Source organism: Tachypleus tridentatus, chromosome 13 (genome assembly GCF_004210375.1).
Source record: "Tachypleus tridentatus isolate NWPU-2018 chromosome 13, ASM421037v1, whole genome shotgun sequence".
Taxonomy (NCBI): Eukaryota; Metazoa; Arthropoda; class Merostomata; order Xiphosura; family Limulidae; genus Tachypleus; species Tachypleus tridentatus.
In genome coordinates this window covers 217143892-217288070 of record NC_134837.1, presented here as the reverse complement: position 1 = coordinate 217288070, position 144179 = coordinate 217143892, and positions in this window count along the sequence as shown.

The following is a 144179-nucleotide window of genomic DNA, read 5'->3' as shown; positions in this document are numbered from 1 at the left end:
CCTTTCGTATGTGGCTTGTTATATTTAGTGAGCCTTTCATAAGTGACTTGTTAGATCTAGTGAGCTTTTCATATGTGACTTGTTAGATGTATTGAACTAACTCACACGTCCCAAGTCACTTTAATTTACACGTCAGATCAAATATCAGTTAATTTAGAACCAGCTTTGTCATTGTCTCAATATAAAACGCAAACAGTAGCAGCAAATTTTATTAAAATAAGAGGAACCACAACGTAATACAATAAGTTCAAAGATAATGTGAATAATTACCACTAGCCACATCGTAATAATTAAACACTAATGCCGTTAAGTTCGTTTCTGTCCAAATAACGCACAAACACTAAATAGAACACTAGAGGTCTTTAGTATAGACTTATCACAGTGACAAACGTCATGAAAATTTTTACAACTCGCTAGGTCTTAATAAATTTAGCTTACCAAGAACACAAAACACGAAAAAGTGGGAAAGAAAAAAAAGTTAAATTTTAATTGACAGATTATCAATAAAATTCCAATTTCATAAGCATTTTTCAAGTAAGATTATTATTAACATAAAGGGATTAGGCTTAGACATTTTTCGATTAAAATTACTCTGTAATTACAACATACAAGTTATTTGAAAATCGATTGTTTTCTTTTTTATTAACATTAAAAAAACTACATCAATATGTAAATAAAACAATAGAGTAAACACAGCAATGTATCAACTACATCAACGTTGCGACATAAACAATGTACCAAATTAAGTACGATGAAATTAAAACAAGGCCTGGCATGGTCTGGTGGTTAAGGAACTCGACTCGTAATCCGAGGGTCTCGGTTTCGAATCCCCGTCACACCAAATCTGCTAGCCGTTTCAGAAATGGAGGAGCTATAATGTGACGGTCAGTCCCACTATTCGTTGGTAAAAGAGTAGCCTAAGGGTTGGCGGTGGGTGGTGATGACTAGCTGTCTTCCCTTTAGTCTTACGCTGCTAAATTAGGGACGACTAGCGCAGATGGCCATCGTGTAGTTTTGCGCGAAATTCAAAACAAAAGAAACCATACCAGAAATGAAAAACAGTATGGTAAATACAGCAACTAGAACAATATAGAAAACATATCAATTTAATAATTACAACAATAGATAAGGTGAGCTCTATCATCCATATGGTAGCAAAAACAAAGTTTGGTAAAGCGAATAAACAGGCGAAAATAATAACTGATTTTAAAACTATTTGTTTCGTATCTGTGTCGTGCCCATTACAGGTATCGAAACCTTATTTTAGCGTTACAAGTCTACGATTTTTTTGGCACTAGAAAGAGATGGGAGTGAAAACAAAGAGAAGTGTGATGCACTATTCCGACGGCCACTTTACACAAAAGTTTCAGACTTTTGGATCCAAACTTTATATGAAAACTGGACTGGGCATAAGATGATAAGAAACGAGAAGAACGTAAGTATAGAAGGATAAAAGTGAATAAAAACCTCAATGTGAAGAATCTAATGAACCAAAAGGTTCAAAGTACTGAGAGGGGAAGAATGGTTACTGAGCGAAAGGAATAAACTTAGTACCTGGGTAGAATAAAAGCAAAATGACAAGGCAACTAGAAAGAAGCATGCCTAACATGCAATACTAGAAGATTTAGAGGAAGCAGGTATTTCCAGAGAACAACAATTACTAACTGAACATCTAACTGTAGAAATATAATCAAAAATTAATATTTCAAGTCAGAGCTCTCAGCAGCTGTTGAGTTGCAGCTCTGAGTTTCTCCTGATTGAAATATTAATCCATTTGAAAATAAGTTTGTTTGTTTTTCAATTTCACACAAAGCTCTACGAGGGTTACCTGCACTAGCCGTCCCTAATTTAGCAATGTAAGACTAGACGGAAGGCTGCCAGTAATTAAAACCCATCGCCAACTCTTGAACTACACTTTCACTAACGAATAGTTAGTTTGACCATATAATTATAACGCTCTCACGGGTGAAAGGACAAGCATGTTTTTTTTTGTTACAGGGATTCTAACCTGCGACCCTCAGATAGCGAGTCGAGAACCCTAACTACCTGGCTATGCTCGTCTTGAAGGTCAGCAAAAATGCTAGAAATGAGATTAGGGTGTTGTAAAACAGCCTAGCATGTTAATATGCAAAGAATAAATAAGCCGTACAGTGAATCACACTAAGATGGAAATTTACCTCACGATTCTGGGACACATTCTTCAATTTATCTTCAATTCAAAATTCCACAGCACGAAGGAAATTAGAACAATTTTTCCACGTTTTTGGCTAATTATTTGATGGTAGTGTTTATTATTTAGCCCAAATTCTATCAAATCATAAACAGGTATGGTTTTATTCACTCACTCACGTTTACCTTATTTTGTTTCGAAAGAATGTTTTGAGCCAGTTTGTTTAAATGCAGCTCAAGTTATGTGCCTTTTTTCACCAGAACAAAAAAAACAAAACAAAAACCTACATGTGTGATAAACGTTGTGTATCATTCAAAACTACTTTAGCTGGTCTTAAAATGTGCCTTCAAGTTATAATATTTATTTGGCTGAATAATGACAGGAGTATAGATGGGTTACGTGTCACCTGTCTTGGTACAGAGTTCTCATATTTCATGCTATAATACACAATAGAAGAAAGGCGTCAGAACGTTATGTTTCCTTCGATCCGCCCTTGTTTCAGTTAACAAGGGTTCAGTACTCCTGCTTATCGCAGTTTCTTCTTCAACTGAACTTGTTGTTTTAAACACAAAATACGTGAGAACCACAATAAAAAGATAATGTGGTTGTATAGACTTTTTTCTTCTTTACTTGGAAGAGCCCCATAGTGACAGAGTAAAATAGGAAACAAGGATTACACGCTGTGATTTCTCGCGCAACACGATGCATAACTCGTGTACAATGGCTTGGAAACAAATTGTTACTTGTTCTGGGTAACTATATCACGAGGTAGAAAAGTGGACCCACACTGCCACGCCCTCTCGCGATACCTTTCGTTTAAGAGAGAACGTTAGTCCACTTTGATTGCCATCGATAAATCTTTTTTGTCTTTTGGCATTCTAAAGAAAGACAGAGAGAAAAAAAAAGAACAAAAAGGTGTTTTTTTGGGGGAGGGATAGCTAAGAAAATGCTTTATTGTTCTTAGACACTTGTGTTAGCCACATCTTAGCCAAAGACAGGATTTTGTCAAAATGCTTAAAGATGGGGTGTTATTTGAGAAGAGCCCGACATGGCCAGGTGGTTATTACGCTCATCTCGTAATTCGAAGGTCGCGGGTTCGAATCCCTGTCATACTAAACATGCTCGCCCTTTCAGCCGTGGGGCGTTATAATATGACGGTCAATCCCACTATTCGTTGGTAAGAGTAGCCCAAGAGTTGGCGGTGGATGGTGATGAACAGCTGCCTTCCCTATAGCATTACACTGCCAAATTATGGACAGCTGGCGCAGATAGTCCTCGTGTAGCTTTGCGCGAAATTCAAAAAACAAACCCAAACCAGTTGAGAAGACCTTATTTTGTATGGGTGTTCACAATTAGCGAAACTTGCGTTAAGCCCATTATAACAACCAAGTGTTTTTAAAGAAAATATTACCTCTCTTCTTGGGTTCGGTTCCCCTCGGTGGGCTGAGCAGATAGCCCGATGTGGCTTTGCTATAAGAAAAACATAACACACCTCTCTTCTTTGCAAAACGAACCTATTTTAGCTGTTTTATATCATACAGTCTATTCACATCTAATATGATACAGTCATAGCTGGTAAATTGTTGTACGTTCTCAAGAAATTTTTTTAAACAACTAAATAATGGAATTCATTAATAGTTTAAAAATGCCTCTCGTTGATTCCTTCGTTTAACAATAAAACTTACTAGTAACTTTTTGTTAGAGGTTTCAAAATGCGAAACGTTTGTAAACAATACATTGTGTACTCATAATGTGTTTTAGTACTGTTGCGTATTTCATCATGATATTAACACAAACACTTATCTCGAAGCAAATTGGCAAGAGATTGTCTTTGCAGCCGATGTGCTTATGCTTTATGCTTTTTAAAACTAAGAGGTTTAATTTTGTAGGATACTTAGGACTATTGAGGTGTGCAATCTTGACTCTGAACTAAGGTTAACATTGAACGACACAACTGCCGAATACCAAATTCGGAAAATTGCCTTTCACGTTAACCGAAATGATTGAATATCTACGAAACCTGTGCAAGTTTCACAGAACAATAATAAAGCGCTCGTATTGTATAATATTGGAAACTGTTTGAGCTCTTAATCTTCACAGCAGTAAAGAGGAGAGAACTTTGTTAACAAAAGACCCTACCGAGAAACAAATTACTAAATGCATTTAAAGTGGAATCAAACCACACCACTTGAGGTCTTCACCCCAAAGCTTTACCAGCGGCACCTACCGAAGCATATGATGCGATTTTCATGGTTGTTAACAAACAAAACGAACCTTGAAATGAGCACCAACAACCCTAAATCATCCATCACTCGTGCTAAGATCCACACAGATATGTAACACGGAATCAGTGACTGGATTTGACTTGTGTGAGTCACGTAGAATACTACAAAGTGCCAAACGCTTTCAAGCCAATTTTTTTTAATACTTTCTGCTTCATCTATACAGAGCCTCTTCACAAACAAATTGCAACCAACCGTGTGTATTCACTGCACCAGGAGATGACATTAATGCGGTCAAGTTTGAAGTCTTTAAAAAGAGCAGACACACTCAGTCCGTCATGACCCGACTGTTTGAGGATTACTGAACACGCTGAAGTAAGAAGTTTAGAATACACACAACCGAGTTCAACAAATACCGTGATGTAATGAAGAAAGTCTGCCTGCAATTTTATCAATAACCTCAAAGCTATGAGTAATAAGCTTCACTGTCGTGAGAGAAGAACAAATTTTGGTCTACGTTTTAAACAAGATTTAAATATATGGTGGTGCGGTATGGAGAGGAACATGTGTCACACAACAAACATATGGTTACACCATCGCCGTGTGCAAGTACAGGGTGTTCGGAAAGTCATTGTGCATATTTATTAACAGACATGTTTTAATACAGATTACAGGAGGTAAATATGAATGACAATTATAAACAATGTTGAAAGCAATCCCCGTTGGCATCAATACAGGCTTGGATCCTTCTTATTTTGTTTCTAAACACCGCTATTAGTTGCTGGCTGAATGAATGCTGTTGTCGCTGCTTTCAAAACTGCACAGTGGCTTTCCGAACACCCTGTACAACACGTTAAACGGCTGTTTTTGTGCACACTAAAATGAGGTTGTTTTTTATTTTTATCTTTTCTTAAGTGCAAAAGTACCTCGTGGGATGTATGTGTTGTGCTCACCATGGGTATTGAAACCAGGTTTTCGCGTTATAAGCCTTCATACTTAGCGCTGGGGGGAGCACTTTTCTTTGAACAGCAAAGACTAATAACTAAAAGATATTTTGTTTGTTTGTTTGTTTTGGAATTTCGCACAAAGCTACTCGAGGGCTATCTGTGCTAGCCGTCCCTAATTTTGTAGTGTAAGACTAGAGGGAAGGCAGCTAGTCATCACCACCCACCGCCAACTCTTGGGCTACTCTTTTACCAACGAAAAGTGGGATTCACCGTCACATTATAACGCCCCCACGGCTGAAAGGGCGAGCATGTTTGGCGCGACGGGGATGCGAACCCACGACCCTCAGATTACGAGTCGCACGCCTTACGCGCTTAGCCATGCCGGACCAATTAACTAAAAGAAAAAACCGTTACATCGTATTTAAAATTATCCGCCACCTAGCGTCATTCCTTTTATTCGTCTAGTGACCATTATTTTCAATGTGAAAACGACCCATAAGATTTTATATTATTTGTTACCCCAGTTTGCAAAAATAACTAGGTCCTTTTTGTCAGTATTGTTAGTTATAATTTGCTATTCTATATAGTTTTTTCAGTGCGTTTTGCCTTTTATATATCCTTTCTGTTTTGTGTATAGCATTTTATACAGGTAACTGCACTTGTTTTTATTATTAAAGATTTCTTTTCTCGTGAATTCGAATAATGTAATTTGTATTCCACAGACACCGTTTTAGGTGGTGAGGGCTGTCACGTAACACTTGATGTGTCTGAAAATATACATATATAATAATTATTTGAAACAGGTTCTCACGTTTTAGTTTCGTCTCGAGATCCCGCACGAAGAATGTTTGAAAAAGGGGTCTAATTTGTGATATCAAAAGCCAATACATATATTAATGCTACGAAATGTAGAGGCGTGACCCCCAGAATGTTTTTTTTTAATAGATGCTATGAAATTAAATCTGGAAGTAATTTTGTTTAAACAAACATTGAATATAAGCACATTTTTTTAACATCACAAGATTTGGGGTCTCAGCCGAGCCCCCATCCCTCTGCGTACGTGCGTGATATCGCGAATGGTTAATAACAATCTGACAAACCAGGAAATTTTTATATACGCCCATAAAGAAGATGAAATATTTTATTGAAAAGTCAAGCCTCGTATGTACGGGTTGCCGACAGATGGCAACACTGACGTTGAGTTATTTCGAGATTTTTTTAAATGTACAATAACGGTAACTGTTACCCCTATGCTACATGTACATGCCATTTGTAAATGTAAGGACTGACTTGCGTTATTAGTGTTAATTATATTAACACACATATTTGAGACAATAATAATACTTCTTCCTCTGGTAACAACTGTGATTAATGTGTCAAGGATATCTGTGGTAAAGAGATTATACCTAGGAAACTATCCGTTACAGTAAACACTGGAAAGCTTATACCTAGAAGACTACAGGTTATGGTAAACAGTGGGAAGGCCATACCATATCTAGGAGACTATCGGTTACAGTAAACAGCAGAAAGATTATACCTAGGAGACTACAAGTTACGGTAAACAGTAAAAATGTTATACCTAGAAGACTATGGGTTACGGTAAACAGTGGAAAGCTCATATCTAGGAGAATACAAGTCTCGTAGGAGACTACCACAAATATGTCACAGGAAGTAGTGGAAAGCTCATAGATAGGAGTTTATCATACACCTGTTATAGTAAACAGTGGAAATTTTATAGCGAGTGACAAGAAAACTGTTGTAATGAATTTAACTTCTGATAACTTGTGATAATTACATCACAAAATGAAAGCAACTCATTTAGAATGTTATTCTCAAGCCCCAGTGCTTCGAAAAGTGAAGAGATTACACTATAGTTAGTAGGGGAGTTATATCTAGCTTGAGCAAACAGTTATACCGACCACTCTACTAAATTTTGATAATGAAAACAGAGAAGAAGTTATACCTGAGAGAGAAGGTATCTCCTAACATCGGTACTATAAACACTGGGGATGATACACCTTGTTGTGGGCTAGATTTAGTGCAAATATTAGAGAGGTTATACCTACGAGGGGCGAGGGAGTTTACCAAACTAGAAGTGTTTCTCTTAACAGTGTACGTTTCCGGAGAAAGCACAACACATAGGTGTGGTCCAAATGTTGTTAGCTTGTCGTAACGTTGAATCAGTAAATTATATTACAAATTTACTTCAGTTCTTCTATTATATATAACAAGCATTAAACGACAGGTTGGAAAATTTATATCTGTACGATTGTTGGTTAGGCTCTGTGAAGTAAGATTCATTGCTAAACCATTTGCTATTATACGTACATACTGAACCTATTCTTAATTTCCTGGTCTGGCATGACTAGGTGGCCATGCTGCTCAACTCGTAATTTGAGGGTCACGGATTCAAATCCCTTTCATACCAAACATGCTCGCCCTTTCAGCTGTAGGGGCATTATAATGTGACGGTCAATCCCACTATTCGTTGGTAAAAGAGTAACCTAAGAGTTGGCGGTGGGTGGCGATGATTAGTTGCCTTCCATCTAGTCGTACACTGCTTAATTAAGGACAGCTAGCGCAGATATCCCTCGTGTAGCTTTGCACGAAATTAAAAAAACAAATAAACAAAATAAATCTTAATTTCCCAGTCAAGGCGAAGGATCATAGATCTTACAGACAGCGGTATCGGTGTCTTTATTAAAACCACGTCTTGGCCACAATATTCAGCCATAGGAAGTCATCAGTCACCACACGTTCATCCTGAATCAGTGATGATGTTTATTCTTGCGAGAAGGCTTTTGAATTAGCGCCCTACATCAGTTGGCAGGTCTCGCCGTAATCTCCACACCAGGGCGAGACAAGTGAATGCAATGTCCAGGCTGGTTAAAGGATAAGGAAAGAGGATGAATAGCTCTTGTAAGACCCAAACTAGTAAATCACCTCGATCTAGAAAGGTGCAAAAAACGCTGTAATGTGCTGCATAATAGGCCTAGCCGTGCTCCCCATGGGTTACCACATGTCGACTCAACACAATAGACCAGATAAAGATGATTTCTTACTTTCACGCACACGTTTCAGTGAAACGAATACGACGTTCAGAACAAAGGCGATTCGTATCTCAGAACGAAATCATCTGGCTTTCATTTCAGTGCTGGAAACCGACCTCCCCCTCATGATGAAACATGACACATGATAAAGACAAACCAATCTCACTGAATAGGGAAAGCCTTAAAACGTTTGACGGTAATCTTGCAAAATAACTTTATTTCCATAAAGCTTTATGGCAGTAAGGAAACCTGATATTTTAAAACAAGCAAGTGGTAAACAGTACATTATAAACGCCATTGATCAGGTATTCTTGGATAGAACTCAAACCAAACTTGGTTAGTGACCGCTTATATATGTCTGCTCTAACATTCAGGATTTCTGATGTCCTTCAAAGTCCTAAAACATAATTGAAACATGAAAAGAAGAATTATAATCATGAAGTGGTTAATAACCTGCACGTCGTACCATTTTCTGATACAATGTGAAATGTTTCTTTGTTTGTTTTTGAAATTCACACAAAGCTACTCGAGGGCTATCTGTGCTAGCCGTCTCTAATTTAGCAGTGTAAGACTAGAGAGAAGGCAGCTAATATTCACCACCCACCGCCAACTCTTGGGCTAATCTTTTACCAACGAATAGTGGGATTGACCGTCACATTATAACGCCCCCACGGCTGAAAGGGCGAGCATGTTTGGCACGACGGGCGCGAACCCGCGACCCTCAGATTACGAGTCGCACGCCTTAACACGCCGGGCTTAATGTGAAATGGATGTGGTTTCTAAGTGAATTAAGTTTAATGAAATCTAGTATATGAACTGTGTATAAAAATAGTGTTATAAATTCTATAATATTAATTACGTATTACATACAGTACCTTTATAATTATGCACCACAAGGAGTATGCCACGTGTATGCAATTTGTTAACCTCAAGAGGTGTATTAGTGGTGCTAATTGATTGTGGTTTATTCTATTTCTATACCATAAGAGGCGTATCGCTGGTATAACTGATGGTGATTTACTTTATTTGTATACCACAAGAAGAGTGTTATTTGTGATAAATGATTTTGTTTTAATCTATTCGTGTACCATAAGTAGTGTATTGTAAAACTATCGTTTGTACACAGAAAACATATAAATAAACCCAGGAACCGTTATTTCACAAAATAATAGAAAACACTTAAATACACAGTTTGGTTTACATTGTAGTACATTTTTAGTATTTTTACCATATTCTTGCATTACTAGTTTAAACAGAGTATTCTGGTGGAATGCAGTTTAAGGAATATTTTTCAATATGCCAGTAGAAATGTAGTATTTCTCAGTTATCACTATAAAATCAGTATTCGTCAGTATACAGCATAAATATTGGGTTGAGGAATAATTCGTGAGCGTTTTTTCAAGTTAAAAAAATATATTCATAAATGAAACGCTTTCGCAAAATATTTCATGTCATTTGGTAGATAATTTTTTGCTCTAATAGATGGTGTGTTTGATTTTCATATTCTTTAATTTTTGCTTTCATTTTCAGCTCATTAAATGGAATGTCAAGTGGACAAAATCGAGCATTTTCGACACCATCTGCTTTTCGCATTTAATTTCTTGCAATTTCATTTACAACAATGCATACTATATACCTAGGTATTACATGAAATAAAGTATCATAATAAATGTTTTGGGTGTAATGTGTTCATGCATTGAAGTATTGTATAGTCTTGCATGTAATGCTTGAATGAAATTATTTAAAAACGCTCACGAATTATTCCTCAACCTAATATAACGTTATTCCACTTCACCAGTATAAACACGGTATTCTTACATTGTATCTGTATAAAAACATTGTTCCAGTGTAAAATCAGTGTTGTTTTTTTTCCCATTATCAGTGTTTACACAGTGGAATATTGATATCAATTTGTTATTTTACACTAAGAATAAGAATATTTATTGGTAATAGTTTGTCTATAGCAGTATTTGTCTTACACTTTTCAGGACCCATCTTCATGATGAAATTTTTTGAAATACTTGAAGTTTCTGATGTATGTGTCTATTTGTTCTATTTGTTTCAAACCTGATGTTGTTTCCCAGTTTAGTTTTATGATAATTTAATAAATTTCGCGTCACTTTATTTTAAGCTTTCTTACTCAAACAACACTTTATTTAGCAAAAGATCTTTAACTTCTTTATCGATGGATGTAAATATTTTGGAATTAAATTTCTAATATAGATCATATTTTCTTTATATTTTACAAATGTTTCAAGCTAGTTGCATTTAGTTTAATGTTACTTACTAACATTAAATGATACTTCATGAAGTTTCAGCCCACTTTACATTATTTGGTTGTTATTACAAAGGAACACAATGGACTATTTGTGGTGTGGCCATCAAATGTATCGAAACCAGATTTTTAGCCTTCAGGTTTAACGTTGATCACCAGAGGGGAAAGGGGGTCATTGTAGACAATTATACAGGGTGTTCAGAAAGGCACTGTGCATATTTATTAACAGACTTGTTTCAATAGAGAATACAGGAGGTAAATATGAATGACAATTATAAACAATGTTGAAAGTGACCCCCGTTGGCATCAATACAGGACTGGATCCTTCTTATTTTGTTTCTAAACACCGCTGTCAGTTGCTGGCTTGAAATATATTGAATAAAATATGATTACAAAACTGCGCAGTGACTTTCCAAACATCCTGTATTTCTCACTGGGAATTTGTTGTACCACTGATCTATTTGCCTCCCAGTAACACAGCGTTATGTCTGCGGACTCACAGCACTAAAATCCAGATTTCAATGCCCGTGATGCAAAAATCACAGGTATCACATTGTGTAGCTTTGTCCTAATTTCAAAACAAACCAAAGCACTGATATATTTACTTTTTAATATCATTTTTTAAAATGTTATTTTCGGATTAATCAATTTTTCTTTTCTACAACTAAGTTTGTTTGTTTGTTTTGGAATTTCGCACAAAGCTACTCGAGGGCTATCTGTGCTAGCCGTCCCTAATTTAGCAGTGTAAGACTAGAGGGAAGGCAGCTAGTCATCACCACCCACCGCTAACTCTTGGGCTACTCTTTTACCAACGAAAAGTGGGATTGACCGTCACATTATAACGCCCCCACGGCTGGGAGGGCGAGGATGTTTGGCGCGACTCGGGCGCGAACCCGCGACCCTCAGATTACGAAGCGCACGCCTTAACGCGCTAGGCCATGCCAGGCCCCACACAACTGAGTCTCATGTTAAATTGTACTGATTTCACAATAGTCAGTGGCGAAAGAAAAAATATGAACTTTGTACAAACAAAATAACGTTTTTCATGATTATATTTCGTTATACGTGATGAACAGAAAAGGTCTTCCATAGGACAAATATGAACTTTGTACAAACAAAATAACGTTTTTCATGATTATATTTCGTTATATGTAATGAACAGAAGAGGTCTTCCATAGGACAAGTATGAATTTTGTAGAAATAAAAACGATTTTCATGGTTTTATTTCCTTATCGTGTGAAGTCTTCAAAACATTTTGTTTATCGCATGTCCAATACAAAATACACATTAAGTTTTATTTGAAATATATGTAATATTACAAGTATTGAAGGTACTCCATAAGAATGAAAAACTTGCCATGTTCTCTCGTAGTGAAATATGGGACAGGATGGACGTTTCTCACTCTTGAGTATTCTGTTTCAATATCTGTAGCTAATGCTACTTCGTAAGGATTATTTAGCAAATATCTGGCCACCAAGCAAACAACCGACTTCGGGGTTTCATATATACTAGTAAGAGCGATGCCAGCTGTAATAAGAAACCTGATTCTGTAACGTTTGCTGGAATTGTTGAAGGTCGGAACAAACTGGCTGGCCAAAGAACTCCAACTGTCTGCACTGTGTGGCCAGATGGAAAATTTACCACTTTTAGGTGACAACTAGACTTCAACTATTTACGACAAAAGACAAACATCCTTCCGGGAAAGTCGAAACTCTAGAGACGTAAACACGGTTCAAACCTGGGACTACACTTTCAAGATCTTCTTGAGGCATACTTGTTTTGGTCAACTTTATCCACATACAGGATCCTGAAAGGTCAACAAAGCGAGTAGAGTTAAATCATTTCTAGAGGTCCTTCATTCCACACCTTCCTTATTCGCCTTCCCGAGCAGGAAATGTCCGAATGTTCAAAGGTTTTCAGATAAATGCATAATTTTCGATATCAAAAATTTAGTAAAAACTAAAGTTTCTACGGTTTCAACGTTAACATTAATGATAGCTTTAGAACCTACTTTATTCTTAATAAAAGTAGTTCTCATCATTTCAAGTTCTGGTAAAATACTGAAACCTATCACTTTATTTATTTACACTATTTTTTATTTATATTAGTAAGTCTAACTTTGAAATTATTTACGTCAGTAGCTTTATAAAACATTAAGCCTAATTTTCCAATATTTTCCGCATTCAGAAAGTTTCTGACCTTAACTTTCAGTCTTAAATTAACCGAATTAGAAAGAAAATTGTAATAGGAACGTTTTGATCATCGTCTCAAGAGAATGACTATTTTTCAGATGTGTAAAGATTCTATCTACCCATCGTTACGATGTTTAACTATATACACATCAAGTTTGATAATAATTACAATGTGAATAAATAGTTATTAATATATATATATATATATATATATATACTGTCGTGTGATAAATTTTGAAATTGTTTGAACAATAACTGTAGTCAGGAAGATAATTATTTCTAACACATTGAACAATAATCATAGTGAGGAAGATAATTATTTCTAACACATTGAACAATAATCATAGTGAGGAAGATAATTATTTCTAACACATTGAACAATAAACATAGTCAGGAAGATAATTGTTTCTAAGACATTTGATTAGTAAACTTTCTTTAAAATGATCAAGATGTTAATAAAACCAAAGAGTTTTAACATCAGGTGTTGTATTTCACCTGAACACAGGTTTTACGATCGTGTCATTTCGTTTTATTGACCTTTTCTTGATTAAAGAAGCTGGTATGTGAATTCTAAAAGGAAGCGCAGTACATTTTAACGTATTATATTACGTAATAAAGCACGTGCTAGAACAGAAGCCTATATTAATACATACTAATCAATCAATTTATGCAAAGACCAGTTGACGTGATTTTGTCTTCCCCCCATATCTTCCATATGTTTGACTGGTACCTTTCCAAGGTTAACCACAAGTAGTCCTACTATGTTTAAGTGAAGGCTCGTTTATGTCACAAGATCTCTTTGAGTGGTGCTCTGTCCGTAAACAAAACCCATCCTCAGCCCGGGGATAGCGGATAGAGAGGTATTAATCCGTGTAAATGAGGGAAGCCTCCGCAGCCTTACGTTCTCAATTTCCTGTTTCTGATTGGTTCACACAAGAAACTGTGTATACGGTGACAGCGTACACGTCGATACGTGCGCCCTCGCCGAGTCTCTCTCGGTGCGCAATTCAATATCTTTATACGTTTTTGTTTGCTCTCCCTTGGGCCGGATATTGGTCTCCTTTGAACGTTTTAATTAACACGAGGCTGCCTGCCTGTAAACACTTCCTTTCACTAGCTTACCCCTATATCAACAGAAACGAGAGAACACTTGTCAGACAAATGCGCATTTTGATGCTACAGCTAACATGTAGCATCCTTTACGGCTGTCCAGTATTGGTGTTCGTTCTTGATGTCCAATAAGTATGCTGGACGGAGTTCAAGACGTGCGGCCTACCCAGGAAATCAAAGAGCCACCCGAGACAGTATGGAGTTGAATGTCAACAAAAGATGGAAACACACCAATATTGCTCCAGACACCAATATAATAACGTGATACGAGACGCGCCTGCGGAACTTCTGGAGAAACATTGTCGGATTAACGAAAAAATTGCTATATATATAAATATATATATCTTTTTAGAATTCACAATTGGTAATTATTGAAAATTTTCAGATATCAAGTCAAACTGCTGCCATTGGAACGTGGACCACAAATGAACGTTTATGAAACACAAGTTTATGAATCGACAATATTATTAAAAATCATAAAAATATAAGTGTATAAAAACAGCAGATTGGTATCAGAAGTGCTTATCTCTCTGTTGCTAGAAGTACCCTTTTCCTAATGGCTCAGTGGTAAATTATTGGGCTTATAACACTAAAAACCGAGTTTTGATACCCGTTTAGCTATGTAGCACACGTAGCCCATTGTGTAGCTTTGTGCTTAATAATAAACAAACAAGCTAGAAACGTGTTTTTCTTTTTAATAAATTTAAAAGCGGTGATCAATATATTTACCTAAAGAGCTGGGCAGTCCAGGTATTCAAGACAAGTTTTAATAAATGTGAAACAGTTATATGTATGTCTATATCTATGTATTTTTTTAAGTTTGACAGGCAATTAAAAGAGGGCCCAGCATGACCAGGTGGTTAAGGCACTTGACTCGTAATCTGAGGGTCGCGGGTTCGAATTCCTATCACACCAAACATGCTCGCCCTTTTAACCGTGTGGGCGTTATAATGTGACGTTCAATCCTACTATTAGTTGGTTGAAGAGTTAGCGGTGGGTGGTGATGACTAGCTGTCTTCCCTCTAGTCTTACACTGCTAAATTAGGGACGGCTAGCGCAGATATCCCACGTGTAGCTTTGCGCGAAATTGAAAAACATACCAATTAAAAGAGCATACAAAAAGTAAACACGAGTTATTGACACATTCCTGACACTATAACAACAGAGTAAATACTATTTGCTAACATGCTAATATAGCTGGACAAACAACCTGAACACAATAAGCTGACATAACTGCAAACCAAGATGTTCTGACGCAATGCTAAAGTTCCCGGAACACACTGAACACAATAGCGACATTAAAGCTATTGCTTATTTGTTTACGATTTAAGTTTCCGGTAAAAAATTCAGGACACATTTTCGTTATTACGTGTTATTGTTATCTCTCTACTCTAACTGCTAGCAATTGTTGGATATTCTGTGTTAATTTAACCAATTAGGAACACTATCAGGACAAGCTGCCTGTCGCTACTTGTCATGTACAAAGTGTCTTTTTACTTTTACCTGTCCCTGTTCTGTAATGGGTTTGAAAATCAGAGTATAAAACGTGGGTTTTTAGTGGCTGACTATCTATACAATGTTAAGCTTTTGATGTCAGCATATGAATCACTTTGATAAACCATCACAGTTCTATTTTTTATAAGATCAATTCGTATTCAGACACACACACACATTTATATATATACATATCTGGAAGCTACTCTAGTGGTAACGGTTTCCTTCTACCGAGTCCTGCGGGGGAAAACTAGCTTCACTACGCGTGTTGGAAATCAATGAAATAATTTAATAAATTATAATAAATAAAAAATCACTGTCAATCACGAACAGTGTTACAAACACGTTCCTCTAGAACCTGTTATTTCTTTGCTCGCTTTCTCTTGTTTCTTAAACCATATGGAAAACGCTAAATACAACTTTTAATTTTTGGCAGTGTCCCTACCAGCCGCACAGTTGTATTATGAATTGGGCTCAACCCGTTGTTTAGAAACAAATTCAATTAGACCACCAAATCTCATATTCGCTGTCGCCTACATTGTTATTAGTAAAGTTTAGAGCGGATAATATAAAAAAGTACACATATGATAATTTTAGTAATAAACAGTTACAAAATATCTCTATGAATGCACAAAAAAATGCGACCATAATTATTATTTGCTGTTTATATTATTATCTGCTACTAGGTGGCTAGCTTCAAGGGGAACTATGCCCAAAGACGGAGTTCGATCTCTTCAACGGACATAGCACGGACAGCTTACTGTGTAGCTTTTAAAACAAACAAAGTAACTATACCAGGTTTGATATCTTACTTATATTGCTGACTGTATTTATCACATATTAAGATTCTGCTTGATGGTGTATTTTTCGTTGCATAAATACTTCTATAAAAAAGTACTGCTTCACTGGCATGACGCCTGACAGTGATAAGTTAAATTATTTCTAGAATCGGCCCAGGATGGCCAGGTGGTTAGGGAGCTTGACTCGTAATATGAGGATCGTGTATTCGAATTGCCGTTACATCGATCATCATTGCCATTTCAACCGTGAAAGCATTATAACGTAACGGTCAATCCCACTATTCGTTGGTAAAAGACTAGCCTAATGGTTGTTGTTGGGTGGTGATGACTAGCTGCCTTCTCTCTAGTCTTACACAGCAAATGTAGGGATAGCTCGTACAGATAGCCCTCGTGTGGCTTTGCGCGAAATTCAAAACAAACAAACAGTTATTCCTAGAATCATAATGGAATTCGTAACCTTTCTAAACACATTTTCTAAAATATTTATGCATCAAATTGCTTGCGGATGTATACTATTGTTGCTCGTTCGTTTTTTGTTATGGAGTCTCAAACAACACATGAGTTACTAAACTTTCAACATTGGCGTTAACACCACTAATAGCTGATGGTATTTGTCTCATGAACTTTAAACAGAAAATGACAAACAAGTAATAGAGTTTTAGCTCTCTTATACATTCTGATCCTCCGTAGGCTATATAAGATTGGACCACTGTGATTAAGACAACCATGACATGTTAACGTATAGTCTTGTGGTTTGTTTTTATTATTATTTTTAAAATATATCAGATTGCATGAAGCGTATATGCTTGTATTCCTTCAAATATCATCCACTGAGGATGTCTTCCTTCACAGTCTTTTATCTCAAATGTTTTGTAGTAGTTCATAAGTTCTATTCATCAGACGCTAAAGCAACGTTTGGTATCCTGGAAGAGATTTTTTTTATATCAGTGTTAGGCACCAGTTGGGCTAATATTTATAACAGACTTTAATAAATGGACTTTTCAGCTAACACTTTAGGAGGAACTCCTCTTTCCCGATGACGTCATCACTACTGGTCTACATCAAAGTAAAGTTGAAAGAGAAGTGTTTATTTACCTAGCTTTCTAGAAGTCTATAAAAACAAGCTTGGTTTGTTTTGAATTTCATGCAAAGCTACACAAGGACTATCTGCGCTAGCCGACCATAATTTATCATTGAAGGAAGACAGCTAGTGATCACCACCCATCGCCAACTCTTGGGCTACTCTTTTACCAACGAATAGTAAGATTGACTGTCACATTATAACGCTTCCACGGCTGAAAGAACGAACATGTTTAGTATGACAGGGATTCGAACCTGCGACCCTCAGATTACGAGTCGAGTGTCTTAACCACCTGGCCATGCCGGAGCTATGCCGAAGTTAACGCATGAATGTTCAAAAAGAAACAGAATACTTCATTAATCTAAGTAACCAACGTTTCATTTAAAATCACATCAATCTGTAAGTCTCATATTTATACTTAGTAGATGCATAATTAATAATAGCTATATTCACCTAAAGTTATATAATTGTTTTTCAAAGAATCTTGAAATAAAAATATTATACCACTAGAGGGCGCCTCCTTCAACCCAGGAAGGATTAAATGAAATGGCCCTTACAGTCTACTGTTTTTAACCGCAACTGATGCGTTTGTTAAATTTGTATAATTTGTGTTGGAGTGAAACAAAGAGTATAATACATTACTCTAGATTATGTGCCAATGTGCTTGGTCTTTAAACTGTACGAGTATTAAGTCACTGTGTATCTGTTCCCTTAAATGGTATCCTATATTTGTACGCTGTACGTAAATAAATATGTTGGATATAACCTGGAAAGGCCATGACATGAACAGTTAATTTATTTTACCACCTATTAAAAACTTGGGTAACATTTTCGGAAATTAATATTTATGTATATATATTCAGCTTTGGCAATGAAGTGTATTAAAGTATACCTAAGTAATTTATATGACAATATGGCAAAAAAAAAACTTTAATTCTGAGGTAGAATATATAGACGAATCTTAGACAATACTGGAATACAAAATTTATAAAATATTTTACAGATCCATATCCATTATGAGCCGGGCGTAAGTGTAGTGGTCATCGTGATTGGCTAGCTGTGAATCTGGACTGTGGGGTTATGGGTGCATTATAAGAGTGGTGTAAAAGTCAACATCTCGACTTTAGCAATTTTAGAATTGGCGGTGAGTGCTACTGACTACCTGCTTTTCCTCTAGTTCAATATCAAAGACATTTAGCACAGATAACCCTTATGTAGTTTTACACGAATATCCGAAACAGATACAAACAAGTCCATTTACAATCTTAGCAACGATCACTAGTGGCCAAATCTTAAACAAACTGAACACTAATATCGCTGATTATCAGATTCTTTTATATAACTCCAAGCGTAAGTATATATCAAAGTTTTAAACAATCAAGTAAGAAATTAATAGTGGAAACACAGAGTTACGAACAACTTGAACACAATCACTTGAAATTTCGGAGTTTGGTCTCTGCATTGAGGGTATTACAGATAGCCCACTGTATAGTTTTGTATCTAACAACCAATTAGTATGTCTTACTTCGATAATTTTTTATCCAGGGATTTTTTGTTTATACTTTATTAAATTACAGTCTATGTGGTGTTCGCTTATTAATTCTGCGAGTATATTTAATCGTTAATCTGCTTAGTGAAAAACAAACTGTTCTGTATTCTCTCTTGTGATTTGTTCAGTAGTTGTTAACTAGCCTCTTCAGGTTTGCCGGTAGGTAACCTGCAAACTTACAACGTTAACATTTCAGGTATAAAAACTCAACAATTTCTAAAAGAGAAAAAAGTAACATTTTCGCCTGCTATCTATCCTACTTGATCACGTCAGCGAGGCTAGCGCCTAGATGGCTCGGACTATCGTCACAAATTTCTTCCGCTTGCCTGTGGATATTTGCTTTTGACATTCCGATATAAATAAAAATTTATACAGTTATAATATAAATGATAAACATATCGTACACTTACTTAAAATATCTTTTCAACCCATTTCAACTAGATGGATTGTGGTACATATCGATAGATCGTTTGTTTTTTTTTAATTTCACGCAAAGCTACACGCAGTCTATTTGCGCTAGCCGTCCCTAATTTAGTAGTGTAAAATTAGCAGGAAGGCAGCTAGTCATCACCTTCCATCGCCAACTTTTGGGTTACTCCTTTATAAACCAATAATGGGACTGATCGTCATATGATAACGCCCCCACGGGTGTAAGGGAGAGTATGTATGGTGTAACGAGGGATTCGAACCCGTGACCCTCAGATTACGAGTCGAGCGCCTTAATCACCTAGACAAGTGAAACCTTATCGATGGATAGACAAAAATTAATGAAGCAAAAATTAAAACTATAATTACAATTTATCAAGTTTAATCCATATTTTGGCATATCTATACATTTTTCCGTAGGACAGTTGTAGCTGTCAGGGATGTGGCAACACTGAAAGTTTATAGACGTTTTGTCCATTTCGTGACATATAAAACTGAGCAAATATGTAGAGAAAAAAAATAACAGAAAGATTAGGGATCATTAGTTATTCGCAAAAACTGCTATAAGAAGTATAAAACAATAAATGCTGCAATAAAAATACACAATCAAGTAAAATGGTACTAGTTAGTTAGGCTTAAGACGATTTTTAATCTCTACTTTGGTTAGAAAATTTAGACTGTTTCATTTTAATGTGTTTTTCCCCAATTATATTAAAAATAGATAATAGTGATAACACTCGCGCAGAAGTTACATTCTTGATTTTCTTATGCTTTTTTTTGTTTGTTTTTGAATTTCGCACAAAACTACTTGAGGGCTATCTGTGCTAGCCGTCCCTAATTTAGCAGTGTGAGACTAGAGGAAAGGCAGCTAGTCATCACCACCCACCGCCAACTCTTGGGCTACTCTTTTACCAACGTCACATTATAACGCCCCCACGGCTGAAAAGGCGAACATGTTTAGTGCGACGGGTATGCGAAACCGCGGCCCTCAGATTACTAGTACGAGTCGCACGCCTTAACCCACCTGGTCATGCTGGCCCTAGGGGCATGTAACAGTTACTTACCGACATAAAAGAGCAGATACAACGACATTTTTAAACTACCAATGTAAGCACATATGTGCACAATGAGATGTTGTTAATGATTAGAGCCTTAGCTACGCGAAGACGTAACACTTTTAATCTACCTTTTATTTCTTGATATAAACATTGTTTTACCAGAAATAAACACTTAATTACCCAGTACCAAACATTTTATAATAAATGAACCATTAGCTAAATTACGTCACGTGAAAAGAAACATCAATTCATCATTGATAACATACATGTCCTGTACACTGTTATTGTTTGTGCATGAACTGGATAATATATTAGGACGAGAACATCGCGGTGGTTTATTATGAATTACGTCTTATTTATATGTTATTCCAATTAAAGTATTAGCGATTCGTAGAGTTTCGTTAAATATATTAACTACATGCAGGACATACACAAAACTGTACTGGAATTGTAGAATTCACGTTGTGAATACATACACCAAATTTCGAGCTCGTCTTACGAATAAACAGCAGATTAAACTATGGCTGATACATCACGTTGACAAAGGTGCGCTGAGGTCGAGAACAAGTAATCAGTTTCAAGTGCGAAAAACGGCGCTGAGATTTCACTTTTTGTGCCATTTTGGGGTCAGTTGTATGAGCCATTGAGTATGTTGGCAGACTATAATTCTAGGAGTATACTGAGTGTGTTGGCAGACTATAATTATAGGAGTATATTGAGTGTGTTGGCATACTATAAATCTAGGAGTATATTGAGTGTGTTGGCAGACTATAATTATAGGAGTATATTGAGTGTGTTGGCATACTATAAATCTAGGAGTATATTGAGTGTGTTGGCAGACTATAATTATAGGAGTATATTCGATTAAATCGTCATCCAGATTAGAAGATCAGTAAACTGGAGATGAACCATTCAAAAACCTTCGGTAAGTTCTGAAATATCACGCGTTATATGTGATAGTCTTTTTATTATCATAAATAACGTTTTTTTTTTTTTTTGTTATCTATCGTTCACTAAAAGCGGAAAGAAAAAGACAGAAAACGTAGATAGGCCGGAAAATATACGTTACGTTGGCAGTATGGGACTTAGCAGACTGGATTTTATGGAGATGGGTTTATTGCTGTTCATTCATCTTTCACTTGACCTAAGTACAGCTCGTCTCCAAGCAAGACACTCAGAAGAGGTGAGGAATTCTTCAGAACATTTAACCAAGTACATCTTCTAAGAGCAGGAAATGGGAATGCTGGCGTTTTTACGATATCGTTTTAATGCTAACACCGAATAAAGCAAATGTTAAGGAAACTTTGGGTTAGTTTTGACATTGTTTACTGGCAACAAAAATACTCGAGTAAACGTTTTTTCTTGATATCAAGTGCCATAAGTTTTTTTATCACTGATTGTACCACTGTCAACGCAGAAATGACAAAATATAGACATTTTTGTTGGTCTTTTAGTTCCACTTTTTTCCCTCAGGTTCATATTATCTAGTTTGTTTTTGAATTTCACGCAGAACTACACGAGGGCTAGATGCTTTAACTGTCCATAATTTAGCAGTGTAAGACAAGAGGGAAGGTAGCTAGTCATCACCACCCACCGCCAACTCTTGTGCTACTCTTTCATCAACGAATAATGGGATTGTCCGTCACATTATAACTCCCCCACGACTGAAAGGAGGAGCAAATTTGGTGCGACAGCAATTCGAACCCGTGACCCTCATTTTACGAGCCGAACGCCTTAACCCACCTGACCAATTACCTAGTCAAAATGACGGAATCTTGTAGTCTTTAAAGCAGCTAACTTGAGTTCTTTTTTTTTTTTTTTTCGATTTTCTGAGAGCTTAGAAACGAAGAGCCTCTGTCAATTATAGGCAAACCGAAAATTAGTCAAAAATATATATAAAAGCGTTAATTTTAACAATAATATCAAAAAAGGAATTTTCGAATCTGATGCGAAACATTTGTTTGGTGTTTTATTACACCAATGTACCTAAACCATCATGCAGTGTAGGTATCGGAATCAGGTCCTGCATAGCCAGGTGGTTAGGGAGCTCGACTGGCAATATGAGGGTCGGGGGTTCGAATCCGCGTCACACCAAACATGCTCAGGTTACGAGTCGTGTGCTTTAACCACCTGCCTATGCCGAGCCTACTAAATTCGGGACGGCTAAAGCAGATAGCCCTCGTGTGGCTTTGCGCGAAATTCCAAACAAATAAATCGGTCCGTCACAATCGCATTTCTGGTTCGTAGGATTTCGTCAGATCAGACAAACAAAAATCTGATAGAATATTCATATGTAATTAACCATAATGATTTTTCATTATACTTGCATTTTAGCAGTTCGTGACAATTTAGGGAAGCAGTGAGACGGTTTCTGGTATTGAAAAGGTTGAGAATCACTGTATATTACATTGTAATTATTAAACGATTGAAAAATCGATAAGCCTTGTGGTAAATAGCATAAGTTATTTACTTATATTTGTTCTAAAAAAATCATATTTTTACTAGGTTCCCTTCAGTTCAAGGATCTGTAAGAATATCATGACCTATATTTTATTCGTTTAAAACACATGATTCAGTTCACTAAATCATACACTGATACTAAATACACCTGATCATATACCTGTACGAAATACGCCATATTGTATACCGATATCAAACACAGCATATCTTATACTGGTTCCAAGTACAACATACAACATATGCGTGTAAACCAAATCCATACTTCATCCTGGAAGGTTTTACGGACATTACCCATTAGTATGTTTGGATACAGCGTTTCAACCTGTGAAACATGATTATTCATACCCAGATAAATCAACAGTAATGGTATTTTGTAAATAAATGATGCGTGAGAGAGTTAAGATGAGTAAACACTGACATTTTGCTGCTTCTTCAGTTAGTACAGCACCGTACTGAATATGTGTGTTCCAATTTAAATATTTTCTATGTTGACCTTATAGACCTTGAATTTAAAGTTATATTGAACAGCTCCTGGTGGCACAGCAGTATGTTTCTGGGCATACCGCCCTAGAAAACGGATTTCGATATCCATGGTGGGCATAACACAGATAGCCCATTATGTGGCCTTATGCTTAACTTCCAACAAACCCTAAAACATAAATTATTAACATAAAAAAATTGTAGACAAATAAGTTCTTACCAATCTTTTTAACGTATCAACAAGGTTAAGACAATATTCATAACTTATCAACAACGTAAAAGCATCTCCTATTTAAACATTAAGCATCGAAATTAAATAATTTCGAAAATTATTTTGAAGACAAATAAAATTTTAAATATCAAAAGGTCATTGTGGATAAAGTGTGTATACTTGAAACATCTTACTCATAATTACTAGAGCAACTGGTGTGGTTTTTGCCTTTGTTTCACAGTTTCGAATTCCAGTTGACATTTTCATTATAAGATGTTTTATAATTCAGTTAGAATTCACTAGGAGGATTCGGCACAGTAGAGATGGCATTTTCTACGTAGTTAAAGAAACGTTAGATTTTTCTTAATATGTTTTTGATGTCCATTTGTCTTGTATCGATAGTTATAAAATTCTTAGAGTAATAGGAATTTTGCGTAAAGTTTTCGGAAATACCTTAAGTTTTATGTATTTTAGATCATCAAAACATTAATTCAAGTGTCTCATCCATGTCTTTAAGTACCATTGAATCTCATCACTGCAAGAATAATTTTGTTTACCGGTTTCTTTTCTATAGTATGAGTGCCTGCAAAATTTCATTTTATACTTTTGGGTCGAGGCCGGGCATGGCCAAGTGGTTAAGGCCAGGGTCGCGAGTTCGAATCCCTGTCACATCAAATATGCTCGCCCTTTCAGCCGTGGGGGCGTCATAATATTACGGTCAATCCCACTGTTCGTTGGTAAAAGAATAGCCCAAGAGTTGGTGGTGGGGTGGTGATGGCTAGCTGCCTTCCCTCTATTTACACTGCAACATTAGGGACGGCTAGCGCAGATAGCCCTCGAGTAGCTTTGGGCGAAATTCAAAAAACCAAACTAAACTTTTGGGTCATTAGCGGGAGCATCATAAGAAATAAGAACGGTGATCAGAACGCAATCTTCTATTTGTTCGGATAAGATTAGCCAGAAGGTTGGTAAGCAATACTGTTGACTAGCTGTCTTACCTATATATAACACAACAGTTCACAATCAGGACAATTATTACAGATAGCTCTCATGTAGCTTAACTCTGATATCTGAAGAAACAAACACCAGATAATTTGTTACGTCCATATTGCAATACTGTGGACACGCTTGTAAAAACAAATGGAAACAAAATGCATTTAGCACTTTACTGTTTAGTTAGAGAACAAAAATATTAATAAAATGTTATGTTATTTGTGCTGCTTAAAAATTAAAAACAAGAAATTATTTGAATTAACTACTGACAAAAATTAATGCTCGTAATTGGAAATGTTATAGGTATTAAGAGTAGGTTAGTCATTTGATTAGAGCCAGTAAATGCATGTTAAAGTCCGTCAGAGCGGGTTAAAGATATTAAGATCAGGTTAAAGATGTTGGATGCAGGTTAAAGCTATTGGGTGTAAGTTAAAGACATTGAGTCTAGGTTAAAGCCAGTTAGAATAGGTTAACGCCATTAAGAGTAAGTTAAAGATGCTGGATTTAGGTTAAAGACATTGAGTACATGTTAAAGCCATTAAGAGTAGGTTAAAGTTATCGGGTATTGGTTAAAGCCATCTACTGTGTGTTAAAACCGTTAAATGTAGGTTAAAGTTATTGGGTATAGGTTAAAACAGTTGAGTATAGGTTAAAGCCAGTAAATGTAGATTAAAGTCATTTTGAGAGTTTCTAGAAAGTCAGCGCTCAATGGGTTTTTGGTCAATTGCTCGGCCATATTTTGATCCAGTTTATATGGGATTTTGTACACAGATACTCCTCTAGATGTTCCACCTATTGACAATCAAAAATGTTAAATTTACCCATTTTTGTAATTATAGTGTGGTCAAGACACTGAAAAAAAATTCTAATTTCGTGTTTTTTTACAATAATTTGCCGTATTTCAGCCACTCTACATGGAATCTGGAATAAAGATACTTTTTACTGGTCACAAACAGAAGTGTAGACATTTTGTAGTTTTTGTCTTCTGCTCAATTTTACGGTGAAGAAAGCAAGGTTAGGGACTTTCATGAACTATTCATGTGTACGTGAATGACTTATATGGGATTTGGTACAAAGACACCTTTTTGGAGGTTCCAAGCAATGATATAACCAGTTTTTGAACTGTGTGTTTTTTACAACTTTTCTGGTTTCAAAATTGGTCAAGTGGGACTTGCGTGGCAGAAACACGATGCATTTGCCAGGGAATGTTTCCATCTTTAACAAATATTTCTGTACTGTCACTCTATCACAGTTTTACTAGTTTGGTCCAGTGTCTTATAACAATTAACTAAAAATTTCTTTTCCTCAAATCATTGATATTTAGTTGAAACAGTCAAACACAAATTATTTAGCTGTTTAAATTTTTGTGGTTATACCAGAGTTAAGATGTGGGGTAAATTCATCTTATTTGATTCAGAAGCAAAAGAAGGAAAAACAAAAATTGCACTTTCGAGGATATGTTTGAAAACATTAACATTCTAAACGAGGCAAACGTTTACCCGTCTCGTCTTCTTCCACTTGTTATTCTACCAGGAAAAGGTTTCTTAAAATTCAAAGCCATATTGGGAACATTTCAACTTGTTTTAGTGTTTTCTTTTTACTTTGGTTGGTTTAGTATTTGATCTATTTAAAAAGATTATTTACGTTGCATCTCCCTACGTAATCATTTGCATTCTTAAGAACTAAATGGATGAAGATTTAAAGCCCGGATATCTGAATAGAACTTTAGACAAGTACTGCTCCTCAGAAGCGTTCCAATGTTGACAAGCACCTTGATGAAAGATCTGTCAGATTTCTGGATGGTGGGCATGATTTATTGGACATTAGCCTACATCTTCAAGTTGCAGTAGCATAAAGAACAGAAGAACATGTCGTATGTCTGTGTGTCCAAGAAAATTATATTCACTGTAGTTTTGTAAAATATTAATACACAAATCTTTTCTCATTAGCTTAGTTTCTGTTAACATTTCTACTAAGTAGAAAGCAAGAAGTGATTTAAATCATCTCCCTAAATATGTAAATATTATTCAACATTAAAATACAGACATTTCTGTTATTCTGATTTTAAAAACGATTACAGACCAGTTGTACCAACAACTCAGCTTTATGTTCGATAGTGTTTACTTACAATGAATTCAATATTTGTTTTATTGTGAACATTTTAATGTATGATATATACACAATGATTGCTTTGAAAGATGGAGTAATGGTACTATCGATTGCCTTCTGCTCAATGCAAATTTAAACGAATTTAAACTCAAAATTTGACATTAAGACGCAGTTCGTTCATACATTTGATAAAATACAAAAAAATTGGTAAATTATTTTCCTAATTCTAAGCCAAAATGAGCCTAAAATGGGTAAGGTGGTGCCACAGTTTTCACTCTGAGTTGTATATTCGTTTATTTTAAGGGTTTTGATTAAACGCGGTAGATTACTGTTCTCTCTGGACTTCCACTTTATCAATATTATATTGTTTGTTTGTTTGAAATTTCACGCAAAACTACACGAGGGCTATCTGCGCTAGCCGTCCCTAAATTAGCAGTGTAAGACTAGAGGGAAACCAGCTATACATCACCACCCACAGCCAACTTATGGGCTACTCTTTTACCAACGATAAGTGATATTGACCTAATTTTCTAAAACCCCGACAGCTTAAAGGGTGAGCATGATTCGAACCCGTGACTCTCAAATTGCAAGTGGAGCGCTCTAACTACCTGGCCATTTTCAATATTAAAACTTCAAAGCACCTGTGTGAATCAACAACCAAATACAAAGTAGTACAACAGTATATCTGCGGACTTACAACTCTGGAAACTGGGTTTCGATACCTGTGATGAGAAGAGAACCAATTGTGAGCTTAAATAAAGTAAAACAATAACATTGAAACGATTAACATTTTTAGGTATACAAGATTGTCTATACTTAACAAGAGGGAAGCCCTTAATAGTCGCGACGCTTTAAATTTGTTCGGACAGAATTAGAATAAATTAATCTATGAGCTCTTTGTTTCCCATTTTATTAGCTTTATTTTTCTACGTCAACAATACCAAGAGTGAGACGCGAGTATATGTGATTTGATTTTATTACTCATCAAGATCTCTACCAGCCCACCCTCAAACTGAAATTCTTTTAAGCGCAACTATAATAAATTAATCTATGGCATATTGGGCATGTTCAAATACATCAGTCGAAAGGATTTGACTTCCTGAGTCCAAAACTATAATTAGATCTCAGATTGGTTAAGAGATGACTGAACTATGAACTAAAAGTTTGTACTTAGGGGGAAAATAAAGTCAGAGTCTTTCTGTGCCGTCACACCAAACATGCCCGCTGTGAGAGCGTTACAATGTGACTGACTGTCAATTCCACTATTCGTTGGTAATAGAGTAGCCCAAGAGTTGGCGGTGGGTGGTGATGGCTATCTGGCTTCCCTTTAGTCTTACACGGACAGCAAACGCAGATAGCCCTCGTGTAGCTTTGCACGAAATTCAAAACAAGCCAAACCAAACCTTTCTACGAGCCGTTCAGCTAAGGCGAGAAACAATAACAGTTGTAAATATTTTGAGCACATCCGTTTAGTCAAGTTTTGTGTTACTAACAGAAATTTCAAATAACACTTTGTAGTCTTTAGTGGCTAAGCTGTAAACCTGAAGACTTATAATACTAAAACCGGGTTTCGAAACTCGTGGTGGGTACAGCACAGATTGCCCATTATGTAGCTTTGTGCCTTTAATAACGAACAAATAAATTATATGTATACCTTTAAATTATTCCCTCAAATATTAGTTTGGATTCCATAACGTTTGATAAATAAAAAACTTAATTAAAACGCATTCACAATTTATATTTAAAATAAAATGAAACACTACTGTTTTTTTAGCTTTCTAAGTATTTAAGTGCAAGACGGTTGCTAGATTTATGAATCTCTACTATACACTTTAACGTGAAAATCGTTGAATTACGAAAACGCTGAGCCAAACCTCAGAGAAAAAAAAATTACTAAGGTACTCGCAAAGGGAAAAGTAAAAAAAGTACACATATAATCATAATATTACTACACACATGAGAAAAGCGTGTGTGATTCTAGATTTGAAATAACAAAGCGATTTTGTTAAAATTAAAAGTAACAACAAATATTTTTTCTGCCGCTAGGAGTACAAATAACTAGTTTTGTTTCCTTTGAATAAATACCGTATGAGCTTTAAGGTATGACCGTAAATCATGAAACGAAAAAATAAAGTTATCTGACTGTGAACGGCATTTTTCTCCTAAGGCTGCAGACGTAAAAGGAATTTGGTGTTTTGACGACTTTTCTACAAAGCAACTTTATTCAGTTGTTTATATTTAAACACAAAACTACAAAATGGGTGCTCCTCCCTCCAGCCGGTAGCACAGCAGCATGACTTCGAACATACACTTTCAAGAAACTTGGTTTCAAAACCCTTGGGGGGACAGGACAGACAGGCCTTTGCATGGGTTTGTACTTAATTACACGCAAAATAAAGGAAGGAAAATAAGATATCTGCACTGTATTCACCCATAGATCAATCCGAGGGTCGTGGGTTCGAATCCCCGTCGCACCAAACACGTTCGCCCTTTCAGCCGTGGGGGCGTTATAATGTGACGGTCAATACCATTATTCGTTGGGAAAAGAATAACCCAAGAGTTGGCAGTGGGTGGTGATGACTAGATGCCTTCCCTCTAGTCTTACACTGCAAAATTAGGGACGGCTAGCGCAGATAGCCCTCGTGTAGCTTTGCGCGAAGTTCAAACCAAACCAAACCCGTAGATTAAACTTCGATTTTGAACAATATAAGCTCTTAAGCTTTCTGACATAGCAACTAAAGATAACCAAGTATGTTTCTAAGAGTGTGAGTAAATACCTTTTCGAAAATATGTGTCATATTCATCAAACCGATGTTCAATTGTTTTTCAGTATGTTTATTACGTGAACAACATGTGGGCCTGTGGAACCCGTTCATTTATTTAATATTTCTAATTTGTTGATAAATGATCTTACAAAACCTTAAAAATGTAAACAATTCATATAATAAATCATGTCATATATTTTTTAACTTTTTAAAAATATATTGAATATTTTTAGTTACGTTGAGAAACTTGCAATTTAGAATTAGGAATACAAATGCTTCCTAAACGGTTATTTAACATATGAAAACCAGATTGTTATACAAACAACAAAAAAGTGAAAGTAACATTTTTATAGGAAATTAGTATCATAAATAGCAGGAGTTCGTACAATCTGACTCTAAAAATTTGAGTAGGTGTGGTCTAGTGTTTAGTGTCCAAAACTCGAGAAGAAATGGTTGAACGAGCTCTGCACTTTCACCTTTGAGCAAGTTTTAAACTTTCAGTCAACCATATCATTCGGGGCGAACATCCAGACGAAACCCTTGTGATGGTGAGTGCTGCTACCTAGCTTGCTTGCCTTTTACCAAAGGTGCAAAATTAAGAAGATCTAATATATTTGAATCGTAACGTTTTGCGAGCTGTCTAGTTTTCTCATAAGATGCCGTTCGAGAAGTAAACCCCAAGTTTCTAAAGATTGAATCCCGTAATAAGATGGTGGTGATAATGTCCAGTGTGTATAACGTGAATACATGAATAAAGTATTCCTAAACAAAAGACAGTGGTTCTAATAAAATCAAGCATGACCTCAGAGGAAAGACCTCGTCTTTACAATTTCAACTTTAAGTAGGTCGATCTTGCAGGCTATTTATTTTTCAGTTTATTTTCTTAATAAACAACACTGTATAAAAGATAAAAAGTACTGTTTATAAAGAGGAATGTAATCAATGTGAGGCCGTTTCGTAACTTCGTATGCGAGTTTAAATATTGAGATAGAATGTTTATATTTAAGATTTTGCCGGTCATGATTTTAGGGCAATCTCTGGTTAAGAACCATATTCTACAAATATTTACAAATTGAAAGTGTAAAGGATATTCATTATGCTTTCATTATCCACCTTCGTTCGTTCTTTAATTACAAATGATTAATTTCAAAATCTGATAATGTGTGTGTGTGTGTGTGTGTGTGTGTGTGTGTGTGTGTGTGTGTATATATAGGATAGCTCAAAATATGCCCACATTTCTGAGGCTTATATAACTATAGGGAATGAACCTACAAGTCAGTAAGAAATCTTTATTAATAGTTCATACCATAAATTAACTGTAAATAAACTGATGTATCATTTGAGATGTTCAAACTTCAAACAATCATGGCAAACTAAACGGATACCTGGTATGTCTGCAACAGTCTAAAATGTACACAATCAAGGCCTGATAACAAAAACATAATTTATTCACAATAACAAAATAGAGAAATAAATTCAAAATAGATAATAATGAAACGTCTGACCAAGATTTCACACCAGTATTAATAAATAATTTATCATAAGTATTAATAAATCAATAATAATAACACAGGAGTCAAAAACTTAATTAAAGAGTATATAAACATGAATAACAGCGTTCACAAAATACCTTTTAATATCTGAAACGATATCGAGTGACAAACAGCAATAACTATACCACGCCCTACGAATCTTTGTGACTCTTTCTTTGTCTCTTAGTGAAGCTGCTATTTATTCACAGCGTAGGTCACGAGATTACAACATAGTGTGATCACAAATTTACGTATTCTCCTGCTATATTAATGGTACCTTTACGTCATCGCTTGGGTAGCTGGTGTCAGTTTCATCATACATTCATATACATATACTCAAAATACAAATGATAATGTGGCAGGCGAGTTTGCGTTTGAATGCAACATTTTAAAATTTATAGATAAACTAACTAAACAATAGAAGGAAATAATAAACGAGCGATAAACACAACCACAATAATAAAAGTCGGAATTTGATACTTCACGTGGTATTACACTGTTTTCAACTCTGATGTGATGGAAACCATTTGTGATCTGTTTCCTTAATATGTCAGGGGTTTGTTTTTATTTTTAGACATCCTATAATATTATCAAAATAAATATTTAAAAATCGACACACAGAATGTGTGTAAGTAAATAATCAGCACATTTCTGGGCTACTCTATACTTATACATTTTAAATAGCTGCGAGATTAAAGGAAAAAAACTAAACATTTATTATGAATCCAACCTGTCATTTCTCAGGTTTACCATTAAAACAGTTTCTAAGGCCAAAATATCTTTTTCGCAGGTTATGATACACACATTCCTATTAAAAAAATTTTCAAGACAAAATCTGTCTTTTTCGAAATGATACACCTTTTAATACAGTTTTCAATACAAATAAAAAGGATTACCCTCAGATTACGAGTCGAGTGCCTTAACCACCTGGACATGCCGGGCCTCGAAAGAAGTAACAAATATTTTTAAATACAAATAGGAAATGTGTACGTCCTCAGAATATTCTTTATTAACCACGATATCAACTGACATCGACTTGTTGTCTCAACAATGTGCGATATTTTCAACTTTGATATGAATATTCGCCAAATCTGATGTCTGTTGTCAACTCCTTATTATAATTACTACATAGTCTACGCTATGGAGGCTCCAAGAATATGTGACCAGTTTCTTATGAATTTTATTTTACTTTTCACTTCGATACATTTCTTGTGGAAAAAATACTATAATTTGGTGAAGTTAAACGTTTAAAAAATAGCATCCAAATTTAAAATGACTCCGTCACGAAACTAACAACTTATTAATACAGTATCTAAATTAAATAAATATTATTATTTTTTGTCTAGATTTCTAAACGGTACTGTTCTAACATCCCATTTTACTCAAAGTCTAACCCAAGATATTCCATACGCTTCACTCTAAGTATAGGATGACTCAAAAGTCACGTGCCACCATAATTTTTGTAAGATCTACCGCTACAAATATTTGAAAAGTATACTGTTAGTATCACAAAAACATTCACAACAGGATCGCTTCCACACGTTTGAACGACATTAATAGCACTTCAATCAAGTTTCGTTTTGAAAAGAAAATAATCAGTTAAAAACTAGAAACATGACTTCGAAGAATTCGTTGAAAAAGTGGGAATTAGAAATGTCATAATGGTGTCCAACTTTTACACCACCTTATAGGTATATCACTTTCCATCTATCTATATGTGCGTGTGCCCGTGATGAAGCCTGAATAGCTTCTTCTCTCCCGACAGACGTCAGCTCTTTCAACATATGCCGAGTAAAATAATTTGTTGAGCTAAATAGATTACGTTCACAGTTGCTGGCATTATTGATAAGAAGGTCAGCCATAAACTTCAAACTATATTTCCTCTTCTAATATGAACACAACCCCTCGGTTTCCCGCAGCTACAAAGTGTCCCATTTTCTGACCAAAGCGAGAAAACCACATAAAGATAGACAGAGGACGTTTTCACAATAAAATACATATTAGTTGTGCACTAAGTACTTTTGATTCAATTGTGTATCGTTAGTAAAGAGAACTTTGATGTTTTCTTAATTCTGTTATTTTCATTAATTGAGAATATTTAGCACGTGGAAGTAATAGCCACGTGGTGGCAGCACTATATATCCAACTCTCAAAATGTGCTTTAAATTAAGTTTGTTTGTCTTTTATTAAGGCTTTTCCTATCTGTAAATTACACAAACAGAAGATTAAAAATTAACCAATCAGTCATGATTTTCTGGCGTTTTAATCAAATTTAGGTTAAATGAACTACTCAGGACTATTTCAAGAATGCTAATAAAAATGCGCATTTAGAGATCAGGATTTTAAAATGGTGTATTTTGAGAGTAAAAACGAACTTTTATTCAGGCAGTAGAAGTGGACGCAAATTTGGATGTAGAGGGTCAAAGTTACAAAAACTATCAATGTAATTAAAGAAGCGTTAAGTTCAGACAACGAAAGTAAATTGCAAATGTAGATTTAGACATGACAGGTAAAAAACAAACAAAAACATCAATTTAGCCAAAAAAAAATAAAAATAAAAACTTCTAAACCTCGAGTCTTACATCTTCCAAACTATAAGTGAAGCCTAACAAAATATATTATTAATAATCATAGATTAGAAGAACATTGATAAAGTTTCCGATTATTTGAATAGTTAATTAGTTAAGCCTAGATTATTATTTTTCATCTTTATTGTTTATTGTTTTAAATGTTTTAACGAGAAACATAAAGTTAAAATTGGTAAGCGAAATTCAAAGAGATTTAAAAACTTACGCAGTCCAAATATAATTTGTTTGCTTAGAATACAAATAAAACATAGTTACTAATACTCATTCAGTAACCCATTGTGTGGTCACAACAACAGTAACCCGTAACTACCAGTACACACTCAGTGATACATTGTATATTCACAACATGAAAAAAGTAGTTATTAGTACTCACTTAGTAACACAATGTTTAACAACGATAACAATAAACATAGCTACTAATATTCACTCAACAATTCATTGTACACTTACAACAGCAATAAAACGTTACTAATAACACTCAATAATACACTGTTCGCTCACAATAAAACTAAAACTTAGTTACTAATATAACACTGACAAACATGTTATACAATCACAATAACAAGAAAACCTAATTACTAATACTCACTCAGTAAAGCGCTGAATTAAAAAATACCACACCTAATAATACTCAGTTGTCTGTTGTATACCCCAACGAACAAAAAACGTAGCTGATAATACTCACTCAATAATAAATTAAACACTCAAATTAACAATAAAACGTAACTATAAATATTCAAAAGTACATTGTTTATTCACAATAACAATACAAATTAGCTACTAATGATGACCGAGTAATACGTTATACATTTACTACGAACAATAAAACGAAGCTACCTATACTCACCCAATAATACATTGTACTCCCACAATCAGTAGCAAAACGTAGTAGTTGCTAACAACAGCCCAATAATACAATGTACAAAAAAATCAAAACTTTACATTACAATAAACAAAAATAGTTGTATCTGAATCTATTATAGCTATAACAAGGCAAGATAACTGTTAGAAAATCAAGCGATCATCTTCTCACAATATTTCTATGCAAATGACACGTTTGATGACCCTCGCGTGATCTGAAATGCAAACAAGACTAGCTATTCAGAATAGGCTTGTAAAGAGACACGCAATGCACATGGATTTATACCTTTATAAACCATTTTAGCATACAATATTAGTGCTACGAACAAAGATTTAGCCAGATACCACTACTGCTCGCTCGAGACCGAAGTATTAGTAAGTCTTGAGGCAATCTGACCACACCTCTTGACGAAATATATTTTATATCATCTTTAATTTCTTTTAGTCATTTCACTGGCAACGCATTGATTTCCAAGTATTTTTTATACACAAATACGGAAGGGTAATAAAATATTTTTTATAAGTGAAAATGAAAGAGACTTATTTACAATTGGTCAGTTAGGATCAGTTTTGAGTTGTCTACAATTGGTCAGTTAGGATCAGCTTTGGTTTATTTACAATTGGTTAGTTAGGATCGGCTATGGTTTGTTTTGAATTTTGCGCAAAGTGTAATAGTAGAGGGAAGGCAGCTAGTCATCACACCTACCGCCAACTCTTGGATGAATATTGGAATTGACCGTCACATTATAACACCCCATGGCTGAAAGGGCAAACATGTTTGGCGTAATGGGGATTCGAACCCGCGACCCTTGGATTACGAGTCAAGTGTTTTAACCACCTGAGCATGCCGGGCCGTTAGAATCAGTAATTTATATCCATTCTTCATATTTGTTATCAAGTTATCAAAGCTACCATAATTTCATTGAGCTTTTAAATTACAACAGTGAATCTAAGAATGTGTGCTTTGTACATTTGTACATACCTGTGACGTAAAAATATTGATGAAATAAATAATTCGTTGTTTTACATTATTTGCCCTAAATTGAAACAATATTACTAAAAGAATTATTTCTGTGGAACAGTGTTTTTAAAAATATTACTAATTATTATCGTTAGAGCTTTTCCAAGTCCTACTATAACAAATTTATTGTTATACATTTATTTTAGTGCCTACGCTTGTTTTATTATTGTTTTGTTTTGTCCAGCCTGTTCTCGACATTTGTAGAATGTTCTTGAGTGTAAAAATCAAGAATACCTGTTTTACAAGAACGTTGGTGTCCTCGATCATTATTGAAAGTTCGAGGGTCTCGCGTGATTGGTACATAAAAAGAGATGCGCCGAGGGACAGGAGAGAATATTCGACAGCTACAGTCAGTGTGCTATAGGCCTAGGAACCAATGATTGTGAAAAACTAAAGAATTAGACCAGGAACATTTATAGATTTAGAACATTACAAACCGTTCAACTTCATCAAATTACTTCGGATGTTAGAATTTCTACTAGGACATTAAATATCTCCTTTGGTAAGAAGTGAGCTTGTAACCGGTGTGAGACCAACCGAACTAGCTAGCCTAAGTGAGGTGCAATAATATTAACTCAGAATTAATCTGCTCGTCGTGGACTTGAATTGGCGATAAAATATTAAGTTGTATACAGGATATAAGATTCAGTATTGTTTATAAGTTTGTAAAAGTCTTGTATAAAACCCATTATTAATAACTCTTAGTAATAACCCTTATTATAAATTGTATTGGTTTGATGTTTGTATATTAAAATATATTTTAAAAATGAAAATTATATTTATCAATCTTGTTGGCGAAAACCATACGTTTGATATGTATTTACAGTTACAACGGTGACGTTACTAGGACAGCGATTAAAAACAACGGTAAGATTACTACTAAAGCGATTAGAAACAATGGTAAAGTTACTATGAAAACGATTAAATACACTGCTGACATTACTACGAGAGTGATTTAAGTTTCAAAATGAAGTTGTGTGGACACTGGGACCACAAGTCAGTTGATTATCTCTATCCAACGTTCAAGTTTAATGACATAGTGAGTGTAGCGCATTTTCCAGGATTATCTCGACCAGGAGGATATTGCAAGACTTTCACGGCCACTAAAATCTCGATATTGTAATTACATTAAGAAATGTTAGACAAAACTGAGCAGAAATTGCTAACCATGATTATAAACCAACTACTGTAGCAAAGTTACAGCGTTTTCTAGTGACGAGCTGGGTGAAATTATGGGGTATTACATCAATAACATCATCGACAGCATGTCTCGTCGCCTTGCGGAGATTATTAAAGTAATAGAAGGACTAACCAAGTACTGAATGTTCAATACGAACTAATATAATATTACAGTTGTTATTTATAATCAAGTTAATGTTATTATATATGTTTCAATAAGCTTTTGTTGTGATAGGTGAAATGCTGAATTACACATATTTCTACAGGTATCTGATAAAATATTTGCTATAAAAATATCTATAGAACCTGTTTCACTGTATAAATTATATACCTAGATGTTTAACATAACATGCATTTCTCAGTTTCATAGAGCTAAGTGTATTTGTATTCTATCTTAATAATAATGATTTTACTTGTTACAAAATATGAAAAAAATTTGACCAAGACTGTATTTAATTACATGAAAGCTACGCTTAGTTACAATTGCATTCTGGGAATGTTCGACCACTTAATTCTGTTTTATTAAATGTCGACAGAAGTTAGTAACGATAGTATTGTTAGGATGTTAGACCAGTTAATGTTATTTCATTGTAAGTTAGTAACGTCCTTATCTTGGGTACACTTGTGACTCTTCATCAACATAAGTAAATCTTCTGTAATATGCTTAGTTTCTGTAACTCTCATTTATGAGATTCGACTATTTTTCTCCGATACACAACGATTCTGAAATTTCCTTTTGTATAAGGAAGCATTTTTTAGTTTGACTCTGTGAAAAATATTAAACACTGACAGCTAACATTTATTCCTTAGCCAATATAGCGTCTTCAAACACAAACTACCTTGTAATTCTAATTAAATGGCTTATAAGTAAGAGAACTTTTTGTTTGTTTGTTTTTTATCATTGAGCTGTTTAAAATAAACTTCACCCTTTATTTAACCGGAAACTCCGTATTTTCCATAATAAATATATTATCGACCATTACAAATAAACTTTATAGGCCCGGCATGGCCAAGCGCGTTAAGGCGTGCGACTCGTAATCCGAGGGTCGCGGGTTCGCATCCCAGTCGCGCCAAACATGCTCGCCCTTTCAGCTGTGGGGGCGTTATAATGTTACGGTCAATCCCACTATTCGTTGGTAAAAGAGTAGCCCAAGAGTTGGCGATGGGTGGTGATGACTAGCTGCCTTCCCTCTAGTCTTACACTGCTAAATTAGGGACGGCTAGCACAGATAGCCCTCGAGTAGCTTTGTGCGAAATTCCAAAACAAACAGTATAACTTTATAAAAGTAATAAATGAACTAAAATAAAAGTTGAAATTAATCATTTACAATAAGTTATAGGCAGTCTTGTTACCATTTATGTTTAACAATTTATAACAACCTTTAGCAGTAATGTGATAAAACTATTTTCAAAAATGCGACCACGCGTTCGCTCCTGCTCATGTTTTTCTAAATGTTGGCGTTAACACTTCCTTCACATTAGTAATATCATTTCATTAGTGCTTATATAAATATTCAATAGCAGAAGTAACTTTCATCTAGACAATTTACCCTTGCCAGACCTCACCAATAAAATAAACTATAAAGCAATGGTTGGTTCTAGAATTATTACATTTAAACTTATATCTTGCCTTCAACTATTTCCAACCAGTTCGCCATTTCTTTATCTTCTCTCTATGTTTTTTTTTCCTGACCACAGTTTTATTTGTAAACGGCTTTTAAATAAGTATAATTTTATCTCTACACTATTTACTTCTTTAGTTAGGTATTCAAAACATTTCTACCCAAGGGATATAAAATTCATTAGCCTGAAACTGGCACAAAGTTGTAGTTTCGAAGAACAACTCCCTTCTCGATCTATAAGCATGCCTCTGTAAGTTATACTTAAGGGCGTGAATTTACTAATAACAAAACCTAAGTGGGAATAACGTCTGATGTCTGTGTAGTCGGGTGTAGACTCTAATCACAGAGCATATGATAAATGTATTTTGACAAGGAAATTTCTTCAGGACATTTTCTTAAGTAGCCATAGACATGGCATTTTGGAATTGTTGTTGTGTGTGTGTGTTTTTTGGTTTTTTGGGGGGATAGTAACTTAAGTTATTTGCTGAACATTCAGTCGTAGGAGAATAAACTTAATATTGAGAATAATAATAATATGAATTTCTTTACATGCGTGTTTAGATAATGTTTTTCAACTTTATCTCGTAAAATCTAAGCCTTCAGATACAAAGTACTAAAAAATTAGTTTTCAATAAAAGAAAATATGTCTGCATTTTGAACCTTGCTTTTAGAGTTTCCACATGGAATATACACCCACTTTCACTCACCCACCCACACATATATGTATATATATATATTGCCTTTTATGAAATGATAAGCTTATGTCAGATTTATTTTATGAAATGATAAGCTTATGTCAGATTTATTTTATGAAATGATAAGCTTATATCAGATTTATTTTATGAAATGATAAGCTTATGTCAGATTTATTTTATGAAATGATAAGCTTATGTCAGATTTATTTTATGAAATGATAAGCTTATGTCAGATTTATTTTATGAAATGATAAGCTTATGTCAGATTTATTTTATGAAATGATAAGTTTATGTCAGATTTATTTTATGGAATGATAAGTTTATGTCAGATTTATTTTATGGAATGATAAGCTTATGTCAGATTTATTTTATGAAATGATAAGTTTATGTCAGATTTATTTTATGGAATGATAAGCTTATGTCAGATTTATTTTAACATGTTTATACTTATTTATCTAAACATACATTCCGAATATCCTAATTCTTGTATCTAAGTAAACGACCTAAATAAATGAACATCTACATAGGTTGGCCAATATTATTAAAAACAATTAATTAATTTCTTACAAAATGTACCTACCAGCAATAGTAAACTGACAGAATCAGTTCTAATGAGTGTCTAAACTAATTGGGTTAATTGTCTCGAGGCCCGGGATGGCCAGGTGGTTAGGGCGCTCGATTGAGGGTTGCGAGTTCGAATCCTTGTCACACCAAACACACTCATTTTTTCAGCAGTGTGTGTGGGGGATAATATTATGGGTTAATTCTACTATTCGTAGGTAAGAGAGTAGTCCAAGAGTTGGCGGTAAGTCGTGATCACTAGCTACATTCCCTCTAGTCTTACATTGCCAAATTAGGGACGGCTAGAGCAGATAGTCCTCGTGTAGCCTTGCGCGAAATTAAAAGAAACAAAACACCAACAGTCGTCATGAAGATGTAAACTGATTGGGTTAGTGATTTTTCACTATTCAAACTGATGGATTCTTTATCAGTATATACACTGCTGCCAAAATCTTAAGGCCAATGAACGAACATAAAGAAAAAATATGCATTTTGCGTTGTTAGACTCAACCACTTATTTGAGTAGAACTTCGAAAGATGAAAATAAGAAAAGGGAAATAAAACCTTTTTTTAGCATTTAATAAAAAAAATGTAAACATTATAAAATTAGCCTAAATACTAACTGGTCAAAAGTTTAAGACCATACCAAAAAGAAGTCCTAAAGAGGGTAGGAAATGCTTAACAAGAGATTTCAGTAGTGAGTTGCACGGCCATCATTGCAAATAACTGCAAACATTCGCTTTGGCGTTGTCGATATAAGCGTTTACAGAAAGCTGGCTGGAATGTTATTCCAAGTGGTGAAGATGGCTTCACGAAGATCATACACTGTTTGGAATTGACGTCCATTTCTATGGACGTCATAAAAAAGTCCTTTGTCCTGCGGGCATTGTGGATTGCAACGTTGTTCTGCTGAAAGATCCAGTCATTTCCACACAAGAGCTGTTTAACCGAGCTGTTTCGTAGTGTGGAAGGAGACGTGGTTTTTGAAGACGTTTACGGTTTTTACAGCCTTTCTATCGTAGATGCCGTCTTGTTGTTTTTGAGCTGCATTCTGCGACCGTAAAGGCCTTAATCTGGTTCGACGATCGGGGGTTTCTTGCCGGACAACCCGTCAAATCCTCCTGCTTAACGCCGGCGAAATTTTATTGGGCCGACCACTTGAAATTCTCGTTCCGTATCCCTCAAGGTTTTTTAAGAAATTTGCAACAGTAGTTTTACTACGCCCAATCTCACCAGCGATGGCACGTTGAAAGAAACCTTGCTTTTGCAGCTCGACAATTCTGCCACGTTCAAACTCTGTCAACTTTTTAGCCTTTGCCATGTTTTTATCCAATGTAACACAGGAGATTTCAGTGGGAGATGTTGACAAAGCTAATGCTTAAACACAAATGACTAAATTTCGTTACGTATTTACCGATTAACGCTTCGTTGTAGTATGGTTTTTAACTTTTGACCAACTAGTATTTAGGCTAATTTCATAGTGTTCACATTTTACCTATTAAATGCCAAAAAAGTTTTTCATTTTTATTTTCCCTTTTCTTATTTTCATCCTTCGAAGCTCTTCTCAAATAAGTGGTTGAGTCTAACAACGCAAAATGCATATTTTTTCTTTATGTTAATTGACCTTAGGATTTTAACCACCAGTGTATAAGATAAAAAAATATCTTTGTCGTTTTAACTTTTTTTAGTTAAAGTCGACGCATACTGACTATTCTTGCTCTGAAACATGAACATGCACCTTCTTACAGTGCCAAAAAAACATGAGCGTCCCCCTCTAGACCACTGTCAGGAGTTCATAAATGAAACATGCTATATACATTTACTCTGAAAAACCAGTCCCTAGGAGGGGGCTCAGCGGTAAGTCTGGGGCTTATAATTCTTCAAATCGAGTTTTGATGCTCACTGCTAGTCCATTTTGTAGTTTTCTGCTTAACAAACAAAGACAATGTTTATAAAATGTTTCTTATTTTCATTCTTCGAAGCTCTTCTCAAATAAGTGGTTGAGTCTAACAATGCAAAATGCATATTTTTTCTTTATGTTCATTGACCTTAAGATTTTGGTCAGCAGTGTACCTAACAGTTTGTTTATTTGTTTTTGAATTTCGCACAAAGCTACACGAAGGCTATATGCGCTAGACGTCTCTAATTTAGCAGTATAAGACTAGAGGGAAGGCAGCTAGTCATCACTACTTACCGCCAACTCTTGAGCTACTCTTTTACCAAGGAATAGTGGGATTGACCCTCACATTATAACGCCCCCACGGCTAAAAGGGCGAGCATGTTTAAAATGACAGGGTTTCGAACACGCGACCCTTGAGTTACGAGTCGAGTGTTTTAATCACGGAGTCATGAATTATCAATGCGTAAACTAGCTGAATTAATGGCAATAATAAATAAGTAAATTGACCAGTTCAGTGAGAAAACTTTCCTTTCCAGAGATTTTCAGTCTGTAAACTTACAGAGTCAGAGGTCAAGAGAGCGTAAGCTGAGTCACAAATTAACACTATACACAAATTGGGAAAGTATTAGTACGTAGAATGAACGAGTTCAAAAATATCAGTACTGAAATGATCAATGTATATCGGTTGGCATACTTAAGAAATACCGAACTAAACTTCCCACCGAGCCAGAGATGAACAGCATATAGGACAGAAAATTCTACTTTTTTATTAGTATAATGGTGTTTATCTATCGTTTAGTTTATCCATGAATTATTAGCTGCATTCAAACATTAATTCACTTTCTAAGTTATCGTTTTTATTTTGAGTAAAGATGTGTGTATGATGAAACTGACACCAGCTTCCCTAGCGGTTACATGCAGATACTATTTATGTAGCAGAAGGTTATGTAAACTTATGATCACATGAGGTTGTAATCTCGTGATCTACTCAGTGAATAAATATCCTGTCAGAAGCTTCAGTAACGCGAGATAGTTAGTAAACTATTACTGTTTATTACTAGATATCGTTATCAATCTTAAAAGGTGTTTGGGAACATTGTGTTTTCTGTATTTTGTGTTTAAATTAAGTCTTTCTTTCTGTATTCTATTCCCTGATTCCATTATTTGAAATCGTATTGATACTTATGAAATAGCGTTTATTAACATGATGTTATATCTTGGCCAGACACACGTTTAGTATCTGTATTTTGGTAAGTGTTGAATTCATTTCTAAGATTGTTATTGTAGAATTAATTGTAGTTCTTCACCAGAGCCTTAACCAGTTCCACATAATTTTCGGTCTTGTGATTGCCCAAGAAACTTCGAACCACTACGACAAATCTGCCCCAAGATTTATTTTTCCTTCCTACTGAGCTTTTAGGGGAATTATGTGCACTCCAGGATCTTCATTATTTGTGGTCCAACGAAGACACCAGCTTTGACCTTTGCATCAAACAGATTAGAAAAGAAGTCTCGAAGGTACTTGAAGGCTGCAGATTCCTTATCAAGAGCTATGACAAATTGTTACATAAAACCCAATTTTATATGCAATGATGGAAATAACATTTTCAGATGGGTCTATGTATTCACTTAGCCAGCTAGAAATAAACTGAAGTGGTGAGTGGTGAGCCACTGTGTGTGTGTGTGTGTGTGTGTGTTATATATTACTATGGAAAGTTCTAGAAAATTCTAAAATGTTCTTGAAAATTCTTGTAAGTTCGAAAAAAATCTCTATCAGCCACTCAGCACTGAAACTACCTGGAATGTTTTGGAAAATGGGTAAATTTGAAAATTTCATTACCTCGGTCACAAAAGCAAACTTTGAAGAGAAAAATAGGTCTTTTTCATTTACTTTAGGCATAAGCAGTTGGGAAATAACACTTTTTGCCCAGGAACAAGAAAAAGTAAAAATTTTGTTACATAGTGTAATCGTGGTTAGCAATTGTTGCTCAGTTTTGTCCAACATTTCTCAATAGATTACAATCTGGATTCCTTAGTAGCTATGGAAGTCTTGCAACGTCCTTCTGGTCGAGATAGTCCTGTAAAATACGCACATTGTAAGCAATGGCATTATCAACTTGGAATATAAAGTTATTGCAAAATCTTGCCTTAGCTTCTGGTAGAAATATCGTCTTTATGTTATGCCGTTGATGGTTATCTGGAGGATAGGAAGTGCAGTTTTCCATCTTGATAAATAGCTGCCCAAACATGTACTGCACCACCTCATGCGTGTTCCATATGGGAAAGACACTTTTCCATCATTTGTTCTCTAATAAAATATCGAACACGAATCCTACCATCAGCTTTAACAAGACTAAAACAGAACTAATCTGAAAAAAGACAAATCATCAGTGCCCTGACTAAATGCCCCCTGTGATGTAGTGGTATGTCTTAGGATTCGCACCACTATAAAGTGGGTTTCAATACCTGTGGTGGACGAAGCACAGATAATCCATTGTGTAGCTTTTTGCTAACTTCCAAAAAACTATCCTAGCTACGTTGACATGCTGTCTTGCCCAAGTAAAACAGCGACGGCGGTGAATTCTGGTAATTATAAGTTTGCAAATAGTCCTTATTGCAAAATAGCCTTGTTTGGCCAATAGTATATTGACTGATCTTTTAGGTACCTTGGACTGAACGTATTTTTGTCGTAAGGTGTTGGAAAAATTATTTTTACCTTGACATGTTAACCTGATAACAGCATTGTCATCTGAGGCAGTCATGTTTCGGCATCTATCGGTAGAATTTGTTGGAAGAACGTTTCCTGCAGTTTGATGACGTTTCAGAAACCTGGATTTAATATACTGGATATGCTCTATTGTTCTGGCAATATTTGTTTGCTTCGCACCATTTATGGACAGTCGACTAATATGACATCTCAACTTCTGACATGTGACATGACTCTACATCAGGTAGAGATATTTTCTGAATAAAACGTTCAGCTGTTTCGAAAAAAAAATTATACCAAAAACATTTTTTTATAGAAAACAGGTCTGCTTGTGTTTTTTGACGAATAAATGCTAAAACAACTTAAACTATAAGAACTCTTACATGTTTATCTGATCATACATTAATAGTCTCTGTTACTAAGCAGGAATTTATTCAATAATTACTCTATTAATTTAGACAATAGCGTTAATCTAAAACAGTACGGGAACGTTTTCGCTAAGACTGTATCAAGAATGAAAAATATTGAGAAACCAAATAAAGTCCTTGTCTTCTTCGTGTGCGCGTGCTTGAGGACTTATTTATAAAACCAGGTCAGTCGCTTTCATGGTAGCCATTCATTTGCATAACATTGTAATTAATATTTTATTTTAGTATATCTTCAGGATAAGCTGAAGCTAATATACTTTTAATAGAGTTTTGTATTATGGCTTCAGTCACCAATACTTGAAGCAATCGTGAAGTGAGAAGTACAAGAAGTCAGCCAATCCAAACGTCTTTCACTTACTCATCAAAATCAGAACTCTTGTGAGTTTCATAGTATTAGATTCTCTGATGAAAGGAAACTATAAATAAATGAACAGTTTTCTGATGCGTGTTTTTTGTTATTATTTGGGTGTGGCCAAGTAGTTAATCTATCTATACTGTGAATCGTGAATTTTAGACTTTTGTCTCGTTGCCGTGCTCCACACTCTGGAACTGTGGGTGCGACGGTTAAATTCTACTGTTAAATTAGAGTAACCGATTGCTTATATTGAGTAACTGTCTCCCTTTAGGCATTAAGTCCAAAATTAAGGATAGTTATATATGGCTAGACTTTTGAATAGCTTTGTGCACATATTTTAAAGAAAAGAAAAGCCGCCATATGTAGTAATTCACGAGTGTCACGTTCTTCCACTTGCTACATAATCGTCGATAGGTCAGTCAATGAGTTTTGTCTTTTGATATCGACGTGATGATAGGCTTGTTGCTTTATGTCAAAAACCGACCCTGTACGTTACAAAACTATACAATAGTTAGAAGCTATGAGCAGATATGGTACAAAGATGGATGAATAAAGCTTTATTATCTTTTGTGTAGCATACCAACTTTTCTGACAGTATATTTACCAGTAGTTAATTATAATAATACTAGTCAGTATGATATCGGTATTATTTGCGTTGAGTAAATTTAATAACAGGCATAGCTGTCTATTATCTGGAAATTAGGTGAGCCTTTGCCAACTGTTGCTGGGAAATTGCACAGTTCTTGCAGCTGGTTCCGTGGTCCAAATTTCTTAAAAAAAGCGGGGGTGGGTGGGTATTAACCCGTATCACACCCTGTTTACTTTGACCTCAAGGGATTGAAGACCGGTTCACAGCGTATGGTTTAACGACTTTCTGAGTTGCCTTGGCGACAGACGAAAATTGATTAGGAGTGGACGTCTAAGGGCGTATTCCGTCTTCGCCAGAGCAACGAACACTAGGCCAGAAAAAATCTTCGACTGAATGTTTCACAAGACGACTGCTAAAAATAATAATAATAAGAGAGAGAGAAACATGGTTCATGCGAGGTTGAATTATTGATTTTGGACAACGCTCAAGGTTGCCACGAACGTATTTAAACGAACAATAAGGCATCCTATAAAAGCATTTATACCCTAAATCATAGATATGAAATAAAATTGAAGAGTAAGATTTATAGGACTTTGTCATTTTACGAAACACACATAATCACTTACCTCCCCGCCATAAATAAACATCAAAATTCCAAAAATAACTGAAAAACATATACTAACAATTCTTACATTAAAGTCTGGACATTTGTCAACTGATACGCCTGCGCATGTGTGGCATAGTTTACACATGATACATAGAAAAAATATGCAGTAGTTCAACATACTGTCCACACGTCATTACAGACCCACTAACTGGTTCAACATGTACTATTTACGCACAATTAGAGATCTACGCATCAGTACAAGATACACTATTCACAACGGTTCTCGAGATTAATGCAAGATTCCACTTTAAGATATGGAGTTACAAAGTTCTAGCGTTACTGGAATCCATTAGCGTTGACACCTGAAAAAATAGGTTTGATTATTTTGTTGTTGTTGTTATGCGCAAAGTTACACAATGAGCCATCTCTTCTTTGTCAACCATGGGTATCGAAACTCAAGTTTCACTGTGTCGGTATTTGGGTATTGATGTTGTTAAATACCCAGGAGGGTCAGGTACATTTGACCTCTTCCTCCTTCGAAACTCAGTTTTTTAGCGCTATAAACCTTCGGATTTACCGCCAATCCACTTTGGGGTAGTGAAGTCCTCAGTGATTATTACATGTGACAGTCCAGTAGAGGCTGTCCACGTGAATAATTTGTAGTGTTACCATGTGTTAAACATTTGTTCTGTTAGGTGGCATAAAATACTGTAGTTAGAAAAGAAATATAAAAACAACTTCCTCAAGTTAAACAAAAACGATACTAGCAAAATCTTACCTAAAAACTTCATCTGTGTTTACGTAACACAGTAGAGATCAGTAAACTGAAACGTTTGTAACTCTTCAGTTGCCATGGTCACGTATATACATACTCGGAGAACCCCAAAATGAATTTGTAACATTTTAATCATCATAAGAAAGGGTATTCCCCTTTCAAAGCTCATCAGTTTTTGTAAAGTAACGAAATATTAAGGTAAATTTTCCTTACTTACCTGAAAATAAAAGTTGCACATGCGCTATCTGTGCTCTACCCATCGGGGTAATCGAGAACCCAGTTTCTAACGTTGGAAGTCCGCACAACTACCCTTTCGCCACTGAGAAGCAAAGGGTTATTAATATCACTCGTTTTGAAATTTTGGACAAAGTCACAGGAGAGTTATTTGCGCTATCCGTCCTTAATTTAATAGTGAAAGATTAGGGAAAAGGCAGCTACTCACCACTACCAACCGCCAACTCTGGGGTAACTATTTTACCAAAGAGTAGTCGGACTGACCGCCACGGTATAATCCCCCCCTCCCACTCACGGCTGAAAGGGCAAGCATGTTTAATGTGCGAGTCTAGTGCCCCAGTTGTTACACTAGAGGGCGCCATGGCAGGTCGATTGTTAATCTTTAAAGTTGTGACAGTAAAACAGATTTGGCCCATTTGATTGTGGGGGGGGGGGGTTGCTTTGCCTTCGCCTTTCTGCCTGCCACGCTTACCAGACAAGCATTTACATGTGTTAAATCAATCCATTAATCTGTCTATCAGTGTTACCCACTAACGCTATTATTTTACAAATTCCTACCTGGTGCAGGGTTGAAGGAGGACTAGTTAGTCTTCGAGCACCCCAGGGGATTAATGTTTCTTAGGAAATATTAATTTTATACCTAAACACCTGCAGATATATATATAGAGAGAGATTAGTAGAAGACTCTACTTACAGGTTCGGTAAACTCTACAGATATCTTTAAGTAGCACGCCCCCACCCTCCTATCATTTTGAATGTTAAAGTTGTTCGAAATTTTGCATATCTTATATGACGCAGACATTCGTCCAGAAGAACCGACAGACAATCTTTATTTTAATAGTATTTTCACTAAATTTGAGTCTCCCGCTGGTACAGGGGTAAATCTTCGGATTTACAACACTAAATTCAGAGGCTCGATTCCCCTCGGTGGACTCAGCAAATAGCCCAATGTGGCTTTGCTATAAGAAAAAAAACACACACACATTAAATTTTAGAACTGTGATTTTTTTTTCCCTTAAGTTACTGGTGTGTGCCAAATCGCCTTCATATTATATATAATACTTGTCAGAGATATGTCAACAAGGATATAATTTAGTGAAAACGACTATATGGGCGTTTGCTTACATTATCTTGTATGTGATGTGCGTTATTTTACTGAGAAAGGAAGATAGAGGATTATTCCTGAACGACGATCGCTTCAAGTTTTGTGTACAACAGTGTCGTCTTTCCTATTAGTTCAACAATGTAACGACACAGAAGCGTACCAGAACAAGGTTATTGCTGGGAATCGCAGGAACAATGAAAAGCTTTCTGTGCATTGTTTATTAGAAGCTGCTGTCTCCATATGCCTAATGCAGATGGCAGACACGCGTAAAAGCAATTTTGTATTATGTGGCGACGTAATGCAATCAAAGAGTATAGTGTGAACACACAGAATACAGTCCTTACACGTTGACAAATTTGATCTCACATCTTCCGTAAAGCGACCAATGCTGTAAATTACATAGATGTCAAATCAGTTATTTGCACCGCCATTAAATTAAATAATTAATCAGGGGCAGGGGGGAGGGCTGACCCCTCACGCCTACAACAGTTGCTGTCAGTCAGAGCTTAAAGTTGTTAATAATTTACAGACGAAGCGTGTTTGGCGAAACCTTTCATCCCAGTAATTACTCTCAAGACTGGCTCTCGACAACCATGCTCTAGTTGATTAATCTAGCAGTAAGTAAATACGTTGACAAATAAGTCTTTGTAAATGTATATATACCTGTGTCTTCTTCAACACATTTGTGTGCGATACGAGTTTTATATATGTATATAATACGTGGTGTATTTGTTTGTAGATAAGCGGTAAGCTACACAATGGACTATTTGTGCTTTGCCTACCACGGGTATCTAAACTTGGTTTCTAATGCTATAAGCTTTCAGACTTACCGTTGTGCCACTAGGGGGCAACAAATAGTGTGCAAGAGGGTATTTCCATAATAATCCATTAGTCTTTATTTTGTGTCCCTTTATAGAACCCCTTGTTCTGTGTCCATGACGGGGGAGCAAGTTATTCTCTAATTATTTATTACTACTCTACTCTGTGATCGTGTGCACTACGTCATTATATAGTCTGGTTAATATTAATGCTTTAACTTCTGATCGTTTACAGTGCTTTATTCTATGATCATGCGTAGTGCTTTATTCTGTGATTTCTGTTCTTACTTTATTCTGATATCACGGGTAGTGATTTATAATGTGATGAAGCGCCACTGCTTTATTCCTTGAGTTAACTATTTTCGTCGTATAGATTATTATTAGTTTTTCTTATGATACCAATACATTTTTTATAATGCATAATGGAGCGAATACTAATTATATTATATGGAATACAATTAAAGCTATATATGAATGTTAAGGGTAGTGTTGGAGAAGGAAATACGAACACGCATGGGTGTTCTTTTCTGTCATGTTTCCTATATAATATTTCGTTTCAAAGTAAAACAACTTTTTCTCTGTTAAAGCGAAAAACACAGAATGAACATAATTTATTATCAACTTTAACAATAAACTTTAAAACCATGACAACAAACTAAACAATGCCTTATAAAATATAAAAACATATTAAGTAGTTGTACTTTAAATACCGTAACAATAAACAAAGTAGTTATTTCCCCAAGAAATGTATCAACGAATCATTAATCATTGTTTGTGTTTTGGAAAGATTCACTAGGTTACAACAATCGTATTGCAATAAAAGTTAAATCTCGAGCACAAAAATCGTGTCACAAATATGATACAAATAATACTAGAATATTGTTTAAAAATTCAAAAATAAATTAATCAGCAACCCTGATAAAAGTATTAACAAATATTTCTCACGCGTCTGTTTGTTTGCTTTTTTTTCTCTGACTCGTTTTGTATATCTTTTATTTTATCAGTTATAATAAAACAACGTCAGAAAGCAAATATTCATATATGGTAATTTTATCAAGTATGTTCATCAGTTTTAGTCCAAAAATCCCACTTTTCTGTTAAAGACAATGTCTTATATAATGATTTAAGTAAACACTATGTGCAAGGTGGACAGACGATAGCTATTAACTTCTGACTATTGACGCTTATTTGTAAACAGTCTTTTGTTGCTTCTGCTGTTACTTTCTCGCAACGTAACGAATCCAAATGTTTGAGACAGGAGCAATTCAGAACTTCTGATTATCGCTTAACTGAAGTTGAACAGGGTTGTCTTTGTGAGATGGAAAATAATAACAATGCTTCGACATTCCCCTATGATTGAAATTGGCTTACTTCCCTCCTTTGTAGCTACTATGAATAAAACATTAATAACCCACAAACTTGGGAAGCTCTCAGCAAGACACTTAGATGATACAAAATCCTACGCATTACGTATAGTGCGTGTTGTCACATCCCAGCATTGGATATGTATGTATGTATACCTCCTTTTCTTTTTTCTTAAAGTCACGTCTATTAAAACTGTTTTTGTGTAATCTTATGTTTTATTTGAAGGCATGTCTATAACAGCCTTAAGCTTCAAGATAAAACTATGGGATTTGTACATTAGTGGATGGCAGTGTTTCTTACTTTTTATTATTTCTCTTGGATAGATCCCAACACCGTTCGCTATGTCATTACGTCATACATTATTACGCCCTACACAGTAGCAGCACTGGCTTCACCCTGTTAGGCAAAACGTTAAACTGACACTCAACATGCAGGCGTATCTCCCTAGCACCCACAGACTTCGAGTAAGGTGGCTCGTGCGCACGACTTTTCCCGCCCGTTACTCAGCATGGCGGCACGCGTTTCCTCCCATACTTTTGGGGGAGAGCTGTTATCACTCCCTTACTTCGTGTGGAGCTTAATTAAATATCAAAAGACTGGCACGTGTCTGAACCGTTACAAGTATCAACTATGTGACACTGATGTTTTTAGTTCGCTTACACACTCTCGCTTAGTTCTGTTAGTCTATTGAATATCAAACTTTTCTCATCGATATTTGATGGTCCCTTAAACCAATTTTGGAATATATTATTTTACTGTTTTTACATGTAAAAGAAAGAAACATCGGCCAGCTTTATCTCTGGTAAATGATGTTAAAGATTAACATTATTACAAAACTTTCTATCAACGGATCGTTCTCTCATGACGTGAACCTTTACAGTTAAGATTGTTCTGAATTTGGAATACAACTAGATTTAGTTTTGACTAACCTAAGATTTTAAATGAATTTCCTGTAAACGCAGTAGCTGCACAAAGAATTTATGGATTAATTCATCTGCCTGGAAGTACGTAGGAATAATCAGTATTAAAATCTAGGAATACAAAACAAAATAGAATTAAATTAAAGAAGTTGAAGGAGAGAAAATGGCGAACCTTTAAACAACTGTTTAATATGAAACGAATACTACTATATTTTAATCGTCATTATTTCGACGTTAAAGCTTGTATTTTAATAAGTCAGGTTACAAATAAACATTGTATGTGTGTGAAGGAATAACTTCAAACCTATTATATTATTTACATTAATTATTATTAGGCGATGAAAATCAGCACTATAAAACAATAATGAACTTAATATAAAAAATTTCAAGATTTTTTAAAGTTAAAAATCATCACACTTTCTAGTCGTAATCCAAAGGTTTATAACGCATATTTCCTGTGATAATGTTATCCAGTAGGGAATATCCCATCTATCAAAGTGGATGAAGAAAAAAAAAAAAGTTAATATACCTGGAAGGTTATGTATACGTTGAGGGTGGTTATTATTCTACTTTAGGAATTTCAAAAAAGAAATGTTAAGAGCAGAGGGTAGAGGTCATTCTAAGGTGAAATATCTAATTTTCATTTTTGACTTTAACACATCTGTTTAAGAATAACTTCTTTCCTACAACTGTCTGCAAACAGTGAAAGGCAGTAGGAATTGAGATTTTTGTGTCTGAAAGCACTCAACTCACACCGTTAATTAATTTTTCATGACTGCTAAATAGTTTTTCATCTGCTTTTTTGTACTTTGTCTGATAAATGGGATATTCCAAACTCTTTTACCAAAGGCAATCGATGCTATTGTTTCTCAGATACCGTTTTATCCATAGCTTAAGGTGCCAAGAGCTAACTAATAAAAATGGAGATGAATAATACTATTATACGATACAAGAAGAGATAAATAATGTTATTATGTGGTGTCAGGAGAGATATACTATAATAATATATAAAACTAATATCATTATGTGGTGTCAGGAGAGAAGAAAATAATACACAAAAATAATGTGGTGCCAGGAGAGAAAAAAAAAATAATAATAATACAGAGAAATAATTTTATTATGTGGTGCCAGAAGAGAGAAATAATAATAATACAAATAAATAGTATTATTATGTGGTGCCAGGAAAAAAATATAATATTGATAAATAATGTTATTATGTGGTTCCATGAGAGAAAAGTAATAACACAGATAAATAACGTTATTATGTGATGCCAGAAGAGAGAAATAATAATAATACGGATACGTAATGTTATTATGTGGTTCCAGGAGAGAAAAATAATAATAATAAAGATAAATAATGTTATTATGTGGTTCCATAGAGATAATGTGGTTCCAGAAGAGAAAAAAATAATAATAAAGATAAATAATGTTATTATGTGGTTCCATGAGAGAGAAATAATAATAATACGGATACGTAATGTTATTATGTGGTTCCAGGAGAGAAAAAAAATAATAATAAAGATAAATAATGTTATTATGTGGTTCCATGAGAGAGAAATAATAACAATATAGATAAATCATGTTCATCAGAACCTAGCTACCATATGGCCAGATAAACAAGTTCTTTACATTAGACGCCAGCTATGAACATTCTGATGCTCTTGATTCTATTCTTAATTTCAAGAAAACTTGGTATTCAGATTATTCACCATAACAACCTACGTTTAGTGGTTTTGTTTGTCTTTTTGAAACTACATTTCGTTCTGTTGAATCACGAGCTTATGGTTGATTTTTTTTTTTCAGTTTTGACCCACGTGGTCTGCGTGTGGTCTTCAGTGAAATGTTTGTTTTACCAATCCAACCTGTCAAGAACTTCCTTGATCATCAGGCCCGAGGTCGAACAGTCTGTTTGTAGTGACTGCCTTCGTCTAAAGGCCATGGTTACGTAAACAAGTTCTAGTTAGTGTATTGGCTGGAAGGGATTATGCTATCAGAACTTTCGTCGATTCATACCTTCCATAGTATGGTCTCAGTTGAGACTTCGCTCGTATAAGAAAGCTTTGACATGCTGTAACGGATGCCGCTAACCCTAATATGCCCATCTTGGTTGTTGGGAACCAGCTAGTCCTCCGAGAGCTGACTAGTGAATCCATGATAATGATTATTGTTAGCCAACATGAAGGCCACATGCTATTGAAGTCGATGATTTCTGATCCCACTGGGGGAACCAGCGGCTCTGAGATAAGCCGACCTGCCACAACCGTGATCTCGTGGCCACCGCGGAGCTCTGCCTCTTGATTTGGCTAATATCACGCCACACCGAATACTCAATCCCTCCATATAGTAAGCGGTGGCTGGGGGTAGGGAGACCGTCTACCTATCAATCACTCAAATACCCACAAGTTTCCTCCCACCTCTCACGCGCTCGCGTGCATGCCCCTTTTGCCTCTGACCTCCTGTCTTAATGTTTGCTTTGATCACTACGATTATTGATTCATGTCGAACTCTTAAACTTTCTTTACAGTTCAAACTGTTATTATTAGGTTTTCTTTTTGGAGCTATCGTTGTCGATAGAAGGAAAGCATTGTTTAAATTTCGTCGTAATAGTTTACTATTCACTAACAGAATAATGAGAGATACAGCTGGCATATCACTCAGTACTAAACTAGAAGTCTGTATTCGGAATATTTGGACTTACGGTTGTGACCTTCAGCGGTGTTTTTTTCTCTTTTTTTATCAAAAGCAACGAGCTTTACAAATTAAAACTGTTATTAAGACCAAATATTACACAAGCAACACATGGATTCGACCCCAATATCTCTATTTATCTAATTAATCTTCATTTGAACTTATGTAAATTATTATAAAAAACAAACTCCTGGGCCAAATGGGAATCCCTAAGCAGACATAGGAGAGAAAAAAAGGAGAATATATATTGTTTATTATTGTAATTATTATACGAGAGAATTAAGTATAGTAATTCAGTATATTATACGAGAGTATTAAGTATAGTAATCCAGTATATTATACGAGAGTATTAAGTATAGTAATCCAGTATACATATTTTTTTAGTGAGAGTCGGTGAAGGACAAAATTACATTCTGTTATGCTTTGTTTTCACTTACACGTTAGTTGAAGTTTCTTACGACTGATGTAACACAAAATTTCGCGAGTAAATAAATGTTTGTTAAAAAGTCTTTTGCGATCCGTCTTCGCTCTTGGCTTTACTTCAAAGTATAGTAAATACGGATATAAGATATTGGACTTTATGTCTTATATATACTATAAAACGCAATTAACTCAAAGACAAGGTATAATTGAATGTAAACGCGATATTAGCATAAATACCCGTGGTGTACTTCCAGAGTTAACATGTGTATTTTAACCACCGCAGTGAACGTATTAGTCACTTTAAATGTTAATTCCAATATACCACAAGCTGTATTTAAGAGCAATGTGTTTTGAAAGAGAGAATACGTTTATCTTCCAGTCAGTCCTACATTAGTGTTAACAAATATTCTCGAGCTTAGACCAGCCAGGAAATAAGCTGGACATTTCTCACTATATAGTTTAACAACATGTTTCAACAAGTCCCATTTTCAGTCTCAGACTTAACTTCTCGTATAGACATATATATATAAATCAAGGTTTAATTGTTGTTTCTTTTGATTCTCGATTAAAATCTCGGTAAACATCTTGATTTTAAACAAAATTAGAACTTTAATATAAACGTAAAGTCACTATAGGCTTAATCTAGAAAAATAACAAAATATGTTAGGTAGTTATATAAAAATACGCATATTATACATACGAATTAAAAAGGACTGAAAGAGAAGCATAATGTACTTCATAAAACATCCTGAGTGTTTTATTTTGAAAAGAATTAAAACTTAAAATCAATATAGAAATTGAGAGACGTTCACCACCATAGAAATATAATACATAATTATATAAAATTAGATACATTCACGACAACAAATATATAATATATAATTGTATACATTGAGAGACGTTCACCACCACAAAAATATAATACATAATTATATAAAATTAGATACGTTCACGACAACAAATATATAATATATAATTGTATAACATCCACTCTTTCTCTTTTTATTTGCAAACTGTCCCCAATAATTCACACTGGCCCACACTGTATTAACCCAACAGTAGGCTCAGAAATGTATAACACTCAAATGTAAGGTTCGAATCCTGCAGGAGCACATTGCGGAACTTTGTGACTAAAGAAGCAAACAAATTATTAACGAAATTCAGTAAATCTTATATAGAAATGCCTCTCAGTAAACAAAAGTTTCTTCTATAATTATAATAAAGGAAACCTTTTAAAGATAATGTCCGAAGTTCGACTTGTGTTGTTTTTTTGTACTAAATATTGAGCTTCTCTTTTACGACATTCTCTTCTTTCGGTGAATAACGTTCTAAATTCTACGGCAACAAATGCATTAACTTGGTCTAACCGATGCTTTACCAGGTACAACTGTAATTCGGCCTTTTTCTAACAGAGAAAACACCATAAACTGTGATTGTATCATTGTAACCTTCCAATGTTACCTTGCCCCGAGAGGCCCGTTCAGTTGGTGAGGCTCTTGTCGGCTCTTTCCGGGCGACTGATTCGAACATGGTTTTGCAATAAAACTCAACAGAATATCGCAACCCGGAGAATGCTAGTTTCTAGTGCTAGAGCAGATTCCAACATCCATTAGTGCGAGTCAAAGTTTGTTAACGCCTTGACAGTTATTGGAGAACGTTTCAGTCTTGCATAGAGATGATTATAGCCTTTCAATGTGCGTTTGAATACGATTCAGTGTACCTAACCGTAAAAGAAAATGGATTACTACTAATAATGGGGGGTTTTGAGAACAGAGTAGATTTTTTGTTTACACTTTTTTCTCGAACTTTTAAAGCCTTTTTTCTTTGCATCGGTTAGAGAATAATATAAAAACTTTACTTTGTAGTTTTACAATGTTTTCGTAAGATACCATTTTGTTTCTTAACCTTTCTGTTTAATATGTTTCAGTAAAAACGTTATGTTTATGAATGTTATGTGTTTGTTTTGAAAAAACGAACTCTTCAGTGAAAATGTATCTAATTTTCTGAATACTTGCATTACTAATTTTTAAATGCCAACAGAGGACGTTATTTATTTATTTGAGTTTTCAAACTCATATGTTAATGGATCACAACAAATGTAAATAATCGAAGAGAACATTTGCAATCAGCAAATGTGTTATTGTTCTAAGTCCCATCAAAGAGATTTTTCTATTTTGTTCTTTTAACTTAAAACTTTTGCTGCAAAATATTTTTATAACTCGTACAATGTTGAACTTATTCACCGATTATTCTCCGAGTTTTCCTAATTATTCAGTTAAATTACAGTTAAGTTATTTCATTTAAAACATTTATGTAAGCATTGTTTCTGACTTTTAAATAAAAACAACTGAGTAATAGCGTGTTAATATAACATTCTAAAATAACAACCAAAGATTTAAAACTTTACACACTATATCATAAACTTACAGTGAAATAGCTGAAAGCATTAGTTTCAAAGCTAACCGATCTATGGCTACATCTGACTTTTCGTTTGTATTCAAAATGGACTGATAATACTATAGTAACAGCACGTGTTTTGATAAAATTGCTGGTTCCCGTGAATTTTACCGCAGTTTAAATAAATTCAGCTAGTTTAAAATTAGATAATGGACTAAAACAAGAACATTCGTCTAAATCAACGTCTCCGCTAACCTGATTCATTTGGTTTATAATTAATCCGACCAAACGTTTCAAATTACAGTGTTACAAGTTATAAGTTTGTTTGTTTTTTTAATTTTGCACAAAGTTACACAAGGGCTATCTGCGTTATCCGTCCCTAATTTAGCAGTGTAAGACTAGAGGGAAGGCAGCTAGTCATCACCACCCACCGCCAACTCTTGGGCTACTCTTTTACCAACGAATAGTTGGGATTGACTGTCATATCATAACGCCCCACGGCTGAAAGTGCAAGCGTGTTTGGTGTAATGGGGATTCGAACCCGCGACCCACAGATTACGAGTGGAGCACCTTAACCACTATGGCGGGCAGAAGTTATAAGTTAGCGAATATTTTCAAACTCAGTAAAGAGACAGAAATGAGCAAACACCAGATATTGATTCAGAACAATTCTTACTATATTCAGTACTGGAAACTTATAAGTATTGTTATATATATATGTATGTTTGTGTGTGTGTGCGTATAAAGCATTTACAAGTGCAGTCATCGTGTCCCCACAAGCCGTGGTGTCTCTACAAGTCATTGTGTCCCCACAAGTCATGGTGTCCCTTCAAGTCATCGTGTCCCCACAAGTCATGGTGTTCCCACAAGTAATGGTATAAATATCCGTAGGGTTTCTAAAAGTGAACTAAAAGAGAATATTTCGACCAAACCTGCGAAACAATATTACATTTCTAGAAGAAAAGAGAAACTAGCACAGTGCATACATTCCTGTTCCAACTAGCACAGTGCATACATTCCTGTTCCAGAGGATAAAGAAAGAGATCTTACACGTGGACCTTTCAAAGGAAGAAAACAAGAATTTGAGCTTCACTCCTAAGCTTCCGCGTGTCCAAACTTATTAATATTTAAAAACACCAATATTTTACAGAGTTAACAGTACATTGAATGTGAAAGATGGTTTTTTTATATATTTTAACAAATACTAGTGCTTGAACTAAGGGTTTCATGAAGGCACTAATTTAGGTATATATATATATATAGTTATTATGGTAAGAAGATTACCTAATACTACTTCATCTATAATTTACTTTATGTTCCTTGTAAAAATGATGTAGCCTTAGAGGAATATAATAATCATCACCTGTCATATTTTGTCAGAGTAAGAAAATATTGAATTATATACCCTACTTTATCTTGTAAGATATCGGATTACGTTAAGGAGGGGAAATTTAAGTTGTTTTGAAACTGTTAATAATGATATCCAAACAAAGAAAAACATATCTCGCCCCCCTCCCCCCAAAGAAACACACGAAACTTCCGAAATTTGTGTCTAAAACGTTATCACATAAAGAGGCGTAATACTAACAAAGTTAAAAGATTTCCACTGGTTCAACTGATGTCTTTACGTATAATGCGTATTTACATTCGTACCTACGTTTACGTGTTTGCAGAAAAACATTATATATACACATAAGACTAAGTGTATTCTATGTACGATAACCAGCAGGCTCTTCAAGGTAAATTTCGTTAGAGTTAATCCTCTCGTCCACCCCGGACTTTTAAAGGAAATGGGATTACTTCTAAACTGAAAGAGAATTTTTTTTAAAAAACGCGGAGAAACAGACAAAGATAATGTTTGGCTGTAAAGCCGTCATCCTAGGGTTCCACTGTATCCATAGTGTTCAACTCTATTCATCTCCTTCGCCTATTCTGTGAATATACATATTGCTCCTTTTAGCTGGAAAGCTCCTTACGGTGGTGAACTGTCAGCAAGAGTAGTTGTTCATTCCTACATAATAGTCGAAAATCGGATTGGAAGAAGTGCTGAGGCGTCGTTTAAGTATCGGCTAATCTCATCATGTTGTTTTCGTTCAGTTACAATAATGATCAACTTGGCATAAACATCCATTTTTTTCGTCGTTGAATAAATCGGGGTGACACCTCTAAGTTGCTAATTTCTAATCGGCAATGAATAACAATGTAGTCTGCTATAAATCCCTCGTTTAAATACAAGTTTTCAGAAATACCATTCCCTGGAAACTTTATGACAGGTATAAGAAAGAACCATGCATGCGCTTGACCTGTTATAATAAATCCTACAAATAAATAACGATTGAAATACACAAGAAAAAACTTTCCCGATGGGTCTGTGATGAGTTTAAGGTCACTTAACGGTAAATCTGGTCGTGCTTCCTCGCGGTGGACGCAGTACAGATAGCCAGCCCATTGTACCAAGAAAATAACAACAACAAAAAATATGAATATGTATTTGAATCCTTCATAGTTTGTGACTACGTTATAATATATTTCAGTATTGAAGGCTTAATTACAAAATCTCAGTATCTTTCTAAAGCGACGATTCCGATTAGGGTAGTCTACAAGAAAAGTGATGGAAGGGACAATTTGGGCTTGGAATTGAAATGTAGCCTTTCGAAGTAACAACTTGCATACTGGTAAACAATGTTTTCCAATTTATATGGGGAATATTGTGACTAATTAGTTTGTGTGCTGTATAACCTTTAGAAAAATCAGTTACGTATTAGAAACAAGACATTTATAATTTATACAACTACAACCAGACAGTCCAGTGAATATTTATAAAACGGTGTGCATAATCTACAGTGTAGCTAATGACGTAAGTTTCTTCATTTATTGTAATATTTTATCCTTCGAAACGCATTTCTTCTATGCATTGCGGTATAAAATTTTACAGGTGTCTGTTTTATAGGTTCAGGGGCAAAATAGAAGGCTTATAACATAAATATTCCAGGTTCAATTCCTGCGATGGATACAATGTAGATAACCCATTCTGTAACCTTACCATTAAAACAAAAGCATCGAAATTTCACATGATCGAAAGTTGGTCAAGTTGCATCTGGAAATACCACAGTGATGTACACACTAGTGTCACACAGTGGTACACATTTTAGTTATTCTATACCTCCAGTTTTGCTGTGATGGTGGCGGCCTCTAAGAAGCAGTTAGTAGTACAATTTGAAAAAAGAAAATAATGATTGCTGGACTCAGAAGCTGAGTTGTAAAGAAATTATAAAACAAATATCTTAACCAGTTCTGTAGAATTAAAAATAAAAATTAGTAACGTAAATCTCTAAACCTAAATCTACCATTATTCTCAAGAAATTATGACCTTCTAAGTAATAAGTAAAGTCTTTCTTTATTTTCTATGTGATATTCATAAAGTTTTCAACATTCTCATAAATATAAGGTGAAATGTTCAATTCTCACATAAAGTTTACAAGTTCGTTGTCATAATACAGATGTATTTAGCAAGTAAATTTTGCACTGATAAATGAAATTTCGGAAGAATCGTTTCATCTTACTTTACTTGTTACTGGGGGTCAGCTGTTTCTCTTTTATCCCTGTAGTTCCTACATATCCTTTTCTCTTTTTATTTACTTCTGAGCAAAAAATTTTCAAATGGTTTTTCTGTGCTTTTCCAGCAACAGGGATTTAACCTCGAATTTTAGCGATATAATTCCTGGATCTTATCGTTGAATTACCAGCAGGTTCTTGATTAACCATTTTCTCTTTTGAGATTGAATTCGATCAACAACAATACATTACAATAGGTTCGTTTCTTCAATCTAAACCTTTAAAAAAGGCAAGATTTTTTTAAAAATATAAAATGTTTAAGGACACTCGAAAGACAAAATGAAATAAACCTGATAACTAGCGTTATTTCAGAAGCTAAGCCTTACCTCTGAATGAGGAAGGTTTGATTCTTCGTAGTAACTTTATTATTTTATTTCGCGTTTTGGGAAAATATTATACATTTATGGTACTTAAGAAAACGTGCACAATAAAAAAGCCATCACTTAGAAAATGACAAACCTGATAACTCGAGTGCATGAAGATGGTTGATAGTTATTGGATATCTTGCTTTAAGATAGATTTTTTTTTCCATTGGACGGAATAATTGATCATATACTTCTTAAGAAACACAGCGATAAGTTATTATATCAAAAAAAAGTATGGCTCACAAAGACGAACGTTGGAAAAAATGTAACGAAATTGTCACTTGTTAGATTTTAACGTTATTTTGCCCCCATTAATTTTTATACTCTGTAACTGGAAGTGGAGCCGGGTCGGCCAAGTGGGTTAAAGTGTTCGACTCCTACTCTGAGGGTCGCGGGTTCGAATCCCCATCGCACCAAACATGCTCGCCCTTTCAGCCGTGGGGGCGCTATAATGTGACGGTCAATCCCATTATTTGTTGGTAAAAGAGTAGCCCAAAAGTTGGCGGTGGTTTGTGATGACTAGCTACTTTCCCTCTAGCCTTACACCCTTAAATTAGGAACGGCGAGCTCAGATAACCCTCGAGTAGCTTTGCGCGAAATTCAAAACAAACAAACGTAACTGGAAGCGTCAAATTTTCAGAATCATGTTTGTTATTTATGAACATCAGTTCCATACTGTTTTACTTAAGGGTTCATTTTCATAGAAACGATTTTATTGTCTAAAAACGACTTTTCATCCATAAGTTAATTGTTTAGCAGAGTTCAGGCGTCAGGGCCATTAAGTCATGAATTAAACAAAATATTATAATTATTGATTTCATTTGGAACGAATAAATGTAAGTTTAAACAGAATACAACCAATAGTTTTTCTTTATTTGAGAAGGTAACAAATACGCTTCGCCTGTTCCTGCTGCAAATCATGAATGATTCGAGCCTATGTTCAGTAGAGCGAATCCACTGGACGAACCCTCCCGTGGTGGAAACGAGATGGTCCATATCGGCGCGCTGCTTAACAGGGGTTGAATTCTACACAAACAACCCTAGCATAAACCAGTATCTGTGTAGCCTATGTTTAGTAGCATGACAAAAAGACAGCTAACCAGTCAGACATACCACCAAAAAAGACAGTTTTATGTCATACAGATTCAGTGACAGAATTCCCCAAGAGAAAACATCTGTCAACCGAAGAGAGATTGATCAAATCTTTGTGATTTAACATTGAAAAATTTGGTTAATGGGTATTTACACTATCAGGGATATAAGAACAGTGTGAACGTATACCTAGTCCATATTCGCTGTCCTGTAGCGATTCAGAGGCAGCTGCGATTAGAAGTATCAAAAGAAAAGCTATAAGTCTCTATGGTGACAGCTTGCTATAGAAACTTTCTCAACTGTTGTTAGGCCAATAGTGACCTCAAACAAAAAGGTTTCCCCGCCCTTTCACATGTAAGACTGAACCTAGGCATTTTTCCTTTCTCTATTTGGATACGTTTAGGTGAGAATCTTTAAAGACATAGAGGGTTGGAAATAAAATCTAAATGACAGCTGTTCTATCCTACTCAATACAATGGTTATATCAGTTCGACTCTTGCTGAGCGAGATGGGAAGTCCATTCAACGATCGAGCTTCTCTCCTGGTTGGTTGCTCACCAGAATCAACTAACTCATGATAATAGCAGTAAACAGGGTCATTCCTCTCTTCTTTTCTCTAACTGTTTAATGTGCCACCGTCTATAGAGCCACAAGACGAGCCAGAAACCCCCCGGACTTTCCAGGCAGAAAACCAGCTTGTTGATTTGGAGTTAGCGTCTCAGCCAGCCTCTTCTGTAAATCCGTAAGGTGTCGACAAGCTTTCAGCAAGGCGTCTTTTACCTGCCATCTATGAAAAGGCGGGGAAGAATGAACCTGAAATAAACTACCTATTCATCCTATCGTCATAGCTAGCTAACACCGTTAGTAGCATAAGCGAACTTTGCTTTCAAGCAAAGACTACACACTTCTCAACAGAAAATCGAAGTATGACCTCTGGGGCAGGGACCCGGCCCCCAGGAACGCCTTAATGTTACCTGAATTGCACAAACACAAGGAGCTGCGACTGAATAGCAATAAACCGTCCACTTATAGTCACTCTATATGGCCGTCCCACTGCAAATTGAACGCATCATTTAGGCCTCGCTATTCTACCATAGTTTTCGTCCACAGCAAAACAAAAAACGTTTGGACTGAAAGAAAAAAGCACTCAAGACATAATCAAAAAGACTTTGGTAGCCATTGAAGATCAATAATCTATGATGCAGTTGTAATTAAGTAATATACAAGTAACTGTACGGAGTTAAGCCTGCTGTTGTTGGATTATATTTATCCTTTTTATTACTAGAGTGGTTGTACGCTAGGCTTCGTTAATTAAAAGGTGTGATATGAGTTTTTCTAAAGGCTTGTTTTCTTTATCTATAGCTTCCTTTAGTATTTTTGAATGCCCAGTTTGAGTAAGTAGGCGGAGTGCAGAAACTAACCGAAAATTACGAAAACAGAAATCCTGTTTCCACTTCATGTGGGAAAACCATTATAATATTCTTCTTGTTATTCGTATAGAAAAAGAAAGAAAAAAACGTGGTTGACAAATTTATGTTAGCTCCCTCTAGTATTTGTTACAGAGACAAAGCAGTTGAAGCGATTAATCATGACCATTGGAGCATGTTGATATACACGTGAAAAACATTCGACGATGCCTCTAAATTCAAGCATGTTGATATATCTCTCAAAATGTTGATATATCTCTCTCAAAGAAACACACGTATAAAAATGTTCATGTAATTATGGAAAAACTTTCGTTCAGAAGTTTTCAAAAAAGTAGACGTTCTTCCATTAGTCTGCGTGAAGTTTCATTTTTTTACCTGCAAAAAAATTGATGTTTCATAAATATGAAGTATCATATCGTATAAGTCACAATCAGATAATTTTATTGTAAAATATCCCATTGTCTTTTCGTTTTATTATTCGTAGTCTCATTTTCTCGAGAGAACCTTCGAATATTGATTTCTTACAAATTAAAGGCAAAAATTATTTTTAATAAAGAGATTTACCTCAATAAACACACAATAACAGACGACGCTGCTTAAGGCTGTTAGAGGGAATTCAAAATATTTTTGTAGATGGAATCTCCATGAGGATCTATCATTAAAACGGAAACTTTACCAGTGTGTTAAATGCTGTTTTTTATAGTATAAGCAGTGTTTTCTTCTTCAGACTCTGGTTTACGTTAATTTAAAACAAAATTAAATAAACATCATGATTTCAGAACTCAAAGTCTGTTCACTATAATTCTACAGTCCAGAATATCCTATAACACTTTGAATACCGTGCTTTTATCTAATGTTAACTTAAAAATAATCATATGCTTTAAAATTGCTTTTTAGCCTTTTTATAAACAGAATTCTTGAGGAAAAACCTGACCTGTTTCTTTTTTTATGGTACCATGGCCACGGGAAAGAACAACAAAAAAAAAAAAGGAGAGAGAGAGAGACATTGTGGTAGTTTTATTGGTTTGTTTGGCTTATTTTTAAAACAAAGCCACATTGGGCTATCTGCTGTGTCTACCGTGTGGAATCAAAACCCGGATTATAGCGTTTTAAGTCCGTAGACACAGTGACCACTATTCTATCAATGGAATTCATTTATTTGAAAATCTGTTAAAATACTATAATGTAAAAAACAGTTTGGTTTAAAAATTTCATTTACTCTTATCTGTACTTATGTAATTATTATGAAAATGTTTATTTTAACACAAGACTGAGCAAAGGGTTATTTGAGCTCTTTTCACAAAACCGCCGATTTGTAAGCTCGTGCATTCAAGGGATAAAATGAACTTAGGGTATAGAGTATTATACACTTATAACTTTGGTTATATGTGTGTTAGCAGGCTTTCATAACATATAACAAATATACAGAAATTAGATAAATGGAAACCGATAGAGATAGTAGCAAAAAATACTGATACTTATTACTAACTAGTTATCATAGATAGATGGATGAGTAAAGTGAAAGATACCGACATTTATTACTAACTAGTAATAGTAAATAGATGGTTAAATAAAGTGAAAGATACTGAAAGTTATTACTAACAAGCTACTCTAGATAGACGGATAGTAAGATACATGAAAAACAGATTGATAGAAAGAGACACTAAAGTATTTTCTAACTATTGAACAGATAGCTACTCTGTAATGTTGTTTAAAGCGTTTTTATTGAAAGAAAATATTTGTTGTTATTAGAACTGTTTGTTCGTTTTGCAGATGTAGATCACCGTATACGTGTACGGTTGCTGTTGTTATTAGATCTCCCTTCGGTAATCATTTGTACTCCATGGGAGACGCGAGCACGCCTATTTGGACAATAAATCCAGTTTAGGTTCACCGCCCTCGTCTCATCGTACTTCCAGTTGGCTTTCGTCACAGCAGTATATGAACGTCCAAAGTGCCTGACCGACGATAGAATGCTCATAAGAGTGGCCGGAGCAAATAAGCCTTAGGAAATTGATTACGTCGTTTAACTTTCATTTGTAAAATCAATAGGGCTTGAGCTAACTGATGGATTGGGTGAAATAAGAAGGGTTTTGATTAAACCAGCAAACCTAATGGCCACTGAGCTATTGTGAGGATCATTGAGTGAAGTAATCAAATCATTGGAGGAGACTAATGTCCGTTCAACTGCTGCACGGCTTCTATGTGAGTTTGTGTGCTTGGACCAGCCTCGTACGGAGCTCAGACTTGTCTGAACTTTTCTCTTTACTTATCTCTTACAGACAGTAATGGGAAAAACACAGTAGCAATAGAGGCTGACGTGTTGAGCTTGTTGTTCTTCGAATCTTGTCACCGTGTCCGTGCTGTGACGGATTAACTGATACAATTGCGAGTTTACAGGGAACTCACGTGTATCTCTAACCGCTCGTCTTGGTGAAAGCGCACTCTGGCAATAAGAAGTCTAACAAGAATGCAAGATAAACTTAAAAAAAAAAAACTTTATTGGTTGGTTATTCTATTCTGAAAGCTCTTACCATGCCAAAATAATCCTTCTGACCTGGTAAACTTTTCTGATAGAATCTTTTATGACCTTTATGACTTCCTTTGTAACTACAAACTGAAACGTACGATTCTTTAGAAAGTACCTGTCGGACATCTCTCGTCAGTCTCCAAACCAATCAAACACTAATATTAAATGAAGTACTACACTTAATTTCTAAAGCACCAAAAAGACGATTTCAGTTCCATGTGTTTCATAAGTTCAGTTAATATTCTGCAACAATTATACGTGTGATTAGCTGCATAATATTTTATTTTGTGCAATTTTCAAAAAAAAATCATAATTCTGTGTAGATAGCTAGCTTATTTCTTCGCATGAAAATAGCATCAGTAGTTGTGCAATACAAGTTAGCGTTTTTGCATTCGGGATATATTTTATGTAGTAACTAACGCTGGTTTGATAGATACTTTCTCTATGTTTAGACAAAAGCTGTGAAACAGGAGCTTTAAATAACAATAAGAAGCTCCATCAAGAAACAGTTACACGGCGTGGTCCTTACAGCATAAGCGGGGATGTTATGCGACAGTAGAAACTGATCTTAAATCAGCACTCGCTTCTACTCAGATTTACTACCTGTCACAGCGCTTCTCTCTTTACAGATGAATTTGTATGGTTCTGTTGTGAGGACACGTAAAACTCTGCAACATGACTGATGGTATTGTTTCATTTACTTTAAACTGGAGCACTTCGACCAGTTAATTCATCTCCATTATCCAAATAGCACGCATGGAGTACATGCACGTGTCCTTTGCCAGACATTTCCTTGCAGCCACTTAAAGCTTGTGATGTGATGTACATCCTTGTAAATTGGCTCTATAAATTTTACTCGAATTAACCAGACAAATACTAACAGCTGTAAGATCTAACGGAATGTATTTCCATTTCTGAACTATTTATGGCATCGCTCTCGTCTTTCGCTATAAATTAAATCTATAGACATTCTCCGCTTTATATTTCCTCATTCCACCACTTCCCACATGATTACAGAATAAAGCGAACTGCGGCAGTATTTGCATTAAGAATCGCATATATCAATAAGATACTACGTACAAGAGGAAGTGTTTCCTATTGGTCCGCTGAGAGACAAGAGCAAAGGGAGATTTGGAACTTTTGTAGCGGAACCGTACATGATTTGAGCGGAACACAAATCAACGAAGAAGGGTAGAAATCGAAACATAAAACGAGTATCTATTTCACGGTTGTCATCTTAGAAGAATCATGTAATTGTATAAAATAAAAACGGGAACTCAGTATCGTATCTCCGGATCGCTTTTCAACCCGATTGGCCAAACAACCATATAGTCCATGCTTAGTGATGGTGGCTTCAGAGTTTATGGTTTCACTTATATGAGTTCATAGTTTATTTAGTTATAAGTTTAGCTGTTAAAATTCAAGCTAATAACTTATTGTAACATTAAAAGAAAGAAATGAACTGCATTATCTAAATGGGTACTTTGAATACTTACTAGTAGATTTTCAGCATCCAAACAATATTTTGGATGTTATGAGAAATTCGTGTTACTTATAATGCTGAGATCCTGGATTCGATTCCCCGCAGTGAGCAGATAGCCTGTTGTGTAGTTCTGTACTTAAACAAACGTTTTTTATTATTCTCCTGTAAAAATGCGTGAACAGTGTCGACATTACGTGATTAACAACAACCATGTGAATATACATTTTTATATTTGTTCTTAATAACAAATCTGCTATTTTTAAACTTTGTAAGCTAGTTTTAATTTTTCTAATTTATAATTGTGCTTGTGCAAAACGATAACATGAGTTTATTCTTCAAAAATACAACAAATAAACTATTAATACTAATGTGTGAACATAACAAAACTGTGCTGAGATTTTCCTAAAAACAAATGGGTAAATTAGCCTTACTGCCTAAAAACAAGTAGATAAATTTGTTTTAATCGAGAGATATTCTGCCCCCATTAAATGGAGCTTTATGTAATAAACTCTTATAATATTTTATTGGAGTCAGGATAAAATTATCATAGGAGAGTAGGAATAAGTAAACGCCATGTTTCCTTGATAAGAAGTGGATAAATCCGTTTATTTTCGACTATGTTACTAAAACTGAATGAGTTAACTGAGAAATAGGAAAACGTTATATACCCCAAATTGAAAGTGGGTTACCATGGTTTACCAAGTTTTACGTTGTTGGTAAAAAGAAAACTGAGCATATTAAGTTTAAACTTTTTATATTTTAAACCTCAATGGTACCCTATACCACAGGTGAAATGAGGCGAACCTGAAGTAGACGGTCAGGTCAGAAAAGTATAAGGTGAAACTGCGACATCTAAGGTTAACGGTCAGGTCAAAGAACTATTAGGTGAAACTGCGACACCTAAGGTTAACGGTCAGGTCAAAGAACTATTAGGTGAAACTGCGACACATAAGGTTAACGGGCAGGTCAAAGAACTATTAGGTGAAACTGCGAAACATAAGGTTAACGGGCAGGTCAAAGAACTATTAGGTGAAACTGCGACACATAAGGTTCGCGAACAGGCTAGAGAACTGTAAAGTGAATCATATCCACCATAGTGGAAAGTTACTGTCCAATCATCAGCTGCCTGTGCCAAGTAGCGCGATTGACGGTCATGATTATAACTCTCCTGAAACTGAAAATATGGAAAGTTACTCAAACCTTGGACCTCTCGTTTTGCCTTTGAACACAGTAAGCTCCTGACATATTTATTACATAATTTATTTGATACTAAGAAGATGACTGTTTTTTTCAATTGTACCTTCTTTGCAATTTCAAGAGGTTTTTTCACACGACTTATTTTTGATGTTTCTCTGTTTTAAGTAAATTCTTATTTATATGCCGACACAAGAAAAGAAATTAAAAACGAATATATTGTTTTATTTAAATTTATCTCAAAGAGTTTAGATAATTTTAAATTGAAATCATTATGTGGAAATAACTGTTTGCTGTTCTCAGCAACCTTTCCTATTTCCGATCTGATAGACTAGAAGCAACTCAACAACACCCACCGTTAACACTTGTCTGACTCAGTAGTGATATTTTGTAGTCACTCTTATACCACAACCAAAATGAGGAGTATATTTCTGTGGCAACGGGACGCTTACCTAAAACCCTCGACTTTACAGTTTGAACACGATAAATTCTAGCCAATGCCTTAGAAAAACGATTGTTTTGCTGTTTAGCACAAAGCCACACAATAGGCTATTTGTGCTGTACTCACAACGGCTGACGACTCTGAATTTTCAACGTTATATGCCTTCAAATTTACCGTTTATTTTGGTTTATTGCTTCACCTTATGGCGTTGTTCTTCTCTAAAGGTCAGAAAATTGAGCCTCCCAGTGGCTCAGCGGTATGTGCGGACTTACAACGCTAAAAACCAGGTTTCGATACTCATGGTGGGCAGAGCACAGATAGCCCATTGTGTAGCTTTGTGCTTAATTCAAAACAACAACAACAACAACAGCTACACGAGGGCTATCTGTACTAGCTGTCTCTAATTTAGCACTGTAAGACTAGATGGAAGGCAGCTAGTCATCACCACCCACCGCCAACCCTTGGACTACTCTTTTACCAACAATAGTGGAATTGACTGCACATTATAACGCTCCCACGGCTGAAAGGGTGAGCATGTTTGGTGTGGCGGAGATTCGAGCCCGCAACCCTCGGATTACGAGTCGAGTGCCTTTATCACCTGCCCTAGATTTACCGTTGAGCCACCGAAAGGAATAGTTGTAGAAAAGAGTTATTTGGAAGTTGACCAGAGACTTCAAGGTCTATGATGCTTGTTATGTTTGATCATGCGATGCACGAGCTTACCAGTACCAATATTGTTTAATGACGATTTTAGGGAACGTAATTTTTCACTGGTTTCAGTCGAGCAGAAACGAAGAACATTCTTTCTGATGTTCTGGAAAGAAAGTGATATAAGTAGTTAATATCCATAGCGTTCGTATATATATATATATATATATATATCGTACAGTTCTAGTAACTGTACAGACTCAGTTTCACATAAAGCTTAGTAAGAAACTTGATCAGTTCCCACACAAACAACTCCGACCCGTAGTTTCACTCAGAACTTAACATGGAGCTTCTTAGTTCTCAAGCAAACTATAGTGGCCCATAGTTTCACACAGAACTTAACAATGAGTTTTCAGTGCCTTAATCTTCGGAAATGATTCGTCAAAATGTTCAGGAAAGTAACTTGGGTTGACTTAACAAGTACTTAATGAATGTTGAAGGTCCACGCCTGCTTAAGGTCGTGATGTACACATCTTAAACCTGTCGAAACAACTAAAATATGGTTTGGTAACGTCAGAATTGTGGATCAAACTAGCATAATTAATTAAGAAAATCATTGCTTCACAGTTTATACGAAATCATAAAAATCTCATTATTAAGAAGAATGGTTTACGATAACTGTAACACAATACTGAACTAAATCATGTTTTGTACATATGTTAGATAGAAAATGGCACATTGGACTGTTATAACACGTTAATTTTCAATCACTTTAATCGACTAAATCATGTTTTGTACATGTGTTAGGATATGGTACATTGGACTGATATCCCATGTTAATTTTACAATCACTTTAATCGAGTGCGGTAAGATGACAGAAATGAAGCTACAATTACATATTACGTACACAGTACAAGGTGACTTTCAGGAAATGGTATCATATAGATTTGACACGAAACACTAATGTATTTACAAGACCTATAGATGACATTAAAATCGATTACTGATCATCTTCCGTTGCTGTTATATTGTTTTACCAACGTAATTATACTAGTCAGTTGCGTCAAACTGGAGTGGATAAGTTTATCTAGGTTTTCTGATTACTTTAATTTGCGTATGCAGGCTTTTAAAGTTGCAAATGGGAAGACAAGAATACAGGAAAGTCGTAGTATAATACATCCTTATACAGAGCAGAATTATTTTTCCTTCAATATCAGTTTGTGCAGCGCATGTTTGATATGTGATCTGAACTTTTATGGACTTATCTTACTCTTTGGTTTCGCTTTGAAGCAACGTTTCAACCTGCTGCAACTATCAAAAACTCCGAAACGTTGTATGAAAACAAAAAAACATCATACCAAAAATAAATTAGGTGCTAAAGAAACTCATGACAAAATAAAGTCCACGTAAAGACTATATTATTAGAATGATTTTAAACACCTACACACCCCTGTAACCAGAATGTCGACTCCATAAAGATGGCATTGTCGCTGAAAAAAATGGATTTTGTTTTCTAGGCAACGAATATTTTAACTGTTTTCAATTCGTTGGTAGAAAGAGTTTTATCTTGTCGACAAGAGTGTAACAGTAAAAAAAAAGTGTTTACTTTTGTGGAGAGTTTAGCATTGAGGAAATATTCAGTGTTGTGAGGAGTATAACATTCAGAAAATATTCAGTGTTGTCAGAAGTGTAACATTAAGTAAGTATTTAGTGTTGTGAGGAGTGTAATATAGAGGAAATATTCAGTGTTGTAAGGAGTGTAACATTAAGTAAGTATTTAGTGTTGTGAGGAGTGTAACATTAAGTAAGTATTTAGTGTTGTGAGGAGTGTAACATTAAGTAAGTATTTAGTGTTGTGAGGAGTGTAACATTAAGTAAGTATTTAGTGTTGTGAGGAGTGTAACATTAAGTAAGTATTTAGTGTTGTGAAGAGTGTAACATTAAGTAAGTATTTAGTGTTGTGAGGAGTGTAACATTAAGTAAGTATTTAGTGTTGTGAAGAGTGTAACATTAAGTAAGTATTTAGTGTTGTGAGGAGTGTAACATTAAGTAAGTATTTAGTGTTGTGAAGAGTGTAACATTACGTAAGTATTTAGTGTTGTAAGGAGTGTAACATTAAGTAAGTATTTAGTGTTGTGAGGAGTGTAACATTAAGTAAGTATTTAGTGTTGTGAGGAGTGTAACATTAAGTAAGTATTTAGTGTTGTGAGGAGTGTAATATTGAGGAAGTATTCAGTGTTGTGAGAGGAGTTACAATGAGGAAGTATTCAGTGCTGTCAGGAGTGTAGCATAGAGGAAATATTTAGTGTTGTCAGAAGTGTAATATGGAGGAAATATTCAGTGTTGTAAGGAGTGTAACATTGAGTCAATATTCAGTGTTGTGTGGAGTCTAACATTCTAAGAAATATTCAGAATTATGAAGTTTTGGAAACTGAGAAACTAAAACTCGACTTATATTCCTGATATAATCCAACCCTTCAAAGTTGGGCAAATATTAAACCCATCAAAAATTGTGGATAACATAAATAGTGTGAGATGTCAGATATCACATGTGTTGATGCCACGGCTATAGTAGGTGTTGTTTGTGTAAAGAGTTGCAATGTTGTTTAGATTAGCGCCATTAAATTTAGAATTCGATATGACAACTGAGAGGTCAGCAATCAGTTGTAAATATTTCGTTTTATTCGTCCTCTTATCTATGTAACGATTAAGAACAGCTTCTGCTATCGTAATAAACGAAAGAAAATAAAATCAAAAAGGCATTCTAAACCTATAAATCTATATCAAAAATAATTGATATAATTACTTCCTGAAGCTATTTATGTAATGAATGAATAAATACTAAGTTCTTATATACTCTCTATATATATCAAGAGAGAAAATATTCCTTACAAAATTGAAAGTGTAAGAGTGGATGCACCAGAAATTAATGAAACAAGATAGGAATTGGCATGGCGAAATAGAACTTTCTCTGAACAACCTCAGAGAGGGATACGTACATAACCGATTCATACCTACTTCGTATTCCTGAGCTCATGATATTATGGGTACATACGTAATTATTACAAACATAGTTACTTGTTATAATTATCAAGTTGTTTTTGTTCCAACATTAATTAACTCAAGGAAACGGATTTAAAGTCCTGTGAACCAATAGATATACCTTAACAGTTTTCATTCCTTTTTTTCATAGCTGCGGGACACATCCGTTGGCTTCCACACCTACTTAGTATACGGAGTAAGGAAGCGGACGTATGTATTTTAACATGACGTCCCTGATGAATGTATTATCTGATGTACGTTAAATATTCCTTCTTTTTCATGATGTTTAGTACCACGTGGTCCCCAAGGTTATTGTTCTGTTCAGTGCACTCATAACTGTAGAAGGTCTATTTGTTCCACAGTTAGAAATGTTCAACAATGTCAATCATTCGTAGTGGAGAATACTAAAAGTTGTTTTGCTTTATTTCGGATGTTCGCAAAATCCTACATACACAAAAACTATCTGCGCTAATCGTCCCTAATTTTGAAGCTATAGACAAGAGGGAAGAGAGCCAGATAGTCGACGATATTCATCACTATCTCTTGGTCTACTCTTATAGAATAGTGGAAATTGACTGTCACTCTTATAACGCACCAACAACCTCAACGTGCAAAGCACAGTCGTTTTAATGGCAAAAGACGCAGCTCCCAGACTCCAAGCCCTAACCCGGCATACTAACACACACACACACACACACATGTACAAAAACAACATGCTAAAATTCAATGGCATTTGTGAAATGTTCAGTGTTAATATCTCACATTATATAAATCAACGTTTAGTTTTTACATAATTCTGAGAATCTGACTGCTTCAATACAATACAAATAGCATACTGTACGAGATGAAACAAGTCCCCTCCGCAAGTACAGAGGTAAGTCTACGGATTTACAATGCTAAAATCAGGAGGTTCAATTCCCCTCGATGGACTCAGCACATAGCTCGATGTAGCTTTCCTATAAGAAAACACATACTGGATTAGAAAATACAAAAATCTGAAGGGAATGGAAACAGTCTTGTACACTCTAAACGTTTCGACGTGTTTTATTCATGCTTCTGAGGATGACGTAGTAAAGCACATGTTGAGTGTGTGGTACTCTTTTTAGTCTTATCGGTTTTTATTTTTATTTTTTACTCTGTAGAGAAAGTTAATTGCATTTTATTGTAATTCTCAGCCTAGGAATAGCCTCGTTTTTAGGATTGTGTGAGGTTTTGTGACATATAACATTCGTATAATATTGATAAAAAATCTAATGACCTTCCTTGAATGACATATGGACTGCAATATGATCAAGTTGACTGTATAAATGAGTTTTTATTAAATTCGTTACAACATTTATAAGAACGGCTAATTTTAAAAGATATGACGACAAAGTGAAGATACAATAGGTTAAGGTTTAACAGTACGTATACAATCCAACAACAAACACAAAACTGTAAGTACCAATAGGAGAGTCGAAGAATTACAACACATGCTGAGTGAGTTAGTGGTAATCTTTAGAGCTTAGACTTTCAAAATTACGTTTCAATCCTTTAGAAGGGTAAAAACACATATAACCCAGCGTGCAACTTTGTATTTAAACAAACAAAAATAATTATCTATATAATGACGTCAGTGTTTTATTTACAGAAAAAAATATATGTTGACGATTATTAAAACAACGAGATTGATCTAAAAATCGCTCATTCTCACTAAAATGTATCAACTTCAGTTATAAGTAACATACACTAAAAATTCCCTTGAAAAATCCATAAAAAATGAAGTTTTAAAATTTAGAAAAGTTAAATTTAAGGTATTTTAAATTACATAAACAGAGTTCTGTCAAAATTAGATTTAAGGCATATTAAATTACATAAACACAGTTCTCTCTTTATTTGTTTGTTTTGTTTTTGAATTTCGCGCAAAGCTACTCGAGGAGCTATCTGCGCTAGCCGTCCCTAATTTAGCAGTGTAAGACTAGAGGGAAGGCAGCTAGTCATCACCACCCACCGCCAACTCTTGGGCTACTCTTTTACCAACGAATAGTGGGATTGACCGTCACATTATAACGCCCCCACGGCTGAAAGGGCGAGCATGTTTGGTGCGACCGGGATTCGAACCGGCGATCATCGGATTACTTGTCGAACGCTTTAACCCACATGGTCATACCGGGCCACCGTTCTGTCAAAACCTAGATTTAAGGTGCTTTAAATTACTTAAACCTAGTTCTGCTACACAAACATATTTATTATTTGTAATTTTAACGAGTGTCTTATTCATTCCACGAAAGATTGAAAAGCTATGAAAACTTGGATGGTTAGTGAGAGTTTGTGGCTTCATTACATTTTGGGCAGGCCTGGTATGGTCAAGTGGTTAAGGCGTTCGACTCGTAATCTGAGGATCGCGGATTCCAATCCCCGTCACAACAAACATGCACACCCTTTCCGCCGTGGGGGCGTTATAATGCTATAGTCAATCCGACTATTTGTTGGTAAAAGAATAGCCCAAGATTTGGCAATGAGCTATGATGACTAGTTGCCTTCTCTCTAAACTGCTATTTACACTGCGATATTAGGGACGGCTAGCGCGTATAGCCCTCGTGTAACGTTTCGTTAAATTTGAAAAAAACAAAGATTTTGTGCAGGTCAAGATCAATTTATAATTAATTTTATATATTTCTGTGAAAAGAATTAATTAATTAATATATTACGGTTTCGGGAAACGACAGATTACACTTTTCATTATCATAATTTCTTCATGAAATTTCACAGACATGCGTAAGTAAATATTTTTCGTATACATTTTTCTCTTTAGTTACATATTTCGTTCTGTGGGGTTTACATTTCTAAGAATTGAATTGTGGGATAAATCACATTTCTATCATTGTTTTAATAGTAAAACTCCCATGTTCTTTAAATTTTCTATCTCTCCCACCTATTTGGTCGTTGTATAACCTTTAATTTATTTTCACTATTTATTTCTTTTTTGGACAATTTAGATTGCAGCTGAGTTGGAATATTATGTCATGTAACGTAAGTACTTACCCCTACTGTTGACCTTGCCTGCATGTGTTAAGTGTTTTGATTTTTGGTGGATTAAAAACTTTGCTCTCAAATCTCAGCATTTATTTTTCGTGATTCTGATATTATACCATTAAGTTAGCCCTACGATTAGACAACTTTAAATCTTAGGACTTACAACGCGGTAGAACACAGCAGATCGCCTGCTATGGCTTTGCTTTAAAACAAACGAAGGAACAAAAAAACATTAAGTTAATTAGTCCCTAAAAGTTTATCAAAGTGATGTTTGTACAAATATTTCGATATTAATACGTTACTAAATTTCTCGCTTTCTCTTTATGCTTGTAATACGAAGTCAGATAATATTATGAGACTAAATGAATCATGTTGAGAAAATATAATATTGAGTTTAGCCTCTGGATTGTTCGAACTTTATTGGGCTAAACAGCAGTATAGTATAAGCTGAGACAATATATAGAGATAATTTACTCTTGTTTATGATACAGTAAAAAACACTAGGCCTAAACGACTATGTTTATTTCAGGAGTAAAACAAAAGCTTGGTTTCATACAGTTTACCCTCAGGCTGCTAGGTGTGCCGTCGCAATCGCTAGGCCTTAGAGTGGACATTTGCATGGATAGCCCATAATCCCTTTCCCGACCGCTTCTTTTACTGCTGTGGATAAATCGGAAAATCGTACGGATTCTACCCTGCTCACGGTTTCCCCCAACGTTTTCATCAGCACAATGGGCTGCTATTGGGCTCTAAGACCTGCCCTTTTGCCCCCTCGCCTATCATCGGCGCATGATATGTTCCATTAAATACACTCCACCATTGCAGTGATCCTACTACTGCTGGCTTTTACTAAGCTGCGCGCGCTCTCGCTCGGAAAATTGAATGCAAATCAAGTTGGCCTAATCGATAGCCCTAGGAAAGTCATTTGACGCAACGATAGTGACCTGGTACCGATAGTGGATATGTATATACGTAATAGAAGCTTCGAGTTTTTGCAGTTGAAGTACGACTTCGGTCAATCAATTTATTCACACAAAGTAATATTACACCATCATACCTAGCAAGGAATCACTCCCTCTTTGTTTCTCTTTATCTATCCAACGCTATCTGTATGTCTCCCGCTGTCCATTTATCTATGTATATCTGTCTCTTAATTCGCGTATCTATATCTGTCTATTTCTATTCATTTGTTATTCTATATATACTTGTCGTATTTATCTCTCTCTCCAGCTAACCATCTATATAATTCTTGCTTTCTATTCAGTTATCCATTTATTATTCATATGTACACGGCTTTAACTGTCGCGCTATCTGCTTACTTATTTATGTCCTTGTCCTTATTATTAATAAAATTTTATAAAGGCCTTTACCTTTATACATGTATCCACAAATGTGTCTGTTTCTGTTGTTCACATGTCTATTAATTAGTTATCCACACATGTGTCTGTTTCTGTTATTCACATGTCTATTAATTAGTTATCTACACATGTGTCCGTTTCTGTTATTCACATGTCTATTATCTAGTTATCTACATACATGTCTATTTTCTGTTATTCTCATGTCTATTAATTAGTTATTTGCACATGTGTCTGTTTTTGTTATTCACATGTCTATTAATTAGTTATTTGCACATGTGTCTGTTTCTGTTATCCAAAGGTCTATTAATTAGTTATTTACACGTGTTTGTTTCTGTTATTTACATGTCTTTTATTTAGTTACACACGTGTCTATTTTCTGTTATTCACGTGTCTATTATCCAGTTACCTACACACATGTCTGTTTTCTGTTATTCACATGTGTATTATCTAGTTAGCTACACACATGACTATTTTATGTTATTCACATGTGTATTATCTAGTTAGCTACACACGTGTCTATTTTCTGTTATTCGCGTGTTTATTGTCTAGTTACCTACACACATGCCTATTTTCTGTTATTCACGTTTATTATTTAGTTATCTACACACTTGTCTGATTCTGTTACTAACTTTATTTAATTGTGTGCCTGAGTTTATTTGAATGCTTGACCATTTCTATCTAGTTTTCAAGACGTGTGTGTGCATGCGCTTGTGTATCCATAAAACTGTCAGTATACCATTCGGGGTTTCCTTAAATAGCACTCTGTCTGTTTCATCTGTAAGTTTACACATATTTCTATCCATCTGTATGTTTGTCCATTTGTTCTTGTACCTTTGCCTTCTCCCACTCTGGATACCTTGTTTGCTTGCTAACTGTACATAGTCGTTGTTCATTTGGAAGTCGCCCACCGCCAACTCTCGGGATATGATTCCTTGATCGAATAGTGGGATTTACAGTCATTCTCACAGTGCACTGATGCCCCAAAAGTACGAGGTTATGTAGAAATGCGTCAGCGAACCATGAATCCTCGGATGTGAGTACATGTTAGCTACTGGGGCTCGTCTGGGTACATTCTTTAGCAATATTTTTTTCCATTTGTATAACTCTTACTTTGTGATGTAGGCCTCTCTGAGTTCTACTATACACAGGATAGCACGCACTCATTTATGTGTGTTTTTTGCTCCGTTGTTTAACATTAGGCATAAATTCTATGGAAAACCTTTTTTCAGAACAGGGTTAAATTTTAATTTCTATTTCAATATATTAACTACTACATTAAACTTGTAACATAATACAATGAATTTAAGCTTGACTTGTTCGTTGTTAAGCACAAGGCTACGCAATGTGCTGTGGCTATCACGGTTACAGAAGCACGAGTTTTAACATCCAGAATTACCTCGTGAGTCCAGTGATGGGACAGAGATAAATTTACAGATTTTGAACTCTAAAATCTGGGGTTTAATTCTACGCAGAGGACACAAGAGATAGCTTGATTTGACACAAGAGATAGCTTAAAAACAAATTAAAGTTATTGTTGGTTCGCGTGTCGTACTTGGGTGCAGTTTTACAATTTGAAATACTTACTTAAGTGTAATGTTTTTAAAGCGTAATATATATTTGATCTTCTACTTATAGCGACGCAAACCTCGGCAGGAGGATCTCTTATTGGTATGTGTTATAATGGACACTTCGACACGTTCTTAATAGTACTAAATGATGCATTTATAAACTTGTCGAACAAAAACAGACTTGGAGATTGATTATTAACATTAATTTTCTATGCTTTAAAATGTTTTTATTTTTATCTCCGTATCTGGTATCTACCCTGAAGGTAATATATCACCCTGTTAATATTGTTAGATGAAAGAAAGGCCAATAAAAGTTACCCCAGGACATTCGCAGCAACTGGCTGTAAACTTGTTTCTAACGTCTAGCTTATCCAAAATTAATTCAAGTAATTATATTAATTACTCCTAATATTAGATTAAATATACATTCATTCTGGAGCTATTAAAGACATCAATGTTATCATACACAAATATAATTACTGAATGAGAATGTTGATAAACAATTTAATGATATCATATATATTTTATTATTAAAACACCACAGTTTGCGTAATTTATTTGTGAAAATGATTACAAAATGTCTGTCTCTATTTATATATATAATAAATAAATATAAAGGAAAACGTCTCAACCGTTAATTAGATAACGAAGAGCACGATATGAATGTATTGAAGTGGGTATTAAATTTACTACTTTATTCTTTATTAAAGTATCAGGAAACTAATTGTGATATATTCAAACAAATGTTTATCGCAATTCTCAAACTTTTCCTCTCTATGTAATGTATTGATGTATTTTCTTACACCTTTTTCATAAATTGTTATTTAAATATAACATTTGTAAGTAGAAGTTACATAAAAAATGGATCGGGCGAGAAAACTAGAGGTTAGTCGAACGGACGTCGGGTCAGAATGTCCAAGGTTCGAGTCGCAATGTGCTGCTGAATACGCTACCCCTTTTCTACTATCTGGTGCTATAACTGTGACAGTGGACTATGCTATTTGGTCTATAGTAGCTCTGTAAGCGTCTGACACTGATAACTAGTTTTCTTACCTCTATTCATGTGTTCTAAATCAGAGACATCTATGTATGTGTCTTGGGGTTGCTGACTTGATAATTTAGCTTATGCTGCTCATAAGTTACCATTTAGATTGAAAATACCAACTTCCATATCAATACAGTAATGAAAACAATTATGAAGGCACAAAGTTGATACACACACAGGTGTTACAAACAACCAGTAATGGCAACTAGATAACGAACTTATAAATAAAGCAAAACACTACTAAATAAAATACAAGTGCATGAGTTAGAATGCACTACACTCTCTCTACCTCCAGTGGCAGGTCTGTAGGCTTATAACACTGAAAACTGGGTTTCAACACCAGCAGTGTGAACAGCACAGATAGTATATAGCTTCACCACAGACAAACAAATAGAAGTTACTTGTATTTTATACGATTAATGTTCTTTGCACAGAGGATTAAACCTTGATACATGTTGCCAGACAGTTTACCAACGTATGGTGTGGAATATTGTTTTTATTATTCTGTATTATCACCCATAATTCAGTCATACCGTATGGCCCTTTTGATCTTCTCAGTTTTTACTTAAGCCCACACGCCCTCAAGGGCGTAAAAATCTTTGTGCTGACCAAGCCATGGTTGTAAGTATTCCATTTACCTCTTTGCTTTGAAGATAACTTTCCACCAGAATTTCTGTAATGTTGGAATCAATGTTTTAATGGAAGACAAATATTCACCCATTGATTCTCGTCTCTGATGGAATGATATTATCAATCTAAATCTACATGTTCATGCCAGCATTCAAGGTGCCATCAGTATTACGTAGGTTACCAATATTTTTGGCTAAGATGCAGCTCATATTTGTGATCCATCACAATTCTTCACTGTAGATTTTGCACATTGAATATACCATTGGTTGCTTCTCTAAAATCTAACAAAAGATTATTTTCGAAAAATCCAAACTTTCATATGTAAAGAGCACACGTTTCTAGCTTTGCTCACTCAAATGCTTGTGGCTCGATGCCCATTTCAAAATTTTGATTTAGTTTTCTGTACTTAGACAACCTTGTACTAATGTATACCGCTCTTCTTGATGTTAATTATATACCTCTATTTACGGCAAGAATGTTGGCAAAAATCTATCCTTTACTGCTTTCAATCTCATAGAAAATACCTTGAGATACATACCATACCTTTGATATACTTCCTATTTTCTATCTCGATCATTTCTAACTTTAATAGGCTAGTTTCATGTATTTTCTGCAAAGTCTTTCATAAAACAACTGATACATGAAGTATTTCTGAAATTTATTGTTTGGGGGTATCCTTATTCACGAGAAACGTTGATGGACAAGCTTATCATGCAGTCTTTCAGTGGACTGGAATTATACTACTACAACTGGGCATAGTATAACTATCTGTACATTTAGGAGCTTTTCACTTTGTAATCGATTATATGAAAATCAATCACAGTGTAAATTGTCAACTGTTGACTGCCCTTTGGTACAGTTCCTTTCCACAAGCTAAATAGGTGGCGTTCTCGTAGCTTTTGTCTTGTAAATCCATTTTATCGCTGCTTCTATAATTATTTTCACATTCATATAAACGTACATAAAATAAAATTAAAAAGTGTTTTTGTAAGCTAACACTGTTCAGAAGTTCTTGACAACTAACATGTTGATATGCACTTCCTTTAAAGAAATGCTTTTTTTCCGTCTTCACTACAAACATATTAACTTGTCTGACAGTTCTCTACTTTCCAATACAGTATTTTCTGAGAATTTTGTTTCTCTATAGTCTCAACCAAATTTTAAGTTTAATAATTGGTAGATAAGTTTTTCAGCAATGCTGAAGAAGTTTCAGTTTCTCATTCCGAGAAACCAAATCTATAAATGTTATACCCGAAAACCCCAGAGGAATAGTAGTTTAAATGGAGTAACTTGTATAAAATATTTCATAGATACTAAGGATCCTTTCATCAAGTAGAACAAGTTGATGAGAATAAAATAATCACTCATAACGTGGAATAGACACACTTAGGAAATTACTCTCAATCCCAGAGTTTGTGCGAGTAGTCTATCTCATAGATGATGATATATAACGTAACTGAAAGGCTATATTAATTTAATGCATGATTCAATTAGATTTTTGAAGCACCATCATTACCGCCTTTCATTAGGTGTTACCGCCCTCTAATCTCCAGATACCCTCCTATGGCCTTGTCATTAGCAGTACGTAATAAAATTTACTTCTCTCTTATTTAATCTAAGAGTGAAAATTGCCTGGTACACATATGCTGCAAATTACACAATGTGACGAACTGATCATAAACGTTAAACACTTTGTTCGCAGTATAACTCCACTATGTCTCGTTCTCTGTCCCTGGAGTGTACGCTTCTCTCTTCTAAACATTCCGAGGAACGACTTGCAGTGAACCTTTGTTTAATTGTTTCAAAATGAAGAGCAACAGCTGTAAACGACCACATCTAACACAACTCCATCTTCTGACGAACTCATTAAGGTATCTCATTTAATTGAAACACATGAGCTCGCGTGCATAGGAATTGCCGTTGAACGCCTATAAATGGTAATCGAGTGTTATCTTAACACAGTAATTTTTTTTCTTAATTCAGATTGGCAAAGATTGGACGACGTAAAAAAATAGTATTACAGTCATTAGGAACAACCAGTTTAACTGCCAATAGCCAAAAGCTGTTCCTGCCAATTTAAACTTAAAACACAAATCAATTTTTTGAAACGGACTTTCTTGGAACTACATCATTTTTTCAAGTTTTCAGATATTCTGTTTTAAGTCTGAGTTCTGGTTGCATTAAATTTACATTCAAGAGCACAAATGTATCTCACACTTAGCTTTAGTAATGGATATATTAGGTAGAATCTGCTGTTTCGTTGATAGATGTTGTAGTAACGTATCTGCAAGTATGACGCTACGATGTAATGAATTTGAACACAAATAACTTTAAATATGACATTATTCCGCATAATATATATTTATGACAGTAATGTTGTGCCATGTAAGTATGATATTACTTACAAGTCACCTAACTAGAACACTACTTTTGGATTACATAAATATGAGTTTACTTACAAATTACCTAAGTTGAACATTACTTTCGGATCATATAAACATGATATTACTCACAAATCACCTCAGTTGAACATTACTTTTGGATTACGTAAACATTATACTAATTACAAATCACCTAAGTAGAACATTACTTTTGAATAACAAAACTTATTTCGGATTACATAAATATGATATTACTTGCAAATCATATAAGTAAAACATTACTTTCGGATCACATAAATATGACGTTACTTTAACATAAATTAAGTATGATGTTATATCCGTAATATATATATATATATGACCTTTGAACGTCAGTGAGGAATTAAGAAACAACCTAGTTGTATTGAACTGAGAAGCAAATCATGGACTTCAATGTGAAGCTTTATTAATGAAATACTTTGTAAAATAATTTAATATGGTGATTATAACGAAAAAAGATTACTCGCATAAATCTTCATGTACTTCGACAGGGTCCCTGAACTTGTTCTGTTTCAAGAGTAAATATAATCAAAATTAAGAGTAAGAAAACTTTTGTTTTTGTTTTAAGTTCATGTGTCATGCTGTGTTATAGACTACAGAATGCATAATTTTTCTTGTCATTCAAGGACACGTTTTACTGGCGTCACGGCAGTACAAACTGCAATGTTAAGCGTCCCTAATGTGACATCATTACAGTGTCTACTGGCTGACTGACAGACAATGTATCACAATATAGTGGTTCGAGTGGTTAAAATAGATGGCCCCTGCAGGCGACCTTCGGTCCCCCTTTCGTGAAACAGAAATGTAATTATGGATTTTTTTGCAGCTTATTTAACGTCCTGTTAATTTATTACACTACACAGGAAGATTTATAGTTTCATTCCAAGCTGATGTTTCAACACTTAGTAATTTCTTTATCGTTTATTGAGTGTAAGTGCATTTAATACTAAAATTAAAGTTGTTTGAAACACAAGTTTCACACACACATATGTGTATAGTTGTTAACATTAATGTTATTTGTTTTCAATTACTATTATTCAGCATGAGAACTATAAAAAGAATGGGACAGTTTTTCTAAACAGAGCTCGAGGGAATTATAAAACGTGATGACCTTTAGCTTAATATTTTTTTTTATATATATCTTTTCAGTCGAGAACAAATAAGCGAAAATTACTTGCAGTCAGCTCTGCCTTCCGGGTTGGATTTCACCTAAATTCCATTGTGTACTTTTGCTTCTGTTCGCACACACTATACACATACCACTTTTTTCTTGACTTTTGGCACCTCGGGGTGGTAGGACAGACAAAGCTCGTGGATGGAAGCCCGTCTCTACTGTATTGGGTGTCTGTCAGCTCTTGTCAAAACACGGTACTCGGCTAGCCAATAACGCAGCCACTTGGATCAAATCGATGAGGATTACTGCTTTCTCTATTTGCACTAGAATAATGAGATGCCACAGAGACTGAGAACCCCAGCCAGAAAATTTGACACCGATCCTCGGAGAGGAGAGCGTTAGCAGTGACTCCATACCACCCCCGGATAGCCGCCGTCACGGGGGGCGTTCACACGTCAAACCAGGTGCCTGACACAAGTTGCAAAATAGATTATTTAGGTAATGTTTTAGTGGCATAAACACCCACTGTCATAGGGATAGGTTGTCAAGATACTAAGATAACAGCAGATAACTTCCTTTTCTTTATAAATATAGATGATAAACCTTCTGTCCATTGGTTTTAATATACTTCCAATATTTGTAGCATATATAAAGAATAAGAATGTATTTCTCAACTTAAGGCTCAAGGCGACATATTAAAAATATCGCCAAATTTTGCTTGTTGTAATACGAACCCTTCAAATAATTAATATAATTTAATATATAAGGTTTGCATCCTGATAGCAACAGTTGACTGTTTAAAATATAGTTTTGGTTTTGTATCTTACGTTGGTAAATATAAGACAATAAATACGAAAATCTACTGGCATTAGGGGCACGTGTAAAGAATTCTGATGAGAGCGACAAAACCGATCAGTAAATGTATTTTTTTCTCACGATACCTATACGTATTTAATGTACTGTTGAACAAGAAGAAGTGCAGTTGAAATGGTGTTATACACTTCTCACTAGAACGTAATTTTAAACTATTTAAGACTTATTATTGTATTGTTGTTGTTGTATATATCAACAACGTGCTGTGCTTTATGTAAAACTAACTAAAAAAACTATGCTTCCACGAGAGTAAATTGAAAACTATGAATGCGTTGAAATTGAACATCAAAACGCTTTCATTTCAGTAATCCACGTGAAATATTCCTTTTTGTCGTTTTTACGACCCTTTAACTCATGTGAGCACATGCAACATAATATGGAGTAAGAAGTTTCTGATAAAGCATAATATTAAATCTAAAATATATCTGCAGTAGGTATATTATGGTTTATTCCATTGTTAGATTATTCAACTTATATAGATGTTACACGCACTAAATGGACTCGTTAATTCAACCTATATATGTTATCCTCACTAAATGGAGTAGTTCGCTTAACCTATATATGTAACTTCAATGTAAATTTAACTGGAGTCGTTAACTTGAACTCCACTTTTCCTCTCTTGGGTACTGTTGGAATTTTGGTTTCTGACATTTAAAATCTACCACATGAAACTTAGGTTGAATCTTCGCTTTATTCTGGGTACTAAAATCCAAAGTCTGTACCGATGGTTGAATTCTTTATCGTCTTGCGACGCAAAAAAAACACCGACTGAATGAGTGGTTGAATACTTGGCTTTTGATGAACATCCAATGTCTAAAACACGGTCCGTCAAAGTTATGCTTCTATCAACCAAAAGAGAAGAACCAAAAACGCTGTATAAACCAGTAGCTGAATCTCTGGCTACAGAAAAAACACAGGTTAAACAAGTGTTTGACTTTCGAACGACTGAGAAATCGAGAAATCACAGCCTAAATTAATGGATCATTTTCTCGTTACTCAGAAAAAAAAAAAAAGAAGGTTGACTCTCTGGTTTCTGACAAAGAAAATCCGTATTTGAACCTGACGATTAAGAAAAACAAACCCCTTCTAAACAAGTTTTTGGATTTTCGGCTTTTGACAACGAATGATCCACTGTCTATATTACGAGTTAAATCTTAGTTCCTGGTCACTGATAATCCACAGTGTAGATTAATGTATGTGTATTTTGTTTTTGACAACGAATGATCCACTGTCTATATTACGAGTTAAATCTTAGTTCCTGGTCACTGATAATCCACAGTGTAGATTAATGTATGTGTATTTTGTTTTTGACAACGAATGATCCACTGTCTATATTACGAGTTAAATCTTAGTTCCTGGTCACTGATAATCCACAGTGTAGATTAATGTATGTGTATTTTGTTTTTGACAACGAATGATCCACTGTCTATATTACGAGTTAAATCTTACTTCCTGGTCACTGATAATCCACAGTGTAGATTAATGTATGTGTATTTTGTTTTTGACAACGAATGATCCACTGTCTATATTACGAGTTAAATCTTAGTTCCTGGTCACTGATAATCCACAGTGTAGATTAATGTATGTGTATTTTGTTTCTGACAACGAATAATCCACTGTCTATATTACGAGTTAAATCTTACTTCCTGGTCACTGATAATCCACAGTGTAGATTAATGTATGTGTATTTTGTTTCTGACAACGAATGATCCACTGTCTATATTACGAGTTAAATCTTAGTTCCTGGTCACTGATAATCCACAGTGTAGATTAATGTATGTGTATTTTGTTTCTGACAACGAATAATCCACTGTCTATATCACGGGCAGGATCTCCAGTTCCTGGTTACTAATAATTTACCATCTCAAAACTTAATATTCTCAACACAATTCGAATGTCAAATCTTAAGATTTATTTATTTATTCAAAACGATGAATAAATGATAAAATAAAAAAATCTAATTTTTTCTTTTTTCATTAAAACTTTGTCGCGTATCGTTCTCAACTATATTTTAAAAAATATTATTTTTGTGTACTGTATTTTAAATATGTCACAATGTCGTAATCAACTTAATATAGAATTCGTCATTCCACGATATAAATAATACTGAGTATATTACCACTAAACTTCATCAAGTATTGGAAGTTAATCGAAATCGACCCAAACATTTAATCTCGTCCTTCTGTACAAGCCAATGACCTGTGATTCGTATTGCAAACAAATATTATGAGATGAATATTATGAACAGAACTGATTATACGTTTTAGTGATTAAATAGAAAAACTACATTATCAACCCCTAATTATCTTTATTATGAAAAGGCCCGGCATGGCCAGGTAGTTAAGACACTCGACTCCTAATCCGAGGGTCGTGGATTCGAATCCCCCGTCACACCAAACATGCTCGCCCTTTCAGCCATGGGGCGTTATGGTGGACGATCAATCCCACTATTCGTTGGTAAAAGAGTAACACAGGAGTTGACAGTGGATGATGATGCCTAGCTGCCTTCCTTCTAGTCTTACAATGCTAAATTAGGGACAACTAACGCAAATAGCACTCTTGTAGCTTTGCACGAAATTCAAACCAATTTTTTTGCAAGATGTATTTTAACAATAAATTCCAAATAAGAAACTTTTTTCTTTGATATTAATAGCCACATTATTATTATTATAAAGATATCGGCCATTCTATAAGATAGCTGATTGTTTACACTCAATAGAAAGTGTGATACACCGTATGTAGAAACGACAAATTGAATCCTGAATTGACTTCTATAGTCTCGTTCTGATGGCAGGGAAAATTATGTAGCTTCTCCCCTCCTCCAAATGTAACAGATTTTAAGAACGTTTATCAGATAGTACGTGTAACAATTTGAAAGCATGTTTGTTTTTTCAAAATTCAGAATTAGTTTCTATTGTCTGCCTGATATGTTAGTACTATATGGTTGTTTATATGCTTGTTTTTGAATTTCACGCAAAGCTACACGAGGGCTATTTGCGCAAGCCGTCCGTAATTTAGCAGTGTAAAACTAGAGGGAAGCCAGCTAGTTATCACCACCCACCGCCAACACTCGGGCTACTTTTTTACCAACGAATAGTAGGATTGATCATACCAACGAGAAGATAAGCATAGTCTCGACTGACAACAGCTGTTGAGTGTTAATTCATACACAGATCGCTGTAATACAGTTATATAGAAATAAGAAAAAAACAACACTATCTATACCATAAACAAATGATTTTTGTGTGTTTAATTTTGTAGCCCATCAGACTTTTCCTTGAGCCACTAGGGAGCAAAATAAGTGATTAGTTACAAACAGATATTGTTAATTTTCACAACGTATCGGGTCAAAATGTTTTTTTTTTTTTTTGGTGGTTCCAAATGTAGATTGAACAAGAGGCTCATATAATTCTGATTTCACAATAATAGTGACATTAGTTTGAAGTCTATTCACTGGTATCAGTCTTTGGATGATATTAATTTTGAATGTTGAATGTTTTACAATCCTTTATTAGTGTATCAAATTGTTGTTCCAAAACTGTTTAAAATCAGTCTCATTTTTCTTTTTTTAGAATAAAAAGCCTTATAACTACGTTTGTGATACGTCAATGACTGGCTTGCCTCTCAAACAATAACCATGAGTGAATTTAAAATATAGTCACATAATAAGGTACACTATACGAGGCCAGGTGGTTAAGGCACTCGATTCGTAATCTGCTGCTTGGGGGTTCGAATCCGCGTCACTCCAAACATGCTTGTCTCTTTCAGCATGTATAAAGTTTGTTAAGTTGGTAGTTAGATATTTACTTGATAAAATAGGGCTGTTAAAATTGAGATTGATTGTCCGTGATTAACTTGCCTGTTAGAGTTGATGACGCTTCGCAATTTGGAGATTTTAAACACAACCTAAGAAACGACTGTTTAGGTCACTTACTTCATATGAATCAGACGTGTTCAGTTTAGTTATCAACTCAATTTATTTTAGTTATATTTTTTGTAACTGTTTTAATTTCCGTTTGAGTTTCATTCTTAGTTTCTTGAATCTGATAAAATAATAAAGTTTGATTTTCTTTTTACTGAAGCCTTATTTGAGTTATCTCTTCATTACAAGGCGTAACGTCAGTGCCATGAAGTTCACTTAGCAAATACACGAAACCTTCACTTTGAGGAATAAGTTATATGCAGTCATTTGTTTCTCTAACATTCATTAACCAACTTTTAAGTTAATTCTTTTAAAACACTCTTGAACATTCTTTTTAATTTAAAAATCTTGTATTGCGAGAATGTTTCATTACGATAATTATGTATGAGATAGTACGAAATTTAACATACACATAACAATATAACGTACTGCTAATCATCTAATCGAAGTCTCAAAAGTTAATTTCAGTTTCTGTGTCATATAGCAAACTAGAAAATTCGGCATTAGTTAAGCGATGTGTGAGAAAGCTTTCTAATGCTAGTAAATTCCCAGGAAAGAGTTCTTTCTGGGCTCGTGCACCTGAGGAAGTTGTTCGCTTATATTGTCAGCTTGGTCCTAAGTAATTTCCACGACACCCAGATGTGACAACTTTAATTATCTTGCCTAGTTCCGCAGTTCGACATCAGTGACGAAGTGTGATCACTCGTCGGTGCTGAGCTTCCAATCCCCCGCCTGCCACCGGCTGATGCTCCGGTCCGATCACGCTGCTCCATTCAGGCATCAAAACAAGCTAAAACGGTCTCCAGTCTGTCGCGTGCGTTTTCCCAACCTCTCACTTTCTCCTTCTGCTCCAACGACTAATCAGTATCGGAACACAAACCGTTGCGTTCTGTTGCAAATCCTACGCCTCCCAACTTTTGATTAACAAGTCATTGTGGCCCGATTTGGAGCATTCGCTAGTGACTCGCCTGGCTGATTTTCTTCGAACCTGATTCTCCAGTGATCTCGCTAGTTTCGTTAGCGCCGGTAAGTGCAATGAGAGCCCGGTGTTTATTTTGAGACATGGTTGACTACCCGGCTTCAATAGCTCACATATGAATGCTATCAGACCGCTTCACGAGTGTTAAAACAGATCTTGCCAGATTGACAAAGGCGAGCACAGCAAATAGCAAGGCGGTTCACAGCAAGCGACAGCAGATAACCGATTTTTTCTTCTTCTTCTGCGCGAGCTTGCCTGACAACTACGATGCCATATTAGTTTTCACGTGTGCCACAAAGAGCACACGGTACACCATGTTGGCGAGTCTGATTTTGTGACCAAAATTTGCATAATCCATGATCAATAAGCAGCGATCTTTTGACGGTGAAAACCTTCTCAACTATGATACGCATTTTTTATGAAGGAAGAACTGAAGGCTAAAGTGGAGTCATCTGTCAAGAGACAAAGATAACGGAAGCTTTTCTGTCAGGCAAATATGGATCTGTACACATAGGAATTCATGCAAATTGATTTATTAAAATTCCAAGAATGTGCCCAACAGTTCTCTTTAAATGATTGATTGAATAAAGTAGTGTTTTCCATTCAGCAGCTCTTGTATTGAACTATAGCGATTCACTCTGGCTGCTTCCACACACTGTATTCTCAAACTCCCAACTCGTAGACTAATAATGTCTTTGTTTTTGTTTGTTGTATTTAACGTGGTTGGCGTTCTTCATATAAAGGTCCCAATAAAATAAACACATGTAATCAAACAGAACAAAAGATAAGATAATTCAAAGTATCCGAAATTTTGACGAGGGTAGATACTGGGTTAGTAAAAACATCAAGTCTGGTTTTAATGAATCCGTTCAGTACTGTTTTACTAGATACCAATCACACGACAGGTTGTAATGTGAAATTGGAAGAAAAAGTGATTTATTTAAGCGTCATGGCGAACAACCGCCCCATCATTTAACCCTTCTTCTATCAGGTTAATTATATATATAAATATTTAACATATCCATCCATAAAAACATATATACAGTCGCCTCAGAAAAGTACATAAACGTGTATCACCGACTGACAACAAATTTTGACGCCCTTAATCGAACGTTATTTACACGGAATAGTTTTAAATGTGGGGTGGTTAATTAACTTTTGGAAGACCTTGTATATAAACTTGTTAAGGCATCGACTAACGGAAAGCGAAGACTTATATTTATTTACATATTCATATTATATCCACAAATGGAGGTTTTTAGAATGTGGCGAAATACCTTAGCGCTATGACTAAGTTAATCCCGTGTGCGTGTGGAGGGAATCATGCCATGTTTCGTGAAAGTGACAGCCGGTGACGTGTGACATCTCGAACAGCCAGCTTTCTACAATATTACATCACATATCCAATGCGTGTGTCTCTCTCTGTCCGTCTGTCGTTGGGTTCTTTTGTCTCGGCTCTCAGGATAATCGGCTTACAATAATTAAGTCTTGCACATGCACCAACACATTCATCTACTGTTGTTTCACTTAGCACACGAATCGAAGTCAGAGACTATATTTATTGTTTGGCACATAACTGGATATGATATCTTCCGTATCTTTTTGTTCGATAGGACCGCTTTATTGTTGTTTTTTCAGAACAAGGTAAATTATTAGCTAATAACAATATTCTTTCTGCAACTCGGTTTGAGACACAAGTAATGGTAGTAAACAATATAAAGCACAGTGATTAAAGATTGGATAAAGAAATTCTTTTGGCAACCACCATACTTTAAACCTGGAAATAACAAACTTGCTACTCTAAACGTGTAAATAGAAGACTCGTTACACTAAACTTGTAAATAGAAAATTCACTTTATTAAACTTGTAAATATAAAACTCGCTACATTAAACTGGTAAATATAAGACTACTTACTCTGAATTTGTAAATAGAATATTTGTTACTCTAAATGTGTAAATAAAATATTTGTTACTCTAAACCTGTGAATAAAAAATTCGTTACTTTAAACTTGTGAACAGCAAAGCCAATTTTCTTCTATTTACGTTAATTATGGGACTATTTCTAAAGTATGCTTAATTATTCTGAATTTGTAAAATTAAATTCATCTAGTTATATTACTTTAGGATGAGATTAGCTTCAGTTATTATTATGTAGTTGTATTACTGTTTTAATTCCATTCGCTTCAAGCAGAATTTTTGAATAACACTAGATATGTGTGTGTTTGTTTTCTTATAGCAAAGCCACATCGGGCTATCTGCTGAGCCCACCGAGGGGAATCGAACACCTGATTTTAGTATTGTAAATCCGAAGACATAGCGCTGTACTAGCAGGGGGCCACTAGCTATGTATACTTACTAATATATAATCTGATTAACTGGTCGATATCAGATTTCAATTGTTGGCGTTTATTTTATTATATACAAAAGTCCATTTTTTTTATCAAGTAATGATAAGATGGGTGAAAAGCAATGTTCATTGTATTAAAAATAACTAACACTTTATACTGGTAGACAAGGTTGACGCCTGTGATTAAATCAGCACTGAAGCACTTGGTTACTTCATTCCAGCTCTCAGCTAGTTTACTCACCAGACAGTGGTAGAAACTCTCATGAGCAGATTCTGTTAATGATTCTCACTCGACAGATCAGGAGAAGAAATATGGCAAAAGATTACTTCGGTCACCTGAATACCTACATATTGATAACGGTTATGATAAGGGACCGTTTTGAAAGTTATCTTTGAGTATTCTAGTTTTAATTTGTTGAATGGCTGATGACGAATCGTCTTATTGAACATGAGGGTCTGAATATTTTAACAGTTGTTTTTTTTTTCTCCTCATCAACTGGATAAGATTAGTATGCTGTGAGAGTGTTAACTAAATAGAAGCGAGAACTGAGTCGAACACTAACAAAGTAAATATATCTACAGCCACCTAAAAAATATTTCTAAGTTTCATAGTGCTTGTTATTGACCAAGTACAATTAGTGGGCGTTAGAGCTTTCTCTTCTCTTTGAAGTTCCCATTATTGGTTGTATACATTTGTGTCTGTTGTTAGCATGAGAGTTTGTAATGTTAAAATTGAGAGTTCGATCCATTTGGTTGACACAGTGCTATTTCACTCAAAGCAAAGTGTTAATTATCTCTAAGAACAAAAATCACCTACCAAAAAATTATTCAAAAGTGATTCTTTCGAACTAAAATGTTAACTAATAAGTGATTCTCTAAATTTTGCTAGTTTGTTATTACGCATAAAACTACTCTATGGATTATCAGATCAGTCCTGTGCCCACCACGGGTGTCGAAACCCGAATTTTAACTCTGTAATTCCTAAGATTTGCCACTAAGCCACCTAGAGGCAGTAAATTCCTTGAACCAAATGATTATTTTCCTGTAATTTGTATTCTAAAGACGGCTGGTTGGGTATGAAATCTTTATTTAAAATAAAGTACCGAATCTTTAAACTACATTTTTATTTCAAGTGGGATTCTCGTAATCACGAATTTCCTGTAATTTGATATACTTGTTTCAACGATTGTCGTGCATTAAATTATGTTATATCACATGAAATTAACAACAAATGTACAAAAGCCATTAGGGTTTATTTTACAGTTATGAAAATCTGAAACAATATTAAGAAACGATGTAAAAATGTTTACTGAAAATCTCTTTACCTGGTGTTGATGGGACATTAAGATATTTTTGTCGTACATAAAAACTAATGCGCTACGTATTGTCCAGTTTAATATTTTTCATTAAAATCTTAAAAGAATCGAGCGAACAGAACACTGACAGTAGCTAGCTGCTCCACGTCAAGAGGCTACTGAAGAATTGACTTTAAACAATAAGACAACATATAATAACTTCATACTAAATAAGAGTTGTCAGTGTTGTTGGTCAGTGTTATACTCTTTAATATTTTTTCCTCATTCTGTTTCCAACTTTCTCTCTCTCTCTCTCTCTTGTTCTTTCACAGTCATGTGAAAAAGTTAGGACACCTTATGAAAACCTGTGTATTTTTGTGACATTTTTGGATATATAGATATTAAATCTCAATTTGAACAATACTGAGATATTATAGGAATGTAACTAAACAATTAAAACTGAAGAAAAGACTTTTCAAGATCTTCTGTAAATGTAATTCTACCAAAATGCATATTCTATCTGAGGAAAAGTTAGGACACCCCCACATTTATTCCCACTTAAAATGACTCAAATCACACACAGGTGTATCACACCAGGTGCACATGATTAAAAGATCGTTACTCAGCATCTTGAATGAGGCTTGTTCTATTTAAACCTCAGACATTTAGTTTAGTGTGCTCCTGACTGTTGAAGTGAGAGTGAGCACCATGGTGAGAGCGAAAGAGCTGTCTGAGGCCTTCAGAAAGAAAATTGTAACAGCTTATGAGTCTGTTAAGGGATTTAAGGAGATCCCAAAAGATTTTGAAATCAGCCATTCCATTGTCCATAAAATAGTCAACAAGTGGAGGTTTTTCAAAACAACTGCCAGCATGCCCAGGTCTGGTCGTCCAAGCAAGTTCACCCCGAGAGCAGACCGCAAGATGCTAAAGGAGGACTCCAAACACCCTAACATATCATCATGGGACCCTACAGCAGGCTCTGGTTACTGTTCATGTGAAAGTGCATGCCTCTACAATCAGAAAGAGACTGCACAAGTTTAACTTGCATAGGAGGTGTGCAAGGAGGAAACCTTTGCTCTCTAAGAAAAACATCAAGGCCAGACAAAAGTTTGCCAGAGAGAATGAAGACTTCTGCAATAATTTTCTTCGGACAGATGAGTCCAAAATTGAATTATTTGGACACCAGAACAGAGGACATGTTTGGCGTTAGCCAAATACAGCATTCCAGGAAAAGAACCTCATACCAACTGTGAAGCATGGAGGTGGAAGTGTCATGATTTGGGGTTGCTTTGCTGCAGCAGCACCTGGACAGCTCACAATCATAGAATCCACCATGAATTCTACTGTGTATCAGAGGGTGCTTGAGGATCATGTGAGACCATCTGTATGAAAATTAAAGTTGAAGCGGAACTGGACCCTGCAACACAACAATGATTCAAAACATACCAGTAAATCCACCAAGGACTGGCTGAAAACTAAGAAATGGAGAGTCCTGGAATGGCCGAGTCAACGCCCAGGTCTTAATCCCATTGAGATGCTGTGGGGTAACTTGAAACGGGCTGTACATGCAAGAAACCCCTCAAACATCTCACAACTGAAAGAATTCTGCATTGAGGAGTGGGGCAAACTTTCTTCAGACCGATGTCAGAGACTGGTAAATGGCTACAACAAGCATCTCACTGCAGTTATTTCAGCCAAAGGGGGTAACACTAGCTATTAGGGGGTAGGGTGTCCTAACCTTTTCCTCAGTTAGAATATGCATTTTTGTAGAATTACATTTACAGAAGATCTTGAAAAGTCTTTTCTTCAGTTTTAATTGTTTAGTTATATTCCTATAATCTCTCAGTATTGTTGAAATTGAGATTAAATATCTATATATCCAAAAATGTTACACAAATACACAGGTTTTCATAGGGTGTCCTAACTTTTTCACATGACTGTATATCACCGCAGGTGTTTTTTGTTTAGCTTCGTATTTTTTTCAGTTCTTTTTTACAAACTTCAATATAATAACACTTTTCACCCACTTTAAATTGTTATTAGAACTTCGTATTACTCAACCTTATATTGACCATATTTTTTCAATTATCCACACTCCCTTCTTTCTCGGCCTTCTGTTCCTTTTCAACTTTATATTTTCTATCATCTTACACATTTGTAAGCCACATCCTTTTTCAACTTTCTGTTCAATATCTTTCTACAACTCTGTATGCCACATCCTTTGACAATGTTATTGGTCGACGCCATCCTCTCTTTCCTTAAAACAAACCAATTTTGAAAATGCAGCAGTAGAGGTAGAAATCTCATAGCAAACTCAGTGGTGACATCTGCATCGATTTTTGCCTATTAAGAAAATCCATCACTCTTCTATGTCAGTTTTAAATGAAGGAATTCGTTGGTTTCTAGTTTATTAGTGGGTAATTCTTGTTTATGTGCTTAAAGTGTAATTAGTAATAAAAATTAAATTGTTTAGTGTTTGACCTATTTTAAGCTACAAAGCACTTACAGACAACCAGTCTTGAAATTCACCGCCTCGTGTATTTCATTACTACACTACAAAGAACATAGTTGACAGTGTGATAGAGCACTTTTTCTACCTATATTCTGATCAAGTAGTGAAACTATACGGTTTCTATTTAGCCAAACAACACGTGTAAACTTTCAAAGAAGTACAATTCTTCGAGTAAGCGCTACATATAAAAACGTGATCATATAAATAGTAAGAGAAGGCGGGATATATATATATGAAATGTTTCTTCATAAGTATTTTAATGCCCCCAAACATATTTTAGATATTGTGTAGTTATATATAGTTTCTTTTCGATTTATTTTTTAATGTATCACAAACATTTGAAAACCATTATTGTTCTTAGGACTAAACTTAGACTTTTTATCATCCAACATTGTGAGTAATGTGTTCACAAAGATTATGTAATCATGGAACGAAAAAAGGAATACCAAACATACCATTATGTTTCTAAACAAGAGATTTTTCCCCTACTGAAAAGGCTATTATAAATGGGTTTCTTCAAGACCTTGACGTCGTTAAACCAAGTGATTCGCCATAGGAATTCCTCTATAGAAAAGTGAGTTTCACTTGTCCATGACGGGTATACACAGTTTACAAAATTGAGAAATAAACTCTCAAAAGAAGAAAACAATATATTTTAAGTTTCCATTGTCCCTGCTTTTATTTCTTAGGCAAACGTCTGTCTTTGAAATGGCTTAACTAATGACCTTGTTTATTGAGATAAAACCACAGAAGAGAGCCAGAACCGCCCCCTCGATGTCCACGGCTTGATTGAGCCCCGCCTTTTCCTTGCCCATTGACAGCTGTAGTGATTAATGGAAGCACTACACGTCATTCACAATATAGTAGCCTTGACAGCGGAGAAAGAAAATTTGCCTTTTCTCCAATCGCAAAGGTCTAATTCATTGAATGTGCTACACGTCTACTAATGAAGACAACCGTGGCAGAATCACGGTTATCTAGGCAGGAACATTTTAATTGGTACGTGTTCCCGGTGACATGTCTTGTCCATAATACCCTCTGTATAGTTGTTATACTAAACTAGGCTCACGTCAAATTTCGTTGGCAATGTTCCTTTACATGTGCTTCTGTTATAACAATGCATGCTCGACAAGACAGTCTTTATTATTTTCATGAATTATTATAATCATTTTTAATATTTAGACAAATTTCCTTTTCTGTTAAGAAAGAAACAGATGGATTTTGTTTTTAAAACATTTTTTATTGCATGTGATTATGTAAACATTTATAACCTTACTTTGAAATCTATATTTAGCTCAGTTTTAACACACATTGAATTTAAGCTTCCCTAAGCTTACGATAATATGGCGGGTGTAAATTTTGTGTGAAAATCTATAGATGTTGCTTAAGAGAACATGCTGCAAGAGATGTATGGGTGTGAAAAACTCCCTTAATAGGAAAGAGATTCACACAAAAATTTGTTGTAAGTCTAGTTTTATTTCCTCTTACTAATTATCCTCATTTCAATCTTGTTACCTCATTCTACTTCCAGCTTTCTCTCTCTCTGTCTTTTTATTTCATTAATTTATTTTTCTTTGTTTCGTATACCCTCAGCTCTTTTTTTTTCAAATTTAGATATAATCATATTTTCCAGCTCTTACAAATCTCGTATTCACCACCATTTTTCAACCTTTATCTTTGTTTCCAACATCCTTTCTCAGCAGTTTTCAACCTTGTGTTGACAACAACCCTTTTCCAACTTTGTATTCCTTATTCTTTGTTCCAACTTTGTATTCCTATCCTTCTTCAACCTTGTATTCCTTAATCTTTTATCACCTTTGTATTCCCCATTCTTTTTAAGTTCGCATTATCTTTAGTTCTTTCTTTTTAACAATAGACTTCCATCATCATCCGATATTATTTTTATAATGTTGCATTATTGTGCTTCTTTCCTAGCATCATTCTTCCACAAATTTCATTTGGGAAAACTATACGTCATAGACATTAGCAAGGGTTAACTTGTACATGTTTCTAAGTTCTCTCTGTACTCATATTATTGGCTAATAATGAAAAATCACATCAAAGAGATCCCCCACACTAAAATGTTATGAAGTTACAAAAAAGTCAATAAATATAATAGATTTACAAAAGAAAACATTAACGACTAAATAACATAAAATGGTTTAAAAGATTCAATTTGTTTTAGGAAACTCAAGAGCAGGAGTAAATAAACTGGATAATAATAAATACGTTCTTCCAACCACCCAGGGATGATAGCTCCTACTATCTTTCTCTTCTGTATTTCCTGTATCCTGAGGACAACAATTTATTTTCTGTTATCCAATATTCCTACTCTGGTTTACCTTGTACCTTAGAATTCAAAGATTTATAATGTCAGCCCAGTTTGTTACGGCCTATCTCCTTAAGGTTCTATTATCAGCTAGCATGTACTGTAACTACATTTTGTAACTGCTGGGACCTAAGTTTCATAGATCCCATTAGAAAAACAACATGGACGCAAGCAGACGTTGTAGCCGTGTCACTTTTTTATCCAATAATCTCGAAAAGCCGCGAAATCCCAGCCTTCAGCTGATGATGTCAAAGAATAGTAATGTTCTTATATACAATGATAGAATTGAAAAGCCTATCAGTATAGAAGAAGCAATATTTCAACCATCATCCAAAATCCATTTATGAGTATATAGAGGCTTTCAGTGTCTTGGCAAGGATTATGGTCAACACTGATGTGGCTCCGCCCTTTCGACAGCGCCTAAGAAGAACTCATCACGTGCGCTACAAGTACATCAAATAGAAACTTGGTTCGTGTAATACAGCAGGAAATGATGTGACCCATTATCTTGGAGTTGTTTCTTCTTTCTTCGGTTTCACTAATCCTGATTTATGTCGAAATTACTGCTCGAAAGAGTTGGTTATTTTATACGACTATACACGATCCATCTCAAAGATCCATAAGATCGTTTATGGATAAAATATTACAGCTATACAAACTTTGTACAAAAGCAGGGCAATTAGTCTTAAAGATCTAGCAGTAAATGGAACAAGCCTCTCTAAGGAGAGCATTTTACCCCCTTTCTGCCTGTGTTTATTGCCCGCAGTTTTGTGGTCTGTTTAGTGTAAATACAAGACTGTATAGAGCACCGGTTAAAGAGATAAAACCTTTGTGTCTTATGTCAGTTTCATTATAATCAAAGTTATAACATCTGAATACGCTCAATAATTACAGTACCTTTTGAAGTGGGATCTTATTAAATTTATGCTTTACACTGGTAAGCGCCATCTACTTTAAAATATGCTTCGTGCACATCTGTGTAAAAGTATCGGACTTTGAACTGTGAAATTACGACGCCCTATTTTTCGGGTTTTATATTTCATATCTCTTTTATGTTTACACTTAAAATTTTAGCTTTCATATTACCGTGTACAACCGCATGCGCGTAATATTATGACGAGAGAAGGGGAAAGAATGAAATTGATTGATATGACGTAAGAGCTTCGAAACGTTTTATGCTGGTTTTTTTTAACCTCTCTGCGGATTTTTTAATGCTTCACTCACTGCAATTAAAATATTGAATTTTCTAACTCATAAGTCGTCATCTCCTTCCGTTATACTTATGTCTGTCTGGGTTTTTACGTTTACACGTATCACGTCTTTTTTACCCATATCTTCATCAGTTTAGCTGTTGTAACACGTGTATGATTTATCTGTACATATATATATATATATTTCTGTCTGTCTATTCGTACATTTGTCTCACAGGTAAGAACACTTAGTAACAAATGTTTCGTCATCTGAGGCTTCACTTTTATGTTCCAGATATACAGTCGTGTCTGATATGTCACCACTTGTTATTATATCATTATGATTCAAGAGTTCAACATATACACTATACTGTTTTTTATTGATTAAACCTAAAATACAGAAACCCTACTTAAAAACTCAACATATTTTAGTTTAGTTGTTTTCATTTTATAGCGATAAAATTTAGGGAAGAAATGGTTAACATTGATGATGGATATCTACAGTTTATGGGTTGTTCACAGTTTTCAGTTTCAGACATACTGAATGTGATGAAGATATAAAACCAATCTGCAGACCTTGGGAATCGGGTGTGACCGAACGGTTAGTATGCCGAACTGCGAGTCAGATGGTCCAACATCAAGTACGATTGGACTTGAACCGTGGCGTCTTTAACATGGGTGTTTATTCCATATTTACCTAAGATAACACTAAACTCGAAAATTCCAAATCCTTTGCACAGTGCATTGGAAACTTCTATACTCAATTTATCAAGTCATTCTAACTCTTTTTTGACCTGCAACCAATCTTTATTTATCATATACAACCACACAAATTTTCATTCCACGCGCATTCTTAATTATTTGTTTGTTTGAAGTTAAGCAGAAGGCTACATAACGGGCTATATGTGCTCTGCCCACTATGGTAACTATAGTTACTAACGTCACTATTACGCAAACATATCCCTATGCCACTAGGAGGCATTCTTAACAAAATATATTTTGTAACGTTGTGTGAAAATAATTATTCATTACAGGTAAACTGTACTTACAAATAGGTTTGTTTTGTTTGTGTGTAGGGTTTGTGAATTTCACGCAAAGCTACACGAGGGCTGTATACGCTAGCTGTTCTTAATTAAGTAATTCTTGGGCTACTTGTTTACCAACGAATAGTGGGATGGACCGACACCTTATAACGCCCCCACGGCTGAAAGGCGAGCATGTTTGGTGCGACGGGGATTCGAAGCCGCGACCCTTGGATTACGAGTCGAGTGCCTTAACCACCTGGCCATGCCGGGCCTAATATCATAAGAATTGTAAGTTTTTAAAGTCCTATAACATCTAGGACTTTACACTATAAAGAGAAAGAAATAACGACTTTCATTCGGTTTGATAAACTTATTAATTTTATGTTATTAAAAATTTAAAAAAATACTTTCGTGTAATTTATTGAATTCCTTTTTGTTAGCACAGATACTGTTGACTGAACTTATATTCGTTTATTTCTACATATTGTAACAGGCAATTTATATTAGTTTATATATGTTTCTCTCTAACAAACTGTCTTTGTTCTTCATATATTAGTCTGTCTGCCTTCTCGTTAATTTTCTGTCTTTCATTTTTTTCTATTGGCTATCTATTATTCTGTTTAGTCCCCCGGTAGAACAACGGCAAATTTTCGGATTTGTAAAGCTAAAATAACGGGTCTGATTCTCCTTAGCGGACATAACACATAGCCCGATGTAGCTTTGTTAAAATAAAATAGAAAACACACCTTTTGTCTAGAAAGATGGAAGTGTTTTATGTTTCCTTGGTTTTCAGTTAGTGAATTCATCTATATCCATGTTCATCAGTCTTCCTACTCTTCCGCCTTTCTGTCTGTGTTTCTTTTCTTCTACTAAGTTGTTTTCTACTGTCCTGTTTCTATCTTTTCTGTTTGTTCTTCTGTCTATCAATATATTTAAATTCTTGTTTATCAATCTTTCTATCTTGTTTCCATAACTTGTTTTATTTAACACAGAAAGTTCCAAATATTGCAGCCTCTGAGAATTTGATAACTTAAAGAATAGATCACTGAGTGTCCAAATCTTTCGCCAGTTTTAACGAATAACTCAGCAAATAAGCAGATTGGGGATAATGCTTCGTGTTTACGGCCTTTTTTCACCTCTCATCCGGATTTTAAGACCCTCCAAGCTTATTGTACTTCTGATTGATGACTTGTATTGAAACCTGCGCTGAGAAACCAAAAGTCTAATTCAATAGAACTGAGCCAGCCGTGATCGACAGCTCCACACACTATATGAGGTGAAACTCCAACGAAACGGATCGTCATTTGCAAGTTATTTGCATTGTGCTGAATGGGTAAGGTTAAAATATACGCCTGCTTGAGAGGGGATATAGAGTAAGAAGTCTAAGCACACACTCACACTTATCTGAATAGGTAAAGCTTTCAACGAAAATCCTATATTCTAAAGAAAACCCACCCGTGTGAAAAGGCTAAGCCTGGGGTCATTTGGGGTGATCTAAAGAAAGTAGAGGGGGAGCCACCTCTGGTACTGAATTTTAAATGACCCCCTTCTTTGTTTTCACTGTTATACATCATGCGTTAATCAAGTACTTTTTTTTATTCCAGTGAACTTAAGAAGGTTTTGTTATCTGAATATTTTCAATGTGTGCGCACTTACAGCTGTTCGAAATGAGCAGTGCTGATGTCACGACACAGGATCACCTGCACACGAGCTTGCTATGTTAATGACACGCTAAAAAAACAACAACACTTAGTGAAACGCAAACATGATTTAGAAAATTAGGCCTAATAATAATATATCATGAAAGTACAATTAATTAAAATTAATTAAGTTCGCCAACTTCAAAAAAAGCGTTCACACCATAGCAATGACTTATAAAAAATCATATATATATACATATTGATTTATTATAACTTAAAAAAAACAAGCCGAAACAAGAATAAATTAAACAAGAAACGCTGCACTAATTAAAAAAAAAATTCCAGGGTACAAACTAGAATGTGGGATTATAAAATGTACCTTAGGTTTGATTATCTTATTTTAATATTATTATTTTCATTTCAATTAATTTTCTCTTTGCTTTGAAGCGCAGTTACCTTCCCACACCTGTCTGCAGGCAGTGAAAGGTGATATAGATGTGGGACGTTTTGGGCTTGAGTACCCATATCTCGCCTTTATAATTTCTATTTCCATACACGTTGCTCCGCTTTTATTTCTTGTGTGAGGCTGGAAAATGGAGATTAAGGCTAATCGAAGGTGTATCCCCACTGCAATATGAGTCCTACTACTGCACTCATCTCCAAAACCTAGGGTACAATTTTATAATCCCACATTATAAGTTTGTATCCTGGGATCTTTTCAATTAGCGCAAAATGTTTTTTTTTTTTTTAAATTTATCTTTGTTTCAGCTTGTTTTTGGTTATAACAAACCAACACAATCAGTCAGAGATTTGGATTCACTGTTTTTAACGCGGTCCTTCCTTGTGAGTTTGCTTACTTAACTTTATTCAAATATATTAATTTTCACTAAATAGAAAAATTATATAGACATACAAATACACACATATTTGACTGTTAGAAAATTTGAGGCCGAGCATGGCGCGGTTGTTAAGGCGATTGACTTGTAATCCGAGGGTCGCAGGTTCGCATCCCCGTCCCTCCAATGATGTTCGCCCTTTCAGCCGTAATAATGTGACGGTCAATCTCATTACTCGGTGAAAAAGAGTAGAGCAAGAGTTGGCGGTGGGTGGTGATGACTATCTGCCTTCCCTGTAGTCTTACTCTACTCAATTAGGGACGGCTAGTGCAGATAATCCTTGTTTAGCTTTGCGCGAAATTCAAAATCCAACAATACTAATCAATCTTTTAAAATTTACATATTAAAAATATGCACCATGTCTTACATCCTCAATAGTTAAGCACTAAAAAATAATACATCTGAAACATGTTAAAAGTTTACTCCTTTCGTTTGAGATTTAACTGTAAAAATTGTCTTGGATATGGAAGTAAAAGTGTATTTTTACAAAACTGTTATACAATATATATATATATAATGTTTTATAAAATATTGAAAGGATTGAGGAAAGACAACACAACTATACGTTTCATAAATGTATTATTTATTATGATTATGTCTTTATTGGCGAAATCATGAATGATTCATTTGTGATACGTTTAACTATCTTGTTGAAACTTATTTCTGTAGTTATGGTATGGTGTTTCACTAAGTACCGACAGTTTCAAGAATGAATTATATTAAAAGGATTTCAAGTTATGAAAAGACTGAGTGAAAAACAAAATCATTGTATCAAACATCCAGTAAATACGCTACGCAAAAGGATAAGTGAGAAAAGTTTCGCTTTGATATAAAACAGCCAGTTGTAATAGTTTTCTTACTATAACACGTAATCAGAGGTAACTTGATGTTTTTAAATGGGATTTCTAATGCAAAAAAAAAAAATTATTACATATTTGAACTAATGATAATAATATTCCACAATGTGGCGTGGAATGGTTGTGCGTTATGTACGTTTGAGTTTTATTTCTTCTAATACAAAAAGTTCCGATTTTGAACTGCTTAACATGGTAATTGTAGGAAAATTTAGTTTCCTTAGTGTAGGATATAAAAGATTTGTTAGAAAACGATATAGGAATTTATCTTCACCGATTTGCCTTTATAGCCGCTCATTAACACAAGGGTTAACATATAATTATAAATTAATTTCATATTTTTCTTATTACAACACCCATTGAAGACCAAAGACTAAACGTATTGAATGAAAATAATTAATTTTACATGCAAAATACATTAGAAGTTTCAGCAGTAATTATATTGGGACTAATTGGAATAACGGTTGCAATTTTGTTTAATTTTTAATGTGATTAGTGTTTTAAGGAACACAAAGTTGTGAGTCCACAAACATTTTGGTTTACAAACAGTTTATGAAAATGTGTTGAAATATCCAATGAGGATATCAACCTCACTAGTACTTCTAGACTTATAGAAACGTAAAGAGGTTAATAGTTTTGATAACCTAAAGGATATAAAAATACAGCTCCGGTTAATAATTGTTTGGATTTGAAACATAACAATAATCAAGTTCCATTCACAGCAATGCATTCCTTTAAATCGGAAATTACATGAGGAAAACATTAACTGAGGGAGCCGGAAGTTACGTGACAATATATTCATGATCGGCCAAGACCAATATACACTGTTTCCTGTGTCTCGTAAAAAATAAATAAGAAAGCAGAGCCTTCTTGCGTCTAATAGAATACTGGGATTTGACAGTTACTGTTATAGCGCACCTACGTTCCAAAACGTGGAACATTTTGGGAGGCAACGGGTCGAAAACCACGAATTTTCCGACTCATAATTTAGGCCGAGTAACCTATCTTACATTCAGTTCGAGACAAAGTATATTTAGAGAGGAACTATAGTATCTCACATAACCTGATATTGAAGTATTTCTACTTGCTAGATAAGACCGTTTTATTTAATGTTATTATCATCTTGCTTTCTGGGTCGTGCCTAAGTGGTAAAGCTAGGTGCGTACAAGGTCGTAATAATTAGAAAGTATTAAGCTAATATGCATCAAGATGGTTGAAACGCCTTTAAAGAATGAAAGTCCTGAAACAGTTTTCATCATAAGTTTCTCGAGATTTAGATGCGAAACTAAAGTAGCATTATATTATTCATTTAACCTGAATAAAATAATGTGAATATTACAAAATGATTTTGTGGTTGCCGAAACGTAGTATTTGAGTTACAAAACTTTCTTGTTTGTGCGTGTATGTTTTTTAAAATAAACTTCAAGAGTAGACTGGAGAATATTATGTTTACAGCTATATCTGAATTTCAAAGATAACTTTGTACTCCATTTTTTATAAACTATGTTAAACAATTCCTCGCGCGTGCAAAAACTGCACTGCAGATTTAATGGGCTTACCCCAATTTAATAAACGTGAATGTATTAAAGAGCGAGTCGAAGCTTGAAATGCGAAAATTTTGGTCTGTGGTTAAACGCTTGTGGGATGTTATAAAGAACTCGTGTTGATCACGCGCACGTTATACAGAAACTAATATTATTGATAAACAACACCTTTTATTATTCATTCGTCAAGCTCAGCTGTCCAGGACGGTCTCGCTGAATATCTTCGAGCTGTGAAAGCACCAGCAACTGACGGTGACTTAACTTTAATACATAATACACAGTATAATGGGAAGATTCCCACCTCGCTGTTTATGGAACTTAACTTGATGACTCGATGCCATCAATTGATCGTCAATGAGGCATTCTATACCATACGGCCGTCAAACTAGGCCGGCCCTTGGGTGTCCCTGTTTTGTGTAGGGTGTCAGACCCAGAGCCACGGCGGATGAAAAACGAGGAACGGATGGGCTTTTTTCTTTTCATAAGGCAAACGTGTTTGTCCACAAGAAGACAAAACGGGGTCTGCAGTCTGCCACCAACGATGCTTTAATAAAATTAAACGGGTGATGTAGCTCTGTGGATGGAGGAGTGATACGGTAGGATATCGTGGAAGTGTGGTAAATTAGCGGCTAATTTCTCGACGCTCTTGGTTTAATTTGACTTTAGCTAGTTTCAGTCTTGAAGAAACAAACATAAACCGCTCACGCGCTAGATGTTGCATTAAATGTAAGCTTTTGTAGCAGGGAATGGTGAGTGTCTTCCGCCATCTGTCAAATTATTACAGCAACGCTTACGTCATCACGATTATCTGGTAGTTTTGCCCTCTCTGTCTTTCGAAAACTAGAAAGGAGCAAATAGGACAGTGAAGAATGCGATCGAATTTAGGTTTCATGGTTACCCTCCACCTCACGTCTTTATTTCCATATAGAATAATGCACAAATGACATACCTTTGTCAGAGTGCAGGATATAAAGAAATATTTAAATGTCGTGTCTGAATCTCAAATATACCTGTTTACCATTCTCAGTGAATCTTTTGAATCTTATAAAGCCATTTTCAAGGGATAATAATTTAACACTTTCGTTCTGACATCACATTAAAGTTATAATCAATATTAATTCAACACTCTCATTTTGACATCTTGTTAAAGTTGCAATCAACACTAATTCAACACTTTCATCCTGACAACATGTTGAAGCTATAATCAACACTTTCGTTCTTACAGCATGTTGAAGCTATGATCAGCACTCTCGTTCTGACAGCATGTTGAAGCTATAATCAACACTCTCGTTCTGACAGCATGTTGAAGCTATAATCAACACTAATTAAACGCCCTCTTTGTTACATCATGTTGAAACTGTAATTATCCTACAAGAGTTCCAAACTGAGCTTTAAAAGCAGAGAGAATATTTAGCTGTTAGCTTTAAATAACGAGTGCGTTTTAATGAGGAAGATACATCGAATATGAGGATAAATAGTGTTAAAGTATTGTAGTGATATGGAATTTAAAATGAGATAATAACAAACACACAATAGGTCAACCTGTTAAGTAAAACCTCGTAATTAGTACAGTAGACTATTTCCCTATTAAAATAATCAGTAAGCATTGGCATATTCCAAAATACTCAAACTATTACGTAAAAAGGCAATCAAATACTAATTACAGTTAGGCTAAAACAATTAATCCTTTTTCTTTAGTGTAACAATTCTTACGTAGTGGACGAGTATGATTTATTGAATACAAAACAGATTCACAATACGGAAGTATTTTGAAATAAGTGTCTAATTTCATACTGTTTAAACAACAACATTAAGACACTGTATACCTCATCTACAACAATGAAATGTATCAATATAAAAAATATTAATTTAGTTCTAAATTCTAATAATTGTCCGTAGAAGAAAAATCGTTCACAACTGTTACAGTTAATCAAACTAATGTTAAACTCTACAAGAAGAGCTATCTCCAAACATAGCTTAATAACAATCAAACCTATTATATGAGAATTAGTAAATAACTTTTAATTAGTACAATAAAAATTATCTACTAGAAGTAAAACTAGGAACAGGAAATTAAAGCTAATTTTTACAACAATCGTTTCTGACAGAATCAACGCTACAACAAAAAGTAAAAATCTAATACGTACAAGAAACAGTCAACTGTTGACAATTTCTAAAATAAACATCTGTAACAGTTGTAATACTACAAATAAATATGATACCTACAAGAATTATACAGAACTTTCTTCTAAACTAAATCCTTACGGTAATACAAACACAGAAAATAAATTCATATAAGTTTGGATTGCTTTGTTTTGAATTTCGCACAAAGCTACACGAGGGCTATCTGCTCCAGCCGTCCCTAATTTAGCAGTTTAAGACTAGAGGGAAGGCAGCTAGTCATCACCACCCACTGCCAACTCTTGGGTTACTCTTTTACCAACGAATAGTGGGATTGACCGTACATTATAACGGACCCACGGTTGAAAGGATGAGTATGTTTGGTGTGATGGGGATTTGAAGCCGCGACCTCAGGATTATGGGTCAAGTACCTTAACCACCTGGCCATGCAGGGCCAAATTCATATAAGAGAATCATCATGAGAAGCTACTAGACTTCACCTGACGAGAATGAAACTGAAATAAATACTGAAAAAAAGTCCGTTAAAGTATATAGAGAGTGAGAATTTTAACAAAAGATAATTAATATACATAAGCCTCGATTTTTATTTATGTTGAAACTTTACCATGGAAACTCAATAAACAATTCTTGGAACCTGTAAATAGTAAATGTGTTCGTTATTTACAGGAACATTTTTGCTAATACTTTTCCTGTTGTTTTTTTTAGCGAGCTCGAAAGCAAAGTAACTGTACAGTTTGTACATGTGTTTGTCTTTGTGCGCATGCGTTGTTAAGTAGTCATGAGTCTGTGTTGCTTCTGCGAAATTTTCGTTTGATTACTCGATCTCTATCCATAACTAAATCACGTATCCAATATTCCAGCTTCATTCGTATAGATTTTTGAGTGTGGAGCGCTTCCGCCGTAGGGTATATCTTGCCGCTTTTATCGCTTAATGGAAAATGAGATTAAGTGAGTTTACTTCGACCTTTCGGACTCGGATACACAAAGGCTAAATTGAATTCAATACGTGCACAGACTTTCAAGATTTTTTATCTCTGTGGGGACAGCTATCTTCATTTTAAAGGCATCAGCTTGTAAGACTGATGACGGGTGGCATTATGGCTAATTCTTGCACAGCGATATGATTATAGGACTAAATCTGTAACTTATAAACCAAAAGAAAAGCATTCATTTCTGTTGTTTCACCATGTTGTATAGGTTGCAAATGTCTTAACTGTGACTTTAATCGAATCACCAATCTGTAGGAAACAAACCAGTCACAATATCAAAAGTAATCAAAACATTTAGTAGTCAGAACAACATAAAACAAAGGTCAGAATTCAGTAAAATATTTAGTCTTTAGAACTTATCAGAAGTCATAAAAATAACTGGCCCGGCATAGCCAGATGGTTAAGGTACTCGTCTCATAATCTGAGAACCGTGGGTTCGAATACCCGTCACACCAAACATGCTAGCCCTTTCAGCCGTGGGGGTGTATAATGTTACGATCAATCCCACTATTAGTTGGTTAAAGAGTAGCCCAAGAGTTGGCGGTGGGTGGTGATGACTAGCTGTCTTTCATCTAGTCTTACACTGCTAAATTAGGGACGGCTAGCGCAGATAGCTCTCGTACAGCTTTGCGTGAAATTCAAAACAAACCAAACCAGAACCGTGACCCGCAGATTGAGAGTCAAATCGGATAGAAATGAAATTGACTTATTGACGTTAATTATGATAAATGACGCAATTCAGGAACACCTTCTTACAACTGTATGTTTAGAAACATAGTTCGTGCAAAGATAAATACGATTATAAACGTATCAGAAGAGAAATGTTTAATTTATTACGAGAATGTTGTACCGATGCCCGGATCGTTTTCAAATGGAGCTAGGTTTTCTAACCATTCTCAAAGCTTGAATGCTGTTCATGAAATTCAAGTATAATAAATGATAAAGTTAATTCGGCCTGTCACTTTCGCGACAGGGGGCGTCAGATATACAAAACTAGGATCTTTTTGGATTAAATAGGACTACGACGTTTCATATATATAACTACTAGCACAAGGCTTTTAGAAATAAATACCTTGCATAAACTTTCATTAGCAAGCTTTAACGGTATATGTTTCATGAATTAGGGTAGTATAAAATTTTATATATGTATTGCTCCAATATTATATGTATATATATAATTTACGACTATAATTATATTATGTATTATCATATACGTCTACAAATTTTAAAATCAACTGTTAGGAAAGCACAAAATTCTAATACGTATATTAGTCTCCCGATGGGACAGCAGTAAGTTTACGAACTTACAACGCTAATTTGGGGATACGAATCTCCGCGGGGACACGACAGATAGTGACTTTATTATAAAACAAACGTACAAGCATGTGTGTTCAGTATTTCACAAGATTATGCGTAGCTTAACATACTAATTATTTCTACTTAATTTCACACTATACCATGTTATGTATGAAAATAAAGATTCTTTTTTTTCTATTACAAAATCAATACAAATGTAGTTTTCTACAGTTGCACAAACTGTAATTCAAGGATCGAAGTAATGATATTAGATCTGACCATTAATAAACAGATTAAACGTTAAGCAATCCACCTGCGTATATTTTAAGGGCTTGTACGGGTAACTGATTAACATAAGTTCATCCATCGTATGTTGTTAGTTTTGCGACATTAAACTTGGTGATTTACTAAAACTTTTATCTTCCATGACATTACTTCTAGTTTGTTTCTGTCTGCATGTAGCGAATGAAACGAACTATTAAATCATTGTCGTGAGAATAATAGAAACAAACAATAGATGTGTGAAGCCAATTCACTTGACCCAGGTTATTGGTGTCCTATTTGGGAACTTTGGAATGTCTGGTCATGGTCAAGGGTAAGCCTGACTAGAGACAAGGAATTATTGAATTATTAATTTGTGATTAGCAGACAAACATCTCCAATCGATCAATATACCCTAGTGTCTCCCTGTCGTCTGTTTTCCGTCTGCTACCGCAAATTTCAGATTTGAAATTCGTTTGGCGGGCTTATCTAAAGTGTACGATTTTATAGAGACGTTGTCTTACTTCCTCGTTGGTGGACACAACTACAAACATAACAGTGCCCAGTAAAACCTGGAGCATAGCACATTCTATAAAATTTTAATTTTTTTTTCTAATTACAATAACTGGTTATTTTAACGAATCAGTTATTGTTATTAAAAAAAAGTTTACATGTCAAAAGAAAACAAAATAATAATAAAGAAAACTTACCAGTTTGATAGTTGTTCTCTAAATGTTCCTTTATATTTCCTTTTCAAACTCACCAGTTTGTGTGTTGTTCTCTAAATGTTCCTTTATATTTCCTTTACAATACCTTTTTTTATTTGGTTTTCATATTTCTCGTTTCCATAATGCTTATCCTAATTTTCTTTATTTTAATTGAGATGAACTTACTTCGAAGCAAAATTTATATTTATGTGTCTTTGAACCTTGGATTTCACACGTCTAATAATTAAAAAGTACTTGACCACTGCTAAAATGAACCTTATTATTTCACAGAATACCCGACCTAATTTAATTAAACCTAATAACATTTTAAAGCACCTTATTACTTCTACAAATTACTCATCCTATTTCATATTAAATCTAATAACATTCAGAGTGTATTTAATAACTTCCAAAATACATCTTATCACTTCCGCACATTTTTACCTACTTCATATTAAAATATATAACTTTCAAAAAGTATTCGCTTAACAGTTTATAAAATATAACGTATTTCTTTCATTCAATAACAAGTTTGATTCATGTAGTTCTTTGCTCAAAATAAAGTTTTTCAGCACCTAAGCCTACACTAAAAAAGCTTCCATGAAATAGTAATCATATATTGATAAATCCAGTTAGCTTATGAAGTGTAGGAAAATTTCCTTAAAGAAATAAACTTACTATAGAACGCCTTATTCCCTGAAAAAGAAGAGATTTGCAATTACATTACCAGCATTTAAATCTAGTTTCTGAAATAATATAGTTCTCTCGTCATTGTTTTTTTTTACCTTTACAATGTTTCGTATACTGCATTTTAAAAGAAAAAACTGACATGCAGTTGCAATTATAATATATAAAAAACTGACATACAGGTTCATTCATAATAAATAAAGAATCTGACATACAGGTCCAATCATAATACATAAAGAAACTGACATATAGGTACAATCTTAATACATAAATAAACTGATATACAGGTCCAATCTTAATACATAAAGAAACTGACAATACTTAAAATAAAATTGTTATATAGTCACAAACCAAAGCTATCAAACTTCAACGACAAATTGAGAAGGTCTGGTTATTCGTATGTTGTTGTTCTCCTGTATTCCATTCTCACATCTCATTTTTAAATGAAAATATCATATTTGTTCCCACGAAATATAGTTAATAGATGGAAATTCGTAATTCTGTAAAGTCCTTTTTCTAATGAGACAACGAGTTAAGAGGTTACATCTGTCAAGAACGCCTTCTATAGGCCTGTTTTTTAAACTAATACTACAATAAAACTAAACACTGGCGTCGCCATCTGGGCTTGTTTTGAAATTTTAGTGCGAATGGTACTTACAAAAGACAAAACAGGGAATGTAATTTTTACTGTAGTCTACTTGACATCAGTATATTATCTAAGTATAATAAACTATTAGTTTAGTGTATACACATATTTATAATACGACCCAGAAACAACTATATATATGTTTTCGTATAAATAATTTCCCAACTGTTATTACATACCCGAATCAAAACCTCCTCTTTATCGTTTTCTTTGGCTGTAGATTTTTGCATTTTTGAGTTTTCTTACAATAAAATTCTAACTTTCCATTTGTTAATGTTAAACCCATGACTTGATCCAGGCCACTTACGCTTCCATGTTTTATTATGTAAGTGTGTTTGACAGTTCGATAGATATGTTACGTTATCTTAAACATCGCACATTCATTTCTACTTAGTAACATATTTATTTCTCATGCAGTCCAGCCTCGTCCAAAATTTAACATTCTTCAACCTAACACAGAACAATTCACACCATGTCCTACTCTAACTTGCAATATAGCACAGCAATTTCACATTTAATTATGCTAAGCCTAATGCATTATATTTATTCCACACTTAACCCAGTTTCACTTAAAATGTGACACAGTGCAACGATTCTACGTTTAGTACTCCTTAATGTTAAGGAATACTTAACATATTTATTCCATATTCAGTTCCTCTGAGCATAGTATTTGGTATAACACAGCTGTTCTACATTTAACGCTGCTTAATCTAACACACAACTCTACATATTTAGTTTACATTTACTCCTGCTATAACAAGTGACACAGGGCAATAATTCCCCATTTAATTATACTTTACCCAATAGATGACACAATAAAACTTATTTCATATACTTTGCATCCTGCTTAACGTGAAAAATAGAGAATCATATTTTCCATTCACACATAAATTGGCACATTCCACTCCGGAAACCTTGTGAATGTTATTCTATAGCGGTTGAACTAAACATTGTTGTACCGTTGTAACTGTCGTTGTACCGTTGTAACTGTCATCACGTGACACTGAATATTTATTAAGCAAAATTGCATGAACACGACATATATCTCTGATTTTACAAATATATATATAATATTCATACAAAAAATCGGTGTTGGACTTTTTATTCTATATTTATTTTGTATAATTTGTTGTTGCTGTAAATCGAAACGATAAAGTAAACCTTATATAAATTAAACTTCAAATCTTGCTGAACGTATTAATATGTTCGCAACGCAAAATATGTCCGTGCTATTTCTTACAAATATTAAATATATATAGGATGTGAAGCAGTTGTCGCAGCTGAGCACACAGTTGTCAACAGGACCGTTTTTGTTACTTGGGGAAATCTTTTAATATTTGCTTTGGCTTCTCGTTCGATTAGGCCTAACAAGCAATTGAATCTTAGCGCCCTTGATATCTAAATACAGGTATGCATAATATAATGTTCGTCCCAGTAAAATCTGTAGGTTTGTGTTTATAACACTAATCGCAAATATTAGTAGATTCTGACATGTGTCTGTAACATCTAAACATGTGCATCTATAATATAATCTATATGACTGTCGCACTCAAATATGAGTAGGTATACACAATATCTGTAGACTTGGGTTTATCTCTGTTCCGTCTAATGATAAGTTCAGAGAGATTTTTCTGTAATTCTGTTTAAACACAAATTACCAACAGCGTTTTGTATATCTTTGTAACAGCTAAACACAATCATTCATACTTTCATACATACAGGGTGTTCGGAAATACACTATGCACTTATATATTTATTAACAGACAAAACTGCACAGTGACTTTCCGAACACCCTGTATATGTCTATATAAATAGAGAACACCACGTAAACGGTTGTTCGTTTCAGATTCTTTAAGTTGTAATTCTAGCACCATGTGTGTAATATAAGAAAAAGGGACATTTTAGTCGCACGTGCAAAAATTCAACACGCGACAGAACAAAATTACTAACACAAGTAAAGAAGAGCCGAAAGTTTCCTTCAGACACTTATGAACAATCGTCTAAAGATTGGAAGTAATCACTCGGGGAAGAAAGACAAAAAAAAAAAAAGAGACAATTATTTGTCTGTCCGTTTGACTATCTGCGTCCATCCTTATGCTTTTTGTCTCTGTATCTGTTGAATATTTACATGTTTTCCCTAACTATCTGTATATAAACATATCTTTATATTCAGCATTGAATGCGCTGTTTGTTTCATGTCAATGAATGTCTCGCTCCAATCTTAACGTGATCATCATCTGGAACTAACAAGGTTCGTCTCAAAATGAGTAAAAAACAGACACAAAAAAACGACTATACAAGAGTATGGTATTAGTATGATAACTACTAAGCCACGCGGATAAAAACAGGTTTTCGGATAATGATATTACATCTCCTGCTTAGTTACAAAGCATACCCGACTCTAACGCTAACCAGGAGGTAAAAAAAAAATAAGTAGAAACAGATGGTGATGTGAATGACGCAGGATAAACCTAATAATTATCAATTATCGAAAGCACTCCTGTTTGTTTGCGCATGGTTTGAGCTTTAGGCAGGTGCTAACTCGGACATTTCATGTTTAACGAGCCCTTGTTCATTCTCTACTAAAGGCTGAAACCAATGGTAACGATCTTTTGCCACCAATCATTAAAAGGGATAATTGTTGGAGCTCGTTAAGCAGTCAAAACATGTGCTGTGTCTTAATTCATAATACCGTCTATAGATGGCAGGATGCTGTAGTTTTTTGGTTTTTTTTCTTTAAGTTCAAAGCTAAACAATAAGCTAGTTGCGCTCTCTCCACCGCGGAGATTCAAACGTTGGATTTTAACGTTTTAAGCCTTTAAATTTACTGCCGACCTACCAGGACACAGATGGTAGGACAGTGGAAAGAAAAATTTGAGGTAAGTATATCTTAAACAGAAACGGATACAAAATTAAAAGAACGTCGCAGTTTATTCTAATATATATTTAGACACAATAATTTAAGACCATTTCTTACATATTCAGTCTCCCCACCACAAAAGTTCATTGTGTAGCTTTGGGTTTATAAACAAACATTTTTTTATTTCTATATTTATTTCATAGTTTAGAGTTGATGTTTTTGTGTTTTCTTACACATTTTCATTGCAAGTAATTCATATATCTGGATCATTAACACTCCTACGAAAAGACGTTTCTAGTCCTGATTTCTCCAAGCCCGTTCCCCTGGCTGTGGTTTCGCTAGATAGTAGATAGGGACAGTGGGAATCTCGTTAATCCATTCATTAATGGATTTAAATGGCAATTTCATTTAAATACAAAATTATTAGCCTAATATTAATAACCTTTCAAGTTGCTATGGGGCCTATTAGGCCCCACTTTTCGTAGGAGTGTTAACCTTCTTTTGTCGATATATTCAAAAGTTAATGATCCAGATACATGGATTACCTGCAATGAAACGAAAAAAATGACTCAGAAAGATTATCTACCAGTTTGGAAACTACACCATAGGTCATACGAAAATTGAGCCCCCCAGTAGCTCAGCAATATGTCTGCGGACTTACAACGCTAAAAACCGGGTTTTGATATCCGTGGTGGGCAGAGCACAGATAGCCCATTGAGTAGCTTTGTGTTTAATTCAAAACAACAACAGAAAATTGAACTAAGACAATTTTGTTAATGGGCTGTTTCTTGCGCATGTGTTAGTGTACAAATTATTACGTTTCTTACTGCTTTTCACAGCGTAAGTACACCTTGAGCGTTCTCAGGTGTTCTGAATTTTTAAATCGGTGGTACTTATGTGCACACTTTCATTTTAGTTGATAGTAAGAATACTGACTACAGATGTAGTATATACAACATGAGTGGCCTTTGATAGCTGGTCAGATCCAGATCTGAAGTAGCAAATCGATTTACGCCCTTTTTCTCATGGATTTCAATTTTAAATGTACTGCGTATGCATATTGCCTGGACAACACGCAATCGACGTCAGAGTCTGTAACCCCTGACTCTAAGTGGCTTTGTTGTTTTAATCTATACCCAGCCCCTAAAATCCTATTTATAGGTCATGTGGTACACGTCTATCTCTAATGCATCTTTATGCATCGTTAGGCTCATCTCTGACGTATTTCCTCACGTGCAAGCAACTTTATCTGTATTAATACGGCTCTTTCGTCAGCAGTAACCTTAACTGGTCCTCGGGTCCACTGTTAAACGAAACAGTGGAAAGTGAAATGTATACACGTAGGTTTGTTTTCACTTCATTTCATTGCTACATACCTAACAAGATATATGTTTGGTAAAGCTATGAAAATATTTCAATATATAACGTGAAAAAGGTTCACACAGCTCTTCTAAAGCACACGACATTCTGAGTAATCACTGTTGTCTTTGAGAGAAACAAATGTGAAGAAATTTCATAAACCATTACTGGCACAAAAGTTAGAGAAACGTTATATATTCAAAAAAGCTGTTAAACCCAACACAACATAATTCATCTAGAGAAAAATCTCTTTTATATAATTTTTAATGAAGCATGAAAACGTCCTCATATAAGTTTTGTTTAATAAAAAAATTCTTGATACAAATTCACTTTTATCTAATTATCAAGTCATAAAACCAGAACTCAGTTTAGTTATGTTTAATAAAAACACTTAATGCAACTTCACTTTTATTTAATTTTTCTGTTAAACAATTAAACAACTTTAAATTTGTTCAATAAACAAACATACAATTCAAGCTCACTTTCGTTTTGTGTTATTTTAATCAAATAATGGGATTGGGTGATACATTATAACGTCATCATGGGTAAGGAGCAAGCATATTCAGTGTTCGAATTTGTTTCTATGGCCCGTAGATAGCTAATCAGGCACCCTAACGTCAGATTTATCAAAGTTGAATCCTGTTTTATTTTATCTAATAAACAAACACTCCATGTGAACTCATTTTTGTTTCGTATTTGTTAAGTAGAAAATAAAAATGTAAATTAATCTGAATTTATTAACGAATAATTTACGTTCAGTTACAAATATTATGAAACAAAAATTATATATTATTTTGTCGAGACTTAAAGGAATAAGTGTTTTAATTTTTAATAAGTCACACGATGTACAATGTATATATTTGCGACATTAAGCATAGGAAGAAATTAGGAGCATTATATTTTCAACGCAACTTTAAATATTCGATTTGTACTGCAATGATAAGTTTTTAACATACACATAGGTCTATAAAGAAACTTTAATGTTAGATAAAAAATACAGTGTTCGGATTCTAAGCCATGTACCTTTAAAATTGACATAAGTAGCGTATTGATATCACACACAGGAATTCTATTCTGTTTGTTGTACGCTGGCGAACAAACTTAATTAATCAAAATTAATTACACTCTACGTCTGTTATTAGTTGTATAAAGCAGGAACACTGAATCCGTGTTATCCCAAAGGCACTCCAGTTTCTTCACAGACTCAAGAGGGCTATGAAACGAAGTCCGTTAATTATAATTAGTGTTCATTCTAGGAAGCAAACCTGGATTTTTCTTACATTAAAGTGAAAAAAAGTTCTTCCCGCATGAAGAATTGGGTCTCATGAGAGCTGCCAAATTGGCTTGACTGTCGAACGAAAAAGATGGACGACAATTACAAGGGACACACTCTTTGAAAACCCTTATTTGGGCGACGTTGGACAACCAGAAAAACTCCATATCAAACTGTGAAACTCCTGCTTCAATTTCTCTCCGTATGTCACAGGAGTGACAACGTTACTATCCCCCAAAGCGCATGCGTTAGCATCTGATTACATTGTGTGGTGTCGGAGAACTGACAACTTTTTAACGCTATGCCTTATTGCGTCAGTTTCTGTTAAAACAGAAGTTTACGGGATAAGATTTAGATTTTGACAAACACTTTCCTGCACGTAAGAGTTTTGTAATTTCACGTGTGCATTGCACAGTATTCTCTAAACACAATCTACATCTTGGTTAATAAAACGGAACAAATACCCACAAAAAAAAACTGTTGTTTTGTGTTTTGTTTCGTAATTTTTATAATCTTCAATGAATGTACGGAAGAGGGCTCATTCTTATGGTAGACTGATGTGTTCACCATATTAAATTCTGACCAATAACGCTAACGGCTTACCACCATAATTCTTTAGTTTATTTCTAAAGTTTCTGTTTCAGTCTATATCCTATAGATTACTGTAGGTTTTTTCGCAGTGGCGGATTTAAGGTTGCGTGGGCTCAGGGACTAATAATTTTTGTGGGCTCTACACCTCACGTACGTTTACAAAGAATAAAATTATCAGTGAGCTCCCATTATGATCATAGGCCCTGAGGCTGAGCCCCCTCTAGCCCCTACCTAACTACGCCACTGCTTTTTCGATCTTTATTCAAGTATCTTGTCGACAAATTTTAGTATAGACGATTGAACTCCTCGTGCGGAATACGTTTTTAAATGTGAAAGATACGAGACACAATCTACCTAGTTATAATATAAAGACTACATACATTACAGCTCTCTGGCTCTGCTGATTAGTGAAGTCAGCAGATTGGGATAACGTATAGGGTTTGGACGTGGTCGACATCTGCAGATGTAGAACACATCCAGGCCTGTCCATTCTTTCTCTCACTCACTCACTCCTTTTTTCTTTTTTTGTTTTACGCGTTAGCCACCACATCACCGTGAGACGCCTTGCGAAGATGCACACACTATCAAAATCTCCCGTAAGCCTCGCCTCATTTTCCGGCAACGCTCAAGGGACTTTCACCGGCGGTCTGAATCGACGCACGGGCAGCTCGGAAGGAACGTTGATAAAGCCTCTCCTTTAATCCCTCCTTCACTGAAACCGATCACTTCTGTTAGGGAAGCGGAAGAAATAGAACCATACGGCACATTTTGGAGTGTTTCACACAGATAAGACCGCTTTCCTACGTGCTGAGACACCAGAAAGTTATGTGATCAGAGTTAATTTGAAACGCCAACACCATCTGATCACCTAGCTGTGTGATAGAAGCCATTACTTCTCTACCAAAAGCACTTATGAAAGAATAAACACATACACGAAAAGTGTAATAAAATAATGTTAATTTTGTAATACAGAATGTTAAAAGGTTAAACTATTGCAAGATTACGAATAAAAGAATCCTCTAGAGACATCCGTTTTCTCATTTAGTCTACTAGTGTGTAAACCGAGCATCTTAAACGAATTACTACCTATCATATAATAATAAACACGTGAATACAAACATTGTCAGTGGATTATGATGTACTCCACTGTGATTAAACTCGAATAAATAGGTTTAGAAAATCGTAATATCAAAAAACACTGTACTTCCTTAACAATATGTTCTCCTATTTATACCATTAAACTATTTATTCATAGTTCAAACATTCTTCTGTATAGCATAGAGTTTACCAAAACTGTATAGCATCAAAGAGTTTTAACCCACACTAAACAAAACGTCACAACATTAAAACATTCTTCTATATAGCACTGTATCATCAACGTAATCTTCTCTGTAGAATATCGTTTACCCAAAACTATATAGAATCAAACAGTTGTAACTCCTAGTGAACAAAACGTCACAACGTTAAAACATTCTTCTGTATAGCACTGTATCATTAAAGTAATCGTCTCTGTGGCATAGAGTTTACCCAAAACTATATAGTGTCAAAACAGATTTAACTGTAGTACTATAACAGCGTTTATTCCTACTAAATAAAACGTCACAGCATTGACGCTTTATTTACGTTAGTAGTGCGTTTTTTGTATTCAAAACGTTATATCCATCGAAAGGTTTTTCTCCACAGCGTAACACTGTTTTTTCTTACAATTAGTATTCTCTTCACTACAACTTAGCAATATGTAATGCCTTATAGCATGTAATTAACCTTCTCATCGCCGTAACTTAGCAGTGTATTTCCTAATTATAATTCCTTATATCACGTAATTAACCTTCTCATCACTATAATTTCGCTGTGTTTTCCTAGTTATAATTCCTTATGGCACGTAATTAACCTTCTTATCACTATAATTTAGCAGTGTATCTCCTATTTATAATTCCTTATAGCACGTAATTAACCTTCTCATCACTATAATTTCGCTGTGTTTTCCTAGTTATAATTCCTTATGGCACGTAATTAACCTTCTCATCACCATAATTTAGCAGTGTATCTCCTATTTATAGTTACTTATAGCACGTAATTAACCTTCTCATCACTATAATTTAGCAGTGTATCTTCTAATTATAATTCCTTATAGCACGTAATTAACCTTTTCATCACTATAACTTCGCTGTTTTTTCCTAATTATAATTCCTTATAGCATGTAATTAACCTTTTCATCACTATAACTTCGCTGTTTTTTCCTAATTATATTTCCTTATAGCACGTAATTAACCCTCTCATCACTATAATTTAGCAGTGTATCTCTTAATTATAATTCCTTATAGCATGTAATTAACCTTCTCATCACTATAACTTAGCTGTGTTTCCTACTTATAATTCTTTATAACACATAATCAATCTACTCTTCAGTGTAACTTACTAATGTGTTTCCTAATTATAATTCCTTATAGTACGTAATTAACCATCTCTTCACTATAACTTAGCTGTATTTTTTTTTTACTTATAATACCTTATAGCATAACATTAAAACATTTTTCTGTCTAGCTGTGTTTTCCTAATTATAAGACGTAATAGCATAAAATTAACATGCTCTTCACTGTAGCTTTAAGAAAGGCGTAAAACCGAAAATTTATGTATTGCCTTCTAAATAACGTGCCGGACTGCATATTAGAATGTCCATAATCCGTGATGACGAGAAAACCCACTTGTAGAGAAAATTATATATGTATAAATCGGCTGGTATGGTACTTTGTTTGCTCTTCCACATAGTGCTTTCTCTACCCATACCAGCTGTTTTTACATATAGAATGTTCATAGTTTTATGTCTCTGAACACTTTTCGCACTTACAGCTGTGACCACTTTATAATATCGACATTTATATTCGTATAAAAATAGCCTTATATACAGTTAGTGCTAGTAACTAGTTACCCTCCTTGTGAACAGCTTTCCCAAACTAGGGATAACTAAGGCTGAACCTCAGTGTTTTCAAACGTGGTCATTTGGCTCAAGTACTGTAGAAGTTGACCACATTTTCCAGGTGATTGAACATAATTTGTGCCTGCAGTGGTAGGCCTTGTGATACGTTGAAATAATTAACTTGTAACGATAAACTGTTCAGTGTCGAATATATTTTTTAAATCTTATAGCATTTAAATTAAGTTCAAAACCAAAAATTTATCAATACTGTTCCATTTTATAGAGAGAGATGAAATTTCGGTTGCTGTATGCAACATTTTCAAATGATGCAGCGCAATAAGAAATGTAACGTTATCAGTAACTAAGTGGCTCAGCGGTATATCTGCGGACTTACAACGCTAAAAACCGGGTTTCGATACCTGTGGTGAGCAGAGAACAGATAGCCCATTGAGTAGCTTTGTGCTAAATTCAAAACAACAACAACAGTAATTAAATAATTTTCACTTCACTTGAGGCAGTAAGAAATTACATGTATATACACATAATTTATGGCTCATGGTCAGACGAATTAGGTAAATTTTAGGAATCAGCGATGGAATCAGCGCAGAGGAAACAGGTAGAAACAATGATACACAGTGAGTGAGGAAACAGGTAGAAACAATGATACACAGTGAGTGAGGAAACAGGTAGAAACAATGATACACAGTGAGTGAGGAAACAGGTAGAAACAATGATACACAGTGAGTGAGGAAACAGGTAGAAACAATGATACACAGTGAGTGAGGAAACAGGTAGAAACAATGATACACAGTGAATGAGGAAACAGGTAAAAACAATGATACACAGTGAGTGAGGAAACAGGTAGAAACAATGATACACTTTGAATGAGGAAACAGATAGAAACAATGATACACAGTGAATGAGGAAACAGGTAGAAACAATGATACACAGTGAATGAGGAAACAGGTAGAAACAATGATACACAGTGAATGAGGAAACAGGTAGAAACAATGATACACAGTGAGTGAGGAAACAGGTAGAAACAATGATACACAGTGAGAGAGGAAACAGGTAGAAACAATGATACACAGTGAGTGAGAAAACAGGTAGAAACAATGATGATATACAGTGAGTGAGGAAACAGGTAGAAACAATGATACACAGTGAGAGAGGAAACAGGTAGAAACAATGATACACAGTGAGTGAGGAAACAGGTAGAAACAATGATACACAGTGAGAGAGGAAACAGGTAGAAACAATGATACACAGTGAGTGAGAGGAAACAGGTAGAAACAATGATGAAGAGGAAACAGTGAGTGAGTGAGAAAACAGGTAGAAACAATGATACAATGATAGGAAACAGGTAGAAACAATGATCACAGTGAGAGAGGAAACAGGTAGAAACAATGATACACAGTGAGAGAGGAAACAGGTAGAAACAATGATACACAGTGAGTGAGGAAACAGGTAGAAACAATGATACACAGTGAGAGAGAAACAACAATGATACACAGGTAGAAACAATGATACAATGATACACAGTGAGTGAGGAAACAGGTAGAAACAATGATACACAGTGAGTGAGGAAACAGGTAGAAACAATGATACACAGTGAGAGAGGAAACAGGTAGAAACAATGATACACAGTGAGAGAGGAAACAGGTAGAAACAATGATACACAATGATACAGTGAGAAACAGGTAGAAACAATGATACACAGTGAGTGAGGGTAAACAATGTACACAAGAGACAATGATGATACACAGTGAGAGAGGAAACAGGTAGAAACAATGATACACAGTGAGAGAGGAAACAGGTAGAAACAATGTGAGAGGAGGAAACAGGTAGAAACAATGATACACAGTAGAAAAACATGAAAGGAAACAGGTAGAAACAATGACACAGTGAGTGGTAGAGATACACAGTGAGAAGGAAACAGGTAGAAACAATGATACACAGTGAGAGTGAGTGAAAAACAGGTAGAAACAATGATACACAGTGAGAGAGGAAACAATGATACACAGTGAGAGAGGAAACAGGTAGAAACAATGACAACAGTGAGAGAGGAAACAGAGGATACACAGTGAGAGAAACAATAGAAACAATGATACAGTGAGTGAGAGAGGAAACAGGTAGAAACAATGATACACAGTGAGTGAGGAAACAGGTAGAAACAATGATACACAGTGAGAGAGGAAACAATGTAGAAAAACAATGATACACAGTGAGAGAGAGGAAACAGGTAGAAACAATGATACAGTGAGAGAGGAAACAGGTAGAAACAATGATACAGAGGAAACAGGTGATACAGTGAGTGAGGAAACAGGTAGAAACAATGATACACAGTGAGTGAGGAGAGGAAAAGGTAGAAACAATGGTAGAAAACAAGGTAAATGATACACAGTGAGAGAGAAACAGGTAGAAACAATGATACACAGTGAGAGAGGAAACAGGTAGAAACAATGATACACAGTGAGTGAGGAGAGAAAACAGGTAGAAACAATGATGACAGGTAGTGAGAGAGAGAGGAAACAGGTAGAAACAATGATACACAGTGAGTGAGAGAAAAAGGTAGAAACAATGATACACAGTGAGAGAGGAAACAGGTAGAAACAATGATACACAGTGAGAGAGGAAACAGGTAGAAACAATGATACACAGTGAGAGAGGAAACAGGTAGAAACAATGATACACAGTGAGAGAGGTAAACAGGTAGAAACAATGATACATAGTGAGAGAGGAAACAGGTAGAAACAATGATACAATGATGATACACAGTGAGTGAGGAAACAGGTAGAAACAATGATACACAGTGAGAGAGGAAACAGGTAGAAACAATGATACACAGTGAGTGAGGAAACAGGTAGAAACAATGATACACAGTGAGAGAGGAAACAGGTAGAAACAATGATACACAGTGAGTGAGAGAGGAAACAGGTAGAAACAATGATACACAGTGAGAGAGGGTAAACAGGTAGAAACAATGATACACAGTGAGTGAGGAAACAGGTAGAAACAATGATGAGAGAGGAAACAGGTAGAAACAATGATACACAGTGAGAGAGGAAACAGGTAGAAACAATGATACACAGTGAGTGAGGAAACAGGTAGAAACAATGATACACAGTGAGTGAGGAAACAGGTAGAAACAATGATACACAGTGAGAGAGGAAACAGGTAGAAACAATGATACACAGTGAGAGAGGAAACAGGTAGAAACAATGATACACAGTGAGTGAGGAAACAGGTAGAAACAATGATACACAGTGAGAGAGGAAACAGGTAGAAACAATGATACACAGTGAGAGAGGAAACAGGTAGAAACAATGATACACAGTGAGAGAGGAAACAGGTAGAAACAATGATACACAGTGAGAGAGAGGAAACAGGTAGAAACAATGATACACAGTGAGAGAGGAAACAGGTAGAAACAATGATACACAGTGAGAGAGGAAACAGGTAGAAACAATGATACACAGTGAGAGAGGAAACAGGTAGAAACAATGATACACAGTGAGTGAGGAAACAGGTAGAAACAATGATACACAGTGAGAGAGGAAACAGGTAGAAACAATGATACACAGTGAGTGAGGAAACAGGTAGAAACAATGATACACAGTGAGTGAGAAACAATGATACACAGTGAGAAACACAGGTAGAAACAATGATACACAGTGAGAGAGGAAACAGGTAGAAACAATGATACACAGTGAGTGAGGAAACAGGTAGAAACAATGATACACAGTGAGAGAGGAAACAGGTAGAAACAATGATACACAGTGAGAGAGGAAACAGGTAGAAACAATGATACACAGTGAGAGAGGAAACAGGTAGAAACAATGATACACAGTGAGAGAGAAAACAGGTAGAAACAATGATACACAGTGAGAGAGGAAACAGGTAGATACACAGTGAAAGGAAACAATGAAACAATGAGTGTGAAGGAAACAGGTAGAAACAATGATACACAGTGAGTGAGGAAACAGGTAGAAACAATGATACAGTGAGAGAGAGGAAACAGGTAGAAACAATGATACACAGTGAGAGAGGAAACAGGTAGAAACAATGATACACAGTGAGAGAGGAAACAGGTAGAAACAATGATCACAGTGAGAGAGGAAACAAGTAGAAACAATGATACACAGTGAGAGAGGAAACAGGTAGAAACAATGATCACAGTGAGAGAGGAAACAGGTAGAAACAATGATACACAGTGAGAGAGAGAAACAGGTAGAAACAATGATACACAGTGAGTGAGGAAACAGGTAGAAACAATGATACACAGTGAGTGAGGAAACAGGTAGAAACAATGATACACAGTGAGTGAGGAAACAAGTAGAAACAATGATACACAGTGAGTGAGGAAACAGGTAGAAACAATGATCACAGTGAGAGAGGAAACAAGTAGAAACAATGATACACAGTGAGAGAGGAAACAGGTAGAAACAATGATACACAGTGAGAGAGGAAACAGGTAGAAACAATGATACACAGTGAGAGAGAGAAAACAGGTAGAAACAATGATCACAGTGAGAGAGACAGGAAACAAGTAGTGAAACAATGATACACAGTGAGAGAGGAAACAGGTAGAAACAATGATACACAGTGAGAGACAGAAACAGGTAGAAACAATGATACACAGTGAGAGAGAAACAGGTAAACAGGTAGAAACAATGATACACAGTGAGTGAGGAAACAGGTGAGAGAGAAACAATGATACACAGTGAGAGAGGAAACAGGTAGAAACAATGATACACAGTGAGTGAGGAAACAGGTAGAAACAATGATACACAGTGAGAGAGGAAACAGGTAGAAACAATGATACACAGTGAGTGAGGAAACAGGTAGAAACAATGATCACAGTGAGAGAGGAAACAGGTAGAAACAATGATACACAGTGAGAGAGGAAACAGGTAGAAACAATGATACACAGTGAGAGAGGAAACAGGTAGAAACAATGATACACAGTGAGAGAGGAAACAGGTAGAAACAATGATACACAGTGAGAAGGAAACAGGTAGAAACAATGATACAGTGAGAGAGAAAACAGGTAGAAACAATGATCCACAGTGAGAGAGAAACAGGTAGAAACAATGATCACACAGTGAGAGAGGAAACAGGTAGAAACAATGATACACAGTGAGAGAGGAAACAGGTGGAGAAACAATGATACACAGTGAGAGAGAGAGAAACAGGTAGAAACAATGATACAGTGAGAGAGGAAACAGGTAGAAACAATGAAGGAAACAATGATACACAGTGAGAGAGGAAACAGGTAGAAATGATACAATGATACAATGATACAGTGAGAGAGGAAACAGGTAGAAACAATGATACACAGTGAGTGAGGAAACAGGTAGAAACAATGATACACAGTGAGAGAGGAAACAGGTAGAAACAATGATACACAGTGAGAGAGGAAACAGGTAGAAACAATGATACACAGTGAGAGAGGAAACAGGTAGAAACAATGATACACAGTGAGAGAGGAAACAGGTAGAAACAATGATACACAGTGAGAGAGGAAACAGGTAGAAACAATGATACACAGTGAGAGAGCTATTTGCTTACCTTTGTTACTGCTACTGTTCTCTTTTGAAAAATATAAGGCCAAATGCAGCGTTATTTTGAGAACAACATGTAAAATTTTATCATAATACATTATTATGTGTACTCCATAAAATGTCTTTTTGTTTTGATAAGGTGATCTTCATAACGTAAAGAAATGTGCGTTACGCATAATTTTCTAAAAATTTCAAAACGGTCCAAAGACTTAATTCCAAATAACGCACTTTATTTTTGAGCATTCAAACGCTTGAATTATTTTGATTTTTGTAATAACTTTGTAGAGATAAATAAGCATGGTGAGATTTTACTGTAAACACGCATTATTATGTATTTATTTGAAGTTGTTTTCTATGGTTCATGGTACTCCCTCGAGATGGCGCGCAACGTAATTTGTGTGGAAATTACGTCATGTTAGAAAAACAAAAACTGCGTTCTACACGTGAATAAACTTCCTCTTAAATGAGGGTAGTCATTACAGCTTAGTGGCAGATAGTAAAAACGCCAAAAAAATTAAACTTATTCGTGCGTGGCCGGTTTATATCCCTTGGACTGGTAAATAGCAAGCCATTGTGGACAACATGAAGGCTACATAGTGCAACGTTTATCAGGCTTGCGATCTCACTAGCAGCAGAAAATAAATACTTCTTTTGAACCGTACGTTATCATGTGAATTGGTTTCAGTTTTGATAATATAGTGTGCGTAACTGAATCCTCGCTTCCCCTTATTATTTGGCTTTATTGAGGGGAAAGCGTATTTTTAAATACGTACCGAAGAGCAAAGGTTAGAAACCTTGTGGTTAATGATGATTTCACACTAACCTGTCTGCAGAATCCTGTTAACAAGGACTTCGAATTGCATAACAACACAAAGAAAGGTGAAAGCATTACACAAGATAACAGAAAAATAAAACTAGAAAATATCGTGTTTTTCTGTTCAAGTTCATAACAAATCTGATTTCATGACATGCTCCAAATTCACTCGCCACCTTTATTGAATACCAATAATGTCGTTGTATTTTTCTGCTATATAGAAAAGCTAGTATTTAAAACATTTACCCCTAATCGTTCTACTGCTTGCTACTTTCAAACCTTTAACTAAACGAAACATAATTAGCTTTTAACCTGAAACATTCGATCCACGTTTTAAATCACAAAGCTCTTACTTTTAACCCTTTCTAATCCGAAGGTTGCGGGTTCGAATATCCGTCTCACCAAACATGCTCGCCCTTTCAGCCCTGAGGGCGTTATAATGTGACGGTTAATCCCACTATTCGTTGGCAAAAGAGTAGCCCGAGAGTTGGCGGTGGGTGGTGATGACTATCTACCTTCCCTCTAGTGTTATACTGCTAAATTAGGGACTGCTAGCGCAAATAGAACTCGTGTAGTTTTGTTTAAAATTCAAAAACAAAACAAACCAATCTTTCGTCTAACGTCTTCAATAATTTTACTGAAATTTCAATTATTTAACAACTAAAAGCTGAGGCACCAGATCAATCATTAAAGGTTACAATTCTTTATCAATTCTTTTTACAAAACATTGCTGTGAGATAATGTATTAAATCCTTATCCTGAGCTAAATTTTAAACGTTTCTACTGAACCACAACTAAAACATTCTTCATATATTGCCTTCAACCCTTTTGCTAAATCACATTTTCAATGGATTTAGCAAACCTCACTTACCAAATCCTTTCATGTGAACCACATTTGCAACCGTTATACTAAATCTCACTAAGTATATTCTTAATATAATGTTTTCAATCCAAATACTGAAGCACATGTTCAACGTTATGATACATTTCGACAACCACATCCCCCACCTAATGCCTCTAATCCTTCTACTAAACCACATTTCCAACATGTCTTTCTTACTAAATAATTTATCTTGTGTCTACAATCCTTTTGCTGAACCAGATTTTAGCTTTCTACTAAACCTCCTAGTAGACCTATTTTGTAATGCCTTCAATTCTTCTATTAAATAAATTTTCAGCTCTTTCAACAAATCTTAGCTACCAGATTTTTCACGTAAATTCTTCAGTTCTATTGATTAATCAATATTCTAATTCTTTACTAAACCTTAGCTAAAAAAAAAACTCCATCTCTTCTTCTAACCAAATTTTCAACCATATCACTGAATTTCAGCAAGTATATCATTCATTTATTCTGTTTAATCCTTGTATTGGACCATATTTTAAACCATTGTACTAAAAAAAATCAACCAACCAGATTCTACATTCAATTCCTTCTGTCTTGCTACAAAGTTTCAAATAATTTACTTCATCTTTGCTACCAGATCTTTGATCTAATGTACTAAATGCTTTTAACGAAAATTAGTTTTTTCTTTTTACTGAACTTCACCTAACAGACACTTGACCTAATGATTTTAGTCCTTCTACTGAACCACATTTTCAATCCATTTGTTAGACCTCTCTTAAGAGATTTTTCATTTTGATCTCAAAACGGCTAATATGGGTATTAGCACTTTCTAAAAACTTTTAATACTCATACCAGCAGTCTTAAGATCCATTTTTACATTAAGTGGGCTTCTTGTTATCACGAAATCCTTTATCTAATGTTTTTTATCCTTTCTACTGAACCAAATGTTTAACTATTTTTCAAACCTCATTAGCCATATATTTTAATTTCCTTCAGTTTATATTAAATAAATTTTAAAATCTTATACCAAATCTCACCAGCAGCATCTTTCATTCCTTCTACTTAATCTCTCCCACCAGATCTTTTTTCTAATGTCTTTAAGCTTCTATTGAAACCTATTCTCAACTCTTTCATCAACCTCTACTATCATGACCTTTAACTAATTATTTAAAATATTATACTGTATTTCACTGCAATATCTTCTCAATATTTTCAGAAAACTTCAACTATCAGTTTCTTCATCTAATATATTCAGTCCTTTGAGTGAATCACATTTGCAACCATTATACCAAACATCAATTGATATATCCTTCGTTCATATCTTGAATCCTTCAACCGAACTGCTTTTTCAACACTTCTTCTAAACCTTGATTACAATCCTTTCATCCAATTCTTTCAGTCTTTCTATTCAACTACATTTTCAAACCATTTCAATAAAGTGTAACTGCCAGATTTTTAATCCTTTTACTGGATAACTTTCTAAACTGTTTTGTTAAACCACCGCTAACAGATTCTTTGTTTAACACTTTCAATCCTTCTACTGTATTATATTACCAATTTCGCTACTGTTCATTGTCATTTTTCCTTATTATCTATCGCTGAAGAGGTCTAACGAAGAGCATAGTTACTCTAGCATGGTGAATGTCTGTGATTGAGTTTACAATTACATGAGCTTTGGTTGTTTTTTCATTTATTCAAAACACCATACATTAAAATAAGAAATAGCTCATAAAATGGCTTCTAAATGTTCTGATGTTTGCATTAAACATTTGCCTATCGATGGAGACTATGTTAAAAGTTATGTAAATTGTAATTATCAATATAATGGTTTTTAAAGACGACATACAGACTTATGTATAAGTAAGGTAAAAAAAAATGTCATACCGGGATACAAGTAAATGATCGAAACATTCTGTTTCATTTAATGACGGAAAATATAATTTAACATCCAGCAACAACGGAAATTTGGAAATGAAAACGTTACTGAAACAACGAATTCGTTCAAATCTACTGAAGAAGAGAAGATCCTAAAACTGGTTTAAATCTGGAAGTGACTGAAAACAATTTACAGAAACCAATGATGCTCCAAAATATAAATAATATAATAAAGATGTTAAATGAAATAAAAATAGATATAAATGAAATAACAGATATTGATGTATTGAAAGAGAATGTGGAAAAAGATTGATCAAGTTAATGATATCGAACAGTGTGAACGAAGAATCAGTTTAGAGATACATGGAAAATACGACAAAACATTGAGGAACTGAAAGGTATTCTAGTGGCTGAAGAGTTATCTCTGAATATTAATCTAAGAAATAGTAAATAAACTGATATAAATTGTAAAATAAAATAAAAATTTTAAATTGTGTTATATACAAATTAGAATAAATTAACGGTGATATTTTGAATTTGTTATAGATTAATATTAATAGTATTCACAATAAACGGAATTATTTTTCTACAGTTGCTATTGAAGTTTCAATATTGTGAGATATATTAATGATTAGAGACATTCCTAAGAGAACGTGTAATCCAAAATCATAATTTGAAAAGTTTTGAAAAATTTACACATCCAGAAGTAATAAAGGACAAAGAGAAATTTTATTTTACTTTTATAAAAACATTTATCTACAGAAATTAGTGAAATTAAATTTGGAAAATGCAAAATATTATTACCTACTATTGAGATAAATTTACAAACCTCGAAATTACAATTCTAATCTTAATATCTTAAACTTGGGAAAATTATTTAATGAATTAAAAAAATGTGATCATATAGTATATCTTGATATTATAAATATCAATATTAAAGAAAAAATAATGAAAGTAGTAATCTTATCAATGACGATTAAAAGTTGTCACATTTTAATGGATTTCAGGAAAATATAAATGTTAACGCAAGGTCTGAATGGAGGAATGGAAGTTGGTTAAATCTTGTTTAGATCATGCGTATACAAAACTTACAGGTGTAAATGTAAAAAGTTAGATGATCAAGAAAAAATATTAAATCATACGATGGAGGGGCATACAACATAAACTATGTATAGATTCTGATATTTCAGAGTTAGTAAGAAAAAAAAAGGATAAATTATGGTATAAGTATAAATATCAAAATAATGAAACAAATGAAATAGTTTACAAAGCAAAGAGAAACTCTGTAACACAATTTATAAGACAGGCTGAAAAGAATTATTATATGACAAAATTTTCTGGCATTCAGTGTAAAATGAAACATATTTGGAAATGCATTAATAAATTAGCAAATAATCATGTTAGAGATGAATGAATCATTTGAAGAAAAATGAAGAGAAGTTTTATCAGTACAAATACAAGTCCTACAGACTTAACATATAATTTTAATAGAGATTTATACATAATACAAGTATTCTAAAAATAATTATAACTGTGTCACAAAAGACTAATACAATTTATTTCCATGTAATAAGAGAAGGATAAGTTATTTATATAACAAATATAATGGATAATTAAAACGATAAGAAATTTATGGTATGCAATTAAATTACATAAAACCATATATTAATGTATTAACAAAGATTATAACATGCCTAATAAATTTAATTTATGAAGAAAAGTCTTAAAATATCAATGACAAAATCCATTTACAAGCCAGGAGAAAAAAATCAAACTTAAATAATTACAGAGCAATTTCCATCTCAACTGTAACTGAATAAATAATAGAAAGGTAAGTATACAAGAAAATATTGGATTTCATTGAAAATAACATTATAAACAAATTTCAATAAAGATTTATCAAGAATAAAATTCTCATTCCTATTAGAAAACTTTTCAAATGATGTAATTTTACAATTAGGGAAATAGTGGGTAATCTAATAACTATAAAATATGGTGTTCCAAAAAGTTTTTTTGGGGGTTTAATTTGTGTGTTAATAATATATAGGTTGAAAGAGTAAATATATATTAAATACAGAAGTTGGCAAAGAAATTTTACAGGTTTATTTCGATGATTTAAGGTATTGGTAAAGTTAATAAACTTTCACTCACAATATACAAATATTATTAACAATTTTTTTACAACTTAATAAATATACGAATGTATGTATATAGAAAATGTTAATACTAAGACGTACTTAAATCTAATTATAAATAAAGTTTTTAGTTGGTCTAAACATAAAAATATGATTTACAATAAAGTTCAAACCTATTACAGCAAAATTATGTAAGATACAGAATATTTTAACAGTTAATATAAAAATATATTTTTTTCTGTCTTTAGCAGAATCTTTTATAGGTTATGGATTAAAACCATATCGTTCAACAAATAGCATTTATTAAAATATACAGCTCAAAAAGGATATTTAAAATCATAATCTTAAACAGCAATGAAAACTTAATGCAAATGTTACATTAACAGATGAAATTTTAGGAAATCAGTTGGTTGATGTAAAGGAATTTTATAAACACAAAATAATCTTTAATTCCTGTTATACTATAATCATCAAGTATTAAAAAAATCATAAATATATCACTAGAACATTACAAAATAAGTACTCTCAAATATCAAATTGTAATAATAACTATGGAATAAAACTAAAAAAGTGTAAGAATCCATATGTAATGAAACAACTCATTAAGAGCTATGGAATATAAATAAAATTGCAAAGATTAAAAAATTAAAATAATGGTTGTTAACTAGTGTTCATAGATAAATTAATTAATATTTACTGAATAGTACTTTATATGTAAAAACGGCTGGTTTGAGTTGAGAAATGTTTTATGTGGAGGAGCAAACAACGTTTCGACCTTCTTCAGTAATCGTTTTGTAAACCTGACGATGACTGAAGAAGGTCGAAACGTTGTTCGCTCCTCCACATAAAAAAAATTCTCAACCAAAACCAGCTGTTTCTACATATATATTTCTCTACCAGTGGGTTTTCTCGTCATCACTGAATAGTACTTTATTCATATATGATTAACATTACTATTAATTTAACTTTTTTATAATTTATTTAAATACTTGTTTGTGATAAAGGTGCATAAAACAATAAGTATATTATGTTTTTATGTTATATCATTCATTTCATCATTTCAGATGTAAGTTAATAAGAAATTATGGTTAAGATAGACTTCTCACACCAATTTCACCTTTTCATGTTTGGTTTGTTTTTACTTATTAATATATACAAATAGACATTTATGGTCACATTTATTTAAGAGTTTTCCACAAAAACTGATAAAGCTTCATGATAGCTTCTTTATTTATATATGTTTATTTCTATTCATGTGTACATATCGTGTGTGACAAAAAGAAATCAAAATAATGATAAAATTGTTAATCATGACATCAAAAATACAAACAAAAAATGCTGCTATCAATTTTATACCTTCTTTTACAGTAGGGACATACAGTGATACCACTTCCAATTTTACACTTAACTGTAAAAATAAGTAGGAAATACAATAGTTCTTATGCCACTAATACTTCATCCTATTCTTATGTAAAAGTTCAAAAGACAGAAAATAAATCCTACCAATAGTTTAAGACATTATTTTACTGTAGGAGCTCATAAGACAGATAAAATCATTGCTACGAATTTCACACAATTTTAGCTATAGTAACTCAGAGGGCAAACAAAAATGTTGCTACCTCTTTAATATACTACTTTATACTTCAGGAAATGTACGAGTTTTAAAGATTCGTAGAATGAATAATAATGCTACTGCTAATTTGATACCTTACTTTATTCTAAGATTACATAAGACAGCATAATTACACATTTCTGGAAGGGGGTTGAGAAAAGTTAAACAGTACTATCAGTAACCTACCTCCACACTCCTATATTAAGAGGGCTGTAAGTCTAAGAGCTTTATACACTATAATCTAGGACTATATTGTATGATTTACAAGAGAATCACAAACACTGATATTAACTGAGCAGCCGACTTTCTTGAAGAAATTTAGACAAAGAATAATAATACTGTAACAAATTTAACATCCTACTTTCCTGAAAAAATTTAGAGAACAAGTGATAATACCTCTATCAATTTAACATCCCACTTTCCTGAAGGAATTTAGAAAATAGATGATAATACTTCTATCAATTTAACATACTGCTTTCCTAAAGGAATTTAGAAAACAGGTAAAAATACTGTTACCAGTTTAACATCCTACTTTCCTGAAAAAATTTAGAGAACAGGTGATAATACTTCTACCAATTTAACATACTGCTTTCCAAAAGGAATTTAGAAAACAGGTAAAAATACTGTTACCAGTTTAACATCCTACTTTCCTGGAAGAATTTAGAGAACAGGTGATAATACTTCTACCAATTTAACATACTGCTTTCCAAAAGGAATTTAAAATACAGGTAAAAATACTGTTACCAGTTTAACATCCTACTTTCCTGGAAGAATTTAGAGAACAGGTGATAATACTTCTACCAATTTAACATACTGCTTTCCAAAAGGAATTTAGAGAACAGGTGATAACAATTCTATCAATTTAACATCCTACTTTCCCGAAAGAATTTAGAGAATCGATAATAATACAGCTACTAATTTAATCGCCTAGTTTAATATATATAATCCTTAAGTCAGACAGCCAAAAGTGAATTTTATCTACTTTTGCCCTAGGACTTCAGTAGCAAATGAAACAATTCTGATATGAATTTTATACCCTAGGGGATTCAAAAGAAATACAATACTACTGCTAATAATTCTATATACATACTGCAGGTATCCCAGTTACAGAAGAAAGACTGCAACAAATTTATCAGGTCATCCCTTAAGTAATGTCTGATTTTAGATTCAGCAAAGAGAAAGGATTTCAAATGCTTTTAATGCTATTTAATCTGTTATGTATGTTCCATTATTATTAATTACGTTCTGCAAGGCCCGACATGGCCAAGCGTTTAAGGCATGCAACTCGTAATCTGAGGGTCGCGCGTTCGCATCCCCGTTGCGCCAAACATGCTCTCCCTTTCAGCCGTGGAGACGTTATATTGTGACGGTCAATCCCACTATTCGTTGGTAAAAGAGTAGCCCAAGAGTTGGCGGTGGGTGGTGATGACTAGCTGCCTTCCCTCTAGTCTTACACTGGTAAATTAGGGACGGCTAGCACAGATAACCCTCGAGTAGCTTTGTGCGAAATTCAAAAACAAACAAACAAACTTTCTGCCAACGATTCACAATCTTCTAAATGCCACTTCTATAAAATTCTTTTGGAGGAAAAGAATGTTGAGAGGGTAGTTTCACATCTTCATGTGTTCCAAGCTCTTTTCCATCAAGATAGTTCTGCAGACTTTGGAACAGATGACAATCAGATGGGGCGAGGTCTGAAGAATAAGGAGGATGTGGAAGTTTTTCCCAGCCTAGCTCTTCAGTCTTTGCAGATGTGATCCTTGCTGTATGGGGCCGTGCATTATCCTGGTGTAACACAACACCTTTACGATTGATCAAAGCAAGCCTCTGTTCTTTCAGTGCAACATTTAAGCGCTCTAACTGTTGACAATAGAGGTCTGATGTAATCGTGACATTGAGTGGCAGCAACTCAAAGTAGATCATACCAACAATATCCCACCAAACGTTTAACATGACTTTCCTAGGGTGGAGGTACATTTTGGGCTGTGTTTTAGCCAGTTTACCTGCACTAAGTCATTGTCTGCGGCGCTTAACATTTTTATAATATATCTATTTTTGATCTCCACTCACTAACCTGTCCAAAAAAGGTGAGTTACGTTCACGAGAATGCAAAGAAGTGCAAATGTCCGCTCTTGACTTCTGTCAAATCATGGGGGACCCATTTTCCAAGTTGATGCAGATGACGGTGAATTGTTGAATAGATTGAAATAAACTTTTGCGCTAGTTCTTCAACTGTTGCAGCACAATCTTCAACAAGAGCAAGCAGCAAGTCATCATTAAACTCAACAGGACGACCTAAACGTGGCGCTGTAGTCACCTGATCTGAACTTATGAAACCACCTTCGACATGTTCTTTCATTGAGAGACTCCATACTATAAACACCTTGAATGTTTCGTATAGTTTCTGCTGCACTATTGACCTTTTTAAACTCATAAAGCATTATATGCCTAATGTGCTCCTCAGACACATCCATCTTTATAAGGGTTTATTTGATTAATGATCTGAAAAAGTAGAGTTGGGTTAGTTTCTTTTATTTGTCTGAACATTTTTATACATGTATTACTACATATTTTAGTCATAAAAGCCTCTTACAAAGACAGAAATGATGATGAACTTTCTGTATTATATTTTTAGACATTACTTATGGATAGCCTCATATATTGTAAGATATTCTAAAGGTTTGGAACAGACTCAAGAATACTACATTTATACCTTACTGTTCGGTAGAACTGACATAGCTTTATGTACAATATTCTACAGAATTATCAATTTTTGTAATCTACAGGGAATTATTCCACACTGATTCATCTCGTTTTTTCCTGTTCTCGCTGTGTTTAAGACAGCCTTGATGTGTATAAACATTCACTTGGAGTGTACAACACGACTCTGTGCTATTGTTTATTACAAATAATGTCCTTTTTCATTCTGTTTTACTGTTATGTGAAGGTATTGGGCCATTTAATCCCTTAATGACGCCAATCTTTCATAGAAAAAAAAAGGTGACTTTACTTCTTACAGTCTCAAATCTTGACGTAAGTACATATTTCCAATACAAAATTTTGTATATAACAAATGGTTCCAAACCATTAATTGAAAATAGGCTTAGAATAGGTATATATGTTTGTGTGTGTGTGTTTTTATATTGATGAGTGTCACTACAAGGCGCTATCGATGTAATTTGAATAATGCGGCTCTATTCAAAACTTTATTGATGTAACGTGAAATGTCACTATTAAAACTTGAAAAGTGTGACAATATAAGTACATTGTTGCTGTAGCCATGATATTGTTGCACTATTTAACAGTGGAACTTAGAAAGTATGGCGCTATTCATCACGCTGATAATACAGTAAAAAAATGTGACGCAGTTTAACATGATATTGATGTAATTTGAAAAGCATGGTGCTATATAACACGCTGTAACGTTGTATTAAAAGTGTCACGTTATTTAGCACGCTGTTGAAGTAACGTGAAATGCGTAACGCTAATTTACGCGCTACTTATCTAGGTGATAAAAAAAATACAAAAAACTGGTGAAAACATTTAAAAATATTTCTCTTAATGCGGTTGTAAATCGTGAATTTGTCTTTTATATAAAACCCGTTATCATAGAGTCTGTCATTTTTATGAGAAAGTCTTCCCTGGTGTAGCGGCAAGTCTTTTGGTTTACAACGCTAAAATTAGGAGTTCGATTCCCCTCGATGGACACAGCAAATAACTCGATATGGCTGTGCTGAAAGGAAAGCACACCTTGATTCAATTTTTTTTTTCGGTATTCCTAGAGCAAGAAATTTATTGGATTTATTTCGAAAATTTCATATCTTTTTATATTTAGGTTATTATATGGGATTTAAAAATGTTAACAAAACAGTGACATTAAGAATCTGGTCAGTTAACTTAATGCAAACAGAGTAACTTTCCAGTTCCGGTTCGAAACCAGAATTGAATTTAAACTTTTGAAGTAATGTAACCAAAACCCTCTTTGACTTGGAGCATGTAACAACTTCAACAACACCGAAAATTTTCAACTTTAGCTAAATATACTGACTCAACGTTACATCCGTCTCAGCTAACTTCGTTATAGAAATGTTACAACATTAGTTAAATATACTGACTTAAGTTACATTCATCTCAGCCATCTACACTGTATAAATGTTACTTTTTTATGCTCAGATTTGCTATAAGATTACGTTACGCACTCCACTATTATTTTTAAAACGTAATACCTAAAACGGTAACCTACTAACCACAGAACCATTTTTGTAATCTTAAGAACCGTATTGGATCAAAAATACAAAGTTTCTTAATGAAGATTTCATTGGTGGGACAGCAATAAGTTTACAAACTTACAGTTGTAGTGGCCCAATGTGGCTTTGATTTAAAATAAAGAAATATTACAAAAAGTAACAAAACATTATTCTGACAAACATATTTTTCAGTCTTTACCCCAAAAATTATACCATCATTTTTTCTCTTTATCAGAATTATCCGAGAACAATTGTTTCATAACAAACTGTTTATTTTAACGACGTAGGTGGCGCTTTTATTTCTATTTGCAGCAATACACAGGGCGTACCAAAATTATCCATCTAAAAATAAACAACAATAAAACAAAAATTATGTAAGTGAGCAAACCCGGTATGTCTAGCAACCGGGTTTCGATACCTGTGGTGGGCAGAGCACAAATAGCCCATTGTGTAGCTTTGTACTTGTTTACAAACAAACAAACGGTAGCAGAGTATTAACGGTATTAAGATATCGCATAAACAGTATAAGTACCTCATTTGAGTTAGGTGTTATATAAAGCAAAGCTATAGTGTGCTTTCTGCTGCGTAAGAATCAAACCTTGGATTTTAGAGTTGAAACTCTGTAAACATACCACTGTCACACTGGTAGACTATCATTTTGAGTGCAGCAAAGGTGTAAAGACAGAACAAACATTACACTTTTAAACATGGCTGGTAGAAGCTTTTTTTATTTTTCTTCTTCCGAATATGGCGCGTGAGCGACGCTCCAAATGTTTTTTTACGTTATTCATACACACACACATATAAGATGGGAACAAAAATTATTTTACATTTCCATCAGCTGTTTTGAACAATTATGGTAAAGTGTATCTTTGTTTCTACCTACCTTCAAGTGAGATGGCGCTCTTACTGTCATGGTTACTCGAATATTTCCACTAATCCAACTCTTACTTCGTAATAGAAAATAGATAAAATAGAGGTATGATAACAAAAACGTATGATAGGTGTAGCAGTGAATCCTGTTTTCTAGTCACTAGCTAGGATTAACTTAGATCAACTAAGTTAAACAAACCTCATGAGATATTATTGAGGTTAGGGCTAAAAATATAAACAATGAAAGGGATGCATTATCTCATTGTATACTCCTAATTAAAATTAGCTACAATATTTATTAAATTATTATTATCTCGTTGTTAAGATCTTCGAAGTTAACTTGTTTTGTTCATAATTCACTGATAACAGTTGCAAAGCTAATGATTATGAAAATTTAGAGTGAAACAAAATGGAAAATTGAGAACAGAGCTGGACCACGAAATGTGAACTGACGAGCGTGCTAACGTACGGCTTGCTACAACAAATCCTTTATAAGTTTTCAAACTGAGAAACCAATGGTTCGAAATGATCACCTGCAGTATACAGAGACAGATAGAACGTCATCAGTTGAGCTGTCATAGATAGATCTACAGCGAATACAATCCAGCACTAGTATTACCCACACTGGAGACATTTCTTCATAAATTCTTGGCACCCTAGGGACAGCAAGTTTATCCTGGGGTTGGGAGACTAGTGTCTGGGTTTATAACTGTCGTAACCAGTGTCTCTGTCTAGTTGTGACCCCAGGAGGTTCCAAGAGTCTATGTCCAAAGGTAACACGTTGACTCTCTGCTTGCTCAAAGTTCAAAAGTTTTAATAGCAGAGAATAAAGAATCCTACTGTTGTCTAACCGAAAAATATTGGGCTATTGCAAAAGGTCAGATAAAAAGTAAATGTATATATATACATATATTATTTGACTAGTTATTTTCAAACTGTTCATGTGATATTATTTATTTATTTGAAACTGTAGAGCTGTCATACTAAAAATATACATATCTTGAAACACCCACAAACCTACGTAACTAAATTATTTGTACACATAAAACGTTATACATACAGATTAGTATCAATATCAATAATTAGTATCCTCTTTTAAGCTTGTTGTCACTTATCAACTTTATGAAAAGTTTATGTAGATTCCAATCAGACGTTCCACTACTTACTATTTATTATACTTTAATATATTTTCCATTCAGATATAAGGTGAATTTTGTGAAAACTCTCGCAGTCAGTGTGCGAAGTGAAATAAAGTTGTTGTTGTTTTTAATTAACAGAGCAGGATTTCAAAAACTTGACCAATAAATGGGACTTAAATCTGATTTCTATATTTGTAAATGAGGGTTTGAATTAAAATATGTATCTTGGTTCCTGCTTACGTGTCATTATGAAAACTGAATCGAACGCAGCCTATTGTTTAGCGAGCTGGACTCCGAATCGAAAAGTCCAAGGTATGAGCTGCGAATTGTTAAACTAATATGTTCCGTACACTTACTTGTGGGCGTAATGTAACTGCAGCAGTCAATCCAGACACTTGATTAAAAATAGTTTCACAGACAGTAGGTGTTGTTTACTGGTTAATTGACCTCTATTTGGTCAATAACTTCAAAATAACTATTGCTATTCCTGTATCTCAGGAGTTCCTTGCCTTGCCATATAGCTCAAAGTACTGTTATTATTGAAAAATACTAATATGTATCTTAGAACGGATCATATAATATTATATATCAACTTGTAAACACATCCAAAAAAATCCACATTTGGAAAGGGGTGTCAAAGACTGTAAAAATTAATTTAACAAAATAAAAGTTTCAATGGAATAGAAAAGAAAGTTTAAAAGTTCATTTTCTTTTCTCAGTTACAACAGCGAAAGGTAAATAGAATGTTTTACTTTTACAATCATAAGAAAGTTGTTTTGATAACTTTATTTAGAGACCTTTAGAAGGCACTAAGACAAAACATCTTGTACTGTAATTTTGCGATCTCAATAAAATAGATGTATTTCAAATACCACAGAATGTTACGTAATAAAATAGATGTATTTCAAATACCACAGAATGTTACGTAATAAAATAGATGTATTTCAAATACCACAGAATGTTACGTAATAAAATAGATGTATTTCATATACCACAGAATGTTACATAATAAAATAGATGTATTTCAAATACCACAGAATGTTACGTAATAAAATAGATGTATTTCAAATACCACAGAATGTTACGTAATAAAATAGATGTATTTCAAATACCACAGAATGTTACGTAATAAAATAGATGTATTTCAAATACCACAGAATGTTACGTAATAAAATAGATGTATTTCATATACCACAGAATGTTACATAATAAAATAGATGTATTTCAAATACCACAGAATGTTACGTAATAAAATAGATGTATTTCAAATACCACAGAATGTTACGTAATAAAATAGATGTATTTCAAATACCACAGAATGTTACGTAATAAAATAGATGTATTTCAAATACCACAGAATGTTACGTAATAAAATAGATGTATTTCAAATACCACAGAATGTTACGTAATAAAATAGATGTATTTCAAATACCAAATTTCAAATTTCAAATGTTACGTAATAAAATAGATGTATTTCAAATACCAAATTTCAAATTTCAAATGTTACGTAATAAAATAGATGTATTTCAAATACCACAGAATGTTACGTAGCGTAAGGTAGCAGAAACTAAATAAAAATAAGAATTATACCAAGTGTTTCTTTAGACCACAAACGTATTATGGATAAATTAATTAATTATGATTTAAAAAAAAACTAAATTATAGAATTAATTGTAATAAAATAAAGTCCATTTCCAGTATCTTATTACGCAAAGTGTGAAAAGGAATTTCAAAGTAAATAACACTTATAAAAAAGTATATTTCGAGAGTTCGATTTAACCTTCACTATTTACAATAAAACAAAGAGGTTAAAATAATAAGGCAACCCTCCTGGTTCTTCTTTCTTCTGAAAACTAACCAGTATTGACAGGTCGACATTATGGAAAAATCGACTCTTCAAAAGGATATTTATCACTTTCAATTTAAAACCCTTCTGATGGCAAATACCCTTATATACCCTTATATACCCTTATATACCCTTATAAATTTCAGCATCTAATGACTACTTCTACAGCTTAAGCTCACTAGATACTACAGGTACAACTGTCAGTAGTCTGCTGACTACTTCTACAGTATCAGTTCACTATATATTACAGGTACAACTTTCAGTAGTCTGCTGACTACTTCTACAGCTTAAGCTCACTAGATACTACAGGTACAACTTTCAGTAGTCTGCTGACTACTTCTACAGCTTAAGCTCACTAGATACTACAGGTACAACTTTCAGTAGTCTGCTGACTACTTCTACAGTATCAGTTCACTATATATTACAGGTACAACTTTCAGTAGTCTGCTGACTACTTCTACAGTATCAGTTCACTATATATTACAGGTACAACTTTCAGTAGTCTGCTGACTACTTCTACAGTATCAGTTCACTATATATTACAGGTACAACTTTCAGTAGTCTGCTGACTACTTCTACAGCTTAAGCTCACTAGATACTACAGGTACAACTTTCAGTAGTCTGCTGACTACTTCTACAGTATCAGTTCACTATATATTACAGGTACAACTTTCAGTAGTCTGCTGACTACTTCTACAGTATCAGTTCACTATATATTACAGGTACAACTTTCAGTAGTCTGCTGACTACTTCTACAGTATCAGTTCACTATATATTACAGGTACAACTTTCAGTAGTCTGCTGACTACTTCTACAGTATCAGTTCACTATATATTACAGGTACAACTTTCAGTAGTCTGCTGACTACTTCTACAGTATCAGTTAACTAGATATTACAGTTAAAAGTTATAGTAGTCTACAGATTACGTCTACAGTTTTAGTTCATAAGATACTACAGTTCAAAATGTTAGTAGTCTACCGACTACTTCTACAGTATCAGTTAACTAGATATTACAGTTAAAAGTTATAGTAGTCTACAGATTACGTCTACAGTTTTAGTTCATAAGATACTACAGTTCAAAATGTTAGTAGTCTACCGACTACTTATGTAATATCAGTTCATTGCGTATATTACGGTTACAAATTTTAGTAGTCTAAAACTCGTTCTATCTTTTCAATTGTCTATGTATTACAGTTATAGGTTTTAATAATCTACGGACTACTTCTACAGTATCAGTTCACTATATATTACATTCATAAGTGCTAATAGTCTACTGACTACTTCTACAGCATCAGTTCACTATATATTACAGTTATAAGTTTTAATAGCCTACTGACAACTTCTACAGAATCAGTTCAGTATATATTACAGTTGTAGATTGTAATAGTCTACTGACTACTTCTACAGTATCAGTTCACTATATATTACAGCTATAGGTTTTAATAGTCTACTGACTACTTCTACAGCATCAGTTCACTATATATTACAGTTATAGGTTTTAATAGTCTACTGTCTACTTCTACAGCATCAGTTCAGCATATATTACAGTTGTAGGTTTTAATTGTCTACTGACTACTTCTACAGTATAAGTTCACAATATTTTACAGTTATAGGTTTTAGTAGTCTACTGACCACTTCTACAGAATCAGTTCAGTATATATTACAGTTGTAGGTTTTAATAGTCTACTGACTACTTCTACAGTATCAGTTCACTATATATTACAGTTGTAGGTTTTAATAGTCTACTGACTACTTCTACAGTATCAGTTCACTATATATTACAGTTATAGGTTTTAATAGTCTACTGACAACTTCTACAGAATCAGTTCAGTATATATTACAGTTGTAGGTTTTAATAATCTACTGACAACTTCTACAGTATCAGTTCGCTATATATTACAGTTATAGGTTTTAATAGTCTACTGTCTACTTCTACAGCATCAGTTCAGCATATATTACAGTTGTAGGTTTTAATTGTCTACTGACTACTTCTACAGTATAAGTTCACAATATTTTACAGTTATAGGTTTTAGTAGTCTACTGACCACTTCTACAGAATCAGTTCAGTATATATTACAGTTGTAGGTTTTAATAGTCTACTGACTACTTCTACAGTATCAGTTCACTATATATTACAGTTGTAGGTTTTAATAGTCTACTGACTACTTCTACAGTATCAGTTCACTATATATTACAGTTATAGGTTTTAATAGTCTACTGACAACTTCTACAGAATCAGTTCAGTATATATTACAGTTATAGGTTTTAATAATCTACTGACTACTTCCACAGTATCAGTTCACTATATATTACAGTTATAGGTTTTAATAGTCTACTGACTACTTC